The sequence below is a fragment of the Peromyscus leucopus genome, chromosome 1 (genome assembly GCF_004664715.2).
Source record: "Peromyscus leucopus breed LL Stock chromosome 1, UCI_PerLeu_2.1, whole genome shotgun sequence".
NCBI lineage: Eukaryota > Metazoa > Chordata > Mammalia > Rodentia > Cricetidae > Peromyscus > Peromyscus leucopus.
Genome location: NC_051063.1, coordinates 60,779,842 through 60,921,483, shown reverse-complemented (window position 1 = coordinate 60,921,483; position 141,642 = coordinate 60,779,842). Strand labels below are relative to the sequence as shown.

The 141,642-nt window shown below is 50.0% G+C and overlaps 3 protein-coding genes across 13 annotated transcripts in view; all 3 read right to left on the bottom strand.

Moving 5' to 3' along the window:
- Positions 1–18,753, bottom strand: part of LOC114695194 (tumor necrosis factor receptor superfamily member 26-like) — a 19,517-nt gene extending 764 nt beyond the window's left edge. The window contains exons 1-8 of one of the 6 annotated variants that reach the window (XR_005092238.1): positions 9,955–10,220; positions 8,739–8,826; positions 7,657–7,785; positions 7,042–7,153; positions 4,231–4,307; positions 1,562–1,681; positions 833–901; positions 561–665 (exon numbers count right to left, since the gene is read on the bottom strand). Coding sequence is in view for 5 of the 6 variants with exons in the window: in XM_037208804.1 (XP_037064699.1) it covers positions 613–665; positions 833–901; positions 1,562–1,681; positions 4,231–4,307; positions 7,042–7,153; positions 7,657–7,785; positions 8,739–8,826; positions 9,955–10,020 (714 nt within the window). In the remaining variant the exon portion in view is untranslated. Of the gene's footprint in view, positions 666–832; positions 902–1,561; positions 1,682–4,230; positions 4,308–7,041; positions 7,154–7,656; positions 7,786–8,738; positions 8,827–9,954; positions 10,225–18,585 lie in introns of those variants that run through there. The other 5 variants (XM_037208807.1, XM_037208804.1, XM_037208809.1 and 2 more) reach the window with 5 other exon arrangements.
- Positions 18,754–44,203: 25,450 nt separating this feature from the next.
- Positions 44,204–66,114, bottom strand: LOC114694221 (tumor necrosis factor receptor superfamily member 23-like). 3 transcript variants are annotated; one of them, XM_037208802.1, is made up of 7 exons: positions 65,810–66,114; positions 57,802–57,913; positions 54,906–55,034; positions 53,456–53,567; positions 52,601–52,683; positions 50,559–50,702; positions 44,204–44,605 (listed from the first exon to the last, which is right to left on the bottom strand). In XM_037208802.1, exons 2-7 carry the CDS (start codon positions 57,896–57,898, stop codon positions 44,589–44,591), a joined length of 582 nt encoding a protein of 193 aa, XP_037064697.1. In that variant the 5' UTR covers positions 57,899–57,913; positions 65,810–66,114; the 3' UTR covers positions 44,204–44,588. The 3 variants fall into 3 exon arrangements, with proteins under 3 accessions (XP_037064697.1, XP_028726903.1, XP_028726913.1); XM_028871070.2 differs by lacking the exon at positions 65,810–66,114 and adding an exon at positions 62,116–62,223; XM_028871080.2 differs by lacking the exons at positions 57,802–57,913; positions 65,810–66,114 and adding an exon at positions 62,116–62,224.
- Positions 66,115–66,712: 598 nt separating this feature from the next.
- Positions 66,713–139,856, bottom strand: Osbpl5 (oxysterol binding protein like 5). 4 transcript variants are annotated; one of them, XM_028871093.2, is made up of 22 exons: positions 139,834–139,856; positions 94,092–94,248; positions 92,119–92,201; positions 87,383–87,463; positions 86,919–87,020; positions 86,373–86,576; positions 84,884–84,968; positions 82,948–83,119; positions 82,539–82,743; positions 81,122–81,306; positions 80,664–80,745; positions 79,169–79,267; positions 78,678–78,774; positions 77,449–77,547; positions 73,604–73,701; positions 73,133–73,222; positions 72,905–73,041; positions 72,288–72,473; positions 71,886–72,012; positions 70,077–70,203; positions 69,072–69,174; positions 66,713–67,859 (listed from the first exon to the last, which is right to left on the bottom strand). In XM_028871093.2, exons 1-22 carry the CDS (start codon positions 139,846–139,848, stop codon positions 67,721–67,723), a joined length of 2,673 nt encoding a protein of 890 aa, XP_028726926.1. In that variant the 5' UTR covers positions 139,849–139,856; the 3' UTR covers positions 66,713–67,720. The 4 variants fall into 4 exon arrangements, with proteins under 4 accessions (XP_028726926.1, XP_037064694.1, XP_028726935.1 ...); XM_037208799.1 differs by having other exon boundaries at positions 92,128–92,201; XM_028871102.2 differs by lacking the exon at positions 139,834–139,856 and adding an exon at positions 121,663–121,763.
- Between the last annotated feature and the right edge of the window lie 1,786 nt (positions 139,857–141,642).

The following is a 141,642-nucleotide window of genomic DNA, read 5'->3' as shown; positions in this document are numbered from 1 at the left end:
AAGACGGTGGCAGACTAACTCAAGCAGCCTCAAGCCAAGGACTGGCAGTTCCTAGAATCTGGAAAAGCAGGAGAGACCCTCTGAACCACTGAGAGACCTAGCTTTAGTCACACTTAGGCTCAGACTTCTAACCACTGGAAGGGCAAGACAGTGGATTCCTGATGGGTTGAGCCCCACTTTGTAGTCATCTGTTACAAAGAGAAAACACCTCCCTTTGATTTTCTGTGCCTCAGTTTCTACCCAGTGTCAAAACCACTAGAACTTCAGTCTCTTCCCAGCACAGACTTTGGCTCTCATAAAGAGGACACAAACACCATGGCGCCATCTAAACCCCCGGATGCAGGATACCCACACCTCCCTGGCTTTCTGGGACTGCATTGCCACTCTGATGAGAGCTAAGCACTCAGCAATTGGAAGGTCAGGAGATACCAGCATGAATTTCAAGGGTGGGGACTGCAGGCATAGCACCCAGAGAGCCTGGGAAATTGGTGTGGTGGTGTTTAAGGTGGAGGAAAGAGAATCAGGAGCTGCTGGTCAGGCTCAGTGTTAAGAGAACTCACTGGCTGCTCATCTAGGGAGCCTAGGTTCAGTTCCCAGCATCTGCAGGATGAATCAGTAACTCCAGTTCCAAGGGATCCAGCATCCTCTTCTGGCCTCCACAGGCACTGTATATTCATAGTGTACAAACATAAGTGCAGGAAGAAAAACCCATGCACATACTTTTAAAAAAACATTAAAAAAAATTTCAAGATCATCCTCAGCTACATAACAAGTCTGAAGCTAGCCTGGGCTATAAGAGATTCTGACAAAGAATTCCCAGCATGCTACTTACAGAGCTGAATCTCCTCTCCTGGAACACGTGGTGAATTTAGACTCCCTGGTGCAGTGGACGAAGAAAAAACTGGAAGAAGAAATGTCTTCAGTGCATAGCAAACTCACACTTGTGTTTCCAGAACCTGGCAACATAGAGCTGAACCTCTGTCTGGGGAGGGGGTTTCAGGAGCCTCCTTAACCCATCCCTCTGTCCCCAGCTCCAGGCTGGGACACCCTGGAAGATGCTCACTGCCACCTTGACCCCTTTAACCTGAGATGCTGCTGGCACTATTTGGGGCTGTTCTATCTGCAATGATAAAGTCAGAGCCTTGTCAAGCACACTGCCTCTCCTAAGACTGAGGAGGTGGCTCAGAATGAAAATTGCTCTTGCAGAAGACCCATTTGGTTCCCAACAGCCATGTCAGGCAGCTCACAACCACCTGTAATTCCAGCTCCAGGGCATCTGATGCTTTGGTTTCTGGGCACCTATACATATGTGGTATGCGCATGCATGTACACACGCAAACACACACACACAGTTCTCATAGATACACAGACTGCTCTAGCTTTTACTCATCTCTTTTTTGTTTGTTTGTTTTGTTTTTCAAGACAGGGTTTCTCTGTGTAACAGCCCTGCTGTCCCAGAACTCACTCTGTAGACCAGAGTGAGACCTCGAACTCAGAGATCCTCTGCCTCCTGAGTGCTGGGATTGAAGGCGTGCACTGCCACTTCCCAGCATTCACTCACCTCTTTTTAAAACACACCAAATGACGGCGATGATAGCAGCAATGATGATGATGACTGCAGCTATGACAACTATAACAGTCAGAGGGCCAGACAGGCAGAGATGGTGATAACCTGGCGTCCCTGGAAGGAGATGGACGGGAGATTGCTGAGGCAGGGTTGAGCACAGCTGACAGCTATCTTTTTTTTTTTTTTTTTTTTTTTTTTTTTGAGACAGAGTTTCTCTATGTAACAGTCTTGGCTGTTCTGGAACTCTGTAGACAAGGCTGGCCTGGAACCCACAGAGATTCACCTGCCTCTGCCTCCCAAGTGCTGGGATTAAAGGCGTACACCACCATCGCCTGGCGGCTGTCTTTATTAGAGTGACAAACCACAGAAGTTCCTGTCCAGGCTCAGAGGCCATGGGGTCCTGTTAAGGTCCTCGGAAGGAGCAAAGAGTGTGCCTCACCAGAACAGCAGCAGGGGGCTCTGCTCCCCACAGACTGCTCAGACCATTCAGGAGTCTTGGCCTCACTCTTTGTGAAATCACAGCCCAGGGAGAGCCCAGCGTGCGGATACAGGGGGATGGAACAGGCTAGAGGGAACTGTGGACCCCAGGCTCTGTCAGCAGCTGCATGAATGGCTGAGGGTCAGTGAAGCTACATATCATGCAACCTAAAGGCTTTCTTAGTCTTAGATAAGGTCTTTCTATTTATTATGTATTTATTTATTGGTTTTAGTATTAGGCATCCTTCTAAAATTGTTGCTCATTTGTTTACCTTATTTTTAATGTTTAATTATTTTTATGTGTATAGGTATTTGTCTACATGCATGTCTGTGCATTGTGTGCACACAGTGCCTATGGAGGTCAGAAGAGGGTGCCATATCCCTTAGAACAGGAGTTACAGATGGTTGTGAGCTCCCATGTGGGGGCTGGAAATTGAACCTGGGTCCCCTGCAACAGCAACAAGTACTCTTAACCAATGAGCCATCTCTCCAGCTCTTAATTATTTATTTTTTGATATAGAATCTTGCCATGTAGCCCTGACTGGTCTAGTACTAGGTAAATAGCCCAGATTGGCCTTCAATTCACAGCAATGCTCCTGCCTCAACAGCATATGTGATGGAGTTACAGACCTGTGCTGTCACACTTGGATGTTTTACTTTATTATTTATTCAATTTCATTTCATTATTATTTATATTTACATGCTCATGTGTGTGTGTCTGTATGTATGTGCATGTGCATGTGCGCACGCACACACATGCATACACACACACATACACACACACATGCAGAGGTCAGAGGAGGACATCGTGTGTCCTGCGCTTCACTCTCTGCCTTGCTCACTCCCTTGAGACAGGGTCTCTCTCCCTGAACCTGCAGCTAGGCTGACAGCCAGTGAGCCCCAGAGATGGAAGCACACTCACACCCGTGGGTTCTGGGATTTGACCTAAGACCTGCATGTGTGTGCAGCCAGCACTCCTACCCACTGAGCTCCCTGGCCCCATTTTTAAAACAAACACTTTACTGTTATGTGTGCGGAGGTCAGAGGACAATTTTGTTTGGTTTGTTCTCTCCATTCACCTTTACATGGGTTTCAGGTTCTGGGGATTAAACTCTGGTTGCCAGGCCCAAATGGCAAGTGCTTTTATCTTCTGAGATTTCTAAGGCCAGCCCCTGCCTATAGGATCTTTTTTTTTTTTCTTATGTGTATGGGTGTTTTGCCTGTATGTGTATCATGTGTGTGCCTAGTGCACAAAGAGGTCAGAAGAGGATGTCTAAAGCTTTGAACCTGGAATAACAGTTGTAAGCCACCACATAGGCTGGGATTGAACCCAGGTCCCTGCAAGAGCAAGTGCTCTAAATCCCGAAGCCATCTCTCCAGCACCCTCCTGCTTGTAGTATTAAATGAAAACTTTCTTTAGGAGTTGGGGAGATGGCTGGGTTGGGTTGTGAGCCTAGCCTGTAACTGCTGGAGCCTAACCTGTAACTGCTGAGAAATCTCTCCAACCCGAAGACAAGATTCTTGACCTGCAGCCCCCCAAGCAAAATCCAGCCAAACACAGTCATTTGTTCATAATCTCTGGCTATTTTTCCTACTGTGGCAGAGTTTAATAGTGACTATAAATGTCAATGTTACCTTCTCAGCTGGTTTAGTTTGGGTTTCTATTGATTTCAGTTTGCAGTTTGAGACCATCATCCCAGGAAGTCAGGGCAGGAACCACTACAGAATGCTGCTTATTGGCTTCTTCCTCATGGCTTGCTATGCCTGCTTCTTTATAAACTCCAGGACTACCTACCCCAGGGTAGCATCATCCACAATAGTTTGAGACTTCCCACATCAATCACTAATTAAGACAATGCCCTATAGGAGTGTCTACAGGCCAATCTGGCAGGGGTCATTTTCTCAATTGAGATTCTCTTTTCCTAAATGACTACAGCCTGTGTTAAGTTGATATAAAAACTAGCCAGTACACCAGTGAACATTTTTTGGAGAGGGGCAATTTCGAGACAAGGTTTCTCTGTGTAGCCTTGGCTATCCTGGAACTCACTCTGTAGACCAGGCTAGCCTCGAACTCAGAAATCTGCCTGCCTCTGCCTCCTGAGTCCTGGGATTAAAGGCATGTGCTACCACTACCACTGCCCAGCCAGTGAACATTTTTAATGTGAGTTTAGGAGGCAGATCCTTACCTGAGTTTGACTCGAACGTGTCACATAGTGTGTCCATGGTGGCGTTGCATTGCCTGATGACTTTGTCCTTAGGACAGCTGGGAGGAAAGCAGAGCGTGTTACTTCCTCCTACCCAGGCAGCCCAGAACACACTCTACACTGCCCACAGGGTTAGGGAGGACCAGCCCCACCCCAGCATGGCCCTGGTACACTTTGTCATTCTGGCCAAAAGCACTCTGAAGAGATTAGAGTTTGGGGGTGTCTGTTATATTTAGGGAAAGACCCCCTCTCTCTCACTTCCTGGATAGAATGTCTGGCTCTGAAGACCTGACCTGCTGTCCCACCACAGAGAGGGAAGTCTGCCTAGAGACAAAGACAGTGTGAGTAAGGAAGAAGCAAAGATGTACAGATAATCAAGAGCCTCCATCAAACTGGAGTTGCACAGTCTTTCCTCACACAGTTCAGTGTCTTCTGAGTCGTGTTTATGGGTGTAGAACCTGCCTCACAGATGCAAGCTATTGCCTGGTGTGGTGGTGAACACCTTTAACCCCAGCCCTTGGGAAGCAGATGCAGGCAGATTCTTGTGAGTTCACACCAGTCTGGTCTACATAGTGAGTCCCAGGCCAGCCAGTGAGACCCAGTTTCAGAGGGTGTTTGTGTGAAGAGATGGCTCAGTGGTTAAGAGCATTTGCTGCTCTTCTAGAGAAAGTAGGTTCTAGTCTCAGTGTCCACATAGTGGCTCACAACTAGCTATAACTATAGTCCCGGGGGATTCAATACCCTCTTTGGGACTCTGTGGGCATCAGACATCAGGCAAACAACATGCACATAACAAAAACAAACAAACAAACAAACACAGATTCAAGCTATTATACAAGTGGCCTTATTGCTATAGATACTTCTCAAAAATGTCCTCCAAAACTCATGCGCCTTGGAACTTCACCTTGCTTGGAAACAGGGTCTTTGCAAACGACACTAAGTGAAGTTGGGGGGTCACACTGGGTTAGGATGAGTCTTTTTTTTTTTTTTTCTTTTTTGGTTTTTCAAGATAAGGTTTCTCTGTGTAGCTTTTGGAGCCTGTCCTGAAACTCACTTTGTAGACCAGTCTGACCTCGAATGCACAGAGATCCACCTGTCTCTGCCTCCCGAGTGCTGGGATTAAAGGTGTGTGCCACCACCGCCTGGTTAGGATGAGTCTTAACCAGGTGATTAGCGTCCTTACAAGAGGGAGTTGTAGTCAGATGCACAGGAGCAAAGTCTACGTGGAGAGAGGTGGCAAAGAGTGATGTGTCCACACACCAAGGAATGTCAGGAATTGCTGCCACCACCAGAAACTAGAAGAGGCCAGGGAGGAGGCAGAGGAGTGGTTCTCAACCTGTGGGTCGCAGCCCCTTTCACATGGGTCACATAGCAGATATCCTGCAAGTCGGATATTTATGTTCTGATTCATGACAGTAGCAAAGTTAATGGTTATGAAGTAGGAACAAAAATAATTTTATGGTTGGAGATCATCACAGCAGGAAGAACTGTACGAAAGGGTCACAGAATTAGGAAGGTTGAGGACCACTGACCTAGAGCCTGAAGAGGGAGTGAAGACCTGTGAATGCCTTTGATGTTGGACTTCTTGGCTCCAGAACCATACAAGAAAACCTTTTTGTTTTTAGTCCTTGTTTATGGTCATTGTTAAGTGGCCACCAGATTTTATTTATTTATTTATTTATTTTTGGCAGTATCTCACGTAGCCCAGGCTGGCCTCAAACTCACTATGTAACCAAAGAGGACCTTGAAATTCTGATCATCTGGCCTCCAGAGTACTGGGATTATAGGCATACCACCGTACCCAGTATATGTGGTTCTAGAGATTGAGTCCAAGGCTTTGTGTATGCTACAGAAGCACTCTATCAATGGAGCTACATTCCTGGTCCCACAGGATTCCTTTTATAAAGTTTCATTTTGTGTTTAGACATGTGCATGTGTTTGTGTCTGTGTGCATGTGTACATGAGTGCAGGTACCCACAGAGGCCAGAAGAGGGTATCAGATTCCCTAGAGCTGGAGTTATAGGCAGTTATGAGGCCCCTGATGTGGGTGCAGTGAACTGAACTCAGTTCCTTAGAAAAGTGAATCACATCTTAGCCCTGAGCCATCTCTCTAGCTCTCCTTCCCCATTCTTAATTAACACTAAGTCACTTTTGCCATCCTCTCTGCCTAGAGTTCTTTCCCCTTGAACTTTCTATGGTTGCATCTCTCCCTGATTCACTGAGCCTTTACCCATAAATAACCTTGTGATTCCTCCAACTGAGTGTGCAGTGGCCCTCATGATCATGAACTTACTCATCACCAATAGTGTTTTTTTCCCCAGACATTATCTATATCCCAAGGCGACCTCAAACTTGCTATGTAGTTAACCTTGTACTCCTGATCCTCCTGCCTCTACCTCCCCAGTGCCAGGACCACAGGCTGTACCACCACACCTGATTTGTGCAGTTTTGGGGGTGGAACCAGGGCCTTGTACATGCTAGGCAAACACTCTACCAACTTAGCTTCATCACCAGTCCATCAGTAATGGTCTTATGCTATGTGTGCATCTCCATTGTGTGTCTCTCACTGTTGGGGCTCAAAGGTTGTTTGTTGAGTGAATTAATGAGTGAGTGAATGAATGAGCACTGACTCCAGGCAGCTTCTGGGAGGAAACATCCTTTGTTTGATTTCACCTGTGTGGTAGGTGCTGCCCTCATGAGCCCCTCTACAGACAGGGACTCAGAGGCTAGGGGACTAGAGGGCAGGAGTGGGGATCTACACTCATTGTGTCCCCCTCCCCCGCCAGCTGGTACCTGCTGCATGGAAGGCACTTCTCCACACAGTTTTCAGAGTTACAGTAGGCGCCCTGCTTGCACTGGCACTTACGATCAGCCGTCTGGGAGCATTCTGACACCTCCTCTTGGTCTATGGAGGCAGGAAGGCTGCAGGTCAGTCATCAGGGTGGGAGTCTGTCCCAATGTACAACACTCCACGACACAGTAGTCGTCTTCACAAGCTTTTCACTCTGGGCACATAATCTGCCCTCACCCCGCCCTCTAACACAGGGACCATGCCAACACCACAACCAGCCTCCCTTTTCTTCCACAGAGCCCCTCCATCTGGGCTGGAGAGGAACGGGGAAGGGGTGTACCTCAGGAGTACCCAACCCCCAAGCTTCCTTTCAAGCAAAGGCTCTACCGTGGAGCAGCACTCCCAGCCCTGAGTGAGGGGTGGGGGGAGAGGGGGGAGAAGAGAGAGAGAAAAAAGCCTATTAGGCCTTTGTGTCAGGTAGAGTGGGAAGAAGGCAGCATTTGCCATCTTCATTATCTTTCTGTGGTCCCTCTCCCTGCCAGTCCGCCTGCTTTAACTATTGGTGGAGAGGCTGCCCCCACGGACGGGCAGACGGACAGACGAGGCTGCCCACTTACCATCCCGGCACTGAGAGCAGCGGAAGCAGGAAGACTCCCTGTTATTGTAGTTCATGAAGTTTTCAAGCTCACATGGGACACACTCACTCTTGCTGTGGTTCCTCTGGCATGATTTAATGAGATGGGTGCCTATGTGAGAGGAGAAAGAGGTGTTCGGGGGGCCTAGTGAAGCCCTTGGGGCGCTAGACCCCCTCACTACCCACTCCTAGGCCCCCAGCCCCCCTGCCACAGTCTTCATACTAAACTTAATGTGTGGAGGCCCTGCGTCACCCCTTGGCTGAGACTGATGTCCCGCAGGGTGTTGGAGCAAGAGAGCTCTTTCTCTTCACTCCAGAGTCCTAGAGAGCTGGCCTACGAGAGGCCTACGTGTCCAGCTCCCCGTCTCATGCCAGGTTGTTGCCTGCCCATGATGGTTTCACAGAACTCCAAAGTCTAAATAAAGATTAGATCTTTAGCCAAGGTCCCTGCCACCTTCTTGGCCTATGGCAGAAGCACAGGGAGACAGCTGCACACCTCACAAAATGAGCTCTGCACATGTGCTGACTCCCACAGTGTTCAGGGAGGTCGGTCAGTCCCACCTCACTTTTGTGCAGTGTGCTTGTAGGGATGTGCCCACACATGGCTATGTACCCGCAAGTGTGTGCAGGCATGCATACAGACCCAAATGGGTGTCCACAGACTCATGTGCATATAAGTGCATGAGTAGGTGTGTTTGCAGGTAGGTATGCATACAGATGTGTGTGTTGGCAGTTGTGTAGGATGAGGGCTAGGTCCAGGTGCAGACACTCATACGCTTTTTCTCAGGCATCTTCTTGCTGCTTCTGTAGAACACACCAATGCCCATCTCTGGACACACACACACACATGTCTCTGTTTTTTGTCCTCCAAAGTCAGGGGCAGTGCTCGGGTGGGGCAGGGCAAGTAGCAGCTGGTTGCTAAGGTGACACCCACTTCCCTTTTTCTGTCTGATTACACCTCTCTCAATGAAGTCTCCAGTTCAGCCCTAGCTAAAGGCCTGTAGCATCTTTTCCCACCAGAAGGGCAGGCTTGTGGAATGCTCTGGAAAGCATCCTGGAACTCACCAGCAGGACAAAGTTGGCAGCAGAAGGTCTCAGATAGGAACTCATCTGTCCCACACTGGCTTGGACTGCTCTCATTGCAAACTGTCGTCTAGAATCAGAAAGGGAAACACAGAAAAACCCATCCATTGGTGACTCTCAGCACAGAAGAGTGGATGGCTCCCCACCTGACCTCAGCTCTCATACGGACCCTTTCTGCAGAGCATACACTACAATTTTGCTCATATCTCCCCAGGAGTGACTGGTAGTAGTCAGGGGGCAGGTGCAGATATATTCCTCAGTTTCCAACTTTGGGTGGCTTTGTATCTTTGCCATTGGTGAATGACCTGTAGGGCTGTCAGTGAACTGTTCATGTTCTAGCATATGTTGTTTTCAGTGGCCACAACTATACTTTAAAGTTTCTTTTTATTCATTTATGTGTATGAGTATGTTGCCTGTGTGTATATATGAACATCATGTGCTTGCCTGGTGTCCTTGGAGAAAAAAAATGTGAATTCCTTGGGACTGGAGTTCCAGATGATTGTGATCTACCTACCATGTGGGAGCTGGGAACCCAATCCTGGGCCTCTGTAACAGCTGCTGGTGCTCCTACCCAGAGTCATCTCTCCAGCCCTGCATCTACACTTTAAGAAATTATGTTTGTGAAGTTGTGCGTATCTGTGCACACATATTGTAAATGCATGTGCCTGTGTGTGTATACTTACAAAGTGTGCTCATCATGTGATCTTAATTTTTTGTAACCTTACTGATTATTTTTAAGATATAGCCCTAGCTGGACTGAAACTCAATATGTAGCTAAAACTGGTCTCAAACTCAGATCTGCCTGCTTCTGCATCCTGAGTGTTGGGATTAAAGGTGTGTACCGCCAAGGTCTGGCCTCCTTTTATTTATTATGGTATGTGCATGTGAGTGAGAGAAAGGAGGTCCCATGGCATGCATGTGCCATGGTGTGCATTTGGAAAGGAGAGAACAGTGTTGTGGAAGTCTATTCTTTCCTCACACCTTTACGTGGGCTCTGAGGATTGAACTAAAGCTGGCAGGCTTGTGTGACTTGTACCTTTATCCACTGAGCCACCTCTCTGGCCCCACAGTTTTACTGAGACAGGGACTATCACTAAACTCAGAGTTCAGTTTGGGCTAGAATGGCTACCAATGAGCTCCCAGAATCCACCTGCCCCCTTCCCACTCCCACTGGAGTTATAGACACATGTTGCCATACCTGGCTTTTACAGGGTGCTGAGGATCCAAACTCAGTCTGCTTTTTGTGTGTTGGACACAGTTTCATGTTTGTTTATTTCACCAGTATATTTGATCTTCATTATCCACCTACTTCCTAACATTTCTTCTCATACCAAAATCAGTGGTACTTTTCAGCTATTCATTAATACACACAGAGTGTCAAAAATTTGAGCCCCCTGAGGCTGAGGAAATGGTTCCGCAGTAAAGAGCACTTGCTGTTCTCCCAGAGGACCCAGGTGTGATTCCCAGCACCCACATTAGGTAGCTCACAAGGGCCTGAAACTCCAGTTTCCAGTGGATATGATGTCCTCTTCTGGACTCTTCACAATGTGTATATACTCACACAATACATAAATAAAAAATAACTCAGTTATGTGGTGATATATTGTGTACCCTAATAAAGCTTGCTTGAGGATCAGAGGACGGAGCCAGCCACTAGATTAGACATAGAGGCCAGACTGTGGTGGCACACACCCTTAATCCTATCACTCAGGAGTCAAAGATCCATCTGGATCTCTATAAGCTCAAGGCCACACTGGAAACAGAGCCAGGCAGTGGTGGCACACACGCCTTTAATCCCGGGAAGTGACAACAGGTTGGAGAAAGGTATATAAGGCATGAGGAAATAGGAAATGAGGCAGTTCAGCTGAGACCCTTTCCAGTGAGGACTCAAGCTTTCAGTCTGAGGGGTTCATAGAAATAGGATCGACTGAGGAGTTGGCAAGGTAAGGTTGGCTGTGGCTTGCTCTACTTCTCTGATCTTTCAGCTTTCACCCCAGTATCTGGCTCTGGGATTTTTACTAAAATACCTTCTAAGATTTGAACAACACAGTTAAATATTTGTGTGTGTGTGTGTGTGTGTATACATACACATTATATATGTGTATGTTTGTATACACACACACACACACACACACACACACACACACACACACACACTGAGACAAGGTCTTGCTATGGACCTGGATGGCCTGGAACTTGCTGTGTGTATTCAGCCTGGCCTCCAACTCACAGAGATCCACCTACTTCTGTCTTTCATGTGCTCAGATTAAAAATGTTTGTCACTCCTAGCATTCAGGAGGGAGAGGCAGGCAGATCTCTGTGAGCACAGGGGCAACCTGGTCTATCAAGCAAGTTCCAGGACAACTAGGGCTGTCCAAAAAACCAAGAAAAAAAAGTGTGCATGTCACCACCCTGGGCTAAAATTAACCCTGGGTTAAAAATTTTGAGTCACGGGGTTAGGGATTTAGCTCAGTGGTAGAGCTCTTGCCTAGCAAGTGCAAGGCCCTGGGTTCAGTCCTCAGCTCAAAAAAAAAAAAAAAAAAAAAAAAAAATTGAGTCACTTGAACACGTACTGCCCGTTGAGGGCATGTGAGGAAATACTTTCTGTTCCTGCTTCATCTTCCACTTGCACGCGTGAGTCTCTCTTACAGGATACCCATTACCTTTGTTTCTGTATCTTTTGTGGTGTTTTCGCATTGCTTCTCATGCTGTTTAAAATGGCTCCAAACACAGCAGTGAGAAAATGTTTCCTGTCCAGAGTACTAGGAGGTCAAAAATAACCTTACAGATAACTCACGTGTGTTGGAGAAACGGCTGCAGGTGTGAATTACAGGCTGAGGAACATGGGTTCTATATTAATCAATACAGATGACATAAGATGCCTTTAAACAAACATAAAGTAATCTACTGACCAGTTTATAAAAGTGTGGGCAGAGGCTTACAAGAACAAGCCTCTGGGCTAGGAGCTGGCTCAGTCAGACCCTGCATCAAAGCGTGAGGACCTGAGTTCGGATCCCTCACATTCACCTGGGCATGTAGAGCATCTCTAACTCCAGCGCTGAAAATGGAGACAGGCAGATCCCCGAAGCTCATTGGAAACGAAGCATAACTTAGCTCTAGGTTCACTGAAACACCCTGTCTCCCTGGATGTAATGATGGCTCTGCTATTAAGAGCACTGGCTACTCTTCCAGAGGACCTGGGTTTCATTCCCAGAAGCCACATGGTGGCTCACAACCGTCCACACTCGAGTTCCAGGAGATCCAACACCCTCCCTCTTTTGACCTCTGTGGGCACCAAGAACGTATACAGTACACCTAAACTCACTCAGACACACATTAAAAAATATTTTTTAAATCTTAAAGTTAACTTATTTTTATGTATATAAGTATTTTGACTGAATGTATGTGCCACACCTCTGTCTGGTGCCTATGGAGGTCTCCAGACCTTCAAAAAAAAAAAAATTGGAGGGGTTTCAAGACAGGCTTTCTCTGTGTAACAGCCCTGGCTGTCCTGGAACTTTCTCTGTAGACCAGGCTGGTCTCAAACTCTCAGAGATCTGCCTGTCTCTGTCTCCTAGTACTGGGAATTAAAGGTGTACTCTGACATACCCAGCTTAAGAAAGAAAGAAAGAAAGAAAGAAAGAAAGAAAGAAAGAAAGAAAGAAAGAAAGAAAGAAAGAAAGAAAGAAAGAAAAAGAAAGAAAGAAAGAAAGAAGATCCTGCCTTGGGAAATAAGGTGGAGAAAGATCCAGAAAGACACCAGTCGGCAGCCTCTAGTTTCCTAGTGCACATATCTACATTTGGGGAGGGGAGGAGGGGAGGAGGGGAGGAGGAGAGGAGGGGAGGAGGGGAGGAGGAGAGGAGGGGAGGAGGGGAGGAGGAGAGGAGGGGAGGAGGGGAGGAGGGGAGGGAGATAGCATCTAACCCTGCTTTCTTCCTGCGAGCAGTGGCTCAATACCTTAGGCAGTTGGGGTGACTTTCAGAACGTGCGCCTCTACTATGAGAACTGCCTTGGGGTGTGGCTCAGTGGCGCAGCACTTGCTTGCTCAAGGTCCTGGGTTCCATCCCCAGCACCACAAAAAACAAATAAATGAATGAATCTTAAAAGATAAGAAATGAGCAGGAGAAATGGATCGGTGGTTAAGAGCACATATTGCTCTTGCCGAGGACCCGAGTTTAATTACCAGCATCCAAGTCAGGGGACTTACAACCGCCTCTACCCTCCAGCTCCAAGGGGATGCAACACCTCTGGCCTCTGTGGACATCTACACTCACACACACACAGTTACAAATAATAAAAATAAACCTTTTTTAAAAAAATAAGAAACAATGTCACCCCTCTGTGGCTTCCCCCCTTAGCCATTATGAAGGAGACCCAGTTCCTCACCAATGTGGTCCAGGCTTGATTTCTCCCATTAGATTATTATACACCATCTCTGCTGCCTTCAGCAGGAATTTGACCTAACTCTGTCTTTCTGCCATTCATTTCCATCAAACTGTATCTGTTCTCTTTTGTTCATTTGTTTTCGAGACAGGGTGTTTCTCTGTGTAGCCCTGGCTGTCCCGGAACTCTCTCTCTCTGTAGACCAGGCTGGCTTCATATTCAGAGATCTGCCTGCCTCTGCCTCTCAAGTGCTGGGATTAAAGGCATGAGCTACTATACCTGGTTTGTTCTTTCTTTTTATAAATGATCAGGGCTTGGTGGTGCATGCCTTTAATCTCAGTACCCAGAAAGTGGGAAGATTTTTGGGAGTTTGGGGATATCCAGAGCTACACAATAATGTGGAGGCCCACAGAGGCTCCAAAGTAAAGTTTTACTCAAGGTCAGAAAGTCTGAGCTTGCTTTACCCAGCAGGGCTGCATAATAGGATGATTTGGCCAAAGGCGTGGTTACCAGGTGTTTTGAAGGGTCTACATTTGTTGGTACTTTATACTTCGACCTTGAGAGGGGGAGGTATTTTGCTCCTCCCCTTTCTGATGTATAAAAAGCTCATCATAATTAAAGTTGAGAGGACTGGGTATTGACCTAGGGCCCTCCTGAAGCTATCCCGTGTCCCTGTCTTTCTCATCATCTCCATCTATATTTCTAATGCTACCTCATTCCTCACTCCAAGAATCCTTCAACAGGTCAGAGCTGGCCTCCTACACAATAAGACTCTGTCTCCAAAACAACATTTAATTTTTTTTTTTTACTTTATGTATGAGCACCTGCCTACATATATGTATGTGCACTGTGTGTGTGCAGTGCCTGCAGAAGCCAGAAGATCCTTTGGAACTGGAGTTAAGGAAGGTTGTGAGCTTCCATGTGGGTGCTGAGAACTGAACCTGGGTACTTTGCAAGAACAGTCAGTGTGGATGTGTTGAATTACTACTTTGCTGTACATATCATCTAATAAACTTTAGAAAGAAAAAAGAAGACTGGGTGGTGATGGCACACGCCCTTAGTCCCTAGCACTCGGGAGACAGAGCTCTGTGAGTTCGATGCCAGCCTGGTCTACAAAATGAGATCCAGGACAGGTACCAAAACTATGCAGAGAAACCCTGTTTTGAAAAAACAAACAAAAACAAAACAAAAAACCCAAAGCCCACCCCCACTGATACACTTCCTCCAATAAGGCCACACCTCCTAAACCCTCTCAGGTAGTGCCACATCCTAATGACTAAGCATTCAAATATATGACCCTATGGGGGCCATTCTTATTCAAACCACCACATCAGGCTAGTCTCAAACTCCTGGACCAAGTCACCTTTTGCCTTGGCCTCCACTCCAGGCATTTTTAGTTTTGCTTTTCAAAGGGCAAATTCGAAATGGCATTGATGCCTTTTGAAATTGAATTGGGAGAGGGTCATGTAGCTGAGTGTAAGACTGTCTGCCTGCCATGGGCAAGGCCTTGGGTATGGTTCCTAGCACCGCCAAAATTTTCAAAATAAAATAAGATTGAGGGGCTGAAGATGTAGTTGTGTTGGTAGAATACTTGCCTAGCACGTATGAGGCCCTGGTTTCCATCCTCAACCCTGTATAGCATTGATGTAGTGGCACATGCCTGTGTTCCCAGCTCTTGGTAGAGGCAGGAGGATCCTTCGTTCGAAGTCTACTAAATGAGCCTACATCCTCAGCCCTTATGTCCATGAGATCCCAAAGAAACTCAGGGCTGGCAGCTAAGTGTGGTGCCTATTTAACACATCAAAGTGCATCTCTGACTGCTGGCTGCCAGGCTCTTCCAACATCACAGGTACCTGTTACTGTCCTGGTTCCTGTCAGCATTTCTCACCCTGCCCACCCCGCCCACCTCTACCCTAAACCTCTCCAGCTCCGGAGCTTCCCTTCCCTTCCCTTTCCTCAGTTTCTCTTTTCTATAAAAACCGGTCATTTTGGCAATAAGCTCTCTTGGCCTCCTGGTCCTTGGCTCCCCTCTTGGTCCTCTTACCTTCTCTCCTCTTTGCTCTCTCTTCTATCCCCCCCCCCCCCCCCCCCGGCCACCCTTTCTCTCCTTTCATGGCCTGGTTCAGTCTACTGGCCATGTCCCACCTACTGCTTTCTCTCCCCGCCTCTGGTGGCTCTCTCCCTCATGTCTACAATAAACACCTCCTCCTCAACCATACCTAGGGATGATCCTGTCTTCATTTTCATTCAGTGCTCTCCTTTATTTATTTTGTGCATGTATGTGTATGGCACACGTACAGGTGTGGGCACACATGTGGGTCCCTTGCTTTGGTATGCATGTGTATATGGAGGCCAGGATGTGGTGTTGGGTGTCTTCCTTGACCTCTGTCCATTCTGTTTACTGTGGTGAGGTCTCTCACTGAACCCAGAGCTGGCCCTAGGGAAGCCCTGCCTCTCTCGGCTTCCTGAGGGGTGGGGCTAGAGATGGGCTTCCATAACCAACTGCTTTCACATTGGTCCTAGAGAGCAGAACTTCAGTCCTCAAGAGATTTATGGCTCTCCTCTTTTTATTTGCTGCTGTTGTTAGACATGGTCGCATGTAGCCCAGGCTGGGCTCTCACTATATGGCTGAGGATGACCTTGGAATAGTGACCCTCTTGCTTTTACTTCCCCAAATGCTGATACAGGCTGTGCCATCACATTCAGTTTAAAGCACCAAATAAATAAACGGGGAGATGGCTCAGTTGATAAAACACTGTCTCACAAGCATATGGACCTGAGTTCGGATCCTCAGAACCCAGGTAAAAAACTGAACATGCTGGCATTCCCTTGTAAGCCCAACAGTGGTGGCCCACTGCGCAGCCTGACAGGGGAAAATCAAAACTTGAAAAAAAAACAGCACCTTCTCTCAGCTGGGTTCATTAAACAATAGTCCAGGCTGCTTTCACCCCAGTGACTCACTGCAGCTGGGGTTCTGAATGCAAAGAAAACAACAAAGGAAGCCACCAGGGGAGGAAGTGACAGCGTGTCCTTCACTTTCTGGTGCTAGGAAGGAAAAAACCACTCCATTTTATACTGCACCCATTTGATACCCACCAGTCATTTGTCTAACTCCAGTTTCTGAAACCCTGTTCCCTAGCAGCTGTGGGACCTGGGAGAATGGAGCAATAGCCAATTTTATTGAGAGCATCAGATACTTTATGCTCTGATGGTGAAGAAGAGTCACCTGAGTAAAGTGTACAATCACAAGGGTAAGATGCATGTGGCAAAAACATGTTTTGAAGCCGGGCGTTGGTGGGCACGCCTTTAATCCCAGCACTCGGGAGGCAGAGGCAGGCGGATCTCTGTGAGTTCGAGGCCAGCCTGGGCTACCAAGTGAGCTCCAGGAAAGGCACAAAGCTACACAGAGAAACCCTGTCTCGAAAAACCAAAAAAAAAAAAAAAAACAAAAAAACAAAAAAAAAAAAACAAAAAAAAAACCATGTTTTGCTATGGAGGAATATAAACAAATAACAACAGCGGGTTGTAATGGGTAATCTGAAGGAAACTCACTCCTACCTGCTAACCTGAAAGGGTAAAAAACACATTCCAAAAAGAAACTGAGGTCACAGGACTCTTCTCTCTCTCTCTCTCTCTCTCTCTCTCTCTCTCTCTCTCTCTCTCTCTCTCGTGTTTTCTCACAAGCACTCAGAATTCTCTTCACATGACTCCATTCTTGAACTGTGTTCTGACAAACCTGACTCAGTGATTCCTCCACCTAGAAATGTACAGGGACCATCTACTAATTACATTATGACGGACTCTTTTCTGGCGTCTGTAACCTGCTCATGCAAACATTCAGGTTGCCTTGTCTACCTAATCTTGGCAGATCAAAACAGCTCTTGGCTTGTTTCTGCAGATACTCAAGGTCTTCTTATGGTTTTTGCCTTTAAAAAACAAAACAAAACACCCCTTTACCCCCACTTTGCACAGCAATCTCGTTTGACTCAGAGATTGTTGTTATGCTAGCACTAATCAACAAATCGTTATAACTGAATTGGGTCTATGGTCTTTTTCCAGGGGACAAGAACTTCATCACACTGAGAAAGTGTCCAGAATAGCACACCTATCCATGCAAGTCCCCAGGAAACTTAACCTGAGGGCACTTGACACTCTGGGGGTTCACAGAACCCCAGAGGTTACTGAGGTCCACTGACTGAAGACCAGCACTACTATCTAGGAAAATCTTGGCAGACGGTGGGGAGGAAAGTGTCATTTCTCAGGGTGACCTACTTTCACTCTTGTTTGGCGTGAGGTTAACCCAGAACCAGCCTGTTTCTGCCCGCTTCTCACACAAACCAGCTACTGTAGCAACGCAAAATAATACTTTTTTTTTTTGAGTCAGAATGTCCTACAGTTTAGGGTGGCTTCCAACTCCCTATGTAGCTGAGGGTGACTTTGAACTCCTGATCCTCCTATGTCCTGAGGTTACAGGCCTATGCTCCCCACACCAGGCTGAGAGCATAATCTGGGGGAATAATTCACTTTGAAAATGCCAAGGGTGGTGGCTCAGGCCCAGGATTCCAGCAGTTGGAAGCTGAGGCAGGAGAAACAGGAGGTAGAGGCAAGCCTGGGCTGCATAATGTCTGTCTCAAAAGAGGGAGGAGGAAGGGACCAGCGAGATGGCTTAGCGGGCAAGGTGCTTGCCAGCAAGCCTGACAGCCTAAGTCGGATTCCTGGGACCCACATGGTGAAGGAGAGAACCAACTCCTGACAGCTGTCCACTGGCCACCACAAGTAAATACAATAAAACATTGCAAATAAAAACCGAGGCGCTGCAGCGAAGGCTCTGCAGTTAAGAGCACTTGTGGAGAGGACAGCACTCGCAGTATGACTCACAACAGCCAGTAACTCTGGCTCTAGGGGATCCGATGCCCACTAGACTGCACCGGCACCCTACACATGTATACAGACACACAACGTACACATAGCTAAAATAAAAATAAACCTTTAAAGGTGAGAAGGGACAAAGGAGTCTCCGAAAATGGTGAAACCGTTTTTGTCGAAAAGTTAGTCAGGTATGTTGGCTCGTGCTTTTAATCTCAGCACTCAGGAGGCAGAGGTGAATTTGAGGCCACACTGGTCTACTTAGTGAGTTCCAGGATAGCCAAAGATATATAGTGAGACCCTGTCTCAAAAAATACCAAAGAAGAAGAAAAAGGAGAGGTAGAGAGCAGGAAAAAAAAAATCCCACTGTTTGTAGCAAGAAAAGGTAAGGATCTAAAATAACTCTGTCTCATTAGGTGTCTGATCCTCTCCTCTCATCCTCTACCTCCACCATGCAGGCCAAGAGCTGCAAAAGGAGACCCATTACTACCTCTGGGTCCAGTCATGCATACTGCTCTGGGCATGACAGCCTGCCAGAACCCAGCTGGGGTTCCCACCCACCTGCTTGCCTCCACTCACCCTCAGAAGCAGCCATAGCAGCAGCAGATGCACCAGCATGGCCATCAGAGACAGAGGTAGGACAAGGCAGGGCTGGGATGCTGAGTGTGAGGACTAGCCAGTTGCAGCCCAGATGCAGCCCAGATGCAGCCCTAGCCAGCTAGGAGGCATTTAAAACCACTCCCAGTCTGAGTTCTTCCGGTAAGGTCCACACCCAGGCTCCTCGACTTCCTCGCTCCCCTGAACCGTCGTCGTTTTTGAAATTTACATTAAAGTTCCTCAAAACCTCCACTCACCACTCCACAGTACCAATGGCCAGCAAAGGTACTTCAGAGCCAAGGAGTTTGAAAGCAGAGCCAGCCTAAGAGATGCGTACATTGACTGACAGTAAGTCTACCCAGACACTGGACTGTGGGTCAGCCTTAAAGAGGAAGGAAAGTCTCCCACATGTTGGATGCCCCTCCAGAGCCCTGGGCTGCAAGAAGTCGGCTGGTCTCAAAGGGACAAACACTGTGTAAGTCTGCTGCCGAGGACCCGGTAGTCTCAGGTCTACGGAGGCAAAAAGCAGGATGGAGTGCCAAGACTGGGAAGGAAAGCTGAGAGTAAGTGAGTGGCTCATGGGGATAGAATTTCAGTTTAGGAAGACAGAAAGTTCTGAAGGTGGACGGTGCTGGGGTTGGCTTGATGATACAACGGTGCTATGTATGCCATTTGTGCTTTGGAGCTGGGCATGGAGTTCAGACATGGCCAGAGTGGTTTAAAAAAATGAAGAAATTGGAGCCAGGCAGTGGTAGCTCATGCTTTTAATCCCAGCACTTGGAAAGCAGAGGCAGGTGGATCTCTGTAAATTCGAGAGGCCAGCCTAGTCTAGAGAGCAAGTCCCAGGACAGCCAGAGCTACATAGAGAAACCCTGTCTTGATAACAAAACAAAACAACAACAACAACAACAAAAAGGAAGCTTCTTTATGAAGTAGATTGTACTTGCTGGTTTTGTGTGTCAACTTGACACAAGCTAGTCATCAGAGGAAGGAGCCTCAGTTGAGGAAATGCCTCTGTGAGATCCAGGTGTAAGGCATTTTCTCAATTAGTGATTAGTGCAGGAGGGCCCAGCTATCCCTGGGCTGTTGGTCCTGGGTTCTGACCAAGCCAGGGGAAGCAAGCCAGTAAGCAGCTCTCCTTCATGGCCTCTGCATCAGCTCCTGCCTCCAGGATCCTGCCCTGTTTGAGTTCCTGTTCTGACTTCCTTTGGTGATGAACAGCAATGCTGAAGTGTAAGCCAAATAAACCCTTCCCTCCCCAACTTGCTTTCTGGTCATGGTGTTTTGTCTCGGCACTAGAAACCCTTACTGAGACATAGATGGTGATTAATACAGAGACCTGCAGCTGATAAGAGACTTCAGAATGTTCAGTCTTAAATAAGGTGTCTATACCATACCCCCACCTCCCAGGGCTGAGGGATCATTGTGGAAGAGAGGGTGTAAAGAGTGTAAGTATGTAAGATCCAGCCGGGCAGTGGTGGCACCACACCTTTAATCCTAGCACTCGGGAGGCAGAGCCAGGCAGATCTCTGTGAGTTCAAGCCCAGCCTGGTCTACAGAGCAAGATCCAGGACAGGCACCAAAACTACACAGAAAAACCCTGTCTTGAAAATACCAATTAAAAAAAAAAGAAAGAAAAAGAAGAAAAATATAAGATCCACTGTGGTGTGTGTGTGTGTGTGTGTGTGTGTGTGTGTGTGTGTGTCTAGAAAGAGAGAGAGAATAGAAAAGGAGCTGAGTGTGGTGGTGCACATGTTTAATCCCAGCACTCAGAGGCAGGATAATAACCATGAATTCAAGGCCAGTGAAAGGGAAAAATCAGTAGCCATCTTGAGAGATGCTTCCCCCTCCCCTCTTCCAAAGGTATTTGCTGACCAGCAGTGTTGGGGACTATTGGGGTCCAGCCCCTAATAGTCTCCTTTCCAGGGTCCGCGGAAGGATCTATCAACCAGCTGAGAATCTATTCTTTAAGGTCGGTAAATCAGTCTACGCACGCAGAGTTCTTTGGTCCATTCGCTTTAATTCTTCTTCCCCATCCCTCGCTTTACAGTTATATATCCCCCCAAAATCACAATCCTCCCCTCCACCCAGGACACCCAGCCTGAACTTCCTCAGGCAGTGATTGTCCATTATCAGGATCAAATGGAGGGGTCATAAGAATTACAATGAGGGGCAATAGTTGTTAATTACCATTTGCAACTCAAAGGGAAGTGACTAGTGAACTGACTAAAGGCTAAATTGGGGTAATATCTAAGAGGGATCTTATGTGCACAATTGTAGTCTAAAATGTGTTTGGTAAAGAATGCTAAAAATCTAAATATTCCTAGAAGTGGTTAGGTAAGTAGTTAGAGGTCTAAAGTTAGTAAGGCTGTAAGAAAGGAGGGCCTAAGCTAAATTGTGTAAAACTATTACTTAGTGTCCACCTGGCCTAGGCGGCGTCCTCTTGTGAATTTACTGTAAGTCAGGAGACTTGTACGTGGGCTGCTATCACTTGTTAGTCCTTGGAAGTTGGGCGCCCCCCTGGGTAGTGTCTCCTTGTGGAATTTAAGTCAGGAGATTTTCAGGTGGGCTGTTATCATTGTTAGTCCTTGGCAGTTGGGCGTCCACCTGGGTGGTGTTTCCTGTAGTCCTTGAAAGTGGCTAAGGGAGATAACTGGTTCCAGAGAAAGCCTTTCCTGAGGCTGTTCTCCAAATTCCTGGAATGTGTAGGTCTAGAGAGTGATCAGTCCACACTGTTAGCCCTTCTTAGGGAAAAATCAATTGGGAAAACTATGAAGGCACACATGATTTTCATAACAGAATACAGCTGATATATAACAAGCCAACTAACACCAAAAACTCCTTGGGATTTGGCTTCCTCTGGAGGAATTCCCTGATCCCTCCAGGTAGTGACTTTGCCATAACCAGCTGAGTTCTTATGATATATTCCTGCGGCCCGCAGCACAGCAGTTTTAGAAGTGACCGGAAGTTGAACTTATAAGGCTGGGACAATAAATCTATGTATCCTGGACTTGGCAAAACAAGATATGGGGAGTAATGGGCTCAACTGACCAGAAATTGAACTTATGGGAGAGCAGGACTGGAACAATAAATCTGAATGTGTATATCCTGGGTTCAACAAAAGCAGGACATCGGGAGTAAAAATTTATGTCTCTGTAGATACCCTGAATCCTGTTAGCCATCAGTAACCTCATGCTTACAGTTCAGCCAGTAACTTCAAAGAACTACCTCACCGGTAGCTCCCTCGTCCAATCCCAAGCTGCATGCAAACCTTTCCTATATAAACTCCTTCAAGTGAGTGCTCGGGGCATTCTCCTCCACCCACTGTGTCGGATGTTGGACTCGGACCAAGACCAGGGCTTGATTGTTTTGTTATTAAAAACCTCTGTGTGCTTGCATCAGATAATGGCTCTGTGGTGATCTTGCTTGGGGGTTTTGCGACCTGGGCACAACAACCAGCATGGTCTACAAAGTCTCAAAAAAAAAAAAAAAAAAAAAAAAAAAAAAAAAGAGAAGAAATCGGTTTATCAGAATCTCAGTAGAATGATCAGGCTATCCTCATGAGACTACAATCACAGGTGCTAGGTGGAGGGGCTGCCAGGAAATCATGTGGTCCACAGTCACAGGAAGTTACCAGAACTGAACTTGGCCAGTGTTTTGAGAAACTTACAGAAAGCCTCACAGGAGCACCCCATGTCTGGAGACAATGGCTAGTTGTCAACTGTCCCAGATAAATTGCTTTTCAACCAGGTGATTGGCCAAAGAGCTAGAGACAGAGAGAGCTCAAGGGACCATTTCTCCAGCTCCAGCAAATCTGTCTTGATAAACCCCAAAAGTAGATGGTTTTGATCAATTTGCAATCCCATCAGGGCGTCAGATATGAGGGCTAAAGTTATGTTTTAATTTTCAGTTACTGTGCTTAAGAGAGCTATAAAAGAAAAATGCCTCTAACCTGTGAGCCCCACTCGCCCCAGGACAGATAATGAGGAACCTGCCTGCTCCGTTTTGAAGACATGACTCATTACACTGTATTGGTAAAAATAAGTTTCCATTTACTGTAAGAACTGAGCGGCTGTTTTTAAGTCTGTTTCCTGGAGATTAACATGCTCCAACCCATGACCTTGACTTTTTTTTGAGAATACCCTTACCTTCCCTGATCCTCCCTAATCACCCTCCCTAGTCACATGGTGACCACACAATGTTTTTCAAGATTTTTCTGCATTTCCTTATTGCCCCCATTGTCTTTCCTCTGTAAACCCCCTTTGCAACTACTTGTGATTCTAGTCCTTAAAAGGGGCCCACCAAATGGCTGCTCTCTTTAACCCAGCTTAGGAGGCAGTCACTGGCCAACTCTTGGGTGCTGTTAGTATTCAGAATGCTGGGGACCCACCCAGCATTCTGACATCATCTTATGTAAAGTCCCCTTTAAGAAAAAACTCATTGAGACTCCGCCAGCTCCGATTGGACCAAGAGGTGAGTCTTTGTTCTCCTAGCCAATCACCCCAGCCTCCGATGCTGCCCCCATACCCACAGCCGTTGTAGCCCCAGTTCCAGGCCAGCAGGCAGGACTCTTGCAGGTAGGTCTGACTACCACCATTCCCCGACTGGACCCTGTAACCTATAAGCCCCGCTCCACCACCCCAAACCCACCCATCCTCCTTCGTCCAGTATCTGATGGAAGCAGATGCAGAGATTCACAACCAAGCACCAGGCTGAGCTCCAGGAGTCCAGTCAAAAGGAAAGAAGAGGGATTATATGAACAATGGGGATCAAGATCATCATGATGGGGAAATCTACAGAGACAACTGAACCAAGCTCATAGGAACTCACGAACATTAGACAGACAGCTGTGGAACCTGCATGGGACTGGACTAGACCCTCTGCATATGGGAGACAGTTGTGTGGCTGGGTCTGTTTGAGGGGCCCCTGGCAGTGTGATCAGGATCTATCCCAGTTGCATGAGCTGGCTTTCTGGAGCCCATTACCTATGGTCGGACACTTTGCTCGCCCTTGAGGCAGTGGAGAGGGGTTTGGTCCTGTCTCGACTGAATGTACCAGGCTTAGCTGTCCTCCTATGGGAGAACTTACCCTTTTGGAGGAGAGAATGAGGGGTGAATGGGGCGGGGGAGTTGGAGGAGGGATGAAAAAATAAAGAATTGATTTTAAAAAAATTTAAATTAAAAAAAAAAGGAAAAACTCCTTTCCCTTTCATTCTCTTTCTTCTCCCTCTCGCCAGAGGTAGTACACACATCTCTCTCTCTCTAATAATGAACTTTCCGTATGGACATGTGTCTGCATGTTGTGAATAACTTTACACCGTTTCACACCACAGCCTGCCACCGAGTTTGCATGGCCTGTCTCCCTCACCTACTGGGGCACCTTGGCCCAACCTGCCAAGGCCTCCCATGTGCCGTTTCATAACAGGTGCACCCCAATAAAATCAAGCTTACTCCAAATTTGGTTCGAATTGTGGTGGTGATCTTTTTCTTGCCCAGTAGGATTAACATTTTCTGGAGGCCCACAGTGAGATTCACCACCCACCCAAATTCTAAAGCCACACCTTTGCTCTGGAACTCTGAGGCCGAGGGGCTGCCTCAGAAGGCGTGTGCCTCGAGACATTCCAAGGCTCCGGGCCTGCCTTTGGGTTCAGACTATCAGAGTGAATCTTAGTGCTGAAATAAGCAGAAGGCATCTATGGAGCCCTTCCGAAGAGTGATAGTCTGGTTTGGTTTTGTGGGATCCCTTTTGAGTCCATGGAGGGGGTTTGGCAGGACCCCAATATTCTCCTTTCCAGGGCATATAGCGAAACATTGCACGGCCCACCAGGTTCTTGGTCTGGTTTTATGTCCCCTTTGTCTTGTCTTCGTACGTCTTGTCTTGGTTTTGGCTTCATTTTCACTGTCCTCTTTCTGTCTTTTGTACTTTCTGTGTTCATTGGTTTATCTTCGACTTGGGGCTACTGAATTATTGGACAGTATGGGTAATAAGACTAGCAAACCTAACAGCCCTCTAATCTGTGTCCTAAAGAATTTTGACAAACATTACCCCTCTATAATCAAGAAGGATTGTGATTAACTTATTACTAAGGATTGCCTCCAAACATTCTGTGAAACTGAATGGCCCACATTCTGGGTTGACTGGCCCTCCCAGGGTACTTTTGATTCTCTGATAGCCTGGGCAGTGATGAATGTCACTATTAGTAAGTCTGGTTACCCAGATCAGATTGGATACATCTTGCCTTAGGCTGAAGCCACTTCCAACCTGCCTCCCTGGATGAAGGTCTATGCGGTCTGCAGTAGGCATGGTGGCCAAGCCCTGGCTGTCAGCAGGCAGACCCATGAAGGACCTGTAACAGAGATCCAGGAGCCTCCTCTGAAAACTGTTCTGTAGGACTCACAAGAGGAAGAATCCCTCCTCCCTCCATATAACTGTCTTCACCCCCTGCTCTGATCCTCACCTCAACCTCCACCTTTGCCACCCCAGTCCTCACCACTGAAGCCTCACTTTGCTCCCCTGTCCACACCTACCTGCTGTGGGATGTTCTGTATGTCCTGTGGGAGCCCGTTCTTGGGTTCCTCTTGGCTTTACCCAGCAGGTCCGCATAGAGGATGATTAGGACCATGGGCCTGAGTGCAGGTGTCTGAGGGTCTGCACTTGGCTGTGCTGGGGGATGGTCTGTATGTCAAATTGCTCTGATTGGTCAATAAATAAAACACTGATTGGCCAGTGGCTAGGCAGGCAATATAGGTCGGACTAATAGGAGAAAAGAAAGAACAGGAAGGCAGAAGGAGTCACTGCCAGCTGCCACCCTGACAAGCAGCATGAAAAGATGCCGGTAAGCCATGAGCCATGTGGCAGGGTATAGATTTGTGGAAATGGATTAATTTAAGCTATAAGAACAGTCAGCAAGAAGCCTGCCACGGCCATACAGTTTGTAAGCAAAATAAGTCTCTGTGTTTACTTGGTTGGGTCTGAGCGGCTGTGGGACTGGCGGGTGACAAAGATTTGTGCTGATCGTGGGCAAGGCAGGAAAACTCTAGCTACACCTACCCCATCATCTAGTTCTTCCCTACCTCTGCCTGCCTTATCCCCGATAGCTCATCCCTACCTCCTCATGTCTTTTCCCCTCCCCCCACACACCAGGGGGCCCCATATGGCCTTCCTGACTCCTCCTCTGATTCTGGTTCTGGGGCGGCACCCACTTCAGTCCTCACTCACCTACAGCCATTTCCTGACTATCGATACCTGTATGTCCCTTTCTCCAGCACAGATCTCTACAACTGGAAGAACCAGAACCTTTCTTTCAGCACTAACCCTGATTCCTTAGTTTCTCCAATTGATCCTATCTTTTTCAATCATCTCCCCACTGGAATGATTGTCAGTAGATTCTCTGTACCATCTTCACTACTGAAGAAAGGGAATGGGATTCTGGATTCTCATGAAAGCAACTGAAGCACTCTCTGGAATAGCTTCAATGGCTGGTGACCAGAGGGCAGAGGCAATTGACCACGTTCTGCCAAGAAGTAGACCCCAATGGGACTACAACACACAGAGAGGTAGGAGGTCACTCAGTGCTGCGGGCCGCAGGAATATATCATAAGAACTCAACTGGTTATGGCAAAGTCACTACCTGGAGGGATCAGGGAATTCCTCCAGAGGAAGCCAAATCCCAAGGAGTTTTTGGTGTTACTTGGCTTGTTATATATCAGCTGTATTCTGTTATGAAAATCATGTGTGTCTTCATAGTTTTCCCAATTGACTTTTCCCTAAGAAGGGCTAACAGTGTAGACTGATCACTCTCTGGACATACACATTCCAGGAATTTGGAGAACAGCCTCAGGAAAGGCTTTCTCTGGAATCAGATTATCTCCCTTGGCCACTTTCAAGAACTACAGGAAACACCACCCCGGTGGGCGCCCATTGTTAGTCCCAGGTGGACTAACAATGATAACAGCCCACATGCAAGTCTCCTGACTTACGGCAAATTCCACAAGGAGACACCGCCTAGGAGAGGTGGACGTTAAGTAATAGCTTTACACAATTTAGCTCGGACCCTCCCTTTATATACGGAGACTTCCAGGGCACGGGGGGGGGGGGGGGAGAAGAGAGAAGAGAATGGAAGAACTAGATGGGTAAGAACTTGAGAGGAATGAACTGAGATGGGGAAGAACTAGATTGAAGGGCTAAAAGAGAGGACTAGAGGAACGAGATGGAAGATGAGGAAGAGCCAGATGAGAGAGAAGGAGACAGGAGAAGAGCTGATAGGGGAAAGAACTAGATAGATGAGAACCTAGAAGGGACAGAACTAAATGAAGGAATTAAGATAGAACCTAGAGGGAACAGTAGATAGATATAGAGAAATCAGGCAAGAAAGGAGCTAGACATGAGAACTATCACAGAATAATAAAGTGTATGAACTAAGGAGTTTCGTGTACATAGATTCATTTCTTCCCATTAAAGATTAATTATCAGCTGGTTGTAGATTCTTCCTGGACCCTGGGAGGGGACTATCGAGGGGCTGGACCCCCATAGTCACCGATAACTCAGTGAGTACAAACAAAAGGAACAGGCAACTCAAAAGCCCACTCATCTAAGGTAGCAGATATAAAGCAGGGCCAAGATGAATCACCTTCAGCTTTCCTGGAGCACCTCCTGGATGCCTATTGTTAAACATCCTTTTGTTAGGGTCCTGGAGAAGTCCCATAAGAGATTACCAACCATATATGCAGTCAGAAAGAGCGTTTATTATCTCGGGAAAGTTTCCAGTGTATGGGGGCCAACCATTCTACACAAAGGCAAAATGGCAATGACCCAAAGAGGGATGCGTGGGCTCCTTTTAAGCATAGCTAAGGGGAGGTCCTAGAGCGGTTAGGTCACTTTATCTACAATTAGCTTAATCAAGTGGTAATCATATTAGCACGTTTTACTTGGCCAGGGCTATTCAGGGGCTGGTCAGGGCAACAACTTTCATTTTGGGGCAGGCTTTGTCCCTGAGTTGCTGTGGAGGCTGGCTGACCTAGTACATACTGACTGTGGGGACAGGCTCAGTGGCCCAGGCTTGGTGCATCCTATCTCCCTTGCCTCTGTGGTCAGGGGCAACAGTGATTAATTGCCCTTTGTTTGTAGCTCTTTAAGAAACTACTTGTTCAGTCTCAGGAAACTGAAATTGAGGCCTGATCTCTGAGAGAAGACTGAGCAGCCTGTTATGGCATATGCTTGGTCCTCTCACTTTTGTCTTAGGATTTCTATTGCTGTGAGGAGACACCATGACCATGGCAACTCTTATAAAGAAAACATTTATTTAATTGGGGTGGCTCTCTTACAGTTCAGAGGTTTAGTCCATTATCATCATGGCAGGACATGGTGACATGCAGGCAGACATGGTGCTAGAGAAAGAGCTGAGAGTTCTACATTTTGATCTGCAAGCAACAGGAAGTGAGTGAACTGTCTCCCATACAGAGTATAGTTGAAGCAAAGGAGACCTCAAAGCCCACCCCCACAAGTGATACACTTTCTCCAGCAAAACCATGCCTACTCCAACAAAGACACACTTCCTAATACTGCCACTCCCTTTGGGGCCATTTTCTTTCAAACCACCACACCCCTTAGATCCAGAGGACCTGGCAAATCTCAAGATGATTAACCTGGCCTTTGTTACTCAGTTGGCCTCTGGCATATGTAGAAAGTTACAAAAGATAGATGGGTTTGCAAGAACAGGTCAGCACTGTTAGAGATAGCCCAAAAGGTGTTTGATAACAGAGACAGCAAAGAAGATCTTCTGATAAAGAAGTTGGGGTGTATTATGTTATGCCCAGATTGTGACCCCAAAGAGACCACCGAAGACCTTGGATGTCCAGAATGCAACAGTAAGGTTTATTCTGTAGATACAAGTCTAGACAAGGAACTCGTTCCTACACCCAATACAGTGAGGCAGGGAGGAGTTGCTCTTTCTTTGTGAGGCTAGCTTTTTAAAGGTAAAACCCACAAGCCCTTCAGGGGGGTTAGGGGGGGGTTGGCACAAGTGCACCTCGGATTGGTTTATTTTTAGTTTTGAAGATCTCTGTTCTCTTTTAATTGGGTGAGGGTATTTAACCTTTGAATTTACTGGTTGGGGTTTATAATTATCATTTTGGGGGCAGTCTGGCACAAGTCCCAGGCTCTGTCCTTGAGCTGCCATCGGGGCTGGCTGGCCTAGCACGTACTGACTGTGGGGGCTGACTCAGTGGTCTAGGCTCTGTCCTTGACTCATGTACATAACTCTAAGTTGGTGAGGGGTCCCAGACAGTAAACATCTGGCTGAACGTTGAGCAGTTAGAGTATATGCAGAAAGGGAGCTACTGCAAGGACTATGTCTTTTGTTCATGGCCCTCCCAGAGACTGCTTGCTCAGTCTCAGGAAACTGAAATTGAGGCCTGATCTCTGAGAGAAGACTGAGCAGCTGTTATGGCATCTGCTTGTTCCTTTCATATTGCACTGGCTGTACTATAAATCCCAGTTACTCTCAACTATGGCCATGCACCCTGTGATCAAAAGAGGAGACCTCTACAAAAGGATCAATGCACCTACCACAAAGAAATGGGTCATTGGAAAAATGGATGTCCATGACAGAAACAAGTAGTCCCACTTCCCAAGCCCAAGCCAATTCTAGCTGTGGAGTGCTGGGAGCCATAGGATTATACAGTAGGGATTCAGCCATCATTGATAAAGGTCAACCTATCAGAACCAAGGGTCCTGGTAGAGATTAAGGCATCATGCAAGGCACGTTGGAGTTACTGCCTTGTGAATAAATTGAGTATTTCTTGCTGTAGACTTCTTGCTGCAGAAGCCATAGCTTATTCCCATCTGTTACAATTTGGGATTCATTTTCCACAGTTTAAAAGTATTTGATCATCTATTGGCTACAATTTCCCCTGTGTTTGGGGTATATTGATAACATCCCCTAGCTATGTGTGAAAACAATCACACAATGAAAAACCTGCTTCCCACAACCAGGACTTTGTTCCTTTCTCCAATGTAGATGTAGAGATCTGCCTTTCTGCAATTATTTTTATTGACAGGCATTTGGTCAGTGTTAAATGTCCGGGAAAAGTATCTCTTTTTAAGGTTTATTTATTTATGTATACAGTGTGCTGCCTGCATGTATCCCTACAGGCCAAAAGAGGGGACCAGATCTCACTACAGATGGTTGTGAGCCACCATGTGGTTGCTGGGATTGAACTCAGGACCTTTGGAAGAGTAGCTAGTGCTCTTAACCTCTGAGCCATCTCTCTAGCCCAGAAAAGTATCTCATTTGAGACATTTCCAGACACACCAAGGACATAGAGTTACTACATGTCCAAAAATGTTGATAACCATTTGATAATGTTCATAGCCACTTAGTTCGATAGAGGACAAGCATGCCTAAGAGTAGTGATGACTTAAACTAACCTCACACTAAAACATTCTTAACTCCTTGTATTTACTTTCACCTTGGTTTATTAACACAAGATTTTATCTTAGAGATTTATTGCTTGCATTTACCCTGAGAAAACAATGGGAAAGGTAATCAGAAGGAAGTAAACCTTCCAGCAGATTCCCTGAAGACCTGAAGCACAACCTTGGCAAGAGTGGCTGGAAGGTACCAGGTTCCGCTTCTTATGCAAATTAAGCTTAAATCCTCTCTTTTGTTCTACAGCCTAGGTGTAATCCTTAGAACGTCTTTAGACGTTCCTTTTAGGCAACTGATTATGGTGAAAGTGCAACAACAGACCAAAACCTGCAAGTTTTCTCCCACTGCTTATGCAGCTTGCCTAGTAACCATTGGAAAAATGGCAAGAGAGCCTTTAGAGGCAGTGCACAGAGTAAAAGACAGTTTTTTTTTTTTTACCTTTTTCATAACTTTTACTGATTATTAACTTTTAGCTTATCACCTAGCCATACTTAGGAATGTAATTTAAGCACATGGATTCCCCTCTTAGATTCCCTCATTGATTTAATCTCTAGTTGACTTCATCAAGGAGCCTTCACTAACCAACTCCCATTCTTGTATAATATTAAAAGGACCAGCCTTAAGGAGGCAGGATGGGGAACAGAAAAAAATAAATATCACATTTTCTCCCCCTGGAGAAATCTAGCAGAATCTAGATTTAACTACACACACATTGCTCTGGTTAGTTTCAACAACTTGATACAAGCTAGAGTCATTTGAGAAAAGGGAACCTTAAGTGAGAAAATGCCACCATCAGACTGGCCAGTAGGTATGCCAGTGGGGAATTTTCTTGATTAAAGATTGATATGGGAGGACCCAGCTCACAGTGGGCAGTACCACCTCTAGGCAATGGTCCTGGGTTATGAAAAAGCAAGCTGAACAAGCCACAGAGAGGATGGTGGTTTGAATGAGAGTGGACCCCATAGGCTCATGTACTTGGACCCCAGATGGTGGAACTGTTTGGGAAGGATTAGGAGGGTGGCCTCGTTAGAGGAGGTGTGTCACTGGAAGTGGGCTTTGAGGGTCCAAAAGCCCACACCATTCCCAGTTAACTCTCTCTGCTTCCTTGCTTCCTGCAAGACATAAGCTCTCAGCTACTGCTCCAGCACCATGCCTTCCTGCCTGCTGCCAGGCTCCCTGCCATGATGGTCATGGGCTCACCCTCTGAAACTGTAATCCCCAAATAAACTTTTTCTTCCATTAAAAAAAAAAAAGGACTAGCCTTAATATTATACTTCCCAGGGGCTCAGAAGAGAAAACTACAAACGGTAAGAATTATTTTCGGGAAATGAATCTAAGTACACCAAGCTCTTTGTCCATCTACTTTATTCCTCTGTGATAAAATCCTATCTACACAGCTTCAGTTCTGTTCTTGTGCCCAGCTCCTTTCTTGCCTGATTTCTCTCTACCTTTATCTACGGTTCCCTCTAAGTTCTATCTTAATTCTCTCGTCTTAATTCTGCCTCATCTAGGTCCTTCTCATCTCGTTCTTATTCAGCTAGTACTTCCCCATCTGGCTCTTCCTCATCTTCCATCTCGTCCACATGTTCTCTCTGGTCGAAATCCTCCTTATCCTTCTCAGTTCTCCATCCTTAAGTTCTCCATCCCTCTCTTCCTCTCCATCTCCTTATCCCTCTCGGTTCTCTGTCTTCAAGTTCTCTCTTAAATTCTTCCTCTGAATTTCCTCATACCCCTCAGTTCTTTTCCTCCCCCAGTTCTGCAGGGTATCCAGTTATATATCCAAGCAATAGCAATCCTCCCCCTCCAGCCAGGTCACCAGGCTTGAGTTCCTACAGGGTCATAAAGGCAGGTAAGAATTTTCCTCAGGCAGTGACCATCAGGCTTTCTTTTACAACCCAAATGAGTGCTAATGATCGGTTAGTCAAGAAGGGAATATATGTGCTCAATCTATATTCCTAGAAGTGGTTAGGTAAGAAATTAGGAGTCTATTAGTAAGGCTGTAAGGAAGGAGCGTCTCACCCTAAATTGCACAAGAAATAAAGCTTCTGTGGATATCACTCTATATAAATAAAACACTGATGGCCAGTGACCAGACAGGAAGTATAGGCGGGACAAAGAGAGAGGAGAATTAGGGAAACAGGAAGAAGGAGGGAGAGGCACTGCAGCCACCGCCAGGACAAGCAGCATGTAAAGACGCCGGTAAGGCACCAGCCACATGGCAAGGTATAGATGGGTATAAAAGGTATAAAAATGGGTTAATTTAAGATAAAAGAACAGTTAGCAAGAAGCCTGCCACGGTCATACAGTTTATATTTATTATAAGCGTCTGAGTGATTATTTTATATGTGGATTGTGTGACTGTGGGGCTTGGTGGAAGCTGGAGAGAAGCCCTCCAGCAACATAAAGCTATCCGCCTGATAGGAGACAGATGTTGTTTCATTTGACCTTGGATGCTTGATAGGTATTTTAGATAAATACACTGTTAGGAGTTCTAGGAAACACACATAGCACTACAAGAAAATCCCTATAGGAACCAGCTAATATATATATATATATATACAAAAGCTAAACTATCACCAAGACTTCTTAATCCATGGCTTGACCTTTGGAGAAGTCCTTGACTTTCCCAAGTAGTAGCTTTTGTGATAGTAGCTGAATTCTATTACATTTTTCCTGCAGCTTGCAGCATCCCATCTTGTGCCGTAAATGAAAGCTGACAGTTATTGCCCTGTGTGTGAATCTTATCTGCCTTGGTGACCCTGAGAAATTCAAACCTCACATTGCATTGCAAAAACAATTACTGTTGTAAATGTATATAAGCTGGTACCATTGCTGTAGAGAAGAAGTTTGTTAGAACAATAAAGGGACATTGAGAGGAAGAACATGGTGTGAGTAGATTCATTTCCCCATCCCTCAGATTATAGTATCTCTGCTGATTGTAGCATCTTCTTTGGACCCTGAGAGAAAGTCTTTGAGGCTGGTTCCTTAAAGGATTTTGTTAGTGGAGGGTTAGTGATATAGGAATTTAGCCCAGTCACTGTATCTGAGGTCAACAGTAGAATGAATAATTTTTACTGTATCTGTGACAAACATTGGAGTGAATACCTGTTTTCTAGAAGCACTTTGACCTTGAAGAATCATTGTGGAAAACAGTAAAGAATCTTTGTGGAAAACAGTGATTGTTTTCAGTGATTTGTAGAATTGTTTTTCTGAGGGGTGTTGCAGCCTTCGCATGACTTTGGTCACAAGAAGCCTCTGGCACACCTGAAGTGCTTAGATTACTGTGTACTGCAAATGGTACACAATAAAGGACTAAGATCTCGTGAGCATGTGATGCTTTCCTTTAGAGAGACATCCAAATTAGATTAAGGACCTCGGTGTGAGGAAATACTATGTCCAAAAACCAACTTTGTGTAACAATCAATAAATATGCCTTTGTATGGCTGTTCAAGGTTCAGTTCATCAGAGGCTACATGTTCCTGCTGCCACACAGGCCTTAAAATTTCACCTTGGAGGGACCTCTTTCTTCGACCTACCCACACAACACAGAATACCCCAACAGATTAGTGAGGCTGAGGCTCCTTCAAACTATGCCTCCAGGAGCCTTTGGTAACCTTCACCATAGGGGACTGTGGTGGTTTGAAAGAAAATGGCCCCCAAAGGGAGTGGCACTATTAGGAAGTGTGGCCTTGTTGGAGTAGGTGTGATCTTGTTGGAGGAAGTGTGTCACAGTGGAGGTGGGCTTTGAGGTCTCATGTATGCTTAAGTCATGCCCAGAGAGAGAGAGAGAGTCTACTTCCTGTTGCCTGCATATCAACATGTAGCAGCTTCTTCTCCAGCACCATGTCTGCCTGCACACTGTCATGCTCCCTGCCATGATGATAATGGACTAAACCCCTGAAACTGTAAGCTGCCACTTCAATGAAATGTTTTCCTTTGTATGAGTTGCCTTAGTCATGGTGTCTCTTCACAGCAATAGAAACCCTAACTAAGACAGGGACCAACCTGTTTGCTGATAGACACATGAGCTACTCATTCAGTATTACAGGAGACTCTATGACCCCTTACAACCAAACAATGGAAGCCCAGGGGCAACAGTGGATATCAAAGAACACAAAAGGATCACTGACTGGAATGTTAACCTGGGACAAGGAACTGTGACTCATTCTTTTTTTTTTTTTTTTTTTTTTTTTAATTTGAGACAGGGTTTCTCTGTGTAGCTTTGCGCCTTTCCTGGGACTCACTTGGTAGCCCAGGCTGGCCTCAAACTCACAGAGATCCACCTGGCTCTGCCTCCCGAGTGCTGGGATTAAAGGCGTGTGCCACCACCGCCCGGCTCTGTGACTCATTCTTTCATTGCTATTTCTGAATGTCCCTACCCTTTACTGGGGCAGGACATCCTGAACAAATTCCAGGCAACAATATCATTCTCAGGAGACATTCCTGCAATTGGGAAGCCCTGCTAAGGCTTTAACCATTATCTGCCCAATAAGTGAGAAATATCTGCTCCTCCAAAATCCAACTCATTCCTTGGGAGGGGAATGGAAAAAGTTGTTGATCCAGGAAGTTCTGTGGTGATATATCGTGTGTGTCAATAAAGTTTGGCTGGGAATCAGAGAACAAAGCCAGCTACTAAATTAGACATAGAGGTCAGGCAGTGGTAGCACATGCCTTTAGTCCTAGCATTCAGTAGGCAGAGATTCATCTGGATCTCTGTGAATTCAAGGCCATACTGGGAACAGAGCCAGGCATGGTTGTTGCTGGAGAGCTTCTCTCCAGGTTCCAGCAAGCCCCGCAGTCCCACAATCCATGTATAAAATAATCACTCAGACACTTATATTACTTATAAACTGTATGGCCATGGCAGGCTTCTTGCTAACTGTTCTTATATCTTAAATTAACCCATTTCTATAAATCTATACCTTGCCACGTTGCTTGTGGCTTACCGGCGTCTTTACATGTTGCTTGTCCTGGTGGTGGCTGCAGTGTCTCCCCCTCCTTCTTCCTGTTTCCCCAGTTCTCCTCTCTCCTTAAACTCACAAATATGATAGATAGGATATCTTCTTTAATATTGTAACTGTAATTCTTGCTCGATAATTGTTTTGTTATATGTAATTTTACCATGTTAAAGTTAAAACCTTCCTTTTTAAAAAAGGAAGAAAAGGGGAAGTGCTGTGGATATCATTCTATATAAATAAAACACTGATGGCCAGTGACCAGACAGGAAGTATAGGTGGGACAAGGAGAGAGAATTGGGGAAACAGGGGCTTGGTGGAACCTGGAGAGAAGCTCTCCAGCAACACATGGTGGCACACTCCTTTAATCCCAGCACTAGGAAGGAAGGAAGGAAGATGGCACAGAAAGGTATATAAGGCGTGAATAAACAGGAAGTCTCTCTCTTGAGGCTGAAGATTTCACAGAGGTAAGAGCATGGCTGGCTTGTTCTGTTTTCACCCCAATATCTAGCTCCATTTTTTGTTTGTTTGTTGTTTTGTTTTGTTTTTCTTTTCTTATTAAACAGAATATTTAGCAATTCATGTTACAAAGGTCCTAGAGTTTGGGCAGAGGACAATCCTCCTGTCTTGGCAAAACATGTGCCACCTGTCATAATGCATCTAACATCAGGGTTAATGCCCATCCAGTCAAGCAATATACCATCAGTTCAGAAGACAGAGAATTGATTAAGATTCACATCAGGTGCCTCCTTGAGGCAGGCACACTTATTCCTTGCCAGTCAATCTGGAATACCCCCTTGTTGCCTGTCCAAAAGCCTGAAACTTGAGACTATAGACCAATGCAAGACTTGAGGGAAGGGAATAAGAGGGTAGAATCCATTTACTCAACGGTTCCAAATCCCTATAGTTTGCTCAGTTTATTACCACCAGAGCATAAAGTTTACATTGCATTGGACTTAAAAGATACATTCTTCTCCATCACTCTGTCAAAATTACGTCAGCCCATCTTCACATTTGAAATGTAGATGATTTGTTATTGGATGCTAAATATGAGGAGGACTGTTTGAGAGCCACCAGAGGCCTTTTGGAAACTCTAGCCCATTTAGGCTATAGAGTTCCTAAAGAGAAAGCCCAGATTGTCTAGCTCCAGAATATCTACTTGGGGTATGAACCGAGAGAAGGGAAAAGACTGTTGTCCCCGGCCTGCGTAGTGGTCATAATGCAAATTCCAACTCCAACCATCAAGAAACAAGTTAGGGAATTTCTGGGAGTTGTTGGGTATTGCTGTCTTTGGATCCCTGGCTTTGCTGAAATTGCCAAACCCTTGTACTCTGCCACAGCTGGAACAACAATCCTTTGGAATGGACTGAGGGACAGGAATGGGCCTTTAAGAACTTAAGAGGCCCCGGTACAGGCCCCCACTTTAACTCTTCCTGATATCTCTAAGCCCTTTCATCTTTACCTCCATGAAAGAAAGGACATTGCCAAGTGAGTCCTGACTCAGACCCTGGGTCCCTGGGAAAGGTTGATAGCTTGCATCTCAGAGAGAATGGGTCCTGTAGCCTCTGGACGGCGCCTCTGTTTAAGAACCATTGCAGCCACCACAATTCTTGTTTAAAAAAAAAAAAAAAAAAGCTGACAAGCTTACATCAGGACAGACTCTAACTAACAGCTCCATGTGTTGTGAAAGCCCTGCTGAGAGATGTCAGCAACCAGTGGATGTCTAATGCCCATCTGTATCAGTCTGAATGTAATTGTCTCCAATAAGCTCATAGGGAGTGGCCCTATTAGGAGGAGTGGAAGACTTGTGTCATGTTGGGGATGGGTATTGAGGTCTCCTATGCTCAAGCTATGCCTAGTTTAGTTCACTTCCTGTTGTGTGTGGATCAAGATATAGGACTATCAGCTCCTTCTCTAGCACTGTGTCCCCTGGCACACCATGCCCTGCCATGATGATAATGGATTGAACCTCTGAACTGTTAGCCACCCCAACTTAATGTTTTCCTTCATAAGAGTTGCCATGGTCATGGTGTCTCTTCACAGCAATAGAAACTCTTAGGCAGAAGTTGGTACTAGGGACTAGGGTATTGTTGTGATAGGCCTGACCATGCTTTTGTTGAAGGAATATGGGCCTTGGGACTGTGTATTAGAAGAGCAGTTGAATGCTTAAGTGCTGCTTAATGGGCCATACTAGAAGGAGCTTGGAAGACTGTGCTATTGCATGTACTTTGCCCAACTGTAGGGGCCTGGCTCAAGAGGTTTTAGAGGAGAAGAATTTTAATATATGACTTAGAGATTGTTTTTGTGATATTTTGGTAAAGAATGTGGTTGCTTTTTGCCCTTGACTGAAGAGTCTGCCTAAAGTTAAAGTGAAGAGATTTGAATGAATTCCATTAGCAGATGAAATCTCAAAATGGCCTAATAAAGACTTTGTCATATGGTTACTGGTGTTCATGCTTATAAAGATCTATAATTAAAAGGAACAGCCAGGCAGTGGTGGCACACGCCTTTAATCCCAGCACTCGGGAGGCAGAGCCAGGTGGATCTTTGTGAGTTTGAGGCCAGCCTGGTCTACAGAGGGAGATCCAGGAAAGGTACAAAGCTACACAGAGAAACCCTGTCTCAAAAAAACAATAAACAAACAAACAAACAAACAAATAAAAGGAGCAAGCTGAGTAAGGAAAAATACAAAATGTGCAGTTTGAGGAGAAAAAGCACTAGGAAGTAGAATGGAACTGCGTTCAGTGTTCAAGGAGATAAACAGATTAAGAAATGGAATAAAGGGAGTGGAGACCTCAGGACAAAATCCCACCCAGCTAAGTTTACAACTTGTGAAAAGGAATTAAAGAAAAGCTTAAAGTCAGGTGTGGTGATGTATGCCTTTAATCCTAGCACTTGGAAGGCAGAGGCTGCCAGATCTGAGTCTGAGGCCAGCCTGGTCTAAGAACAAGTTCCAGAATAGCCAAACTTAGGCAGTAAAGGAATACATTGAGAAAACAGAAAGGTGGTGAAGATGTAATTGAATGAGGGAGCCATGTTCCAGCCCCAGTAAGCAGCAGAACTTGGCAGTTTTGGCTAAATGGTTCTGGTTTTATAGTTAAGCACAGAAGAAAGGGATTTTGGAATATTCCTCTGTTACTAAGAAAAGTTGCTGAGGCCAGGCATGTGTCAAGGGTGCCCCGAATGGAGGCCCAGATAGGTCATTGTGTAAAGTTGTGAAGTTGAGCCGGGCGATGGTGGCACAGGCCTTTAATCCCAGCACTCGGGGAGGCAGAGGCAGGCGGATCTCTGTGAGTTCGAGGCCAGCCTGGTCTCCAAAGCGAGTTCCAGGAAAGGTTCAAAGCTACACAGAGAAACCCTGTCTTGAAAAACCAAAAAAAAAAAAAAAAAAAAAAAGTTGTGAAGTTGAAACCTGGATTGCCTTGGAGACCCCAAGAAGTTAGAGATGCCAGAGTCTTGGTTTACCTACCCAGAAAGCTGCTAATAGGCCATGGAACCAGCCCAAAAGAAAGACATATGTTGCAGTCAACAAAGCTTAAAGGAGTTGGAGATCTGGAGTGTTTTGGCGTCAGACATGGAGATACAGAGTTTGGAGTTTGCCTGGCTGGTTTTTGGCCTTGCTTTGGTCCAGTATTTCCTAACTGTGGTCCCTTTCCTACATTTTGGAATTGTAGTGTATATCCTGTGCCATCATATGTTAGAAGTATGTGGTCTGGGGATGGAGAGATGGCTCAGAGGTTAAGAGCACTGGCTGCTCTTCCAGAGGTTCTGAGTTCAATTCCCAGCAACCACATGAGGGCTCACAACCATCTGTAATGAGATTTGATGCCTTTTTCTGGCAGGTAGGCTTACATGCAAGCAGAACATTGTATACATAGTAAATAAATCTTTAAAAAAAAATAAGTATGTGGTCTGTTTTTTTTTAAATTTTTTATTTATAGGAGATTGCAGTTAAGAGATTGCATGAATCTCAGAAAAGGCTTTGAACTATGGACTTTAAAACATTGTTGAGACTGTGATAGACTATGGGGACTTGGAAGTTGGACAAAATGCATTTTGCATTATGATATGGTTACAAGCTTATGGGGGGCAAGGAGTGGAATGTGGAAGTTTGATGTAATTGGCCCCCATAAGCTCATAGGGGGTGGCACTGTTGGGAGGTGTGGCCTTGCTGAAGTAGGTATGGCCTTGTTGGAGGAAATGTGTCACTATGGGGGCTGGTTTTGAAGTCTGCTATGCTCCAGCTATACCTAGTTCAATTCACTTCCTCTTGCCTGCAGATCAAGATGTAGAACTCTCTAATGCAATAGATCCATGGGAGTCTGCTTAAGGAGTATTGGGGAAATTTATTAAGGTAAACTGAGGAAATGCACTCAGGGATACAGAACGAAGTAGACAGCTGAAGTCGTCCTCTTATCTGAACAGGAGCTAATCCACCTGCCAGTTCAATCACACCAAGAAGCAGGGAGCAGGGAGAAGGGACTCATGACCCTTCTCCCTTTCCTTTCAAGAGGTTGCGTACAATGGCAAGAAGCACCGCCTCCTTCAGGCCCTATAGCCCAAGGTCATGGGTGGAGCCAATACCACTACAGCTCTTAGCTCCTTCTTCAGCAACATGTCAGCCTGCATACCAACATGTCTTGCCATGATTATAATGGGCTAACGCTCTGAATTATTAGCCACCCCAGTTCAATGTTTTCTTTTATAAGAGTTGCTTTGGAGCCGGGCGGTGGTGGCGCACGCCTTTAATCCCAGCACTCGGGAGGCAGAGGCAGGCGGATCTCTGTGAGTTCGAGGCCAGCCTGGACTACCAAGTGAGTTTCAGGAAAGGCGCAAAGCTACACAAGAGAAACCTTGTCTCGAAAAACCAAAAAAAAAAAAAAAAAAAAAAAAAAGAGTTGCTTTGGTCCTGATGTCTCTTCACAGCAATAGAAAACCTAAGACACCAATGACCCAGTACCAACCCCTTCTTTTAGATAAGGATAAACATATTTAATAAATCCTTGGCCATTAATCTCACCACTCTGATGCCTGATGATGACCCTGAGACCATTCATGACTGCCTGCAGAGGCTGGACATCATCCAAAGTGCAACCTAACCTGACAGATGTTTCTCTCACCACCAAAGACGCAGGTCTCTACATAGATGGCAACAGCTTCATTCAAGAAGCCATATATTCAGGGGCAGTGGTGGTCACAGGCCAGAAGGAGGACATGTGGGCACAAACCTTTCCCAGGGGTACATCTACCCAGAGTGCTGAAATAATTGCTCTGACATAGGCTTTAAGATGGGCTGAAGGAAAAATGGTGAACATCTACACAGATAACCAATATGCATTTCCCATGGCTCATTTTCATGGACAGATATATAAACAGGCTTGTTCACTTCAGAGGGAAAGACTATTAAAAATAAACATGAAGCCAGGAGGTGGTGGCGCATGCCTTTAATCCTAGCACTTGGGAGGCAGAGCCAGGTAGATCTCTGTGAGTTCCAGGCCAGCCCGGGCTACAGAGTGAGATCCAAGACAGACACCAAAACTACGCAGAAAACCCCTGTCTTGAAAAAAAAAAGCAAAGAAAAACAAACAAACAAACAAACAAATAAATAAATAAATAAACATGAAATTGTCCAGTTGCTGGAGGCCATCTGGCTCCTGAAGAACTGGCCATAATTTACTGGCCAGGACACCAAAAAGACAAAAACACCCAAAACTCAAGGTAACACCTATGCAGATCAAATTGCCAAAGAGGCTGTTCTTGGGGAACCCAAACCCCAGACTGTTCTGGAACTATCTGCTATCCCTGAGTCCCAACTCTGCCCAATGAAGATGTTCCTTCGTATGACCCAGAAGAAATCAAGTCATATTCTGACTTGGTGGCCCAGGAGAGCTGCAATGGATGGTGGATCTTGCCTGAAGGAAGAATCTGCATGTCAAAGGTACTAGGCCCGGGGCTGGAGTGATGGCTCAGTGGTTAAGAACACCAACTGTTCTACCAGAGGATCCAGGTTCAATTCCCAGCACCCACATGGCAGCGAACAACTGTCTGTAACTCTAAGGTCTGACACCCTCACACAGACATACATGCATACACCAATGCACATAAAATAAAGATAAATAATTATTTAAAAGGAAAAAAAAAGGTAGTAGGCCCAAACTGGCTAACTGCCTTGCATTGCACACTAGTTTCAGGTATTTTACATTGGTATGGATTTTTGTATATTGATACAAAGTTAAGGTTATTTTTGTTATACTGTATAGAAGTTTCTACTCTTGTTTAAGGTATTGTACCTATGCAGCTCATTTAAAAATGTAAAGTTCGCTAGGTGGTGGTGGCGCACGCCTTTAATCCCAGCACTCGGAGGCAGAGCCAGCCAGGGCTACAGAGTGAGATCCAGGACAGGCACCAAAGCTACACAGAGAAACCCTGTCTCAAAAAAACAAACAAACAAAAAGTAAAGTTCAAGTCCTTAAGAGCTATTATTATAAACCATTTAGGATAATTAAGGAACACAGGTTAGTAGTTAGACATCTGTAACAGTTAAACTTGTAGTCATGTTAGGTATGTTTTCAAGGTCATACAAAAATATATTTTAGACAGATAGATGGTTTTCAAACACTTCAAAGACCTACAGTGCTGTGGGCCGCAGGAATATATCATAAGAATTCAGCTGGTTATGGCAAAGTCACTACCTGAAGGGATCAAGGAATTCCTTCAGAGGAAGCCAAATTCTAGGGAGCTTTTGGTGTTACCTGGCTTGTTATACATCAGCTGCCTTCTGTTATGAAAATCATGTGTGCCTTCATAGTTTTCCCAGTTGATTTTTCCCTAAGAAAGACTAACAGTGTGGACTGATTACTCTCTGGATATACACATTCAAGGTATTTGGAGAACAGTCTCAGGAAAGGCTTCCTCTGGAATCAGATATCTCCCTTAGCCACTTTCAATGACTAACAGTAATAACAGTCCACATGCTAGTCTCCTGATTTAAGGCAAATTCCACAAGGAGACACCACCTAGGTAAGGTGGACGTTAAGTAATAGCTTTACACAATTTAGCTCAGACCCTCCTTTCTTACAGCCTTACTAACTTTATAGACCTTTAACTCCTTACCTAACCACTTCTAGGAATATTTAGATAACTTTCTGTGCTGACAGCTATGCTCAGCCAGAACCCCAGTTCAAGCCTCCCTATAATTATCGTCACGGGCAGCATCCGGCCAGGTCCATCCCCAAATGGAGGAAAGTACCTTATCAGAGATACCTCTGTACTAAGAACAGACTTAAGCATCCAGACTACCCATTTGAGAAGGCCTGGCGGATGTGCCAGTTAAGCTTAACTTCCTCCTATCCCAAATCTTACCTCTACTTCCAGATCTCCCTTTAACTATCACCAGAGGCATCTAACTGTACACAGGTTGCCTAGTGACCGAGCACACCTTTCCCCACCCTGCAGAAAAAATGGCAGATAGCTTGGGCAGATGGGAGCCATAGGGAGAAAAAAGGCAGTTTTTTGTTTGTTTGTTTGTTTTTTTGGTTTTTCAAGACAGGGTTTCTCTTTGTAGCTTTGTGCCTTTCCTGGAACTCAGGCAGTAGCCCAGGCTGGCCTCGAACTCACAGAGATCCACCTGGCTCTGCCTCCCAAGTGCTGGTACTAAAGGTGTGCGCCATCACTGCCCGGTAAGAAGGCAGTTTTATTTTCTCCCATTTACCTAGCAACTTATAGATTCTTAACATTTTCTACCAATCATGTTTAAGACTATAGTTGAGCACATAAGATCCCTCTTCTTAGATATTACCCGAATTTAGCCTTTAGTTAATTCATTTCCCCACTGGTCACTTCCCTTTGGGGTTGCAAATGATAATTAATGGTTATTGCCCCTCTGTGTGATTCCTATCACCCCTGCGTTTGACCCTGGAAGCCTGGCTTTGCACTGCCAAGGGAATACTGCTTGTAAGTGTGTATATACCAGGACTCCCACGGCACAGGAGGGGAAGAAGATTTGGAAGAATAAATGACTGGACTAAGAGTTTGGTGTGCTGAGATTCTATTTCCCAAAAATAGTCCTTGCCATTCGTAGTTCTCTCTCCTGAGCCCCTGGGATGTATATTAAGGCTGGTCCCTCTATTATACAAGACTACAGAATATGGTATTTAAAAAGTTTTGTTAACCTAGGGCTTTTCATGACAGTGATGCTCCTGGCAGCACCAATTTACTTCAGAGAAGATGATGGGCATCAAGGAAACTCCCTATTGAGTTTGCTTTTAATGTGGCCAGACTAGCCCTTTGAGCAAGAAACTGCTCTTGTCTTGACTGCTGACAATATGTTGTACAAGCTATATAAACAGGATACAAAGAAAAAAGACTGTTGAACTTGATCAAAACAAGGTGAGACAGTCCTTCAAAACTCCTGCTTCACAGAAGTCTGTCAAATTCTAGGCCCGTAGGTTGAAGATGGATGCTCCAAAATCACAGAGGGACCTTAGGTGACTGACTCTCCAGGCAGCCAGATGTCTCTGTCACGTGTAGTTTTGGAAGTGGCTTTCATTGCACTTCCTGTTTCATCAGGTAATATTACATATATCCTTCTGGGGTGTTTGATGGAGTTGAAGACTAGGTAGTTGTAGTTTTCCTTAGTTATGATAGAAGGTAAATTAGGTATAGAGCTTTGAACTTACCAAGATAGAATAAATGATGGAGTATTTTCTTTAAATCTGCCAAAAACAAATTGAATGGGCATTGTAAATGTAATACTTGGCAATTGTTCTTTTTTTCTTTCTTTTTTTCTTTCTTTCTTTCTTTTTTTTTTTTTTTTTTTTTTTTTTTTTTTTTTTTTTTTTTTTTTTGGTTTTTCAAGACAGGGTTTCTCTATGTAGCTTTGAAGCCTGTCCTGGAACTCACTCTGTAGCCCAGGCTGGCCTCGAACTCACAGAGATCTGCCTGCCTCTGCCTCCCAAGTGCTGGGATTAAAGGCATGTGTCACCACCACCCAGCAATTGTTCTTACTGTATATATTTTTACTAAGTTAGAGTTAAAACCTTTCCGGGGCTGGAGAGATGGCTCAGTGATTAAGAACACTGGCTGCTATTCCAGGAGACCCAGGTTCAATTCCCAGTGCTCACATGGCAGCTCACAACTGTCTGTAACTCCAGTTCCAGGAGATCTGACACCCTTATACCAATGCACATAAAATCAAGTTAAAATATTATTTAAAAAAAAAAAAAAAAACCTTTCCTTTTTATTTAGACAAAAAGGGGGAAATGTTGTGGTTTTGTTAATAAGGGGCAACGTAATCTCTTCTGTAACTGCTTCTTAGTAGAAATTAAGGCTTCATTGTCAGGACTCAGGAAGTCTGGAATGCTTGTCAAAGGCCAGGAAGGGAAAAGAGTGCAGGCTGGCAAACATCTGTTTCACTCCTGCCCAGGTTCTGCAGGACCACCAGGTGCCAGGAAGAACAGGCTGCTTTGGAGTAGTCTGGAACTGCTGGTTCAGGAAAGGGTTCATCAGGCTGGTTGGAAATCCTGTCAGAAGCACCTGTGATTTACATCAGTTTACAGCAAGTCCAGGGCCAGCTGGTTTTGATTTGGAGCAGTTTGCAGTCTTCAGTTGATTTGCAAATCTATTTGGACAGATACAGACTAGTGTCAGAAGGTAAAGTTAAGGAACTTAGGGGAAAATATTTATCTTGGGTGTACACTTGAAACTTCCAGGCCTGTGGTCCTGGTAGCTGGGGGTGTGGGAGTAGTCCCAAGACCAGGGGAAGAGGAGAGGGAGAGAGAGACAGAGACAGAGACAGACAGACAGACACAGAGAGACAGAGACAGAGAGACAGAAAGCCCACTCTCAAGAATAGGCAGTAGGTGGGAAACTTAGACTGTTGGTTGACAGGAGTCTTTATCTGGAACCTGTTTGACCTATGACAGGTGGATTCAAGTCAGGACTCCCTGAAGCTGACATGAATTTTTTAAGTTTACAAAAAGGGATGAAAGTTTTAGATATGTCAGCATTACCACTGTTTATAATCTATACCGAAATCTACATTATAGAAAATGCAGCAGCCTCATGCCTTTAAAATTTTGAGCTTGTGACTATGATTACCATAGCTAGGTTAATAGCTTATCAGAACTCCATTGATTAATGTTAAAATTCTGAACTTTTGAAGTCTTAGTATAACAATAGCATAGCAAGAAGGAAAACAGTCTGAAATATTTCTAATATACCTTAAACCACTCCTCAGACCTTTACAACTTGCATTTATGTATCTTAAATCACTTTCTTAGGCCCTCATAACTAACTTAAGATTTTACATCAAGAGACCTTTACAATTTGCATCTACATACCTTAAATTACATTCTTAGACCCTCACAACTTACATAAACATCAAAGACTTTCTTTTTCCATCCAGTAATTTACCATGAGATACCAGAGATTAGTGAGAGCAGTCACTGCAAAGCAAGCTCAGGAATAGTAAAAAGTTACATTGAAACCTGTTTGTGAGTGTATTTCTTTCAGTGTGAAGTCAGCCAGCCATATGAAGGGGTTGGGAATTTAGCTCAGTGGTAGAGTGGTAGAGTGCCTGCCTAGCAAGCACAAGGCCCTGGGTTCGGTCCTCAGCTCTGGAGGGGGATAAAAAAAAGAAAGAAAGAAAGAAAAAAAATGGACTGACCAGGCAGCTGCAGCCTTGTGGGAGGATCTGGGTGCTTGCTGCTGTTAAACTGATAACTCTACAGTTAGCCATCAACATTATCAGAGATCTGAGAAGAATACATTAGAGCAGGAAGTATAATCCAAATGGCATCTGTATCAGTTAAAATGACAGAGACATACCCACTACCTGGACAGTTACCCTAGGTTCCCCTGTGGCACACAGGAGGAACTTGAGAAAACTGACCTATCTTGGTGAGACAGAGAGAGCTATCAATCTAACACTGGCCACAGTTTGGGCAGGACCCTGATGGTGTGTGAGGCATGGAACAGTTCTTTGCCCAGTGGTTAGTGTTACCACAATCAGGGCATAGTCATCTGTGCCCCATTTTCTTCTTTGGAGACCTTAGGGTCAATACTAATAGCTGGCATTTCTATCTATCATAGGGTTTTTTTTTTTTTCATTAAACACTTTAAATGCCATATTCAGCAGATCTCTGAGGAGTTTGAGGACCATCTATTTAGTTTACCTAATTTTAATCAAACTTTGCTTTTAGTTACTTGCTATAGGCTTAATCTTGAAAACATATACAGGAGGCTAAATAAAGCTTGTTCCTGTAAATGAATTACATTTGTACTTAGCATGACTATGAGCATAGTTCTGAGCACATTAAATAATTTGATCACTTGTAAGGTGATTGAGCATTAACTTACATGCCTTAATCATCTCTAACAGTTTACAAAAAGTTAGTAGCATATACAAGATTAGAATTTTACAATTTTATCCCTGTTAAGTTTGGGTCTTAAAACTTTGAATTGAAGATTTAATTGAAGATCCTTTAGCATCCAAATAAAATTTTAAACCATGAATACAGTCACAAAGACAAAGAGGCTAGACATATATCTTCAAGTCAGTTTCTGGTAGCCTGAATAGACGTTAGGAATTTAAAAATCTTACTTATCAAATATACCTTATTTATCAAATATATGTTGTCCCCTATTTAAAAGTTTCTAGAAGCCTGGTGTGAACACAGAAAATACATAGGTAGTTAGACATAATCTCTAAGTCAGCTTTTGTTAATCTGAACAGACTGTTATGACTTAGGAATTTATAAACCTTATTTATCAAATATTCCTAATTCATCAAGCATAGATTGTAGTTATTTAAAATTTCCTAGAAACCTGGTGTCAAGCAGTTAGTAAAGACATAAGTAGTTAGACATCTTTAAGTCAGGTTCTGTTAACCTGAATATACCTCTATAACCTAAGGAATTTATCATCATACAAAATCCACCCTAATCCAAAATAATTTGGCTACCTGCTGTTGCCTCCTTAGCCTAAAAAGGAGATATAATGGTAAGCAGAGGACTCAGTGGGACTAAGATGTTTTATGATTATTGCCTTAGTTGGTTTATGCTATGTGGGAGCCCGTTCTGGGGTTCCTCGTGGCTTTACCCAGCAGGTCCGAATACAGGATGATCAGGACCACGGGCCTGAGTGCAGGCGTCTGAGATGGCCTGCACTTGGCTGTGCTGGGGGAGGAGGTCTTTTGCTCCACCCCTTGGCGTCTCTATAAAAACCCTGGACCAGAGACAGTCCGGGCCCGTTGGAATAGGTTCCAGGCCCTCTCGAGGCTATCCTTTATTTTCTATCTGTTTATCTCCACAAGATTCTCCGCTATAAATCCTTCTATCTAATATTTCCTGCTGCTCGCACTCAAGAAAACTCTGGGAAGCTGTGGGGGTGGTGGGTAAACGCCCCACAGAATGGCGCCCGAACAGGGACTAAAAAAAGAAGAAAAAAAAGGGACTAAAGAAAAAAAGGGACAAAAAAAAGGGGGGACTAAAGACAAATGAACAGGAACTAAAGACAAAGTAATAGGGACTAAAGATAAAGGAAAATAATAGTTTTAATACAGAGTTTTTGGTGAAAGTGCTGAGTCAGCCCTGCCAGTGGAAAGCCATTAATAGTTATTTTTTATATATTAAGAAGGGGGGACCTGTGGGAGCCCGTTCTGGGGTTCCTCGTGGCTTTACCCAGCAGGTCCGAATACAGGATGATCAGGACCACGGGCCTGAGTGCAGGTGTCTGAGATGGCCTGCACTTAGCTGTGCTGGGGGAGGAGGTCTTTTGCTCCACCCCTTGGCGTCTCTATAAAAACCCTGGGCCAGAGACAGTCGGGGCCCGTTGGAATAGGTTCCAGGCCCTCTCGAGGCTATCCTGTATTTTCTATCTGTTTATCTCCGCAAGATTCTCCGCTATAAATCCTTCTATCTAATATTTCCTGCTGCTCGCACTCAAGAAAACTCTGGGAAGCTGTGGGGGTGGTGGGTAAACGCCCCACAATGCTACATGGTTATCTTAATCAAGACAGTGGCGAAGTTACATGTACTCTTTAGCCTTAGCAAAGATGGCTGCCGGTCATTACTGCTTCCTTTCCAAACAGGTCATCAACCAAAGATGGAGGCAAGCCACATTGTTGAAAAATATGTTTAAAATTTTCTTTTTGAATTTTCAAGACAGGGTTTCTCTGTATAGCCCTGGCTATGTAGTGCAGGCTGGCCTCGAACTCACAGAGATTCACCTGCCTCTGGCTCCTGGGTGTTGGGATTAAAGGTGTGCACCACCACCACCTGGCAGATTTTGCAAATTTTTAACCATACCTAAAGTACTTACAAATCCTGAGATACAGTTTACTGCAGTGGAATGGTCTGTATGTGCTCTGATTGGTCAATAAATAAAACACTAATTGGCCAGTGGCCAGGCAGGAAGTATAGGCGGGACTAACAGAGAGGAGAATTGAGAGAACAGGAAGGTGGAGGGAGACACTGCCAGCTGCCACCATGACAAGCAGCATGTGAAGATGCCGGTAAGCCATAAGCCACGTGGCAAGGTATAAACTTATAGAAATGGATTAATTTAAGATGTAAGAACTAGATAGCTAAAAGCCTGAGTCATTAGGCCAAACAGTTTAAATAATATAAGTGTCTGTGTGTTTATTTTATAAGTAGGCTGTCGGACTGCTGGGGCTTGGTGGGACCTGGAGAGAAGCTTTCCAGCTACAGTTTACACAATAGTCTTAAGAGCTTTTCTTTGAGAGCAGAGAACAAAGAAATCAGAGACAGAAGATTTTCAAAAATAGGAAAAGCTTTGAGAAAAGAGGGTTTAGGAAGTGCACAGCAGAGAAAATTTAGGCATAAGAGACTTGGGGATCATTTGTTTGTGCAGTGGCGGAAGTTGTTCCCATATCAGAGAATTTAGAAATCAAGTGTGCCATTTTTGTGACCCGTACTGAGGCCAAGCCATTTACGGTAAGACAGTAAGGCTTTAAAGAAATGTCTGAGTCCGAAGAGGAAAAGAGAAAGGGTCAGAGGCCAGATCTCTGCCAGAGGGAAAGTTCCAAGAGGGAGCTGAGCTACGAAAGCAGGAACTCCATCCAAGGGAGGGTTCCAATACTGTAGAGGCTCGGGAGGATGTAAAGAAGAGCCAGAGCAGGCAGCTCTGAAAGGGAGATGAGGAAAAGGTTGCAAACAGTAACTCCAACTGAAGGAGGAGTCCAATATCCTAGAGGCCCAAAAAGTTAGAAAGAAGCTGCAGGGCTTCCAGGAGGCAGCTGAGAGATAGACAAGACCAGGGCAGAAGAGAGAAGGGTAAGTGTCTTGGTGACAAGAATTTCAACCCAGGGCACCCCCAAGGGGACTGAGAGACCTGTCAGAGAGAAATATCCCAAATCATAGAGGAGAGGCATCCCTTTCCACATGATGGGGGCCCTGGAGGGCGAGAGGAAGCTTCCTGGCACACTGGTGTGACTTTTACAGTAATGGTAGACAAGCAGGCAGCTCCAGGGAGACCTCTACCCAGTAGAGGAGGAGAGGTGAGTGGGTAGAGCAAGTAGGAAGAAAGCAGCTGAAGAGGCAGCCTGGGAAAAGGGAGGGTTCCAACAGAGGAAGAGGGGCAGCTCTCTTAGCAGTGAGATGCCCATGCGGTGGGTACACAAGAGGGCATAGCAGGCCCCAGGAGCCAGAGAGACTGAGAAGAAACTTACCAAGTAGGCGAGGAGAGACAAATGGTTAGAGCAAATGGAAGGAGGCAGGGGCTGAAGAGGTGGACTCCAGAACAGGAGTCCACTGGGGCGGGGGCGGGGTGGGGGGCGGTGAGGTGGGTAGCAGAAACCAGCCATCCACACCTACACGCCTTAGGAAAGACAAATCAGCAGCCTGCTTCAACTAGGAGAGGCCAAGCCCCTTGGAAGGGGCTCACCTGTGCTCCTCCCAGGTTTCAGGCACCAGACATAGTATAATAAAGTAAGGACATGTCCGCTCCAATAATGGTTAGGGGGAAGGTTTTTATTGCAGGCATGAAGGAGACTACAGCTAGAGGCATCTGGAAGAGTCCAGAGCAGAGAAAGTAGTAGACTAAACATGGCCAGCAGACTGCATCAGGGCCATGAGAAGAAGGGGCGGGGAGGGGAGCAGGGGAGGGGGGTGCGAGAGAGGAAGAGAAGAAAGGATCTCTTTTTTTTTTTTTTTTTTTTTTTTTTTTTTTCGAGACAGGGTTTCTCTGCGTAGCTTTGCGCCTTTCCTGGAGCTCACTTGGTAGCCCAGGCTGGCCTCGAACTCACAGAGATCCACCTGGCTCTGCCTCCTGAGTGCTGGGATTAAAGGCGTGCGCCTCCACCGCCCGGCAGAAGAAAGGATCTCTTAAGAAAGAGGGGGCCAGAGAATGCCCAGAGAGGGAGAGCCAGGAAGGCACATGGCTGAAATGGCAGGGTTATATAGGAATGAGAAGCTGGGGAAAGGGGAGCCCACGAGCTGGAGAAGTTTAGGGCAGGGGGTGTAGTGAGAAGAGCCACAGGTCCTGAGTGGGTCTGGAGGCCAGCATGTTCTTTGGTATGCTCATAGGCACCATGGTTAGCCATTTGTTCTGACCTTCTGTAGACTCAGACACCCCGGACGTGCCTTCAGCTAATTTGTCACTTGGACATCTACAGGACCTTTTTTTTTTCAGGTAACAGCAGACAGCAATAACGACTGGAAAAACAAGTAGTATTAGCCATAGCCAATTCCTGTGATCTGAAAGTGGGAAAAACAAGAAATATTTTGGTCAAGTCAAGAACAGACTTTTTTTTCTGGCAGTCTATGATAAAGAACAAATGGCGAAGCCAACGGTCTTCTTCCTGGCATGGCAGAGGCCTGATGACAGGCCCAGCACAGGTGGAACTGGGCTATTTTTTTGGTCAACTTGACATTAAGTTAGGGCAACCTAGGAAGAGGGAACCTCAGCTGGGAAAATGCCTATACCAAATTGCCTATAGGCAAGTCTGTGGGGGCATTTTCTTGATTGCTAATCAAGATCGGAGGCCCACTGTGGGCAGTGCCACTCCTGAGCAGTCTATGAAAGCCAACTGAGCAAGCCACGAGGAGCAAGCCATGGAGCATTTCTTCATGGCCTCTGCTTCAGTTCCTGCCTCTAGGTGCCTGCTTGAGTTCCTGCCCACATCCTTTCATGATGGACTGTGAGCTGTAAGCAAGTTAAAAATAAATCCTTTGCTCATTAAGTTGCTTTTGGCCAGCATTTTACCACAGTAATGCAAAGCAGACTAACACAAGCAGGAAGGGAGGCCACCATGCTGGCGCTCCTGAGAACAGAAAGGACTGGCCTTGTGTTCCAACAGGAAGGAGACATCCTCACTTCCAAGAGTTTGTTGACTATTATACAATTTGGTAAAACACACATCACACGAAACTTAATATCTCACCACTTTCAGAACACGGCTGATTAATCTGAGGTGTTTTTCACGGCTGTGCAGCCATCTCCACACCAGGCTCTAGAATTTTCTGATCTTCCCCCCAGTGGACACTAACTTCCCAGCCTTGCTCCCAGACTGTGGTTCCCAATGTTCTCTATTGGGCTGTTGACACTCACAGCTGTGCAGTGCTAGAATTATAGGCCAGGGCCAGTGTGTGCTAGTTGAATTTTACTGTATCTTTTTGGAGTACTGGGGATTGAATTTAGGGCTTCATGCATGCTAGGAAAATGCTCTATCACTGAGCTTCAGCCAAGTCCTAATTTTTGCACATTGTTAAATAAGGATCCAGCTTCATTCTTTCGAACATGTATGTTCTTTTGCCAGCATTATTTGTTGAAGAGGCTGCCTTTTCCTTACTCAGTGTTCAGCTCAAGGGTCTACTTATTGTAAAGGATTATTTAAAATTCCATTAACACATGAATGAAGACACATGTGGGTTGTAGATAATGATTCAGTCATGAAAAAAAATGAGGCCTTGATAGCTTCAACCTAGGTCAGCCTTAAAACATGATGCCCAGGGGCTGGAGAGATGGCTCAGTGGTTAAGAGCACTAACTTCTCTTTTAGAGGACCTAGGTTCAATTCCCAGCACTCACATGGCAGCTCACAACTGTGTGTAACTCCAGTTCCAGGGGAATCTGACACCTTCATACTAATGCATGTTAAATAAATTATTAAAAAACACCATGATGCTCGGGTGGCTGGAGATATGGTTCAGTCATTAAGAGCACTGACTGCTCTTGCAGAGGACCCAGGTTCAGGTCCCAGCATGCACATGGTGGTTCTCAACCATCTGTAACTCCAATCCCAGGGAATCTGTCACCTCTTGTATATATATGGTGCACAAACATACATGCAACAAAACACCCATACACGTAAAATATTTTACAGGAAAACATGATGCTCAGGGATCCAGACACAGAAGCTACATGTGGTGACTCTACATCTTTGAACAATATGAACAAGACAGGCCACTAAAGCACATTGGCCTGGGAGGGTCAGGGTCTGACAGAGACAGAGATTCCGTTTAGGGGACATGTATTTTGCAACAGATGGAGGGCTGGTATTCAGTGTTATTTTGAAGTCTACTTTGAAACAGTTAATGCTGTGGTATGTAAATTTTCATTCAATAAGAAGATAGCCATAGTGTTTAAAAACATACCTGTCTTACTTGTTGTAGTGTGACCGCACACCGTGTTCGCTGTGGCGTTGCAGGCCTGGAGGACAGGGATTCCCTGGGGACACCTGGAAAGAGACACCCTCAGTTCTTTCTGCCAATCAACAGCAGAGGATGCCCAGAAAGGCTTGATGCCACCTCCAAACCACATCAGGCAGCATCGTGATCCAAGATCTGCAACAGGGCTCTGGCCACACAGCTCTTACCAGCTCCACGGCATCTCAGACACTATTGTGTGATTCTCACTAAATATACAAAATTTACTACATTTCCCTCCTCCATTGATGTCCATAGCCTCTTTGGTGGCCTTGGGGTGAGAAAAAGGAGGCTTGTCCTGCTGTTATTAGGGACTCAGATTTCAGTCCCCAGAGCAATACTCCCCAGGCCTGCGGCTTGTGCTGACACCCCCTAGTGGTTTGAATATGCAACAACTCCATCTGACACCTGACAGGAGCAAATTCGTCTTATCGAGGGGGGAAAAACACAGAATTTTCCTAAAACCTTTCCCTGAAGTCTTTTCCCTTACAGCTTAACCCAGATCTATCTTCCTGGGAATGAATGAGGCTTTCTCCAGCCCTCCCAAATCCCGTTACACTGAGGAAACCTCCTGGAAGACATCACTCAGAAAAACTGTGTCCCTAGCAGGGATATCTACTTTCTCTCAAGGGGCACTAGACTTGGAGATGTCTAGCAATAAGTTCTGCACCATCCAGGCCACAGAGTCCCCACCCCACATTACCCCCTGACAAAGAATGACACAGACTGTCCCCTTCTCTGGACATTAGAGGCCACTCAAACAATGTATAAAGCCACCACTGACCCATGCCACAATGTTCTTACTTGGTACACAGGCGGCAGACTTCATAGGATTTTGGGTCAGAATAGAAATGACCCACTTGGCACTGGCATTTCCGGTCACTGGTGGCAGAGCACTCAGCCACCATTTCCTGGCCTGCAATCCAAGGAAGAGCAGGGTTAGGTCAAGATGAGCGTCCTCAAATATGCACATAGAGCCCAACATCATTTGAGAGGAACAGTGTGTCCCAGTACAAGCTTTACCAGCCTTCACAGATGTACTGAACACTAAACAGTACTAACTACTATGAACATACGATCACCCTCAGGCCTCCAGAGTGGTACCCAGACCTGAGGTAGATGATGGCTTGGGAGATTCATTGTTCAGCATCCCATACAACAGCATCAAACTACCCTGAGGCTTCCATCACAGGTGGTCCTGACATGTATGTCCACTGCTGCCCCAAAGTTCCCCTCCCCAAGGCCACCATCTCCAGACATCTCTGACTTGCCTTATTTAATTACCTCATTCTTTGCTGAAGAGCTAGTGACCACGTGTCTGGATCCCTGGTGGGACCTTGCACCTCTCTTAATTGAGACTGACTCAGTGGCTTATGAGAGAAGATGGTTTTCCTACTTGAGGTGTTCCTGTGTCTGTAGTTCAGTGCACCACAAACATTCAGCTGAATGTCAACCCCTCACTGTTAGGGATCTCCAGCTTGGGGCCCCACTCCAAACCCCACCCTCAGCACGCCAAGCAGCATCTCCTCCCCTGGAGCTCCTCAAGACCACCTACAGGGTATTTAAGGTCTGGCTCATAGACTTGCCTCGAGGTTCCCCCCTTTCATGAGACCCCCCGGGAATGCTTTGCTCAGATGAAAACCTGGACTTTAATTCGGACTGATTGGATGTATTGCAACAGCAGGGAAAACCAATATGGGGGTACAGAAACCTTTCACTCACAGTGCTCTGAAGCTAGACCGTGTCCATTCTCAGAGTACAGCAGTGGGCATAGGCCAGGAGGACCCCCAGCCCGGCTCTCTGCAGATGTCTTACAGCATCAGGGGATCTGTGCTTGTGGAATATGGTTCTGTCTTTTGTTTTTTTGTTTGAGATAATATTTCTCTACGTAGTCCTGGCTGGCCTAGAACTCCACAGATCAGGCTGGCCACACTGAAGTGGCATTTTTACCTATCTCTGCCTCCTGAGCTCTGGGATCAGAGAAATGTGTGCCACTGTGCTCAGTCTGCTTCTGCCTTTATGCTTAGGAGAAGAAAACGACAGCACTGAGGCACAGGATATTGTGGTATTTGTCATTTCGTTTAACATCAGTGACACAGGAGAGTATACACATACGTGCATGCACGCATGAAACAAATTTTTTCCCATAATGTCTGAGAACAGTACTGGACTAACACTAACGTGTTTCTGACTCTATTGGCAGTTTTCAAAGACACACAGTGCTAGTCCAGTCTCTGCTCAGTCACATACTCACGTTCGTCACAGCTGGAGCACAGTATACAAGACTCTAGGCCATTACTAGCCCTTGTGAACGTTCCCTCGTGACACTTCTCACACTGTCCTAGGGTGTGGGAGATTGTGCAGGACGTCTTGACAAATTCACCTGTGGATAAGGGCAGACAGGGATCAGCTTGCTCCAGGCACCCAGGGGTAAGGGGCTAGGTTGCTCCAGGTGGGCTTATGTCTTTAGCACAAATTCTAGATAATCTCTGTCACAAACTGCTTGAGGATTTGCAAGGACTGCTGGATCTGCTCTCCTTCCTGTGACTATCTCCCCCCCCTACCCCCCCACCCCCGGAGTCTAGGAAGCCAGAGAACCAGTGGTGAATAGAATGGCTCCTCGGACCCCCTGCAGGGCTCAGTTTCTATGTCACAAGTAACTGACTCCTGCCCTTTAAGCCCCATGTCTTCCCCTTTGAGTGGCAGTCCCAGTGTTCTAAGAAGCACTTGAGACCCGGATGAAGTCAGGTCACCTCATTTACTGCCTCACAAACATGTCACTTAACAAGAACTTTCTTCCTCAGGCCTCTTTCTGTCATTATTGGTGGTGTTGATACAGTATGGCTCAAGTTGGCCAGGAATTCATAGCAATCCTCCTGCCTTGGCCTCCTGAGTGCTGGGATTATAGGTTTAAGCTACCATGCTTAGCTTCTTTCTTTCTTTCTTTCTTTCTTTCTTTCTTTCTTTCTTTCTTTCTTTCTTTCTTTCTTTCTTTCTTTCTTTCTTTTTTCTCTCTCTCTCTCTCTCTCTCTCTCTCTCTCTCTTTCTTTCTTTCTTTCTTCGTGTGTGTGTGTGTGTGTGTGTGTGTGTGTGTGTGTGTGTATGTGACAAAGCCTCAGTCAATAGTCCTGGCTGGCCTGGAACTCACGGCAATCCCATTGCCTCAGTTTCTCAATGCCGGGATTACAGGTGTGAACCACTGTGCTCAATGTCTTATGCCTTTCCTAAAGGCAGGACAGTTCTTCGTCCTAGCAGGTTCTCCTGGAACCATTTTGTATCTCTTGGTTCAGGCTCTCTGATACCAACTTGGAAGTGTTCAGGTAGCCCTGGGAATTTCCTTTCCTATTAATTGTAAAGGAAACTATAAACTACTAACTATGGGGAAAAGGACCAAGTCCAGCAAACATGTTACTCTCATGTATTCTCCGAAGGACAGCTGCAGACATGACCAGGTGGCAGACATGCAGAGTCCACTGGAGAAGAGAGACTAGTGGAGTGAGACTGAGTCAAGCCTAGTGGACAGCTGGCTGAGTCTCGGTGTTTGGTTCTTGTATCTATTTGAACATTAATAATTTTTCATTTATGGTAGTTGATGGCTGTTGTTGTTGTTTTTGGTTTTTTGAGATAGGGTTTCTCTGTGTAGCTTTGGCGTCTGTCCTGGAACTCACTCTATAGACCATGCTGGCCTTGAACTCACAGAGATCCTCCTGCCTCTGCCTCCTGAGTGCTGGGATTAAAGGCATGTACTACTACCACCCGGTTCGATGGTTGTTGTTTTTAAGATTTATTTTTTATTATTTGTGTGTCTGTCTGTCTGTCTGTGTACACAAGTATGTGCAGGTGCCCATAGAGAGCAAAGAGAGCAACAGATCCTCTGGAGCTGGAGTCAGGTGGTTGTGAGGAGCCTGATGTGGGTATTGGGAAACAAACTCCTGTCCCCTGAGAGAACAACAAGCTTTCTTAACTGCTAAGTCATCCTTCCAGCCCTGTTTCCTTTTTGAAACTATCTTGAAATGGGAAAGTGAGTGACCATAAAGAATGTTAAAGTCAAGCTCTAAATTTTGGGACTGAGAATGACATGAGTGGCCAGTTCGGGGTGACGGAACAGTGCCCTGTAGCGCCTGCCTCTCTCTGCAGCATCGGCTTCGAACCTGATTGTCTACTGGTATTAGGGACGACCTTCTCCTGAAGGGATGTCAGGAGGGAGCAGGGGACAGGCTGACACTGACAGACTGGCGAGGGCTGCCCTGGTGTGCCTCATGGGCCCCAGCCTGGACAGACAGACAAGGGCTGGTGTGCATCTTTACCACTCCTCCGTGTACTGTCTCCAGAGGAGCCCCTCCGCACTGCTCCAGGGCTGGGGGAAGGCGGGGAAACTGAGGTTTACAGCTGGAAGTAGTTTCACTCTGGCCCCATATGGCTCTGCCTACACTGAACACAAAATTGCTCAGTTCTCTCAACAGCTGGGAACTGGACTTTGCAAGGAGACTCCTCCTACACACAGGAGCCTAAGGACCAGTAAGCTAAATGATTTATCTGGGGTGACAGAGTAGGGGATGGGTGGGTCATGGGTCCAGGACAGCTTCACTTCAGTGGGCTTGGGTGTCCCACGGGATGGGCCTGCTAAGAGAGCCTTCGTTCACCACGGGGCCTGGTGTGATTTCTCGTGCATTTGTGTTGACAGACTAGGGCCTTGGCCCCCCCCCCCAAGGACCTGCAGCCCACTATGTGTGCCTACGTGAGTTGTGAAGACCCTTTGACGGCTTGGTGAGCTGCCCTGCCATGAGGGACAGCAGAGGGGCTCCTGACACCTGTCGCAAATACAGGTAGGCAATATTAATCCTCCCAGCTCCCTTTTCAGAACTTTCCTCTCAGCTGGGTGCCACAGCTCATGCCTCCAAGGGTGGATAGGTGGGTGAGCTTCCACTAGTGAAGCCTTGGTAGAAGAATTCACACCAACTCTCTTGAACACACAAAGGGGCGCCTTTGGGGGTCTGTGTACCTGGGCGAGGAGGTACTTCCTAGAGTTTGAGCCAGTAGGTAGTGGCTGAGGTGAACTCCCTCACCCACACCCTCCTCATCCCGTACAGCCTCTGGTGTGGGGCCACCCATGCCCATGTTCTGGCACCGGTTCCCGTTGCGGAACTCACCTGCACTACATTTCTTGCAGCAGTGGACCCCAGACCAGTACTCATCGGGGCTGCAGGGGGAGAGGTCCTCGCTCTGTCTGGAGAGTGGTGCTGTCATAGCAATTAGCGGTAGCTGGAGAAGGACAAGGGGCAGCTTATATTTATTGGTAACTGCAGAGCATGGTCGGATGCTGGTGGAAAAGGAAGTACCAAAAAAAGGAGCCTCCTTGTGGGGAGCATATGATCAGCAGGGCGGGGACTATCTGATGCTGTGCTATGGAACGCGGGAGCCTGCGGTTTTCTGGAGAAGGCTGCACAATAGGTCACGGCGAAGTTGGGTGGCTCTCTGCTGTTTGTGCAGCAGTGTTTCCCCGGGTCTCTTCCGGCCGTCAGCAGGGAATGTTCTAATGCAGCTTGTGACCTACTAGGACCCTGCCATCCAAACATCAGGCTTTCATGGCTGCTTCCCATAGTGCGGCTGCAGATGGAGGCACCAGTTGGAACAACTTGCAAGGGGGTAAAAGATCCAGAGCTCTGCTTTGTGGTTTTGTTTTTTTCCCCCTGCCTGTGTGGCCCTGGCTGTCCTGGTACCCACTATGTAGACCAGGCTGGCCTCCAACTCACAGAGATCCACCTGCCTCTGCCTCCAGAGTGCTGGGACTGAAGGTGTGGGCTACCACTGTCCTGCTTTTTTTTTTTTTTTTTTTTTTTTAAATTCACCTTCACATATTATTTCTCCAAGTATCCAAGAGTTTTAAATGTTTTCTTTGGGCTAGAGAGAGATGGCAGTCAAAAGCATATGCTGGCTGGGCATAGTGGCATATACTTTTAATCCCGGCATTTTGGAGGCAGAGGCAGGCTAGTCTCTGTGAGTTCCAGAAGAGTCAGGGTTCTATGTAGAGAGACTCTGTCTTAAAAACAAAAAGGAAAAAAAAAAAAAAAAGGCTTGATGTGGTGGTTATTGGTAGGAGACTGAAAGGACATCATCCATGTAGCCGTCGTGATATCTATCACACAGGCCTATAAATCCAGAGCCTGTAAATTAATAGGTGACTCACACTGGAAAAACTGTTTACCCTTGTCATATCTCACTTTTCTCATCTGTAGAATGAGGATAGTAACATGCTTACTTAGGGTTGTGAGATTAAATAATGCATGTAGAACGTTGGTATGTTCCCTGCACATCCTCTCTCCTCCCTACTTCCTGCTCTAAGTGACCTGCCTGGATCTATATAGCCTAAACATAAGGGGCTCAAAGTAAGAATACAGATCCCTCTAACTCTACCAAAGGAAGTGCCAAGCCGAGGCCCCTCTTCTTTCTGTTTGCATTTGCATGGCACACACTCTTGAAATTCCCCACAGCAGCAGCCCTCAGGACCCAGCTACACCTTCGCAGGAGCTGTCTGTCCTCTCTCACACCCCGACTCACGGGGCTCTGTTTCACTGCCAGCACCCTCCTCACAACTGTCACCGTCCTCTGGTTCTGAGCTCCCGCCCTCAGTGTTCTTCCATAGGCGGCAGGATTTCCTGGTTCGTAGGTTAGGATCACATGGCGTAATTTTTTTTTTCCTTCTGGCCCATTTATTATTTGTCAGGAATTCTGCCATTAACTCGGGTCAGGCAGGAGTCTTTTCAGGGTTCCTAGCTTGTCACCTTGCTGCCATCTTTACTGTCCCGACCTGGGGAATCTGACAGCTCCTCATAAATGCCCTGAAGGCAACACTCACTATTTTCTCCCTGTCTTGCAAGGACTGAATGCTTGCCTGCTACACCTGTACTTTCTTTTGGGAGAACAACAACCACAGGCCAGACTATGGAAAATAAAGATATCTTTATTTTCAGCCGGGTGGTGGTGGTGTCCCATGCCTTTAATCCCAGCACTCGAGAGGCAGAGACAGGCAGATCTCTTTGAGTTCGAGGCCAGCCTGGTCTACAGTGAGTTCCAGGGCACCCAAGGCTACTCTGAGAAACCCTGTCTAGAAAAAAATAATAATAAGTAAACAAATCTTTATTTTCAGCATTCTTTGAGGATGGTCCGTTATTTTGTGTTCTTTAAAAAGATGTTATCTTCAATCTTTTATTTTTATTTTGACTTTTACAAGACAGGGTCTCACTACACAGCTCTGGCTGTTCTGGAACTCACTATGTAGACCAGGCTGGCCTCAAACTCAGAAATCTGCCCGGCTCTGTTTCCCCAGTGCTGGGGTTAAAGGTGTGGGCTGCTACGTCCAGCTCATCTTCAATCTTAAATTGAAGCACCTTCTTTTTGTTTCAGTATTTGAGTCAATCATTACTTTTTCTCTACAACTTTCTTTAACAACATTGTCTGTCTAGATTGTTTCTGGGGATTTCTGGAATACAAAATGCAGATGGCATACAAAATCCAGAGATGCCTCAGCAGGCATGTAGCTCCAGAGCCCCAACCTGGAGGGGCGGAGAAGTTTGCTGAGGTAAAGAGCCACCCCAATGTGAGGTCTGGGTCTCCCCCCTTGTGGGGAAGTTCAGGATCTAGTCTCAAAGAGCTGGAAATCTTAAGTCATCTCTGAGTCACCGCTGTTGCATATCCACTGGCAGCCTGTGGAGGAGATCCCGGCTCATTGGTCCTCAGCCGCTGAGGGGGAGCTGCCCAGGAACAGCCACTAAAGAAGTACTCTTAACCAGCGAAGTACTTCTCCAGCCCCCGGTGATTTTAAAAAGCACTGATTGCATGTAAATGGTCTCTGACTGCTCAAATCGTATTTTAGAACAACCTAAGGATTATTTTTTGTTGTTGTTGCTACTAAAGATCTAAATGTGTCGCACAAACGCTGTATCCTAATGGGTTTATAAAACATAAATCTGTTCCTGCTTGACAGGGTTTCTTTGTGTAGCCTTGACTGTGGCAGTCCTGGAACTCACTCTGTTGACCAGGCTGGCCTCTAACTCACAGAAATATGCCTGCCTCGGCCTCCTAAGTGCTGGGATTAAAGGTGTGTGCCATCACTGCCTGGCTGTTTGGTTTTGAAGACAGGATATTACTATGTAACCTCAGCTGGTTTGGAATACTGTTAGAGAGACCAGGCCAGCCAGAGCTACACACAGTAAGACTCTGAAAAACAAACAAAAAACCTGGACAACCCTGTAAATGACCTTTCGGTTACAGCCAATTTAATGTCAATCTTTTTCTCATGAGAATTCTCTTAAGCGATCTTGGGACAGAGATCAGAGAGACCCACGAAAGGCAGTAGGCAGAGTCATTCCTTCTACATGCTCCTTTTGTAGTAGTAGCATATCTCGGGACCAGCCTGGCCGGACCCACTCGAGGAGCACAAACGACTAAGCGCTAGTCTGCATCTGCCCCTGTGCGCGCCTGCAGTCGGGGAAAAAAAAAAAAAGCCCAGGCGAAGAAATTCACGTGCGGTTTATGAGATCTTCTAGCGCTCAGGGATACCCTTCTCTAGGCTGTGAACGTGACTACTTCCCTGACTCTGCCCCAACCCCCTACCCCACCCCCGACTCCCAACCGAGTAAGAGTAGGCTCCGCGGTGTAGGCAGTGTAGGCTAATGCCGGCGCCTCACCCAGCCCGCTCCGCCGAGGTGCCGGTACGCGGCGCCCGGGCTGATCCAGGCGCCCTACACAGCCCGCTCCGCCGAGGCGCCTGTAGGCTGTGCCCGGGCTGATGCCGGCGCCCCACACAGCCCGCTCCGCCGAGGTGCCGGTACGCGGCGCCCGGGCTGATCCAGGCGCCCCACACAGCCCGCTGCGCCGAGGTGCCGGTACGCGGCGCTCCGGCTGATCCCGGCGCCCCACAAGCCGCTGCGCCGAGGTGCCTGTAGGCTATGCCCGGGCTGATGCCGGCGCCCCACACAACCCGCTACGCAGAGGTGCCGGTAGATGGTGCCCCGGCTGATCCCGGCGCCCCACAATCCGCTCCGCGGAGGTGCTTGTAGGCTGTGCCCCGGCTGATCCCGGCGCCCCACACAGCCCGCTGCGCCGAGGTGCTCGTACGCGGTGCCGGGGCTGATGCCGGTGCCCACACAGCCCGCTCCGCCGAGGTGCCGGTACGCGGTGCCCCGGCTGATCCCAGCGCCCCACACAGCGCGCTGCGCCGAGGTGCCGGTAGGCGGTGTCCCGGCTGATCCCGGCGCCCCACACAGCCCGCTGCGCCGAGGTGCCGGTACGCGGTGCCCGGGCTGATCCAGGCGCCCGACACAGCCCGCTCCGCCGAGGTGCCTGTAGGCTGTGCCCGGACTGATCCCGGCGCCCCACACAGCTGTAGTTTTCCCCTGCAGCCCAGAGACCGGGTGCCAGGACCAGGGGTCTTAGCTCCGAGCCTTGAGACGGCGTCTACTCACCTGCACCAACAGATGCAACTGTAAACAACGACCCAGGTTGGAGACCGACACAGGGTAAAAAATCATGACTTTTGCCACAGCACTTCACTTGCATTGCCTTAAATACCCACTGGGAGTGGCCAACGACTCAGGGCACTCCCGCCCCACTACGCACTTTGCTTCCTGTATGATTGCCCAATCTCTAGGCAATACCGCCTCCAGACATTCAGTACTTGTAATGTCTATCTAATTTTCTATAAATGCAGATGTAATTTTAAACACCAGTGAAGTTATTTAAAAGAATCATATTGTTGCAAGCAGTACGCTAGAGTTAGGTTCTCTGCTTATTTTTTCATTACAGTATACTGCTCTTTATTATAAGTTAATGAAATATTTCTTTTCCATGACCTGAGTGGAGGAAGAGGCCTTGCGATGGTTGGTAAACTGAAAACTGAAGAGAATGAAAACTCCTCAGAAATGACACGATAGCATTGGAGACAAAAGTCTAGAGTAACAAAGCATGAGATGTTATCTCAGTGACAAAATCAAAATTAGAATGCAGATCACAAGGAAATGTGACCAGTTGTTCTATAATCCTAGAAAAGACAGTTTCCAAAAGATCCATTGTAAAAGAATTTGTGAATATTAAGGATTTTCAAATTCAAAACTTTCAAAGCCAAACTGTCTTCTTCTTTTTGTAATAGTAAAGAAAAATGAGGCAAGAGTTGCCATCTTTATAAAAGACAGAGAGCCGGGCGGTGGTAGCACACACCTTTAATCCCAGCACTCGGGAGGCAGAGGCAGGCGGATCTCTGTGAGTTCCAGGCCAGCCTGGACTACAGAGTGAGTTTCAGCAAAGGCGCACAGCTACACAGAGAAACCCTGTCTGGAAAAAAAAAAAAAAAAAGAGAGAGAGAGAGAGACAGAGACAGAGACAGAGAGACAGAGAGACAGAGAGAAAGAGAGACAGAGAGAGAGAGAGAAAGAAAGAAAGAAAGAAAGAAAGAAAGAGAAAGAAAGAAAGAGAGAAAGAAAGAAAAAGAGAAAATGATAAAAGACAGACAGAGGCAGATTGTAAATGTTAATTCAAAAGCGACAACAAAGAGAGAGAGAGCAGGGTGGGGAATGGTGTGTGTGTGTGTGTGTGTGTGTGTGTGTGTGTGTGTGTGTAAACCACACCAATACAGCTGTCCCACTCAGCTCAACACAGGAGGCAGAAAACTTGGCCTGTTTGTTGTCTCTCTTCCAAACAAGAAGTCTGAAGTAATCCCACCCCTGTCGCATTCCCATGAGCAGTCACTGGTCAGTGGTCTGGAGAGGCAGCTGAAGGCTTCTCTATCAGGGTTTGGGGGGCTATGTGAGACCTGCTAATTCTGCTGACCTCCAAGGGAGGCCTGGGACTCCACCCTGTATCCCCTGGTCTGTGAGTGAATCCCTCAACTATTCTTCCCATTGACTGTGTTTAGCTCCTCATGTGCCAATCCAAGCTCCTGGGACAGGACATTTAGGGAAAGTCTCCTAGCCTGACATAGGAAACACAAGGTCCATCTCTCATCCTCTCTAGGGAACCTGGGCCCAAGATGATTGGTTCATCTAATTCCACCTGCCTCCTCCAGGTGTTAGAAAAGATGGTCCACTGACCAGCCCATCCATCTCCCAAATACCACTTCCTCTTTAAAATGAGGGAGGACTCAGGGGCATCAGAGGACTTTGAGACCTGGATTTCCTTGGCTGCTCCAAGGAAGAGGAGCCTGCATCAGGATGGCTTTCTAAGTCATCCTTTGCCTCTCTCCCTAGGGCCAGCGAGCAGAGCCTGTGTCCACAAGCCCTCACCTAGGCTGTGCAGTAAGAGGGGCCAATTCTTTAGCCAGCCTGCAGCCCTTTTGGGGGTTTTATTTTGAGACAGGGTTTCTCTGTGTAGTTTTGGTGCCTGTCCTGGATCTCGATCTGTAGCCCAGGATGGCCTCAAACTCACAGAGATCCACCTGGCTCTGCCTTCTGAGTGCTGGGATTAAAGGCGTGTGGCATGGCCACCCAGATGACTGCTGCCTTCTTGTCTTCCCTCAGGCCTGGTGTCTGCTCAGGACTAAACCAAATCAAAACACAAACATGTTTCCTTGGAAAGCTGCACCTGCCGCTCTTGCTCAGCAGGTAAAAGCCCTTGCTGTCAAAGCCTGATGACCCTAGTCAAATCCCCCAAACCCACATCATAGTGAAACTACAGGCCAGGAAGTGGTGTCACAGGGGAGGCAGAGGCAGGCAGATGCCTGCTTTACAAAGTGAGTTCCCAGACAGCAAGGGCTACACTGTCTGGAGAGGGGTGGGGGGTGGGGTGAGACCACAGAACCGATTGCACTAAGTTGTCTTCACGCGCACACACACACACACACACACACACACACACACACACACACACACCACCAATCTTTTTCCTTCCTTCCTTTTTTTTTTTTTTTTTTTTGAGACAGTGTTTCTTTGTGTAGCCCTGGCTGTCCTGGAACTTGCCTTGTAGACCAGGCTGACCTTGAACTCACAGAGATTCACCTGCCTCTGCCTTCCCAGTGCTGGGACAAAAGCCATGCCTGGCTACAACAATATTTTTTAAACAATTTGAAAATAAAACAGTTGGACATGGTGGCACACACAGCCTTAATCTCAGCACTAGACAATCAGAGCGATGAGGCAGCTTGGTCTATATAGTGAGTTCCAGGCCACGAAAAAGAAAACAAATAGATGACATTCTAATAAAAAGGAAACTTGTTTTACCATTTTTCTCAGAGTTTGGTTTTAACTTGGTTATTGTGGGCTGGCTACATTTTGCCTGAGTTCAGTCTCTAAGATTGTAGGTAAATTTAGCATAAGAAATCATTATTTCTAAACCTATGTTACTCAGTTTGACCAAAAAGGAGAGGAGGGGTTTCTTTTGCAGACCGGATCAGACTGGATGGGGTGTTACTCAATCTTTTCACATCTTTTGGGGGGGCTCAGGCTTGTGGTTTCCTGACCTTCAGCACTTCCTCCCAACCCAGCCTTCCCTCTTCCCTGGGACAAAGCCAAGGATTGAAGTTTACTCATTCATGAAGTCACCACAGCGCCACCGCCACCACCGCTGTCCCAGTTACCGCCCAGGAAATCTCCAGTTCCCATTGCCTGTTGCCTCCCGCTGCCCATAAGAATGGGTTCTCTGCACACGATTTCTTGGGTAAGATTCTTGCTTAAAGAGACTTCTACCCAGGAAGAGCAGACATGCAGGAAGTCCTGAACCCTGGTCCTCTGCCAGAGCATGCTCCTGTGGTGGGTGCTGGGCTCTGTCCAGCTGGGTTGAATCTAGGCACTGACTCAGAGCCCGGGGAATGTGGGTAAGAAATGTGGCCCTTGTGCAAGAGCCCTTCGGAACTGCGCCTGTAAGTTAAGTGAGTGCTGGGGGCTGAGAGGTGGGTTAGAATACTTGTTGCTCTGGCTGTCTAGTTAGATCAGGCTGGCCTTGAACTCAGAGGTCAGCTTGCCTCTGCCTCCCGACCCCAGCCCTGGGACGAAAGGTGTGCACCGCCACACCCGAAGCATCACGGTAGCAGCATCTTACCTACCCCCAGCCCTCAGCACTCGGTCCTGTTCCTACCTCAGCCCCACCTGACCCGAGCCCAGCCCCACAGGAGCGCTCCAGCAGATGATCATACTTCAGCACCCGCTCCAGCAGATGATCATACTTCAGCACCTGCTCCAGCAGATGATCATAACTTCAGCACCCGCTCCAGCAGATGATCATAACTTCAGCACCCTGCGGCTTCTATGTTCTCTTCCGCCAGACACCTTTCTCCTCCTCCTGTGGCAGCAAATGCCCAGTATTTCCGGGGTCCAGGGGCTCAGGCTCCATTCAGTGTCCTCCCAGTGCTCTCCATGAGTTCCATCCCTGATCCTTTCTGCTAGCTTCAGCCTTGGTGTCTAGGTCACCTACCTGTGCTAACAGCAGGACTGCCACAGCAGAGTGGAGAGACATGTCCTGGGCATGTAAAAAGGAGCTGCACCCTGCTGCTAGCAGATGGGCTTTTTTATCCACCTGGTTGGGTGTGTAAATTGCTCTGCCCACTGTGCCTCAGGCTGGGCTGGCCCGCCTCCATAACACTTTGCCAGACCAAATTGAAGGCGTAGGATGACGAAGTTACCTATTTCCTGGAGTGTCTTTATAGGTTTTTAAAATGGACTCAGAGATGCCTAGGGCTACTGGGGATGCCTCCAAGCTATCTGAGCATACAGAAGCTTAATCATTTCAGCAAGGCCATGCTGGCCACAGCAGGCTGCCCAGTCTGAGCTTCTTTATAGTGACTTAAAGAAATGGGTCCTGATCCCTTCCCTCACTTCCCCAGTCCTGGTAGCTTCCCAGAATGCCTTGGCAGGCAGCATCCTTCCCATGTCCGCAGTTGCTCGCTGGCTGATGGGTGAGACTCCAGCTCCCAAGGGCTCCATCCAGGTGGGCCATGTTCTCACTTCACACTGTGAACCTGCACCCCGCCTTCTGAACCCCTCACTTGGTACCTCCAGCTCAACAGCCCTATTACACTGGTTTTTCCATCTCCCCAGAAGTTCTTTGTTGTCCTCAAGGACTCCCAAGAAGAGAGCATACATGTATTTCCATTTATTTCAAGGCATGGAGCAGACACACCCCCAGGCTGGGGAAGGAGAGACAAATGGATACAAAACTTGAAGGGATCAGTTACAGTGGAGATGGCACCAACAAGGTATTAAGGCTCCGAATGTGAGTACGTGTAGGTGCCCACGCATATGCACACGCACGCACAGAGGGCCATCCACACGGGGTTGGGGGCCGGCTGCAGAGGCTGGTCACTGCACACAGCTGCCTGGAATATTGCCAACTATATGTATTCAGAATGTCAACAGAATGGGAAGACTGTGTTGATCAGGGCATGTGGCAAGCTTCAGCCTCCCTGGCTTTGGAGACACCCCCTGCTTCTCTTGCTTACAAGCTCACACTGCCATTGGCCAGGGAACTCCCCTGGCACAGGTGGGTTCCTCCGGCTGTAGGGCAGGTGTGGGTTCGGCAATTCCCTGAACAGGCTCCTGTCCAAGCAGCTTAATAACAGGATAAAGGTCCCAATGTCCTCACCAGAGCGGCTACAGCCTGTCGGTGCTTGAGTGGGCAGACTGTCCAGAAGTCAACGTCGCCACTCAAAGAGCCCTGGGAAATCCTGGAGTCGTCTTTCCTGCTGCTCCTGAAAACCTCCTCGCTTTCCCCTGCATTGCGGTGAGTGGCTGTCCAGAGCCTGCACAGGCCCTCCTGACCCCCAGATCTGATGCCATGTGGCAAGTGGGGGCAACTTGAGATGACCAGGGGCACACTGCAGGGCAGAAACTGCATTTGGCTTTAGCGTTAAGGCCGGTGCTAGGTGGAGGGCTCTGTAGGAGAGGCCAGTGCTCCCTGGAGGGTCCTACAGCTGGGGTCCCAGCACCCTCATAGCCCCAGGCCCCACCTGTCGTCCTCTTGTACGAGGACCCTTCTGTCCAGTAGCCATGCCTGTGGGCCTCACTGCCTCCAGTGGCCGGTGTAAAGTGCTGGGTGCCTAGGAGGGAACTCTGCAGGCATCACCCTGCATGCGGATCCCAAGGGCTCTTATTTGAGGACATAGTTAATGAATAACTGACAGGTCAGGAAGATGCAGAGCAGGAACCAGGAGCGGGGGTTCTGCAGGAGGCTGGGGGCCGACGGCTGTCCAGCACGAACTGTGGAGCTCAACATGGCTGAGAGGTGCCTGCAATGACAGAGACGGAGACGGCGTGAACACCAGCATGGCCACCCTCCCGGCCTACAGAGGAGTCTGAGACAGGATGGCATGTCTGCCTGCTGGGAACATGGCTTCAAGGGTAGGTGGGGGGCTCCTCAGGGGGAGGGGTCCCAGGGCAGGAACCTGGGCTGTGTTTTCTGGGTATCAGTTGTAGGACAGGAGGGTCTGGTCTTGGGGAGCAGGCCTCTTGTACCCTCCCTGCCACCCCTGGGGTGGTGACTGAATGGTGTCCTCCTCCTCAAACCTATGTCAAAGTCCCCTGAGCTGTTTGGAGATAAGATCTCTGAAGAGGTGGCTACAGGGTTTCTCTGTATATCCCTGGCTGTCCAGGAACTCTCTCTGTAGACCAGGCTGGCTTTGACTCAGATCTGCCTACCTCTGCCTCCTGAGTGCTGGGATTAATGGTGTGTGCCACCATCACCCAGCAAGTACCTAGGCTAGGGTCTTAAGTCATTCCACACCTTCCCCTCAGGCTACTGCAGTTACCCAAGGGCCTCTAGCCAGCACACTTCTCAACTTCCCAAACTATAGCAATTGACTTCAGCCAAGCCACAGTGAGTCCGTCTGAGTGGTGCTGTGTGTCTGGAACCTGGCTGACCCAGGAGGTGCCTACCACATCCCACTCCTGCCCCTACCCTTCTCAGTGTCCCAGCTCTGCCTGACTCATTTCTCTTCAGCTCCACGCCCCATCCCTACCAACCAATTCTCTCGGCAAGATCTGGAAAGGAGTCAACAGGGTCAAGTACTGTGCCAGTCACCTGAGGGGTACCTGGATGGGCACAAAGCTTGTTCTCCACCCCACCCTCTCCATTCTGCCCCCACCCCTTGGTTGGTGCTGCTATTAACCCATTTTACAGAGGAGAACCAAGTGTGATGGCGTATGGTGTCCTCAAGTGATACTGTGTGCTGTCTGTCAGGAAGGAACTGTGTGGCCCTGGTCATACCCCCTGAGGTTACACAGTACGGCTCTCAGATACTCCTTGTGTCTTGAGCATAGTCTGTATAGTGGTGCTGACAAGCTGCAGGGAGCCTGAGGTATCCAGGGGGGCTGCCACCTGCTTTCACACCCCTGGGGTGGGGGGCTCCCCTAGCCCTGCACCCTCGCCTGTGCCCACTGGCTCCTGCATGAGGGCTGCACTCTCCTACCCTGGCAGGCCCCTCCATCTCCTGTGTTCTTACCTGTGCAGCTCTTGCTGAGCTTCCCGAATAGACAGCACGGCCTCTTGTAACATCCGTAGCCGGTGTGCGTCTCGCCTGCACCGAGGACATGGGCTCTCGCTACCTGGGTGTCCAGGATGGAGACAGCAGGAAGAAAGAAACCAGGGTGAGCTAGGATGTCCTGGCTGACCCAGCTTCTGATCTCCCACCTGAGAAAACGTCAGGAGCCAGCCACAGACACCAAAAGACAGGGAGAGGTTAGGGAGGGATGCAGGCTCAGCTAGCCTGCAAGCCTCAGAGATGAGTGACCAAGACGTGGCTGGTCCACTGCAGAGGTGGGGACAATGTTGGGGAGACACAGATTGCTCAGTAACAACAACGAAGCCAAGAGTCCCATCAGGGAAGGGTCAGAGGCAGAGCCGGGGGCTGGACAATGGACAGTACCCAACCAACCTCTCACAGTATCCCTGCAGCTCAGGAAAATCCTAGCCTGGGACCACGTCCTCCCCCCAAATCCCATTTTTTTAGAGAAGGTTTCATGTATCCTAGGCTGGCCTTGAACTTACTATGTAGCTGAAGATGACCTTAACTCTTGACCTCTTGTATGACCTCTGGAGTGCTGGGTTATGAGTGTACATCACCATGTTGGGTTTATGCTGTGCTGAGACTGAATGAACCCAGGGCTTCATGCATGCTAGGCAGGCTTTCTACCACTAAGCCACATACACGGTACTCTCTTTTCTTCCGCATGTCCTGGCTACAGCCTCAGTCTGTCCTTGGACTCTAAGAAGGCAGATCTCTTAGGGAGAGGGCAGGACAGGACAAGCAAAGATGTATTATGAGGATACCTGTCCCTGTATCCTCATCTCTGGAAGGTGCTTCCTGGCCCTTAACATCCTGCAGCAAGGCTACAGGAAGGGACCGGCCCTCTCCTTCAGCCCTCCTCCCTCTTAGTCAAAGTCCAAGATTTCCACTAGCCAAGGCCAGGGCCTGCTTAGCATACGTAAAACCCTGGGAGCTACTTACCAGGAACAAAGTCCTCATCAGAGAGGTCTGGACAGGACTCAGGTGTGGAGCCGCTGCTCTCCGTGACCTGGCTATGGCCAGAGGGCTGGTCACTGGCCTTGCGGAGCCGCCGGTCGGGGCCAGGTCTCTGTAAAGAGATGGAGTTAGTATATCTAGGTTCCCCTCCCACGGGCCCTTTGGAGACATGGTGGCCCATTAATGTCAGGATGTCCTAGAGCAGGGCAGTGTGCAGAGGACGGATCTGATGGCTTTGCAGCTGGACACAGGTGGTTTAAATCACCTGGCATGAACTGCAGCCATTCCATCTCTGGGGCCTCAGTTTCCCATCAGGAACAGAAAACCATTGACCTCCTCTTCAGGGAGGAGGACCAGCCAGCTCTATGTGGTCTGGCCACCAGGTTGGCACATGGCCGGTGCTGTTCACACCTGGGACCCAGAACATGTGGCCAGACCACCTGGTGGAGCTGTTCATAGTCCCACCTTACATAAGGGCATCTCCCTCTCTCCTTCCCCCTTTTTCCTGGAGCTCCTCCGACCTTTTGACTGTAGCTAGAGTTTTCCTGCCTTGCCCACAGTCAGGACAAATCTTTGTCACCCGCCAGTCCCACAGCCGCTCAGACCCAACCAAGTAAACACAGAGACTTATATTGCATACAAACTATATGGCCGTGACAGGCTTCTTGCTAACTGTTCTTATATCTTAAAGTAACCCATTTCTAGAAATCTATACCTTGCCACGTGGCTCGTGGCTTACCAGCATCTTCACATGCTTCTTGTGCTGGCGGCATCTGGCAGTCAGTCCTTCTGCCTTCCTGTCCTTTTATTTCTCCTCTCTGTTAGTCCCGCCTATCCTTCCTGCCTAGCCACAGCCGATCAGGTTTTATTTATTGATCAATCAGAACAACTTGACATACAGACCATCCCCCAGCACAGCCAAGTGCAGACCATCTCAGACACCTGCACTCAGGCCCATGGTCCTAATCATCCTCTATGCGGACCTGCTGGGTAACGCCACAAAGAACCCAAGAAGGGCTCCCACAGGACATACAGAACATCCCACAGCATTTGACTCCTTCCTGCCTTTCCCAGGCCCTAGGCATGTATAGATGCTGTAGAATAAATGCTTCTGTACACTGTGAAAATGTGTTGCTCTTATTGTTAATAAAACGCTGGTTGGCCAATAACTAGCAGGATTGTTGGGGCAGAGAGAATGCTGGGAAGAAGGGTGGAGTCTGAGGAGTCATGGGAGAGACACAGAGGAAGCAGGAGATAATTATGTCATGCTAGAAGGTACCACCACATGGCAGAGGGTAGATAAGAAATATGGGTTAGTTGAAGTTATAAGAGCTAGTTAGTAACAAGCGTAAGCTATCAGTCTAGCATTTATAATTAATGATAAGTCTCGGAGTGGTTATTTGGGAGCAAGCAACTGCCAGGATGCAGAGAAACTCTGCCTACATATGGATGCTGGCTTCTCTTCTTTCTTCCTGGACTACCCTGAGCCTGGGTTTCTTTATCTATAGAATGGGACAAAGTGGCTTCAGGAGGTAAACAGCCTGGTAGCCAACTGACTCCTGCATGGAGTCTTGAACTGTGAGGCCCAGGGTGCCCATGAATCAGGTATTCTGCATCTGGGGTCCCCCACAGAAAGGAAGAAGGAGCCACGAGGAGCCTGGGGTCAGTGAAGGCCCACTGCCGGGTAGGGTTTGAGATATCACAGACTCAGGCACTGAGAGAGGAGGGCTAGGTGGAAGGAATGAGAGCCATTGAGATCAAGCCTGGGCTGGAGCCTTGGTGAGAGGTACTGACCTTGTGCCTGGACCCTGGACTTCCCAGGAAGGTTGTCTGGCCAGACATAGTCTCCCTCTGCAGTGTGTGAAGAATCCCATCTTGCTCATATTGGGCGATGTCCTTCAGGGGGTCCCAGGGGCTGTGGCTGGAGGGTCCAGATGGTATCCATCAGTAGCAGTGATGACCCCCCCCACCCCCGAGGGAGAGGGCGCTGTCCTAGCCTAGACTTCAGTCTCTCATGGTAACCAAGAGGATAACCACTGTTGAGAGTCTTCAGGGAAGGGTTAAGGGGGTCTATCTTTCCATCCCTCCATATCCCTTATCCTTAAGGTACTGCTGAAGGCAGGGAGAGGGCATTAGAGACTCCATGATGTCCCCAAGTCAAAACAGGCACAGACCCCAGGGCCACTTGCCACTCACTTCTCATATCGGTAGCGCCATTCTTGGGTGAGTGGGTCCAGGTGGAACAGCTGTGGCTTCCACGGCATGAGGCTCTGCTGGTGCTCACGGGCACGCTGCCGCTGTGCTTCCTCCAGCACAGACTTCTCCTGTGTGGCTTTGTGCTGGTCACCCTCACGGATGGCCCTGGTGACGCGCTGCCAGAGCCTACAGGCCAGGAGAGCAACCCACCAGGAGCTCAGAGTGGGGCGGCTCCATTAATCGGCAGCCCCGATTCAGTCCCCTCTATATGGGAAGGAGGCTGAGTGCTCTTTGCTTGGTTGCCTTCAATGGCAGGGAGCTGATTATCTTGCAGGAAGCCTGTGTCTCCCAGGTTTTGATTCCACACTATGAACTATATTTTTCCTGAGCGGGGCTCCCACCTGCTACCTGCAGGGATTCCCTTGCTGGCTGTGATGAGGCTCTCTCCTCCAGCTGTCCCCAGCAGGACAGTTTGATCTGGCCTGAGGGGCCTATTCTGAGGCTGTCCTTGCCAAAGACATCCTGGAATGTGCTCCCAGCATTGTGACCCTGACCACCCTCCCCGGCCAGCACATGCAGCCTGTGGTCAGCAGGGCTCCTGGGTATAGGGGCCTCACCTCTCAGACTCCAGCTCATTCTGTTCTTCCAAAAGCACCGTGTGCCGCTTCAGCCGCTGCCTGCGGACCTCCTCACTAGGAGTCCAGAAGAGCTCGGTGCCTCCACTGCCCTCTTCCTTGATAAACACATCTCTGTCCTGCCCCAGATGGCACAGCAGCATCAGAGCTGCTGACCTGGTTGGTGACCACCCTCGGGCCCAGCCAGGCTCCTGAGGAATGACATCTTACCCAGTGTCCAGTGAGGCGTGCAAGGACCTCATCCCCTGACGTGATCTTCCCAGAGATCTGGTTGATGCTGGTGCTGTTCCCAAAGAAAGGCTGCAAGAGCAGATGGACGTTCAATGAGCGGGGAGGAGGAGAAGGGTCCTGCTTAGAGGCACATCCTCAGAGGTACCGAGTGGTCATTCTCATGGCTACGGCTTAGATGAGGCTCACTACTAGAAAAGGATGCCCTCACTCACGTCAGTGCCTCAGTCTGAACTCAAATCTGTAGTCTTCCACCATGAGGACAATGGGACTTAGGCCTGCAGGTGCTGCTGTGTGGCCTGTGGGCAACCCCTTTCTCTCTCTGGGCCCTGCCTGTTCTAAGCAGATGCAAAAGTGTACTTGTTTGGGGGCACGCTGCCTGGTGTGGGATGAGGGGATCAGGCCTCCCTCCCCGAGCTCCATGCTCTGTCTCCCACAAACTTCGTACATTACCTTGAGCTTGAAGTCCAGTTCAGCTTGGAGGTTGTTCTTCTCACATGCGATGGTCACTTTGCCCCCTAGCTCCATGGTCATGGTGCCATACAGGATCCCTGAAATGCAACTGGTATTGGGATTCAGCCCTGAAAGCCTGTGTCAGCAGACAGGGTAGGGAAGGTGTGTGAAGGGGTTTGTTGAAATGGAGCCAGAAGCCTACCTGTCCTTCAGTACTATGACCCAGGAAGAGGCCTCTGCTCTGGTCTGGAGATGCCACACCCTTCACTGGGTCAGCTCCTTCAGGAGCAATCACATCTGTGGCTGGGTTCTGCCCCAGAACTAGAGAATAGATGTGTCTGTTCCTTACTGCCCCCAGGACTGGGCCAGTGTGTCTGTTCCCAGCCATCTCTCAGGGCTGTGTTGTACGCATCTGAAAATCTTGTATGTCTTTTTCTCAGTACACTTCTGGTCATATGGAAAACATAATCTAATTTAAAAATTACCACCGTGATTGCAGTAGTTTGAATAAGAATGGCCCATGGGCTCATCTATTTGAATGCTTGGTCATTAGGGAATGGCACTACTTGACAAGGATTAGGAGGTGTGGCCTTGTTAGAGCAGGTGTGGCCTTACTGGAGGAAGTGTGTCACTGGAGGTGGGCTTTGGGGTTTCAAATGCCCAAGCCAGGCCCAGCGGCTCTCTCTTCCTGCTGCCTGACAATCCGGATGTAGAACTCTCAGCTACCTCTCCAGCACCAGGTCTGCCTATGCACCACCACGCTTCCTGCCACGATGACAATAACAGACTAAACCTCTGAACTGTAAGCCAGCCCTGATGAAACGCTTTCCTTTATAAGAGCTGTCACGGTCACAGTGTCTCTTCACAGCAATAGGACACTAAGACAATGATAAACAAAACACCCAACACATTTCTACTTGAAAACTCAGAAATGTGAAATAAATATTTCATTTAAAAAAAATTAAAAGCAAAAGAAAAAAGAAAGAGAGAAAGAAAGAAAGAAAGAAAGAAAGAAAAAAAGAAAGAAAGAGAGAGAGAGAAAGAGAGAAAGAGCCATTTGCACCAGCAAAGTCTTGACCCCTATCCCTATATTCTTCCAAGGAGCCCGAAAGTGCTAAGATACAGCAAGTACCACAGGGAACTACACAGCTTAGAGGAGGGCAGGATCTTCATGTTGCTCCAGGGGCTCTCGGGGCTGCATTACAAGGTAAGAAGAGTCAGCTACAAGCTTGGTGTAATCTCCACACTTGGAGGCCGGGGCATGAGGATTGTGAGCTGGAGGTCAGCCTGTGCTGCAGAGTGAGTACCAGGCCAGCCTGGGTTACATGAGGAGACCGGCGGTTTGAATGAGAATGTCCAATGTTCCCACAGAGGCTCATGTATTTGAACACCTGGCCTCCACTTGGAGAGGTTTAGGAGGCATGGCCTTGTTAGAGGACACATGTCATGGAGGCTGCTTTGGGAGTTTGTTCTCTCTGCTTCTTGCTTGGGGTTCAAGGTAGGAGCTCAAAGCTTCCTGCTCCAGCTGCCATGCCTGCTGCTGGCTGTCAGGCCTCCCCACCATGGCGGAGGATTGGCTCCCTGGAACCATAAGCCCAAATAAAATCTTTATTCATAAGCTGCAAGCTGCTTGCCATTGAACCTGAGGGCCTGAGTTTGGTCCACAGGTCCCACATGGTGACAGGGAAGAAGCAGCTCCTTCAGGCTGCCCTTTGACCTCCACAAGTGTGCAGTGGCACACTTACTCACTTCAAACAACTAAACAAATAAATGTAATAAAAACCAAACTAGGAGAAGGAAGAAAAAAGAAGCTAACTACAGCTCCGGGTGGAACAAGGGGCAGGCTGATTTTGAATTCACAGAGACCTCCCTGCCTCTGCCCTTAGGGTTTAAAAGAATGCACCACCATGCCTGGCTCACTAGACAAATTTCACTGAGCATCTTTTAAGATCCCGCTGTTGGCCGAGGAATACATGTAACTCACACACCAGGGCATGAATATTCCAGACAGAGGAGGTAAGACAATCACATTTAAAATGATAGTGAGGATAGTCCTCCAGATCCTAACCAGTGTGACCATCACACAGCAAGCTGATGCTTAGCTGTTATAAGTGCCAGACTGCAGCAAAACACGTGGTCGGAATCCCAAAAAGATCAGGGACACAGGGGACATAGCTCACACAGACACACACGGTGCACACAGACGCACACTTTCCTGGAGTCTGGCTTTGTCAGGTCTGCATCAGCTCTGCCCGAGACTTAAGAGCCACACAAGATCTGGGCTTGGCAGGCAGGGTGTGGAGACTCAGGGTCACAGCCAATTGCTGCTCCCCGGATCAAGCTGCACGTGTCCCACTCATCCTTTCAGTTGTCAGAGCTATGCCGAGTCCGAGATGAGTTTTTTATTTTTTAAGACACGGTCTCACTATGTAGCCCTGGCCTCGAACTCACAGAGACCTGCCTGCCTGTGCCTCCCAGGTACTGGGATTAAAGGTATGAGCTACAACAGGAGGTTTAGAATAGATTCTTATTTTTATTTTTGGAAGCTCTGGGGGTTGAATACTAGCCTCAGCGTGCTCAGCACGTGCTCTGCCACTGAGCTTCAGCCCCCCCACCAGAGGGATTTTTAGGGTGGGGAGGTCTTCTGTTTGACACTACAGTGGTGACACTGTATCACTCTTCTTCTTTGTGTAGGATATCCACAGAGTGGGCCTTAAAGGAGACTGTGGATTTTAGCTAACAACTAAGTCTTAATCTTGTTTTGCCATGAACATGTAACAATGTCTACCATACTAAGGAAGATGTCTGTGACAGGAGCTGGGGGTGGGTAGGGATCTATAGGAATTATACTTCTTGGTGTGTGTGTGTGTGTGTGTGTGTGTGTAGTGCTGGGATTGAACCCAGGGCTTCATACACACTAGGAAAGTATGCACCTACCACTGAGCGGCCAGCCCAGCTCCCTTCCTATCTTTTGATTTTGAGACACTGTCTTACTAAGTTACCCAGGCTGGCCTTGAACTCACTCTGTAGCCCAGGCAGGCTCTGACATTTCAGTCCTCCTGCTTCAGCCTCCTCAATAGCTGGGACTGATGACTATCACAACGGGAGCCAGAGGCAAAAAAAAAAAAAAAAAAAAAAAAAAAAAAAATCAAAGAGGAGAAATCCTAGCAGTCCACCCGGAGCTACATACCCAGTTCTGAACAGTCACCCATGAGGTCAAGACACCTTCAAACAAGCAAACACCTGAGTGGTTTAGCATCTGCTATGGTTGCTCTTGGTTGTCAACACCACCTGATTTTGGAGTCACCTAGAAGACACACCTCTGGTGGGTCTACAATGGTGTTTCCAAGGAGGTTAGCAGAGGAAGGAAGACCTACCCTGGCACAGTCCTTGGCTGAACAAAAAAGTAGAAATCAGCTGAGCACCAGGTTCATCTCTGCTTCCTAACTGTGGACTCAACATGACCAGCTCTGTAACCTCCTCCTCCATGGACCCTCAAATTGTGACCCCAAACAAACTCTTTCTTCCTCTCTTGGTTGTTATTATTATTATTATTATTATTATTATTATTATTATTATGTATACAGCATATATGACAGCCGGCCAGAAGAGGGCACCAGATCTCATTACAGATGGTCGTGAGCCACAATGTGGTTGCTGGGAATTGAACTCAGGACCTCTGGAAGAGCAGTCAGTGCTCTTAACCGCTGAGCCATCTCTCCAGCCCCCTCTTGGTTGTTTTTACCATGTCATTGTAAGAAGAAAAGTAACTAATACAGCCCCCTATGCCATGACTGAGGGCTAGCCCAGGCTATCGGGAAGTGGGGCATGGCACAGTCACTTACCTCGGCAGTGGGCGTAGGGCATAGTGAGGGTGTACTCCTCCTTGCGGTTCAGGAAGGTGAGTTTAGCCTTGCCATCCAGAAGCGCGGACAGTGAGTTCCCTGTAAGGACAGGGCAGGGCTGTTGAGGGCACAGCACAGGGCTGCTGCTGGACCCCAGGGTCTGAGTGCCCTTTCAACATATCCCAGAGTTCCCAGTGCCTCTAGCTGGAGCACCGAGGGACAGACACACAAACTCTGGTGCTTGGAAATCATAAAAATTCTTTAGTTTGCACCCATTATGAACTATGAGAAATCATCTGCCTTGAAGCATGTTAGTGGCCCATTGTAGTTACTCTACCAGGGAGTTTCAGGGTGGAGACTATTAACCTTCTGGAGCCAGCCTGAGCCCAGAGCCCAGGTAGGAAAGGTGAATAGAATAAGGATGCAGATGCCACATGCTACCCTCTACTGCTACAGGGCACACAGAGAACCTGAGCACACACCTGCACACAAGCCATGAAGGTAACGAGGTGCCTGATAGGGAAAGGTGCTGCTGAGGTTCCTGGTTCTGCTATTCCCAGGCTCAGAGCAGCACAGAAATACAGCTTGTCCTGTGATCACAGGCTGCTCTGGCCTGCTTGGAACACTCAAGTACCTGCCACCAGCCAGGTGTGGCTACCAAAATACTTGATGGGACCCATGCAATAGAATACTGTTTTCACTTCTATATACCTACCTACCTTCTATCTATCTACCTATTACCTATCTCTCTGCCTCCTACCCACCTACGTATTATCTATCTATCTATCTATCTATCTATCTATCTATCTATCTATCTATCTATCTATCTATCTTCTATATATTGATTCTCTGTCTCTTTATCCATCTACCTACCTACCTTCTGTCTGTCTATCTGTCATATATCCACCATCACCCATGTGCAGTTCTGAGGATGGAACCAGTGGCGTGCACTTTCTACTGATCTGCAGCCCAGCCCCCCTTTTCACCAGTACAAACAGACACATGCGGCTGACAGCTATGGAATCAGGTGGCTTTGCTGGGACGAGTTCTCTATAGGCTTCTCCTCCTCTGTTCCCTTGCTTCCCTGCAGAAGGTGTCTGCTCTCAGCACAGATGGGGCCACCCACATCATCCTGCCACTGGGGTTCTGGGGTTCGCTGGCTTCTGGAGTGAAGTTCTCCTCCCACTTCTACAAGACCCAGAACCCCTCCCGCCCCCAAGCCTCCTCACCGTAGAACCTGGACTTGGCTGTGATGCTGCCGCTCATGCAGAAGCCATCCTTCCGGTTGCTGACATAGAAGGCAGACACAGGAGGATGGTGGGACACCTGTGTGAAGAGAGGTGGCTATGGAGATGGCTCCAGAGAGGGCAGTCCCAGAAACGACATACCTCGGGGTCCCAGGACGAAGTGTGGAGGGAGGGACATAATCTTAAAAGTACCACGGCAGGGCCTGAATCTCCGTGTCTGGGAACCTATTCAGATTTCTGAGTCATCTAAGAATGCCCTGTGCTGGGCAGTCGGGCTGCTTGCCCTCCTTCAGGTGATGCTCTGTTACATGCCTGCCTGTCTTGGAGAATCCCCACGGACAGTGACCAGTGTGCAGCCTCCCCTATGGCAGGGTATGGGCCAGAGAAAATGCCACCCTCAGTCCCACCAGCCCCTGCCCACCGCCCGCTGCCCACACTGAGCTGGAAGGCTGAGTTGGGCAGTGGGGTCTTGCCTGCTCTGCTATGTAGAAGGTGTGGCTGTTGGTCTGAGGGTGCACCCAACGGCAGCGGAAGGTCTCCCCCAGGATGGGGTTATAGGGTTTCTTGATGCCCTGTGGGGAACACAAAGACATGTTGAGGAACTGGGAAGAGAAAGCCACTTCCAGGGGTCCAGATGGGGTGAGGTACAGGTGAGACAGTGTGGGGGTGCTCCTACCTCTAGAAGGGGCTCTGATTTGCCATTGGCACCTTGCTTCTGCTTTGAGGAGACAACTTTTTGCTGGTGGCTTACAGTTGGTGGAGCGGGGCGGGGGGGGGGGGGGGGGGGGAGCCTGCCTTGGGAATTCTTGGCTTCTGCTAAGTTCAGAGGGGCCTCAAGACCCCACCCAGATCTGACTGTCCTAGGGCTGAGGCACAGCCCATACATAACTGGGTCAAAGGCAAGCTTGGGAGATGCCAGGCTTCCAGGAGACCTTGGTCTATCTCAGTCTATGGTATGACTCTGGGTTGGACCGCAGGCTCACATCTATTCAATGAGAGGCAGAACTGGAATCCAACTCAGTGTAGTCTTCCTGCTTCTGCCTCCAGAGTGCTAGTATTATAGATGTGAAGCCACCACACCTGTGTGTCCACTTGTATGTGTGTGCGTGCATGCATGTGTGTGAGTCTACATGCCTGTGGAGGCTGGCAGTCAATGTTAAGCGCTGTCCCTCAGAAGTTATCTACCTTGTCTCTGAGACAGGACTGCTCACTAACCTAGAATTTGCCAAGCAGGCGAGGCCGGCTGGCCAGTGGGCCACAGGGATTCTCCCATGGCCACCTCCTCAGCACTGGGATTACAAACATGCGCTACCACACCCAGTCCCAGTGAATGAAACTCGGGTCTTCAAGCTTGCATGGCAAGAGTTTTACTGACTGAGCTCTCCTGACTCTTCCCTTCCCCTTTTAAAGATGGATTCTCACTATATAGTCCAGGCTGGCCTTGAACCCCAGGAAATCCTGTTTGTGCTTCCCTAGTGCTGGAATTACAGGTGTGCACCACCATGTCTGGCCAGAATCTTGGTTGTCAAGTTGGTGTACTATGGAACCCCAGCTCCAGGTAGGCCTGCAGGCCACTCCATAACCAGGATGGCTGCTACCAGCAGAGTCCTGGGCTGGGGGTTTTTCGAAAGGGATTCTGTGACAAAAGGTGATAGATAACCCCAGATCCAGAGGTAACGCAACTGAGGGCCAAATGCTCCTTTCCTAACAGTGTCGTGTGTGGTGGCACCTATTACACAGCCTGAGGCTGTCTCCTTGAAGACTGAGGAAGGATCCAGTTAATGGGACCAGCATTGGGAGCTGGGCCTGAGAAGTCAGAGAGAGCACTGTCCTCCACCTCTCAGGATCTAGGGCCATGGTGGGGTTAGCTGGGTTTCTTCTGGGCCATGGAGGAGAGTGTTGGTCCCACTCATTGGGGGCTGACAGACCCCTGGCTGAGGCCCTGCCCTTTCCACAGGCCCCTCTTACCTTGGGCTTCTTGTAGAAGCCAGACAGATACCATCGCAGCACAAGCTTCATACGGCAGTAGGCGTCCTCCTCTGTGGCTGCCCTGTGACGGGGGTGAAGAGCTCTGACTCAGGTTGGGGTCCCCGGATACCCTCCCCAGCACCTGCCCCTTTCTCCAAACATCCCAACCTCCACCCACTTAGATGAAAGAGGCAGCTTCATCCCAGATGACCTCAACACCCCGCTCCATCCTTCCAGGCAGGCCAAGTGGGTTTAGCACACAGCCGTAGAAAGTGGGGCGGTCAGCTCCACACTGGGGCAGAGAGGGCTCTGCATGCTCCGGGCTGTTGGGGTGCCCTCCCCTCTAGGAAGATGCCTTGGTGCTCTTGCCTTCGCGTCCCTCTTCCTGGCTCTACCCCGTCCCCTGCCTCCGCAGCAGCCCACAGGGGCTGTGGGACCCCCTTCTGTGGGTGATGCACCTGGAGAGCAGGTCCCCGTGATAGTAGTAATCTGAGAGCTTGCTGAGGAAGGAGCGGGGCTCCAGCACGAAGGTGGGCAGCACCACTCGCGACAGGTCCATGCCCGGCCGCAGCTGTCGCAGCAGCACCCACATCAGGTTCTTGTTTTCCTCGGACACTGTCTCCACCTGGGATGTCTCATCCAGCTGCAGCGGAAGGATACAGTCAGGCCCCCTGGGATGGACTTGGAGCCCCTGCTCTGGGTCGCCCAAAGGAGCTGAGGGACAGGGAGTCAGAACAGCACATTTGGTCCTTGCCTGCCGGACATGCGTGCGTCCACTCTGTGTGAATGGGTGTCACCGCCCATTCTGGGCTTGGGAGCGAGGGAGTTCCTCAACAGGTCTGAGAACAAGATCAGCTCTTCTCTACCTCTGGTGCCTTGGCTCTCCTTTGCACAGGCACAACTGCCATGGTGCTGTTCACCACATGGCATATCCACAAGACCTTCTCCAGGGGCCAAATCCACAGGGCTGCCCGATCTTATATATCTGGCCTCCAAAATTCTGAGCTAAAAACCCCTCTTCTCTAGAAATTCCAGTACAGGAATCTGGTTGCCCGGGTCCTGTGTGCTTGTGGGTGTGCCGGGCAGCTTTCTGCTACTGTAAGAAATACCTGAGGCAGCCGATTTTTAAAAGAAGAAAGGTTTGAGCTAATCTCAGCACTAAGGAGGCTGACAAAGAGGACTGCTATTTGTGGCCAGCCTGGGCTACAGAGTGAGTTCTAGGCCAATCAGGGTTACACTGCCCAGTCTCAAATGAAACAAAAGGCTTATCTTCAGTGTAGGAGGGCGTGGTGTAGGATGGATGAGCTTGCTTTGGGCCTCTGGAGAGATTGTACATCATGGCAGCACAAATGCTCATGGTCAGGATGCAAGAGAAAGAAACCTATCGGACCCCTCTGAGGCTACGCCCCCAGAGACATAACTTCCTCCTGAGGTCCCAGGTCCTCAGGGTTCTACCACCTCCCAGCTGTGACAAGCTTCCCACACCTGGCCTTCAGAGGACACTCAACATGCAGGTGAATAAGTGAGAGGACAACACAGGTTCTTGATTGGGGTGAGGGGCCCAAGGTTGTCTGACCACAGGACAGGTCCCCAGTGTGTATAGGAGTTTGTCATCTGCCCAGCAGGGAGGGCTGGGATCTGTCCTCTGGCCACAGTCCACCCCAGCACAGCGAAGCTTTTTATTTGGGGCTGGACCTTCACATCAACCTTGCATCTCATGCTAGATGGGCAGGGCAGAGTTGAAGACATGTCATTCAGAGATGTCCACTCACAGACACAGCCGCTGGCCGCACACAGAGTAACAGGAGGTTGCAGACTTCAGCATTAGCCCTGCCACATCCTGTTTGTATTCTCTCCGTTGACAGTGGCTCTCACCTCTCCCAGCTCCTCCTGGACCTGCTCCACATAGGTAGTTCCCCTCCGTGGCCCACCAGGGCTGTCCAATGGGTCGCTCCCACTCTCATTGGTCTTGCGACTGTGATCCTGGGTGTCAGCGTCTGAGTCTTCGGCATTCTCTCGTTCTGACTTGTCCGAGAAGGCATCATTCTCCAGGTGGTTCTCCAAGGCAGACCCATTCAGCCTGGAGAGTGGAAGTGCCCGTGGGTCCCCAATTCCAGGCAACACCTAGGACCTCAGACACCCATCTGGGTACCTGGCCTCTTTCACTTCAGGGACTTCACACACTGCCTTACACTGAGTGACCTGCATATGTACTATTGCTCTTGGCCTCCCTCCTGCTGCTTATGGGGACACCATGCAGACCCTTCTCACCCAGCTCACTCACGGGAACAGGTCTTGGTCTGGGATGGTGGTTGAGGTGGGCAATCCATAGAGAGAAGAGGGTGAGGCATCGGGCGACGACCCCTGCTCTCCGTCTCGGCCCTGCTTGCATGTGCTCAGTCTCAGCAGGCTGGAGCAGCGCAGGGCCAGCTCCAGGGCATCTAGCCAGCAGCGGCCTGGGGGACACAGAATGAGTCTGATGAGGCAGCCTTCCCTGTACTTCCCCACTGTGGTAGTATGAATATAATTGGCCCCCATAATCTCATATGGAGTGGCATTATTAGGAGGTATGGCTTTATTGGAGTGAGTATGGCCTTGGTGGAAAAAAGTGTGTCACTGTGGGGCAAGCTTTTGAGGTTTGTTATGCTCAGGATATTGGCCAATGTCTCATTGACTTCCTGTTGCTGGCAAGGTGTAAGACTTCAGCTACTTCTCCACCACCATGTCTGCCTGCACACTGCCATGCTCCTCACACTACGATGGTAATCGACTGAACCTCTGAAACTGTAAACGAGCCACCCGAACTAAATGTTTCCCTTCTAAGAGTTGCCGGGGTTATGGCGTCTCTTCACAGCAATGGAAAACATAACCAAGACACCCACCAAGGAACTTGATCTGCCTATTTTCCGGAAGTAGCTTTCAGAAAGCAATCTCCTGCCAAGGTATCCTGTCTTTTAGTCATGAAACTTCTGGTCCCGTGCCTCACTCCACTCCACTAGGGTCTAGTTAAAGACTCGCCTCCCTAACAGACCCCAGCCTTGCATGTAGCCATCCTGGCAGGAATAAATATAAACTAAAAAGACAGGTGTGTCCCTCCCTTCGGCCATCAGACTATTGAAACAATGAACCCCAGGAGTTTCACACTCAGGAAAGGAAAGCCTGGTGCCAGCCAGAGGGGGAGCTTGTCTCCCACAGAGATCTCACAGAGTTCTGAGAACTTGTCGACCACCTTGCCAGTGAGGAGCCAGTGAGCTGGGGAGATCACTGTGGAATTGGACTTAGGGCCCAAACATGGCTGCCACAAAAGACTAGACATCCTGAGCATTATACATCCTTTGAAACCCGTTTGAAAGCCTCTGCCTCCTCCCACAGGAAGCCCACCCGGATACACATAAGATTGCAGATAATCTTCTTCCTTGACTGTGGCCCCTGACAATCAGGGCTTCAGCTCAAACTTGTCATCTGGTGGCTGGCTCACTGCTCAAAGACCCCCAAGGTATGCAGGCTCTGTCAGGGCACAGATTGTCTGTCCACCCCAGAGTCCAGCAGGACCAATGACAGAGAGGATGAACAAAAACATTAAAAGCATTCTAGATAGGCTGGGAGTGAGTGTAGCTATAACATTTGGCCACCAGGGGGCGCCATAGAACGGGCAGTTAAACTATATGCAGGATTCCAAACTTGAACAGCTGGACCTTAGCTGTCAGGTCCTTGGACCTCCAGCTGGGGTCACCAGCTCTGAGGTTTTGATCAGGAGCCACAGCCCTGGCTAGAAGCTGTCACCTGAAGGACTCCTTGTTACAGAGATAATGGGCTGCTTGCTGCTTGGAATCGGTGATCTAGTTCGGAGGATCTGGACTCAGGGGAGCTCACATTAATATCTGTAACCTATTGCTAGGCTACTTCTGGGCTGCCTGTTACTTAAGTTTCCCCATCCGTCAAACATGAAATATCACAGCAGAACTTGTTGGTGGCACTCAGAACTGTCACCTGATTGTTTCCATACAGCCCTGGGATTCCCATAGCATTGGGGTGACAGGTACAGCTAGTCCCATTTAATCCACGGGGAAACTTCGGATCGGCTGAGAGAGGGGCATCACTGTAGGGCAGGCTCAGTCTGTGTCGTTGGGTAGCTGAGGGCCTATACCTTAGCTATAGCCCCCAAGAAGACTGATTCCAGGGAACTCTGGGATGGCGGGGACAAGGCAGGTGGCACTCACCGTCCGACTCAGAGGCGGCCCTGAAGATCAGGTAGCTGCTGGGGAGGGGCTGGGTGATGGAGCCCACACTCTCACCTTTGGGGCCCTAGAGAGGCAGAGACCTGCAATGTCAAGCACTGGGCCAGGAAGGCTATGAGGAAGTGGGTGGGGCGCTCCCCGCCCCCTTCTGAGCAGAGACCCCTCCTTCAGTTCAGCTCCCTGATTATGGTGGCCAGAACCAGTTAAGGTAAGTTCCAGACTCGCAGTCGAATTGTCCCTTCAGAGGGACAGCGAAGGGCTGGTTAGTGTAAGGAAGTCTGTCCCTTATTTGGAATAAACGCGTTTTGTTTTGCTTTTGAAACAGGTTTCACTAGGTAGCCCTAGCTGGCCTGTAACTTGCTAAGTAGACCAGGCTTGGCCTCAAATGCAAAGAGAATCCGCCTGCCTCTGCCTCTGGAGTGCTTGGATTAAACGTGTGACCCCGCAGGCCAAGGTGGAATACATTTATACGGTCAGCGCTTTCATATAAAATAGTTTTGTTTTTAACTCCTTTTTGGTTTTTCGGCAGTTTTTGTTTTTGTTGTTGTTGCTTGTCTGTTTTGAGACAGGGCCACTCTCACTCTGCAGCCCAGGCTAGCCTACAACTTCCTATGTAGTTGGAGATGACTTTGAACCTCTGATCCTCCTGCCTCCGTCCCCCAAGTGCTGCCCACCTTTGGGCGATGGGGTGTCCTCAGCTCGCTGAAGGGGGCTGCACTGTGCTAGCTCAGGCACGTTCATGCATTTTTGAGGTGCAGTATTTTTAATCCATAGTGGGTTTACTCAGCTGTAATCTCACCAAAAAGTGGGGAGAATATTACTTTTAAAACAATAGAAGCTAGGCATGGTAGTTTATACCTGTAATCTCAGCATTTGAGAGGATGAGGCAGGAGGATTGCTACAAGTTCTAGACTAGCCTGAGCCATAGAGTGAAGTCTACATCAGTATGGGCCATAGAGTAAGAGAAACCATGTCTCAAAAAATCAAAGCAAGCCGGCTGAGGTGGCACACTCCTTCAGTCCCAGCACTTGGGAGGCAGAGGCAGGCAGTTCTCTATGAATCTGAGGCCAGACTCCGTAGTGAGTTCCAGGCCTGGAACAAAGCTACACCTTGTGTCATTCCCACCCCCAAATCCAAACAAAACATAAACTCTGTCATTTCTCTGAAACTCAAATGTAACGAGGTTTTCCCTGAGGACCCACGCCTGTCCCATCAGTCCTGGCTGAGCAGTCCAGGTGGTGAGGGATGAAGGTCTGAGTCAGGGACAGGCCCTTCCTCCCCTCCAGACAGCATTGGATGAGGGACCCAATGTATAGCCTAGATCTGCCCCATCTCTGCTTCCCATAGCCCATCACGGGCTGCTCAACCCTCCAGGGATCCCTCGCTAGAGCTCCCCTTTTGGAATTGTGGTCCTAGGAGGAGCCCCCAATCTCCCTGAACCCCCGCCTAGGCACCCTGTTGATCAGCTCACCTTTACAGCCCACACGGACTGGTCCAGCGGGTGGAAGAGTTTGAAACAGAAGCCGTCCTTCTTGGAGGGACGCTCGATAAGCTCACAGCAGTGCAGCAGCACCGTGCCCACCCACTGGCCCACCTTGGGCGTCTTGTAGATGAGCAGCACACCTGGCTTCAGCACACACCACAGCTTCGTCCAGCTCTTCAGGGTCCCTCGGATCTGCGGAGGACTTCATGGTCAGGGTCATCCATGGGAGGCTGCTCCCCGAGACATCTACACAGCTTGGTGGGGGATGGCCAGAGGCAGGGACTGGGGTGATGGACTCCTGGAGCCCCCAGGAACTAGGAGGTGTATCCCAGAGCTCTGTGGGGAGTGCGGTCCTCACAGCACCTTGACTCTGGCCTCCAGACCTATGGGGAACTGGCTTCTGTGTCGGGTCATTTGACGTAGCAGTCCAGGGCCACTCAGACAGCTTTGTAGTGACAAATACTTAGACTCACCTCCCAGGTGCCACAGATGTCCTGTCCTACAGGAGCCCCTGTGGGTGGCACACCTGCCTACCTTCAGGCTGTCAGCCATGATGACCACACTGGGGTCGGTCAGGGCGCTGAACAGCTGCTTCGTAGCCCGCTTCTTCTCCTGCCGATAGTTCTCCTTCTGCGCCTGCGACCAGCACAGAAGGGGGTTGGTTGTGGAGAGCATGGGCTGCCCTAGCTCCTCCCACTGCCAGCAGGGCGCAGGGAAAGGAGGATGTAGAACAGTGGCTCTCAACCCGTGGATCATGACCCCTTTGGGGAGGGTTGAACCACCCTTGCATGGGAGTAGTGTATCAGATATTTATATTACGATTCATAACAGTAGCAAAATTACAGTTATGAGGTGGCAACAAAATAATTTTATGGCTGGGAGTCACCACAACATGAGGAACTATATTAAAGGGTCACAGCATCAGGAAGGTTGAGAACCACTGATGTAGAAGGTGTGGGTGTTCCCTCCATCCTCCCCACCTCCTGGGCCAGGCCCACCTTGAGAGTGTCCTTCTTGGAGATCCTGGTTGTTGGGGAGGTGCATTCCTTGTCAGATCCATTGCATAGCCTGTACTCAGCCTGTAGGAGAGAGAATGGGGTGCTGGGGGTGTCAGGGTACAGTTGGGGCTGCCAGGGCCGGGGCAGCAGAAAGCAGGAGTCCCAGAATAAACAAAAATGAGAAAGTGAGCTGAGCATCAGCATTCATCTCTGCTTCCTGACGGTGGATGAAATGAGACCGACCGCTCAGTTCCTGTAGCCAGGCCGTCCCCACCCCCACCATGACGGACTGGGCCCTTGAACTGTGAGCCCAAATCTGTCCTTCCTCCTTAGGGTGCCTTCACCAGGCATCTCAGCAATGAGAAAAGTAATAAGGTGGGGTTTGTAAAAGAGGGTCTTGGTGGCAGCTAGGGCACAGTGGTGACAAGCTTCTAGGCTATGTCAGCCCTAAGGACAGCAGTTCTCTCTTCCACGATGCTCAGAATGGCCACTCCTTGGCCACCATCAGGGTCCATCTCTGGGCAGGCAAACAAGGAGACTTTGGGGTAGGGATGCCCATTGGCTCTGCAGAAGGTATATCTAGAGAGTCAGTGTCCAGACCTTGCTTGAGGCTAGAGACAGGAGCCAAGCACTTGAGCCTGGGGCCAGAGCAGTATGAGAGCAGCATCACAGAACTTGAAGGAGCCATAACCCCACAGATGGAGAAATTGAGGTCTGGGGAGTAGAGCCAGAACTTGGTCTAAAGGCCACAGGTCTGGGGATCACAAACTGTGCCCTGAATCCTGCATGCCACCTGTTGCTGTGTCCCTGGGTCTACAGGTGTGATACACATGAGGCTATAAGCTGTCCTTGGCTATTGAGCTCACTGAGAAGCTGCCTCTGGGAACAAGGCTGTACCCCACCCACATACATGCTTGTCACAGTGTCCTCCAAGGCCCCTGGTCTCGGATGGCTGCCCCTCCCCAGCTCTGTGACAGAGAGGGAAGAGAGCAGCCCTGAAGAATTCAGAGCTGGAAAGGGACCATTTCTAATGGAGGAAGTTACCATTATTCATCCCACATTGTAACAGTGCCCACAGTGGGAACGCACAGCCAGAACTCAGCTATGGACTACCCCAAAAGAAAGCACAGCTGGAAACCCCAGCTGATTGCCTCAACTTCCCCAGGCAGTTTCTGCCAGGTGTTGTGAGCCCCGCGGGTGTTATAAGTCCCTCTGTTCACGGTCCCCAGCAGGCTATCCAGTCATTTCTGCTGAGCCCTGTACCTGATTTGATGATATTTTACTATCTACTGCTTCTGTCTATTGGCTACCTATGTGTGTTCTTGTACTTTGTCTTGTTAAATACTTAATAAACACACTCATAGCTGGGCGGTGGTGGAGCACACCTTTAATCCCAGCACTTGGGAGGCAGAGTCAGGCAAATCTCTGAGTTTGAGGCCAGTCTGGTCTACAGAACAAGTTCTAGGACAGCAAGGGATACACAGAGAAACCCTGTCTCAAAAAATAAATAAATAAATAAATAAATAAATAAATAAATAAATAAATAAATAAAAAATAAACACTCATTTAAAACCCAAAGTCTGGTTATCGGCTGCCATTGCTCACTCTCCTGCACAGAACAAGCTAAAGTGTCTAAAAGAAAAAAAAAGATATCAAATGAATATTTCATGATGTGAAAATTATAGTGTGTGAGTCAATTTTAATTGTCAACTTGACAAAATACAGAATCAACTAGAAAGAGTCTCAGTGAGGCACTCTCTAGATCAGGTTGGCCTGTGATTGTCTTGGTTGAGTTGACGGAGGTGGGAAGACCCACCCTGAGTGTGGATGGCACCGTCTCATGGGCTGGGCCCTGGACTGAATGGAAAGGAGAGTGTGAGGCGAGCTGCAGCCCATGGGTGTTAGTCAGTGGCTCTCTGCCCCTGACTGAGGTAGAGGTGACTGTGGGTAGAGGTGACCGGTGCTTTGGGTTTCTGGTGCCTTGACCTCTCTGAAGTGACAGACTGGGACCTGAAAGAGTAAGGATGACTATGCTTGCCTCTGAGGGACAGATGGGAGTCCATAGGTACATGGACGCTGTAAGAGTGAGAGGTTGAAGTACTATGTGTGGGCTTTTGTGTTGGTAGGTACATCTGTACTAATTATTTTTCAAACATTATTTACGTGCGTGCGTGCGTGCGTGCGTGCGTGTGTGTGTGTGTGTGTGTGTGTGTGTGTGTGTGTGTATAGGTCAGAAGACAACTTGCAGGACTAGGTTCTCTCCTACAGTGTGGGTTCTAGGGATTGGCAAGCACCTCACCTGCAGAGCCAGCTCACTGGCCTGTATATGCATATTAAACAGAACAGCTCAGATGGGTGTGGTGTTATGTGCCTTCAGTCCCAGCACTCAGGAGGCCAAGAGTCTATCACTGTGAGCTGGAGGCCAACCTAGTCCACACAGTGAATTCTAGCCCAGCCAGGGCTGCACAGTGAGACCCTGTCTCAAAGACAAACCAACCAACCACAACAGCTCAGGTCACTGGTGTCACCCATGTCCCGCAGAGACGGGGACCATCCCATAGTAAGGCTCAGAAGTTTACCCCGGCCATGCAGCAACTAAGCAGCCACGCTGGGATTGAACTTGGCAGTCCCCCTTCAGAGCTGCACCCTCTTAGCCACACAAGAACATTCCAGATCATCAGAGGAAGTGCCCAGCGGCTCTGCTCAGAAGTGGTCTTTGAGCTAAGGGTAAATGACCATGCATGTGCCAGGTAGCAGGCCTCTAGCAACAGGCTCTGTGGGGACTCGGCAGAAGGCTCCCCAGCCTGGCATGCTCATCATCCACGTGGTTGGGCAGATGCTTCTCTTCCTCAGTCCCCGAATGGCCTACCCAGAAGGAGGACAGCTCTGACCACACTGGTGGGGACATGCTCCCTCAACTTGCCCAGGGCTTAGACAGTCCCAGCCCTGCAGGGACTGCGGTTAGCTGTCTGTCAGAGCGCCCCTGTGGGGCAGCCAACTCAGCCCCTGCTCAAATTAGCAGCTGGCGTTTGTCAAGAACTATGAAGAGGTGGACAAAAATCAACCCGTGGTTTAAATTAAAACACTATTTACAGAAAGAAATGGCTCAGTGGCTAAGAGTCCTCCAGAGGACCCAGGTTCAATTCCCAGCATCTACATGGTGGCTAACAACCATCTCTAACTATAATTCTAGGATTCTTCTAGCCTCCTAGGACACCAGGTGTGCAGGTACAGCATACATGTGCATGCAGACAAAGCATCCACACACAAAATACAAATAAATGCACCTAAAAACCCCATTATTTACAGCCCTGTGGATGATCTCTACCACCCAGCTTTCCACCAGCCTGGGCTGAACCAGCTGTGCCTGTTCTAGACCAGAGAGGGAGGGGAGGCCTGCTGGGGGCCTGGGGCAGAGCACCTGCACACCAGAGTCCCCAGGTCACTCCTGTGTCCTCACGTGTACCAGGCCGCACGGGAACGCTGAGGAAATGGGAAGGCCCCCAGAACTGGGGATTTTGAAATCTTCCTGGAACTCTGTGGCCTATGAAAAATGACTTAAAAAGTGGAATTTGAGGGTTTGGAGGAGGTTGCTCAGTGGATAAAATAAAGCACATGCCACATAAGTGTGCAGGCTAGAGTCCGGATTCCTAGAAGCAAGCTATCTAAAAGTAAGACAGATGCTGTTACCACCTGCAATCCCATCAATTGAGAGCTAGAGACAGGGGATTCTGGGGCCAGCTGGCCAGCAAGACTAGTCAGAAATGCTTAGCTCTGGGTTCAGGGAGGGACCCTGCCTCAATAACTAGAGAAGGACACCTGATATCAACTTCAGGTCTCCACATGCATGCACATATACCTCCTATATCATGCAAACTCCACATAGCACACACATATACACATGTAATAAAATAAGATCAACTGTAATTTGGAACAACCTCCGAATGAAAGGAAGTATTTACAGACCACACATCTGAGAAGGGCAAAGGATTTGGAATATATATATAAAGAAGGTTTGCAACTTCATAAGAAAAAGACCAACAACCCAATCAGGAGGCAGGTGAAGGACTCAGCAGACATCCCCCAGGAGGACGCACATGATGCCACACAGATCTGAGTCAACACGGAAACCCAACCATACTGAGATGCCAATCAGGAAAGGCTACCGTCAGAAACAGAATAGAAACCATCAGTGCTGGCTGGGGAGAGCTGAGGGAGGGGCGACCCGTGACATGCTGGTGCTCACCATGAGCACAGGAGTTTGGCAGTTCTTCAAAACTGAAACAAAGACTGTTTTAGAAGTCCGTAGTTACCTTAGCACCTGGCGAGTACACAGAGGACTGTGGCCCAGACACATATGCACATGGGTGCCCACAGCAGCTGTTTACTACAGCTAATGAATGGAAATCACCAGGAAGTGGCCGCCCAGGGAACAGCACCGAGTGTGGAAGGAGAAATGGAGCAGGCCTAACAGCTTGGAGGGTCTCCCTAAGCAGAAAGACTTCCTTTCACGGGTACTTTCTGCTCCCCAAATAGTTCTGTCTGGCACACATCCCTTCTCGGGTCCCCTGGGCTATGCTAAGCTCCTAATACAACAAGAGAGACAGATGACTAAACCCCATGCCGCAAGGGTGTAGCCTGAGAGTTGAATATGGGGACCACAGGCTCAGCCAGCACCCCGCTGTCCCTCCAGCCAGGCTCCCTGCCTCCCAGTCCTCCCACAGGCAGGCTCTTACCGGTGGTACCTTTGTGGCAGAGCCTGGGGTCAGGGGCTCTTCATCTCTGGATGGTGATGGGCCATTGGACTCCATGTCCCTCCCTGGAAGACAGTGGGTAAGCAGGACTTCTCAGAAAGTGCTCTCAAGGCTGCCTGGGAGGGGCAGGAAGCCACTAGAGTGGTGTGGCCCCGAGAGGTAGAGTGAGCTTCAGTAAAGGGTCCCAGAGGCTCGGGCCAGGCCCTCACAACCACAGAGAGGAAACCACAGGGGAGGAGCTGGCGGAAACAAGGACAGCTGGGCCAGTGGGGTGTGACTTAGGCCCTTGGATCCCCAAGGAAGCATGGCACCCAGGTTCAGAGGCACACTGGTTCAAAACACAGGACTCTGGTAGTCCCGCAGTCTTGCTCCAGATTAGCTGAAGAGGTAGGTGGGAGGCTTGGCACCTGGACTCCTGCCCTGCCGCCCTGTACTCGGCAGCCTGAGGGAGAGAGATGATGGTGGGGTGGCCTGAAGCCAGCCATGGGTGTGATTTGGCTACTGTCAAATCACTGCCTGGGGGGAGGTAGGCCTGTGGTTTATAACAGAGGCCATGAGTCAGTGATGGAGTGAAACTCTTCCTGAAGCCACAGGCCAGGTAGGGCCGAGCTGGGCCATGGGGATAGTCTCTCCAGAAAAGCCAGGACAGTGACCTGAGGAAGTAGTTCTCCCCACCGGTCAGAGAGCAGTAGCCAGTCGAAGTCACCTAACATCCCAGTCTGGCACAGTGACTGAGCCCCAGGAGCGCCCACTCTCTGCCCATACCGTCCGTGACTCAGGCCTTGGTGACGGGGAGGCAGCTGTCTACTCTCACATGTGGGAAGATGCATCCTGGGTGGGGAGGGGCAATGCTCCAAGCACCCAAGAGGACAGAGGTGTCACATCGTGTCAGTGCCAACAGCCCAGCACGGGCTCTTCTCTTTGCTGCCATACGCATGCTGTCCACACCCCTGCTCCTGGGACCTGCCACCTCTTGCGTTCCTTGAGGAGGGCCTGGCGCCTCCCAGGCCTACCCTGCCCAGTCAGTTGTTCCACAGCTCAAGTCTCCAGAAACTGACTGAGGCTGCCTCTCCCCCTCTCCTCCCTCCCTCCCCACAGGGACCCACTCTTCCTCTTCCCCCTCTGCCTGTTCCTGCAGCAGAAGTGAATAAGAGCTTCGGCTTACATCCTGGGCATCCACATTCCTTGTATCCCAGTGACTCCCCACCCTGGGCCTCAGTTTCCCCTTCTGGTGGCTGAGATTGTTGATGGCATGACACTTAGCTCTCCTTCCCCATCATGACCTTCCGCCTGCCCCAAGAGAGGGCCTCTGTGTCTCTTCCTCACTCCGCATCCAGCAGAGGGAGATGGGAAAGGGAAGAGGGTGGGGGGAGGGCTGGAGTCCTCCAGAGCAGTGCCATCCCACCTCCCACTCCTTAGGGACTCCTAAAAGGAAGGGTTAGGTTCTCTAAGGCTAGCTGTCACCCACAGGGTAGAGAGGGCTTAGCTCAGACTCGGCTATGGGTTGACGGGCATGGAAGCCATAGGTCCAGCAGCCGTGAAAACATTCTTTGTGGTGGGGTCCACATTCCAGGACCCAGAACTCTATCCACAAGTGGCATGGAGGTAGCACGGACCAAAATGTTCCCTCCCAGGGTTTAGGACCTCTTGGAAGTGGGACACTGGTACTGATGTTGTACCCATTTTCTAAATGAGTAAACTGAGACCCAATAGCAGGTCTGTGGGCCCCTGGAACAGGACAGCAGGGCTGGGGTCAGGTGCCTGTCCCCATAACTGCCCTTTGCCATCCCTAAGTTAGTCCCTTGCCAGCAAACTCGGTCCTTCGGGGTACTGTGAACCCTTTGTGTGGCAGTCACTTTCACTGGCCATGACGGTACTGGAGGGGGTGGGACACTGGCGGAGCTGTCACAACTGCAGAGTCAGGAGGACCCCAGCTGCCCAAGGCCTGCACCAACCTGGGGTGATGGGACCAAGCTCATTTTCACAGCCCAGAAGCAGGTTCCGTGGGAGTTTCCGGGGGTCAGTCTTCTGTGGAGTAGAAGCTGGTGGACAGAGCGAGAAGCGGCGCCGGAGAAAGGCCTCCTCCTTCATGGCGTGGGTACTGGGGGGCTTCTGAAAGGAAGAAGAGGAGGGGCATGTGGTCAGGCCTCACCTGACGCCAGGGGGAGTGTTCAGGTGTACCCACAGAGAGTCAAGACAGGACAGACCAGGTGGCCCCAAAGTGTCAGGCACTAGGAGGAGGCTAGGGTGTTCCTGGGCCTGCTTGTTCCATCTTAGGACACGAGATTTGTGCCCCTGCCTGAGTGTCTCTGGTCTTATGTGGGTCCCTGGGCTCAAAGTTCTGGACAAGGTGAGAAGGTGCAGGTGTGCTCTGACAGGTTCATACCAGCCCAAGAGGTCACCTACCTGCTAGAGACAGCCCTGGGAACAGGAGAGGCCACAGAGGAGGAACCACAGCCAGCCACTCCCACGCTCTCGGCCACTACAATGTCTTCAGCAGATCACAGGCCCCCACAGCCTCACCCTAAACATGGCCTGCCAGCTGAGAACAGCTGATCAGCCACCTCCCAAGCATTTCCCTGTTGACGGAACAGAACCCATCCAATCTCCACTAGTCTTATGAGAAAATCACCTGACCAGCTTTCTGACCATCGACCAGCTTTCCCCCTTGTCCAGCTCTCTAGGGACATGGCCGGAGCCTCCATAGGTGGTCAATGGCTTCCCAAAGAGCCAGCTTTAGCCTCTCTTTTTCCAATGGCTTGATCCCAAATACACATAGCCTTTCCTGCTGGACTTGGGGACCAGGTGGGGGCTTCAGGAATGGGCAGGATATCTAGGGTGTCAATGGTCCCAGAGGTTTCTGTCCACACCTCAAAGCCCCTATGGCCCTTGCTTACTTTTTATTCAGCTAAGATTCCCAGACACCTGGGTTGTGCCAGGTCCATGGCAAGCCGGGCCCTTAGGGACCCACAGGAGGCAAGAGGGCCATCCCTGGCAACAATGATGAAGGGTGTTGACGTAGTTGGTTTGCCCTCCCTGGAGCTTCACTTTTTTTTTTTTAAACAGGGTTTCTCTGTGTAGTTTTGGTGCCTGTCCTGGATCTCACTCTGTAGACGGCGCTGGCCTCAAACTCACAGCGATCCGCCTGGCTCTGCCTCCTGAGTACTGGGATTAAAGGCGTGTGCCACCATCACCCAGTGAGCTTCACTTTCTTTTTTTTTTTTTTTTTTTTTTTTTTTTTTTTTCTGAGACAGGGTTTCTCTGTGTAGCTTTGCGCCTTTCCTGGAGCTCACTTGGTAGCCCAGGCTGGCCTCGAACTCACAGAGATCCGCCTGGCTCTGCCTCCCGAGTGCTGGGACTAAAGGCGTGCGCCACCAACGCCCGGCTGAGCTTCACTTTCTTTAGGGATTGAGTAACACAGGCTTGGGGCAGGGTTAACAGCTTACTCTCAGCTGACCCATCGGGCCATCTGCCCACCTGCAGGGAGTGTGGTCAGGGAAGGGTGTGTGTAAGTGACTAGAGGGACTCCTCAGAAAGTACACCCCATTGTTCACTCATGTACATACTATCCTGTCTTCCCCACTTCCCTCCTCACTTACCCATCAGTCCGTCCACCCTTCTCTCCCTCTAATCATCCATTACTCACCTACCTATCTATGTATCCATGTGTCATTCACCCATTCGATGTGTTCATGCATCATCCATCCATCCATCCACCCATGTATCCATGCATTCATCCATCCATGCATTCATCATGTATCCATGTATCCATGTATCCATCCATCCATCCATCCATGTATCCATGCATTCATCCATGTATCCATCCATCCATCCATCCATCCATCCATGTATCCATCCATCCATGTATCCATGCATTCATCCATGTATCCATCCATCCATCCATCTATCCATCCATGTACCCATCCATGCATTCATCCACCCTCTCATCTACTTATCTACCACCATCCACCCTCTCATTCTCTCTTCTTCGCTCCCTCTATCTTTCCAGTCAGTCAGCTGACCAGCCTGCTTTCCACTTCCTTCTCATTCACCCTACACTCAGACACACGAGGTGGGAGGGGCAATGACTACCCTGCCAGCATGAACAGACACCCCGCCCCTGCAGCCCCAGTACAATTCAGGTATACACCAGGAGCCAAGGGTTCTAAGCTGACGCCTACAGGCCAGTGGTGGCCCAGCAGCTTCCTACGGCCTGCTCAGCAGGAGGCTTCAGCTCTGCAGAGCTACCCCCGGTCCCAAGATCTGCCCACCTTGCGCCGCTGGCCCTTGTTCTCCACTCCTTTAGCCTATTGGGCTCCAGTCCTGACAAATGCTGAGCTCAAGCCTGCTGAGGGACCTCTGCAGGGCTCTGCTCTGCTCCCTCCGTGTCCCCACCCCTATTGCACAGGCTGGGTTTTGTCACATTCCACTCAGAAGAGCGTCCTCTGCGTGACCACTCTTTGGCTGTACTATGCACATTCTCTGCATAGCACTGGCGGCTCCTAGACACCCTCCCTGGCATTCTTTACTGTTAAAACTCTCGGGCAGGAGAGATGACTCAGTTGATTAAAAAAACAAAACAAAACAGTTGTTAGACAAGCAAGAGGGCCCAAGCTCAGTCCTCAGAACCTGTAACCCCAGTGCTGGGGGGGGCGGGGCGCAGAGGCATGTGGATCCCTGAGACTGGCTGGTCAGCCCGCCCATCTATCAGGCCCCAAGCTAGTGAGAGACCCTGCCTCAACAATCAAGGTGGGGGGCTGGAGAGATGGCTCAGAGGTTCAGAGCACTGGCTGCTCTTCCAGAGGACCTGAGTTCAATTCCCAGCAACCACATGGTGGCTCACAACCATCTACAATGAGACCTGGTGTCCTCTTCTGGCCTGCAGGCTGAACACTCACTGTATACATAATGAATAAATAAAATCTTAAAAAAAAAAATCAAGGCAGACGGCTCTGAGAAACTGCACCTGAGGTGCATACACATACACACACAGGTAGAACCTATGCTTAAAGGTGCATTCCCTCTGGTTCCGTCTTGCCCACCATGGGATCCCACTACCCGGGGCAGCAACAAGTGAGGGTGGTCCTGAGTGGGGACCTAGGGATGTGGGGCTATAAATGATGCTGGCTGAAAGTGCCAGAGTAAAGCTGGGCTCCCTGGACAAGCGTGCCTCCTACGCTGGGCCCACCAAGCCTCCAGCTCAGGGAGGAGGTTTAGAGAGGTGACCAAGGCCTGCTGTCCACAGTAACCGTCAAAGTCACTCCTAGCTAGCGGCTAGGTGGAAGGGGCAGAGTCTGTAGAGTGCTTGGAATGGCTGAGGAATGGCGTGGGAGGCGGAGAGCATCCCACATACAGAGGGCCAAGCTGGGGCCTGCCAGTCTGCACTGGCCCAATGTGCAACAGAAGTTCTCTGTTGGCAGGTCCTGGGAGCTCAACTCCCATGTATGCCCACCCATGAGAGCTTCAGGAGAGGAAGGGGACCAGAAAGAAGAGAGGAGGTAGAAGGAAGCAGGGAAGGAAGGAAGAATGGATGAGGAAATGGAATGCGGGCTGCAGCTGAGTGACTCAGGAGGACTGTGTTGCCCACCTGTGGCCCATGTGGCCTAACTGGGAGGTCTCCCGGGCCTTGACTCTTAATATCAAGGTCCAGCCAGACTCTCTAGCTCCTGAATTCTGCTTACCCAAGGCCACTAGAAGCCAAAGTGTGCTTACCCAACTATCCTCTGTGACCAAAGCCAGCAATGCCGCCTTTCAGACCTCATAGCTACTCAATGCCATCTGAACACAGCTGGTCCTTGCCCACAGTTTCCAAAGCCCTCCCTGCTGCAGACGATGCCATTTCTATGTTTAGTCTTCCTCTTGCCCTCATGATCCTGAAGTCCAAGTACACGAGGGAGCCCTGTGGGACCTGAGAAGAAAGAACCCAAGGCAAGCATACAACATACCCGCTCGTGCTTGGGTTCATGGGGTGGAGGTCTAGGGTGGTGCCATTTCTGCCCAGGAGGGACCTAGCCTAGAGACCCTGATCCCCTGAGGTGGGATCACACAGAAGGCCAGGCCATGAGGCAGAGGACAGAGCTGGGGCTGGGGAATGGAGTGATAAGCACATATCGCCAGCATCACCCAGTTCTGGCCCAGGCCTTGGAAGAGAAGTTTTTGCAGGACAGGAACACAAGAAATCCCAACAGATCAAGGGAAGGCTGGGGAGCCTTCCCCTTGCATAGTCTAAGCCAATCACCTCCAGAGTTAAGGCCAGAACCCCTGACTATGCAGTAAGGTGTGGTCCTGGTAGGCTTATTGGACAGGCAGGAGTGGAACCCACCACCCAGCACCCCTGCTTTGGGAATGAAAGCTTTAACACAGCTTGGGGTACCCCTTGTGACTACTACAAACTGCCTGTGTTCAGTGTCAGCCAGACCCACTCTTTAGGCTACAGAGGCTGCAGACGAAGCATGGCCACCTGTCTTCCTCCTGCTGGTTCTGACAGAGTGGCTCTGGCCTGGCCATCCAGCCAACCTTCTCTTTGCTCTGACTGTATTAGAGACCACAGACAGTAGGGACATACAGCCTTCAGAAAGGGGCATTTTGAACTTGGCTTCAGAGCAGAGACATGTGACTCTTAGAATGACAATGTTCTGAGTAGAGAGGATGGGCTGGACATGTCTGGAACTTTGTGATTTGATGGGAGTACGAGAGGGATGGGGTGGGGATTGGGGTGGGCTCCTGACCCACAGGGACAGTGTGGGTATCATGATGCCCAGGCAGGGCCTGCTTGCTGGCAGAGCTCATGGAAACGGGGGTGAGGGTGAGCCTGCAGGCTCTGCTCTGAGTGTTGCTAGTCTAGGGGCAGGTAGGAGAGGAGAAGGGGAGCCACCATATCCACCCCAGTTGGTCCATGGCCTTTCTTCTCTCCACCCAGGTAGCTGAGGTGTGCCTCTGCCTCCCCAGGGACTCTTCTCCTTCCTTAGAGAATTAGCTCTTCCATAGACTGTTTCCTCGGGCTGCCCATGTTTTCCTACAGTCGGTATGGGATCTGTGCTATGTCATATTGGGCTTGTGTGAGGGGCTCATTCTCAGCTCATCCGACCCCTCAAGCTCTGCTGTGCTCCATGGGCTAGGTAGACACATGGCTAATGTACTTCTGCAGAGAATTAGCTCATGGTGGAAACTGGGCTCAGGAGAAGCTGGAGTTGCTAACTCTCTGGAAGGCTCCTGAAGGGCTCTAGCAGGTCATCAGACCCATCCCTGAGGCTGTGGGAAGTGACCCCTCTTGCAGCTCTTCTGGGTAAAGCAGTGGCTGCCCAGCCAGAACAGGGATAGACACACACCCCTGAGACCCGGACCACCTGTTCCAGATGCTTTCTGGATCCCCCCCCCCATCAGTACCCAGGGCTGATGGGCATGGGGCTCTGGGACCTTGGTGTCATGACAGTGTCCATAGCTCCCACTGTGCTGCTGGGGCCATGGTCGAGGTACATCCATGTAGCTGGGCCTAGGAGCAGCAGGGGCTCGGACAGCTGACTGGTGGCTCCCACTCATGCCTAAGAGCCACCGTGTGGCTATCTTCCCTTGACCGTAGGTCCTCCTTGTCCCTTTTCTTAGAAAGTCTACTCTCTCCTGCCCAGCTGAGGGTCAACGGCCACCTAGGAGTCAGGAAGGTGGCTGGGCAAGGATAAGGGTAGGAGGCAGCTCCCACTCTTACCTTGGCCCTGCCCTCCACACGGGCTCAGACTCAATTTCCCATCTAGAGTACAGAAGCCTGTCTTGGTATCAGGGGTGATGCTGCCTTCCAGAGCAGACAAGGTGGAGGCCATTGTGGTCCCTGCTCCATCAAAGTGTCCACACTTTCCCTGTGGACAAAGGTCTGGAAAATGGGAAATGACCCCTGCCAGCTGGGACACCTCCTACAGTGGGGTCACCACCACCTAAGCCATCCACTTAATGAGACTACTCCTCCATCTGAGACACTCAATCCCCACCCAATGAGGACATCCCTCCCAGCTGGGTCACCCCACCATGAAAGAGCCAGTTCACTGCCCTCCAGCTGCCTTCCAAGCAGCAATCTGGCCTCCAAGGCACCACTCCCTCCACCGCTGACAGACGCCCACCTTCAGCCCAAACAATGGGATCTTTGTGGAGAAAGGTCAAGGCCACACAGGAGGAGGCACAGATCTGTAATCTGGGCCCAGGCTCGCCTGAGCCTCAGAGAAGGGATCAACGAAGTCTTCCATTCCCAGACTCCCTTCGCATTCCACCTGCGAGGGGATCGGGCAGTTCTGACCTGAGTCCTCTTTGCAGAGGACTGGGGACCACGAGAAGGACCCAGCGCCACGGCTGTGTGGCCTCAGCTGGCCACATTCATTTTGCAGCTATGTGTAGAGTCTTTCTCTGAGTGGGGCCTCGGGGTACCTGCAGCAGCCAAGTGCTCTCCCATGACTGGCACTATGGTCTCTGGTTAGCTTCTTCACCCACAACCTCCAGGGAGCTGCTGGAGGGAGGCAGGCCAGGGTCCCTAGAGAGAGGTAAGGCTCCAGCTGCTGGAGCTCTTTATTATGGGTGGAGGCCTCCATCTCTGTGTATGTGCTGATGCTTCTGTCTGAATTTGGAGTCTCATTAAAGCTTATTGGGGGGGTGGGGGTTCAAATCCTTGAAACCAGCTCAGAGGTGAAGGACCATGGCTTCCAAGCTCAGCTCTTCGCATGGTCATTGGAGAACTGACAGACTACAGAATGATAGCAGCTACCACTTAAAGGACCTGTCCTCACCATGTCCTGCCAAGTAAGTCCCTGTTGGTCCCATCCAACTGAGAGAAGGCTTTGATTTTGGACACAAACCGCAATTGGAGCGATGCTCTCAGGGGCCATGCAAGCTGGCATGGGGGACTCTGGCGGATGAGAGGAAGGACAGGGGACAGTGCAGCCAGGGAGAAGGACCTACCAGGGGTCAAGAAGTCTGCCCCACTTTCAAGCCAGACTCACCTGAGCCTCCACACCCAGATACAAAAGAGATGGGAGGAGGGCCAGGCTTCCCAGGGACAGGCAGACACACTTCTGGGAAAAGCTCCACTGTAGAGTCACGGGCCGGCCCTGTGCCAAACGGGCATACCTGAGGGGCTCTCAGAAGGGGTGTGGTGTTACAGACACACCCCTCAGCTTAGCTCTCCCACTCTAGTGCCCAGCATACCATCCCCAGTGGGATGGCTCTGCAGGTCATCATCTACCCTGGGTGGGGACTGATGGAGCGACAGGCAGCTGCCACTAGGTCACCCAGCAGGAAAGCTGGGTGAGTGCTGCCAGGAATTGTTTGCTTACCTGGTCTAGCCACTCACTCTCCCTGTGTAGGCTGGACTACCTGGATGGACCACAAGAAGACTGGAGGAGACAAGGTAGCCACGGTCTCTCTTGCTTCCTCTCTAGTAGCACCAGGGACCTGAGGTCCAAAGGGCGGAAACTGACGGTGCTGGTTTTGAGAGGCCTGGACACTGCCCAGACACCCCCAGTGTCTTCTCTCCCACTGCTCACCCCACCCCCACTGGGGACTCCTGCCTTGGGGAGGCCCATGTTTCCTGGATATGGTGGGCCCGCCAGGACTCTGGACATGGCTTCTGCCCCCTCAATCAGAAAGAAGGGTACTAAGGACCCAGCATGCCATGATCTCTAAGACGGTAGGTGATCTGGCTGTCTGTGTGAGGCTGGTGTCGGAGACCAAAGAGATCACCAGAGAGGTGCCTCTGCTGCCTGCTGCCCCCATACCAGCCCTACCATGTGATCTGTGGGTGCCCAGCTGCCTCGCATATCTAGGAGTTGCTACTACTTGTGGGGTGTAACAAAGCTGGGACTGGCCCAGTACCGGAAAGCAAGGTGGGGTGAGGGTCTCTTCACACGGCTATGCACGGCGGCAGCTGGTCCTGTGGCAGGGTCACAAAGTGTACTGACCTTGGAATGTGGTACCTGCCAGAAGGCCCTAGATCAAGTGACCACTGGAGGCAGACACCCTTCTTCAGCTCTGCCTGCTGAGTGTCAAGGGTCACAGATGTGGGACCTTGGAAGTGTTGTGAGGAGGCTAGCCCAAGGTCAAACACTGAACAGCACCCACATCAGATGTGACCACTCAGGCCCTAGGGAGACTTGGGGGACAGGGCCGGTGGATACCATGTGGTAACCAAGTTCTAGTCTTGTTCTAGTCCTAGCTCTGGATCAGGCCAGGGAGGCTTGTACCGTATACCACAGGATATCCCAAGGTTACCCTCCATCCTCCCGTGTCCTCTGGTGCTGAGAGGCATCCTGGCTTGAGAGGGCTGAGGAAAGACTCACGTAGTTGCGCATCTGGGCTGCAGTGGGATTTACAATCAAGAACCAACTATTCAAAAGGCACCAGATGAACTCCCAAAGACACACTCCTCTGGGTTCCGCCATGCAGCAGCTCCCTCCTTTGTGTGGTTACAGGTACTTCATGTTGGCCTGGTCCTAGCTTGGGGCAAACCGTCCTCTCCACTTCCCCTTGACACCCTCCTCTTCAAGAAATAAGGTTCTAGATCTGGGGAGCAAGGAGCCTCTCCCCCAGATGTAATGAGCAATGGCTTCCTCACTTGCTGGAGGGGTAAACTGAGCCCCCTGATCCCAATAGCTATTAGCCTTGCATAAATGTCCCTGAGCCAAGTTGGAGTGTGACTCCTCCCTACCTCAGGGGCCCCTGCCCACCTGGGCTTCCTCTCACCTGGGCGTGGTCAGAGTTCTGGCTTCCTCCATGAAGTGCTTCCGACCCACCCCCCCATGTCCTTCTGCCCAAATTTGCGGGGCCAGCCACACAGCCCCCTCTGCTGTACACTCCATGGGAGGCTTCCAGAAGGGCCTGGTCATTCTTACCAGAGACATGGAGTGGACACAGGACCAGGGAACTTCACCACAGCTTGGGTTGGCAGGGGGAGGGGCTACACCATGAAAGGTGAAATGCCCACAGGGCAAAGCCGTCTCTGTGCACCTAGGTTTGGCAAGTTCAGTCTCATCAACATCGCTTTCGAGAGCCACCCCTGCACGCCTGCCCTTGCTTGCTGATTATGGCAGATGCCAGGCAGGCAGCAGGGCCCCTCCCTTTCTCTACCTCCCCATTGCCCCGGCAGGAGTCTGGGCGCTTGAAGCAATAAAGACCCTGAAGATTTAGAGATGGCTCAGGAGTTAAAGTATTCACCACGGAAGCATGAGGACCAGAGTTTGAGTCCCCAGAAACCCATGTAAAAGCCAGATGGGTGTGGTATCCCACCTGTAATTCCAGCTTCAGAAGGCAGAGACGGATTCCCAGGGCAAGCCATGGAAATGTAAGACTAGCCATGCCCACCAGCTCTGGGTTTGACTGAGACCTTCCCTCAAAATAAATAAATAAATACATACATAATTAAATAAATAATTAAATAAATAAAAAACAGGTGGAAGAGCAATCAAGGGCGATTCCTGACCTCAGCCTCAGGCTTCCACAATAAGTGTACATATACACATATTCACATGTACCCCACACATGTGGAAAAACATACATGCACACATGCATAACACACATAAAATAGGGGGGAAAAAGAAGAAGAAAGGGGAGAAGGGCCCAGAGGCTTCTAGCACTCTCTTCTGCCTTCTCTCCATTGGACAGATGTGTTAACTAAGGCACAAGCAAGCACAGAATCACACAGGGCCATGTGGCTGGTCGGTGCAGGGCAGGCATCACCGGCCCCCACACCCTCTCTGGTGACTGCCAGCATCTGTGGGGACCACCAGACCAGGATGGCCCAAGAGAAGAGCTTTGGCCGCAGACACCTGGGGGCCCATCTCCTTCCTTGCCCTGCTCTGCTCCCTCCAAGAACCCAGGACCCCTCTCCACTTGGTGCTTAGGGGACCCTACTCACAACCCTTCCTCAGGCTTGACTCCACGTGGTTAGCTCCTTTCCATTTTACATACAGGGAAACTGAGGCACGGGGGGAAAAAGAAGTCAACTGATTCCTACAGTTTGATTCTGGGCTGGGGCACCCCTGCTCTGCCAGCCCCAACTGCAGTACTCACCAGGGTCTCACGAGGCTGTGGAGGCCTCAGTCCTCAGCCTCTTCTAATCACCTCAGTTACTGGCTGGCAGCCTGGTGGGGCTGCTGCTGGGACCCAAGCAAGAGAGGTAGGTGCAGGAGGGTGACTTCCTCAGGGACCCTTGTGGATGAGCAGTTGTGACAATCCTGGTCCCCATACCCTATGCAGTGGGTTATAACCTTAGCTGGCCCCTCCCTGTGCTTTGTGGGGAAACTGGTTCTGTCAGTCAGGTGAAAGCTACAAACAGTGAGAGCTACAGGCAGTTCTGACAGGTGGGTGGGGCCCAGCACTGCCAGGTGCCATTCTCCACCACACCCACCAAGACAGGGATGGTGTTTGTGTGAGGGGTGACCAGCCCGCAGGCCTTGGTTCTGCTTTGTCTATTCACAGGACTCTGAACCCACTCCCCACCCTCAAAGGCCCACAGGTGGGTGCAACGGTTTTTCAGGTGGAAGAATGGTCTGACCACAGGGCCTGCCCTGTCCACTCTGGACTATCTCCATGGATGGCTCAGCATGCTCCCGGGCAGGGGTTCCAGCGACCACTGTGCAGCCGCCCTTCCTCCGTCTTCTTAGCCCAGTTCCACCCTCTCCTCTTCTTCCTTGTCAGAACCACCGGAAGTCCTAAGGCAGCCCCTCCCACAGATACTGTTACTCAGATGGATCAGGGCAAAGATTACTCCCTCCTCACCACAAGGACACATCATTGGTCATTCCATTACCCACCCCAGGGACCATGGCCTGACTCTTCCTCTCTTGAGCAGAGACCCTGGAGGGGCAGAAAGACAGACCACTTAAACCACGAGGGACACCCAGTCCTCTGCCATGACTGGCCAGTTGCACTGAGACACAGAGGGTCCAGAGACCACCCCTCCCCGGCAGTGGTCCCAAGTCCCCAGAGCTATTAGGGCTAAGAAATGATTCCAGAGGAGAAGTGAGAAAGCCTGTCTCGTCCTTAACGTTCCCAGGCCTAAATTTGGATCTGCACACTGGCATACTGGTCACACTCTGAAAACGACAAGTTCTAAACCAGAAGAACGGCCGCCAGACCTCGCGAGCAGCAGGTGACGGGTGAAAAGAGAGAGACGCTTGCAGGCTGCGTTGCAGAGACCATGATAGGCCCCTGGTCACACCACCCTCTCAACCCCTCCCATCCCCAGTAGTTTCGCGTACACACGCCTCTGAAGTCTGATGCTGTAGCCCACTATCCCTGGCTTTGGGGACCCTTCCTCAGGAGCTGAAGCCTTCTAGTCACACTACACCCAGGCCCTCAGCCTCCTACTGATGGAAGACAGTTGGTGGGGGCAGGGCCTTCCTTGGCCTTGACATCAGCTTCCCCAAGAGGGGGTGCATGCCTCCCTGGGGCAGCTTTGGCAAAGGACCACAGAAAATGACTTAAAGGTTTATTTGCTTATGAAGCTCTGGAGGCCCCAAATCCAAAATCAAGGAATCAGCTGAATCACAGTACCCTCAAGGACTCCAGGAGAGGGACCTGCCTGCCTTTGCACCTTCTGGGCACCCCAGGCGTCTCCTAGCTTCTAGGTGCATCTTTTGACAACTCATTGGTTCTCCATTCTCCCCCAAATCCAGGCTGATCTCCACTAAGACCCTCATTTACCCATGTAAAGACCCTACACCAAGTGAGATCACCTTCACAGACACCTGGGATGAGGGCTTGGCATATTTGGGGGGAATATGACCTTACATCCGATAAGGAAGTTCTGGGGCACGGGACCTGGTGGAGTCCTTGGGGTGAGGGGTCAGCTCCTCACCCTGCCCCCACCCTTGGGAGGGAACGCTGGCTGAAAGGAGGCCAGCTGGGGGTTAAGCCTAGAAAAAACACCTTTGTAGAGCCAACACCAACCAAGTCCTGTAAGGAGTGAGCCATGCAGGGGCTGCGGGAGAACAGGATCAAAGGAGCTAGAGGCCAGGGGGTGCTAGGGGAGACTCGGGCAGGGGGTGCTGGGGGAGATGGAGCCTAGGTTTCTACTGCCATGCTCCCCATTTCTCTTCCACTATTATGCCAAGCACTTGCTTCTGTTTCTCTCAGGACGGCAGTGAGAGGGCTCTGCTGCTGTGGTCAGGGCAGGGGAGCTGCATGGCTGTGAGAAGCAATCGAGGCAGCTTCCTCCACAGAAAGCCAATGAAGACCTGGTCTCCGGAATAGACTCCTGGGTCCCCAGGGAGCAGACAGTGCAGTTTGATTTTCCTTGTTTGGATGAGGGCTTTCGGAAGATTTTTTTTTTTCGTCCCAAGTAAACCTGCTGATGCAATGGTTGCTGTTTCCTCCCAGGTTCCTCTGGGGCAGAGGATCAGACTAAGTGTCTCCGAGCTTAGGAGGGGCCCAGGAGGCCGTTGATAGGTAAGCAATGATCCAGGCCCCCAGAGCATATCCAACATGGCCAGGCTGGCCACTTAACACAGGAGTGTGGGTCCGGAGGGACGAGCTCAGGTCTCCCTCCAGGACAAGACAGTGTGGCATGCTGAGGTTCAAGGCCTGTGCCCAACAAGGCAGAGTACAAGATCCCTCAGGCTACCTCTCCTCCTGGGGACATCTCCCCATCAGTCACACTAGCTTTCCTTCCCAGCTCCTCACCCACTGCCTGGGCAGCCTAGATCTTGCTCCTTTGAGTCTTCACTGCTCTTATCAGTAAATAAGATAGCACTTCAGTAAATAAGATAGCACTTTCCCAGCCCAGTCCCCAGCCCAAGGGCTGGGAGGACTGACTGTGGCCATGGACTGACCGTGGTGATGGACTAATGATTATGGCGATGGACTGGCTGTGGCCATGGACTGACTGTGGCCATGGACTCATTGTGGCGATGGACTGACTGTGGCCATGGACTGACCACGGTGATGGACTAATGATTATGGCGATGGACTAGCTGTGGCCATGGACTGATTGTGGCCATGGACTCATTGTGGCGATGGACTGACTGTGGTCATGGACTGACCACGGTGATGGACTAATGATTATGGCGATGGACTGGCTGTGGCCATGGACTGACTGTGGCCATGGACTGGCTGTGGCGATGGACTGACTGTGGCCATGGACTGACCGCGGCGATGGACTGACTGTGGCCATGGACTGACCGCGGCGATGGACTGACTGTGGCCATGGACTGGCCACGGCGATGGACTGACTGTGGCCATGGACTGACCGCGGCGATGGACTGACCGTGGTGATGAGTCATGTCACTTCCGCAGCACTGTTCTAGGTCCCGGAACCCACCCACTTTCTCCACCAATTCCACCAGCTGGGCTGCAGTGCTGGCTCTTCTTTCGTTTCCCTCAGTCTCAGGAGCTCTTGAGCACTGCCTAAGGGTATAGAAAGAGACTTTTGCCCCGCCCCCACCCCAAATGTACATCTAAGTCCTAATCCAAGAGTATGGTGTCTTCGGGAATAAGGTGTTTGTAGAGGTAACCAGTTAAGAGGTCACCAGAAGAACTGGGGTCCTTTAGTGACAGAATGGAGACACAGACACAGAGGAGAGGGTGACTGGAAGATGCAGAAGGGCCTGGAGAGTTGTGGCCACAGCTTAGTGGCCCTGGGTCTCCAGAAGCTAAGGAAGTAGGACGGTCCCTCCCTGATGGTCCACAGAGGCAGCCCGCCCCTGTCCCCACCCCGAGGAAAGACTACACAAGAAGGAATTTCTATTGTCTTGATATCCAGTGTCTGGTCCTCTGAGGCGGTGGCTCAGGATGACGACATACCAGGTGGGGGAACCCTGGCTGAAGGGAGTGGACACTCCCCACCCCCAGTGTGTGGCATTAGAAGCCTCCGCTCCCAGCAACACAAAGGCCTTAGAAAAGCCACTGCTGTGCAAGGTGACCCACCCCTGCACTCAAATCCAGGTGTACGGCCTGCCCCATCTCAGGGGCTCCCCAACAGCCCCTAGCCTCTCCCCACAAAGAAAAGCAGGCTAGAGGCGAGTTCTTATTCTGATTCCCTACTTAGCACTAGACTGGATCTCCTGCTCCTCTTGGATCCACTGCTGCACACCTGCCTGGCATAACCCAGGAGGGAAACCAATATGCCTTAGAGAGCTGGTGCTGGTGCTGCAGGTGCCGTCCCATGCCCAGGAGTCGGGTAGTTCTCAGGTGGCATGGCACACTGAGATGGCTGAGTTCCTAGCGGTCAGGATGCAGACCGTTCTCTCCCAGTTCCCACAGGCGGGGCCCCTGGCCTGGTCAGCTCCTGGCTCCTGCCCACTCCTGGGGAAAGGCTCACACCCCGAGCTCCCAGAACCAGCCCCTGAAGTCCCTCTTTACTCCCTGCCAGACTAGATGTGTTCCTGTCACCTGCATTTCCCGATGACGCTGGCAGCTTGGGTGGCCTCACCCAGCCCCGTCAGGGAAGCATGAGACCTGCCCTTGATGCTCTTCTAGTCTCTTGGTGCCGTCAAGGAAAAAGGGTCTGGCTCTCAGGCCCCCAACCCTGCTCCCACCTCATCTGTTAGAGACAGTGGTCCTGACAAAGCCCATGGTGGATGAGCTAAGTTCAGGAGGCTGTTCCAGTGCCTAGGAGTGTTTGGGGCTAGCCTGGACTACATGGTTAAAAAAAATGACAAAACAACTCTTAAAAATTATAAGAAAAAGAAAAGAAAAGAAAAAAGATAGTAAAGCATCCAGTGGCTACAGTATAGATAGGCATACTGTTCCTGAATGTGATTTAATTAGCTATGTGGCACACAAGATGCTAGCCAAGTGCAAGGGCACATACTTGTACTTAGAAAGCTGAGGCAGGAGGATCCTGAGTTTGAGGCTAGCCTGGGCTAGACAGTGAGACCTAAGTGGTTGGACCACCTTGGACTACCCCTTCATGAGCAGGACTCAGTAGCAACGTGTGGTCCTCCCAGGTTAACACATACTGTTCAGCCACATTCCTCCATGGCTTCCTCACCCTAGACAGGTCCCTAGGGCCTCCAGTGCAGCCCATCTCAATACTGTGGCTAAGCAGGTGTTCCCTTCCTCCCTCACGGCTCCACGTGTGTCCCTCAGGAAGCTGCAGTGCTCAGTCTAAGGGGACAACCTTCCCTGAATAGAGAAGGCTAGGTCTTGGGCCAAGACGCCCCTGCTAGAACCCCCAAACAAGCTCTCAAGACTTGCTCACATTTCTAACACCACCGTTTATCTGGTTTCCCAGGCAACAGTGGACTTAGTCCCTCCCACAGGAAGTTTAAGGAGTTTGGAGCAGCCGCATAGGCACAATTGTAGAACACTGTAGCATCTCCATAGAGTCTAGTATATCACTGTGTGGGAGATGCTACACTGTGCAGGTTCCAACCCCAGCCCTGTGTGGGGTGGTGACCTGGGGAAGTTCTTGTCACCTCTGAGCCTCAGTGTCCCCATCTGTAAAAGGAGATGACAACAGTGTCTACTGCCTAGAGTTATTTTAAGCATGAGCAGAGATTAGTCACAAAAAGGCCTACAGGGCAGGGGGATATGCTGTTGGCAGTGTTTACGTGGCATGCATGAAGCCTGGGTTCCATCCCCAGCACCTCATAAACCAAGTGTGGTGCTACATGCCTGCAGTCCCAGCACTCAGGAGCTGGGATGTGGGAGTCCACAGAGGTTTCCTACTGAGATCTGAGCTCGCTTTACCAGGCCTGTATAAGAGGATGATTGGACCACGGGCCTGGGTACCAGGTGTTTGGAAGGGTCTACACTTGGCTGTATCTAGCAAGGGGGAGTTCTTTTGCCTCACCCTGTGGCATTGTTATAAAAAGCCCTTAGCCGGGCGGTGGTGGCGCATGCCTTTAATCCCAGCACTCGGGAGGCAGAGCCAGGCGGATCTCTGTGAGTTCGAGGCCAGCCTGTACTACCAAGTGAGTTCCAGGAAAAGGCGCAAAGCTACACACAGAAACCCTGTCTCGAAAAACCTAAAAAAAAAAAAAAAAAAGAAAAATTAAAAAAAAAAAAAAAAAAAGTCCTTTTGAATAAAGTTCTAGGCTGGTAGATTTTGATCCAGGTCCTCCCGAAGCTATCCTGTGTTTCTGTCTTTCCTCTCGTCAACTAGGTCTCTCTTTCTACCTGATATTTTCTTATCCCTCCCTTCTCAAGAGTACCCTGGAAGAAGTGGAGGAAGGTCCCCCACAGTAGGAACAGGAGATCAGCAGTTAATAGTTATCTTCAGCTATATAGTAATTTTGAGGCCAACCTGGGCTACCCAGGACCCTATCTCAAAACACATTTTTAAAAAGTAAATAATTTTTTAAAAAAGCCCAAAGGGCCTACAAAATGGCCCTAGTCATAAAAGGTGGGTCTGTTGGTTTTTCGAGACAGGGTTTCTCTGTGTAGCTTTGCGCCTTTCCTGGAGCTCACTTGGTAGCCCAGGCTGGCCTCGAACTCACAGAGATCCGCCTGGCTCTGCCTCCCGAGTGCTGGGATTAAAGGCGTGCGCCACCAACGCCCGGCTGTGGGTTGTTTCTTTATTTCTTTAATTTTCTTATTATGTAGTTAGCCTTGGGTGGCCTGGAAGTCCATATGCAGACTAGGCTGGCCTTGAACTCACAAAGATCTCCTTGCCTCTCTCAGCCTCCTCAGTACTGGGACTAAAGGTGTATGCCACCACACTCCACAAGAAGAGGGTTGTTCCTCATGTGCACCTAAGTTTACAAGGAACTGAGTACATGGTGCCTTTACATCAATCTACTTCGACTGAGCATGGAAGAGAGTTCAAACCTTGGATCCCAGTAGGGCTAGCAGTGTGATCTGGGGGGAAAAAAAGTCCCAGTGCCCCGAAGAAGCTCCTAGGGTCTACAGTGGCTGATGACAAACACGAGCATCCTCACTGGGATGAGGATCCAGGGACGATGAACAAGCACTATCAGTGGGTACAGGCGCCTGCTGGAGGTACATGGCTTGTTCCCCGCACAGGCAAGGTTTGCAAATAAATGGGAAAACAGACACAGGTTAAAAATAACGCTCGGGGTGAGGGTGGTTATTTGTGTGCGGTCATTCATTAAACTGCAGTTTACACCAAGGGGAAGCTCAGGCTGCCGGGAGACACAGACCCAAGTTGGGAAAATTCCCGAATGATCCACGTGGCCAGGCCACAAGGGATGGGCAGTTGTCCACCGTGGCTGCCTGGGAGGAGCCTCCAACTTTCCCCTTACACTGCACTGGAGTTCTGAGCTTCTGAGAGCACAGACTCTGGCCGCAGGAAGTCCTAGGCTGACTCCCTCCTCTTCCATATGCAACATCCGCAGGAGCACCAGGGCTCCGGAAGCCTCAACTGCCCACGGGTGCGAAGGACACTCTCCCAAGGTCTACAGACAGTGCCTGATGAGGGAAACACAGGGAACCCAGGGAAGACCCCAGACCCCTCATTGCCAGTGAAGGGCCTTAGGGGTATGTGACCTCCTGACACAGAGATTACTTAGGAAAGGCATAGCACTAATGGCCCTCTGGCCTTTGGATCCTGGCCTGGGAATCTATGATTGATGGGGGAAGTCAGCCCTGTGGTGGAAATGACCAGTGAGAGACAGGACATGACCATGGAGCCTCACTGGCCCTGTACATGGGACAGCCTGTCCAACACACTTCTTGCTTGCTCTTCCGGGGTGAGTCCTGAGTAGTTAATGCTTGGGTCACCTAAAGCTTGGCCTGTGGCCAGCTGAGCCTAGGCTTTCTGGGCAGACATAAAACAGCCACAGTTTGAGCAGGTAAATGCCAAGAACATTTATGCTATGTGTCGATGGGTACAGATGGGTTGATGGGCTATAATCACGCCACAGCACATGGGCAAGGCAATGTGGCACCACAGGAGGCCACAGCAGTGGGCTCTGTGCTATCTCTGGCTCCACATGGACCCTGTAGTCCATCAGGCAGACTGGCCTCTTCTGGATTCTCAGGGCCTCAGGGAAGGTCGGGCCAATTTTTTGGTTTTTAATTAACAAAATGTATTGGCCAATTAGAAATGCTGGAGGGCCTGGCCAGCATCTGTGAGAACAAGCTTTTATTCTGCAAGCTGGGGGTGGGGGTGGTGGTGGTGGCATGCTCCCTCTAAAACCCTCTCTCTAAATGGATAAGAGAAATTGGAGTCTTCTTGGACAATAGATGGATGTGGTAAGTGGAGCCCCCAGGGCCAGGAGAGTCAGGAATGAATGCCCTTAGCTGGAAAGTAACCACATCCCAATGGGCTGCTGATGGGCACCTTTAACCACCTCTTCCTTAGAAGATCTTTACAGATGCACCAGGGAGACCTGGACACAGTATTCCAGCCAGAGAGAATGGAAGCAAACGAGACATTTCCACGCAAAGCAAGGAACACAGACGGCTCTGGAATCACAGAGCAAAGGGGCCGGGTGCCCTGGCTGTGCACCACTTTCTGCAGGTGCTGAGATGCGAGGAGAAGGGAGGGGTGAGCAAAATGAAATCCCAGCACTCCAGAGGCTGAGGCAGGAGGACTACTGTGAGCTCAAAGTCAGCCTGGCCTACAGAGTGAGACCTTGTCTCCCAAAACCAAAACAAACAAAATGACAGATCCAGAATGGCCCGCGTATAAGAGAAGGCAGAGGATGGTACCCACTCCTGAAGGTCCATCTTCCACAGCAAAGGCAGTGAAACCATGCCTGCGGACGCCCGCGTCACCTGAGGCTGCAGGCCCTGGGGAAGGCGCAGCAGCTGAGGGACTGCACAGGGTCCTCCCTCCCTCCCTCAGCAGCGCGACTCTGCTCTCTCAGAACCAACCTGGAGCAAACACAGACAAGCATAGGTGCCTTGCTAACACTGGTTTGCTATGACTCGGGAGGCTGGCATGGCTTCTATTATTTTATGTGGCTTCTGTGTTTAAATCTTTCGAGATGTTTAATTATTAACCAATGTTTTTATTAATGAAAGGAAGTGTTTCTCTCCATTCTGAGAAGCCCTGCCGTCTCTAAACAGAACTGTAGCCTGGCCGGGCCCTGCACTCACGGTAGACCTAGTCCATGTTCTTGCCAACTCCTCTTAGCATCTCCATGAACCAGACAACATGATGGCCCATTGCACAGGCCAACGAGGAAACTGAGGTCTGGACAATCAGGGCCACTTGGGGAAGGAGTTTCCATGAAGTTTACTGGATCCATGTTCTAACTACATGGCACCTGGCACTCATGACGTCACACTGCCACTCAGAGCCCATGGGTCAGAAGTGAGTGAGTAGCTGCAGAGAGTGTCACAGCCTTCTGGGGCACATGGCTTCATGGCTAACAAACAGTCCAGAGTCTATATGCCTCTGTACCCAACAAGACACCTCAACCACACAGACATGTCACACAGCAACCCTGTGACACTCGCTGGCTAGCGAGAAAAAAAGAGTGGGCTCCACTAAGCCTGGATAGAAGGAGGTTGGGGCCAGCAGCAAGGAGATCATGGGCCATTCAAGTAGGTGTGTCTAGCCTTTGACATTGAGACAGGACACGGCCATCTACAAAGTTCACACTGGAGAGCCACGCAATTGAATTACAAAACAACAACAACAAAATCCAAACTCATGCCCCACCCCAAACACAGTGTTTTAAGTACGTTTTACAGTTTTGTCTTGGGCTACACTTATTACAATCCTCAGTTGCATGAGATGTATGGACCATGGGTTAGACATGTCTGAAAGAGGGATAAGGGAGGCCTGTGAGATGGCTCACTTGGTAAAGAAAGGCACTTGCCGGCAAGCCTCACAACCTCGTTAAATCCCTAGAACCTACACGGTAGAAGGAAATAACTAACTCCCACAAGCTCAGACCCCACACGTGCTGTGCCATGTTTCCTCCCCGCCCCCCAAAGAAAGGAAAGGGCTGGGGCACACATCTTTAATCCTAGCAACCAAAAGGCAAAGGCAGGCAGTGCTTTGTGAGTTCGGGACCAGCCTGGTCTATATATGGAGTTCCAAGCCAGCCAAAACAAGTAGTGAGACCCTGTCTCAAAAAAAAACAAAACAAATGAAAGGTCTATCAAGTTAGACTAATGAAGGACCACCCTGAAAAAGGGGTTAGCCTCCACTGATGGGATGCCACAAGACACGGGTGATGTGAACCAGGTATCAGTACTAAACCTGCCCCAAACTTCTTGCATCTACTACACACTTGCTAGGCACATTGGGTCAGTGTCTCACACAGAGACAGGGGCATGCTTTCCAGCCAGGGAAGGACATCTGTGAAGACAGAGAGATGCAGGCAGCAAGAAGCCCAGCTAAACCAGTACCATGTTCAAGGAAGGTCCACAGGGCCAGGCCTGTGCTCAGTCTGGTTGAGTGGGCACATGGCCACTGGCACCAGCTGCCCTGAGTCATACTGAAGGTAGTGCCAAGTGAGGGTGACTGTGCCCCTGGCCATAGGGTCCACATGTCTCACTCTTCTATCTTCTAAATGAGATTATAAAAATGTGGCCCAGGCAGCCCAACTCAAGTTCTCCTGGGAAGGTGGGCACTGGTTATGGTGGGCACCATCAGGGAGGGCTTGTACTGGGAAAGAGTCCTAGGATACATGCAGGGGAGGGAGGGCAGCAAGGAGGTGGGCCCCATCAGTCGGGACTCATGGAGTCCAGACCAGTGGACAGGCACTCTTAAGCAGCCCACCCAGGCTGTGCACACCAATACCACTCCTTGGGTGTCAGTCATCAGCAGGAATGTCCTCTGTCCCCATTCCCCACAAGACCCTCTATAACAGCTTACCTGCCTGGCCAGCAGGGATGACCAGCAGTGGCCCCTGGGATGGGACCAGCAACCAAGCCCTGTCCTAAGCAGCCTTGGGTTAACATGCTGGGGCTGAATTTCTAGGTCAAAGGAAAAGTCTCTTTATATCCCAAACTCCCCATCAATATGTAGCCAAGTGCCCTCCTCTTCCCAGCAGCCTCCCCTGCCCTTTTGGGACCTGCTTTCCAGGGACTTGTCATTCTGTTGCTATTCAGAGGCAGAATCTAGGCCTCTCGGCAGCTGGGGCCCACGCGTTCCTGCAGGTGCCAGGCCCAAAGTGGAAACCCAGCATAGCACCACAGTGGGTGAGGGCTCCCTTCAAAGCCAGCTGCTCCGTCCCTCTGCCCACAGAGGTTAAGGGGTGCCACAGGGCATCAGGTAAAGGCTTGTTGCTCATGCCGCTACCTGCTTTTTACATCGGCCTCTGTCCTTCCCACTCTGTCCTGGTGCAGGGACTACAGGATAGTAGGGTGGGGCTATGGGAAAGTGGGCTTTGCCTCTGACAGCAGGTCCATCAGCCATGGGGAGGCCACACACACAAGGCTGCACGTGCACTAGACTGGAGAATGCTGAGGGACACTGAAGACGCATCTGTCTGTGCCAGTGTGTGAGAGCCGGTGCGGGGAGGGAGTCAGGAGCAGCTTTCAACTCTTCAGAATAAACACGATGTGACTCTAATGATAGAAAATGGCTCAAGGAGCCGTGCAGATGGCGCTCTGTGGAGAACCTCTGCTTTGGGGGTGTCCAGCTGCACTCTCAGTGCCTGCCTGGACGTCATGTGCTTACAGGAGTCCCTGGATCTGCCGGTTAGGGGGCAGTGTCAATGGAGAGGGAGCCTTAAGAATAGAGAAATTGAGGCCAGGTGAAGGGTAATCTTGCATTCCTGGGTCCCCATCAAATGAGAGCTGGGGTACTGGCAGCCTGCACTTACCCAGGGAAGCCTGGGGAAAGGGTGGAGTAACCAGGGCTCCGGAGCAGGCATGTGGAGCTCTGGAGGAAACAGAGGGTGGTACCTAAGGACTCAGCGCTTCCAACCCTTCCCATAGCCAAGTCTTCTCAGGGGACAGGACATGCTCCAGAGGCCAGGATGGCCTGAGAACTGTCACCATCCCTGTCTGTCATCTTGGAGACTGAATACTAGCTCTGGTACCCAGGTTTGGGCTAATGAAAAGCGCTGATATTGTTAGGCAACTGTGGATCAGAAATAAAGACGCCCCGGTTCTCTAGGCTTTGGATCAGGGAGTCTCACTGGGCCTGCTCCATGTGAGGATTCTGTGTGCTGGGATCCCAGCTCTGTAGGTGATGGCAGGCATTCTCTAGAAGGTGGGAGCCAAACAAGCCCCCCTCGCATGGAAGCACTGCCTCTTCACAGGGTGGGTGTCCACCACCCACAGACATAGCTCTGGACAGCTAGGGCAGAGGTTAAGGTCAAGAACAGATGAGAGCTGTAAAAAGGAGGGCCGGGAAGGTCCTGAGTAGAAGCAGGGTCCACTCCCAGGTGGACTTCCACTTGCAGAAGGCGGCCCATGGTGACAGCAGGTGGGACTGTCGAGGGAGATGATGGCTGGAGGGCGGACATCGTTGATTGGGACTTTAGGGAATATACAAGTCAGTCACCACACAACGGCTGATGGTATTGTGTGAGCCCAGTGACACACACAGGACAGGTAACTTGGAGACAAAAAGAGCATCATGGCAGAACACTTGGCTCACAACATTTCTGTAAGGTTCCCATGGCCAGGCCTTTCCATCCACTCATGCCACTCAGGCCCCTCTGAGTCTGAGTCCAGGAACTGTCCCAGGGATCTGAGCAGCCTGGGTGGTTCTGGCATTTGGGATTGTGGCTGGTTGGAGGGGCCAAGGGTGGTCCAGAGCTGAGCACTCCCTCACTGGCCTGGTTCACCCTTCCAGAACAAGAAACACGGGCCTTCTCTGTCCCTGCCCCATAGGCCTGAACCCCCTGAATGAAGGTGACTTTCCGATGTAGCTGAGCATAAAGCTTGTTGTGTAAACTGGAAACCTGGCCTTCCTTCTCCTCCCCCCACCCCGGCCCCCACCCACACCCCTGTGCCTAGTGGTCAGCCTCAGAGTCCTCTACCTTTGCACTCTTAGGGAAGCGGCCTGGCTATGGGCCACAGACCAGACCCTGAGAGGTGCCTGGCTTCCCTCCCACCCTGGAAACGAAGAAAGAAGGCAGAATTCAGACAAGAAAACCACTTCCCAGGCCTGATCCTCTCTCTTAAGGGACCCAAACTCTCCACATTGCACTCACCCAGAGAGTGTGCAGGCATCTCACTGCCATCACTGCCCAGATGCCACTGCTTGTATTCCTGCTCATGTTCCCCAGGTTGGGTGTGTCGGGTCCTGGAGGTAGTGGGTAGCTGTTTGAGGCATGCCCTGAAGCACTGCCTCTCATGAGGCAGCTGTAACTGTTACACCTGCCTATGACTTTGAGGTACTGGCCTCTAGAGTGTGGCCACTGGGGACCCTTAAGACCTGGGATGCAGGTACGCAGGCCCCTCTTGGCTACCTCGTGGTTCTGGACGCTGAGATCTTGGACCAAGCCGTTCAGCGTGGGGCATAGTTCAGCTTTCCAGGACCCCATGCTAAATCTCCCGTGATTGTGAGTTTACCCCCAAATAAATTCCTTTGATCATAAAATAGACTCCATGGATTAATCCCAATACCTGGAGGCCTGGTGTCTCCCTGTGCAGGTACTCTGTGTGCCCACCTACTCCTGGAGAGACACTGTTTCTGTTGTGACCTCACAGACAGCATGGCCTGGATGGGTTTCCAAACTCCCCAGGCGCTTGTCCAGGGAAAGTGATTGCACACCAGGCCAGCAGCAGGACATCTCTATGTCTCTACTTAAGTTATGAACCCCAATAAGTTAATTCTCTTCTGTCTGGCTTTGAGGCAGGGGCAACAGCCACCGGCACACACCACATAGGAATATAGATGTCTTCTGCTCTAAGGCTAATCTGCAGAAGTTGGTCCTAATTCAGAGGCTGCAGCTGGGAGGCATGGATCACACACAATACCGAAGCAGATCTCTTATCTCCTGATGCTGGGGAGGTAGGAGTGGGAGAGGCAAAATGGGCAGCTGGCCTCAGACTACCAACTTCCAGGGATCTCCTTTCCAACCTCACACAAGCACAGAAGGCTTACTGTGTGCCAGGCCCTGGGAATTGAGCCTGGAGCTCACATTCAGACAGCAGAGAACGATGATAGGTGACAGTGTCCTCCCCCGGGCTACCTCTGGCCCAGCTGTTCTCTGCATATTCAGACATCCAATTAAATAAATCAAGATAATTTCAGATATAGCTTCATGCTGCTAAGAAGGAAATGCAAGACCCAGTGAATTGAAAACAGGCACTTCAGGACAGGGACAGAGGGTATCTCGGAGAAGCGACACCCTGGCGGAACCTGGATCAGATGGAGCTCACCACGTTCAGATCTGTGAGAAAGCTGGCCACAGAGAGTACAGTCATGCAAGGCCATGGGGTAAGAAAACCAGGCATGCGGGTGAGTCCCTGGGAGTGAGGAATGGGGCAAGGTCAAAGTAGAAGACGGGACCAGGGGGTGGGTCCTTGGGGACCATGGACTTACCCAGAGATCCATGGTGAATAGAAGGGCTCTGAGGGGTCAAGTTACATGAACACACACAAACACACACACACACACACACACACACCTATGCACCTTGGCAGTGCTAGAGATGGAACCCAGAACCTCCCAGAACTGTGTAAGTGCTCCGATTCTAAGTCCAGGTTATAAAGGCCACACTGTTTCTGGCTGGGTGACTAGGTGTGATAGAAAGGGAGAGCCTCTGAGCTGGGGAGCAATGATGCCCCACGCAGGAGTGGGCAGGTGGGAGGCTGGGAAAACCCTGTAAGGCTTGAGCTTACAGCCTGGGTGGCTCTGAGCCTCGATCAAAGGCCATTGTGTATTCTAGGCCCTTCTACACTTGTCATTCTGCATCGGCTGGCCAGGCTCCTGTCTTGAACTGTAAAGGCATTCTCTTATGTCTTAATGACCTGGATGACCTTGGCAAGGCTGTGTTGACCAGAGCCACCCTAGGGGTCTGATTGGGTGGCTCCCAGGCCTTTCTCAATGGCCTTCAAGCCCTCCACCCTCCCACAGCTCTGTCATCACCCTTGCAAGGATCTCCTCTCTAGGTCCCCAAACCAGCTCGGTCCTCTTCACATGTGAGGATTCCCCAGCTAGCTGTATGGACAAAGAACTCCAAGTTGGAGCCTCTGTTTCACCCCAGTGGCATCCCAAGCCCTGTCCATGACTGCTGCCAGTCCCCTCAGCTTAGATGCCAGAACAAGGCGACCTGTTACCCACGTGTGCATTCTCCCATGTCCTGGCTTGGGAACTGTAAACAAAGACAATGATGTGATCCCAAGTCCAAGGCCTTTGTACTTGACCCCAGGCTCAACGTTCCTTATCTAGGCATACATCTCAAATGAATGGCTGATAAACCCTCAGGGATCTGGGCAGGTTGTGAATTCTTTGTCTTTGAGCTGAAGACTCAGCACACAGGGAACCCTATTTTTTTCCTACAGGACAGCCTTCAACAGGGACAGGGCATCCCGGGGCAGGCAGTAAGACTTTCAGTGGGAAGGCCTGTGGAAAGGCCAACTGCACTGTCCTGCCCCACCCAACACTCTAGATGCTCACCAGGGCTGCCTAGCCAACCCTGCAAACAGCCGGCAGTGGCTCCGGGGAGGGATCTGAACCCAACAGTCCTCTGGGCTTAGGGTCATTTGTACCACTCTCTTGCAGTCAGAAGTCAAGCTCCTAGGCCTCACTGGGAGACCCACACGTTTCCGAGAAGCAGCCCCACGCTCAGAGCCACCCTCGTTTTCAACAATAAATGGAAATGAAGGTGGGACACTCCCCTACTACCTTGAGCAAGCTCCCAGCACCTGTGTGTCAGGAGTGGCGTGTGTCTACTTGCTTGTGGCTGAACCACGGAACGCACAGATGGCTCAAGTCCCCAATACAGCTGCCAGACACAACACTTGCCAGCCACGTGCCATTTCTGTCCTCCCCCCCCCCCCTTGTGCGTGGCATGTCAGATCGCTATTGTAGCTCAGAGAGCTTCTTGGAAGAAGCCTGGTGTCGGGAGAAACCGACCCTGGACAGCTCAGCCAGGCAGACACAATCGGGGAGGAAGGAATGCTTTAGGCATCTGGAAAGCGCCCAGAGCCAAGCTCTGAAGGACTTAGACCCCTTGGCTAGGAAAGAGAACCCCTCTGACATCCAGGATGTGCTGCTGGGGTTAGGCCTCAGCACAGCAGTCTCCCTGAGACAAGGCACAGCCCCGTGGAGGAGGAGCCTTACCCAGCTGCTTCACCCTTCTCTAAACACTGCCTGGCCAGGCCAACCAGACAGGGGCAAACACTTGCTTCCTTGGCACCCCGGCCTGGTGCTAAAAGGCCCCACTACACTGCCTCATACACGTGCAGGCAAGACAATAGATCCGCAGTCAGGAGCCTGAAAGGGACAGCCAGATGTCACCACTTGCTACCCAGGTCACCCTGACTTGTCTGACACCTGCAAAGCTCTCTGGGCTCCTCTGGAACCCCAGCAAGTTCAAATGTCAGCAAGTACCCTCACCTCCACCCCTGTCCCCACTTGAGCAAAGAGGGCCAGGAAGGTAGTAAGGACAGACAGACAGCCACTTGGCTGTTATTAGCAGGGGCATGCCTTCCGGGGGTGGGGGTGGCGGTGGCTGCTGGATTCACTCAGGACAAACAAACTCAAAAGTGCGGTATCCGCCCCCAAGGGTCTTGTCTACTTCTCCAGGCCCTGATGCCACTGCTCTTGCTCCTGTGACCTGACAAGGGTGTCTGGCAGAGGCTGGAGCCAAAGGCAGACACATACAGGAATCTTGAAGTACAGACAAGTGGGTGGCAAGTCTCCAGGGGAGACCCCAAGATGGTGAAAAACAAGAAATTCAAACCAGTGGTTCTAGAAAGCCCCTCCCAGCTACACGCCCAGCCTGGCCCAAGGTGGGTGAGGGGTGAAGCAGCCCCCTTGGCTCTGGAGGGGGTGTCTACCCACACCCCTAGGAGCCACTCACAACTGGGACTCTAGGGACTTGGACCTAAAGAACCAGGATGTCTGGGTTGGGAGGCAAAGCCAGGCTGGACTTGTAGCTGGGAGGGGCTCAGGTCCTACCCCACCCCAGTCCCTGAAACCCCCAAGTCATCTCAACAATGCCAAGCTCCCTCCCTTTCTTTAGGGGCTCAGTCCTATGGATGGAGGCCATGGGTGGACAGAGTCCAAGGGCAAGGTGGGGTCAGCAGCCACTTGCTCTGCGGACCCTGCCGAACCATCCTGGGAATCAAGCCAGAGACCTGAGATCTCAGACCTCTTAGATATCAATTCCCTGATATGGCTGGGCTGGGGTACAGACTCCTCCACTCCCAGGGTCGGAGGCAGCCAGACCTTCCCACCCACTCGCCTGGTCCTGACTCCTTTAAGCCCCACCAAGTGGGAAGCGAGGCTGGGCATGCCGCACCCACACGCGGGCCTCACCGGACACCCAGAAGTCCCCACACACCCGGGCTCCCCAGCCAGGCGCTGTTCCCCGTAGCGGCTGCTGCCAGAGTCTACCGGGCTGCATCCAAGGGGCTCCCAGATCAGCCCGTGAGGGCTCCCTAACCCTCACGCCGGCTCCGTGGCCCTGGAGCTTCTCAGGCCTGCTGAGTCCCCTCCTGGCCTTCCCGGGCCTGTCCACCATCCTTATCCCTCCCGGTGCCCAGCAGCGCAGCTCCTACCGTGCCGGTCGCGCTCAGTGCTCGGGCCGGGCCGGGCCGCGCTGGGCCCGCGAGGGGCTCAGCTGTCGCCGAGCAGCAGGAAATACCAGAGGGCTGATCCAGGCGAGGCGGAGCGAGGGAGCGGAGGGCGGAGGAGGGAGGAGGGAGCGGCGGACGCAAAACCCCGGGCGGACGGAGGGCGGATCGGCTGCTGGGGAGACGCTCTGGGGATCCAGTCCCTGCCTGGAGCCTCCTCCTCCCTGGTGCGCGCTGGGGACATAGGAATCCTTAAGTATAGACAAGTGGATGGCACCTGCGCGCCAGGGCTGGGGACATCGCCCCACAAATAGCCAGAGGAGGGAAGAGTGGCGGTAAGCCGGGCTAGTCTTGTGGGAGGGTCTTCTATTTGTGGAGTGTACCTGGGTGCGGTGCATCCTCCCTTCTCAAAACACAAGAAGATCCCCAGAAATCAAACCTATTGCTCTTGTCTTACATAAGGGTCAAGGGAACCCCTTGGTCCCCATTCGTGATTCCCACTACACTTCTTTCAGGATGCCTGGGCTGAGAATCTGACCCTTGGGGCTAGAGAGGTGGCTCAGAGGTTGAGAGCACATGCTGCTCTTCCAGAGGACCAGAGTTCCGTTCTCAGCACCCAGATAAGGCTGCTCAGAGCTACCTGTAACTCCAGCTCCAGGAGATCTGACAACAACATCTTTTAGCTTCTACTGGCACCCTTACCCATGTGACACACGCACAAACAGAAATAATAATAATTAAAAGACCCCATTTTTGTGAGAACTTAGTCCTATGTGTCTATCATCCTTTCCCACCCCACCCCCCATAGAACTTTCCAGACTCCTCATTCCTCCTGTATTTAGAAGACACTTTTCCAATTCTACACCACCTGTAGAGAGAGGCTGATCTTAGGGGTCTCCAGCTGCAGCCCTAAGCATGAGGTGTTTGGGTGTGTGGAAGGGTCCTTCCCAGGGACCGCCTAAGCAGGGAGTTGGGCCTGCCTCCTCCAGACCCCTGGAATTAGTCAGGTAGGAATACCAGGCATGAGTGTGGGCAGAGCCCTACCTGATTCCCACATTGTCAGTGGGTGCTGCTGCTGGCAGACATGCTTCCAGACTGTGGAAAGCCACTGCTGCTAAAAGTCACAGCGCAGGGCTGTAGAATGCAAACCTGGGATATCCAACATCCAGGCCCTGTGGACCTCTTTCCCACTCAACCTCAGCCTTGCCCACAATGCTAGAATAGGTGGTGGGGTTCCACCTGGTGGACAAGTACCAGCCTCTTGTGTGCAGATGGAGCAGGCCAGGTGGGCTGTCTGGACTCGCTTGTTCTCAGTTCATCCCACGACCATCCCCACCCAACCCCAGTCACCTGGCGAGGCCTTCGGATGCAGAACTGCTCAGACAAGATGCTCAGGGCCATGGTGGAACCTCCTTCTCGAGATCTGAGGGATGGCTCTGCCCTTCCAGCAGGGCTGTGTGTAGTGTGGGCCACCTCACAGATGGAGACCAGCCTGTCTGCTAGGTCTGCTCCAAGCTCAAACAAAAAGCTGGGTGTGACTGCTAGTGAGAACCAGCAGTTGCTAGGGCTAGTCCTCGGGGAAATCAAAGAAGAAAACAAGGCCCCTGTCCCCTGGGGCAAGGTCTCAGTAAAATTGCCTTCACTTGCTACTTGAATGTGGAAATAGGGGCCAGGTTATTGGCAAAAGGGGGGAGGGCTATGCATGATAGCAGGACCAGTGGGCTAGGGAACAGTCTGAATGAGGTTCCCCCAGAACCAGATGGCCAAATGTGGGCTGAGGAACGTGCCACCTGCCTAGCTCAGGGACAGGTGCGTAGCTGGAGCTGGGCTTGTCAGAAGTCCCCATCCCTGCTCCTTGCTTGGCTGGGAAAGGCGGTGATGTGAATGGAGGCAGGCTCCAGTCTTGCTGCTGCTGAGCATGGCTCTGTCACCATGCAGCACCTCCTTCCTTCTGGGCTGTATGGTAGTCTGCTTTGTTTCAGACAAAGTCTCATGTGTCCCATGCTGGCCTCAAACTCACTACATAGTCGAAGATGAGCCTGAACTTCTGGTCTTCATGCCTCTACCTCCTCCCAAGTGCTGGGATTACAGGTGTGTGCCGCCACACCTGCTTTCATGTGGTGTGGTGGTTTGAAAGAAAATGGTCCCCAAAGGGAGCGGCACTATTAGGAGGTGTAGCTTTGTTGGGGTGGGTATGGCCTTGTTAGAGGAAGTGTGTCACTGTGGGGGGTGGGCTTTGAGGTTTCCTATGCTCAGGACACCACCCAGTGTCTCAGTCAACTTCCTGTTGCCTTCTGATCAAGATGTAGCCAGCACCATGTCTGCCTGCACGCTACCATGACAATAATGGACCGAACCTCTGAAACTGTCAGTGAGCCGTCTCAATTAAATGGTTTCCTTATGAGAGTCGCTGTGGTCATGGTGTATCTTCACAGCAATCAAAACCCTACCTAAGACATGATGTTGGAGGATAGAAACCAGGGTCTTGTACTTTCCAGGCAAAGACTCTACCAACTGAGCCACACCCCCAGCCTGAGCTGTCCTTCGGGATGGACCTCCTTTTCTTTGACTGTCAAATGAACAGCATGTGTGGTGGGAGGCAGAGACAAGAGCAAGAAGCCTTGGAGCTGAGCTGTGCAGGAGCATGTTGGGCAAGGGCACACTGCTGAGCTCCAGTACCGAGGGCAGCCTTGAGCAAGTCGGGCAGCTCTCCATGCCTCAGTGTCCGCACATGCAAGGAGTGATAGTGAGAGCAGGTTCCACCTCCAGCTGCTGCAGGGAGGGAGCACATCTGGCATCGGAACTCAGTGCAGCCCAGGCACAGGAAGCAGCAGGTGCCAGGAATGTGGAGGTGACATTCTTCGTGTTCGTGGGGTGTCCAGAGGCTGGGGTGGCCAGGACAGCCAAGTGGGGAGAAGGGCAAGAGGTGAGGTCAAGGAGGCTGGGAGGTTTATCTTGCCTGGGATTTGGGTTTTATTTTGATGGTAGATAGGGTTTCTGAGAAGAGAAAGAGTGGTCGTATTTATGTATGTGCATGTGGAGGCCACAGGTCTACCCTATTGTGGTTCCTCAGGTGCTGTCCGCTTGGCTTTTTGAGACAGACTCTCATTGGGACGTGAATTTGCCAATGAGGTTAGACTGGCTGGCCAGCAAACACCAGGGAGCCCTCTGCTTTCACCTCATCAGTGCTGGGGTTACAAGTGTGTGCCACCATGCCTGCAGGGGTTTGTTTTGGGTTTTTGTTTTGTCTTGTTTTCCAAGACAGGGTTTCTCTGTGTAGTCCTGGCTGTCCTGGATCTCTCTCTCTATAGACCAGGCTGGCCTTGAACTCACAGAGATCCGCCTGCCTCTGCCTCCCAAGTGCTGGGATTAAAGGCCTGTGCCGCCACAGTCCACCCTGAACTTTTTTCTTTAACTGGAGTCCTAGGGATCAAATTCAGGTCCTCCTACTTGCAAGGCAACCATTTTACCAACTGAGCTGTTTCTCCAACCTATTGGTCTTATTTTTGATTAAAAAAAAAAAAATCTGTCGCTGTAGAGCAGTGGTTCTCAATCTTCCTGATCCTGTGACCCTTTAATACAGTTCCTCACATTGTGGTGGCCTCCAACCATAAAATTATTCTGTTGCTGCTTCATAACTGTAATTTTGCTACTGTGATGAATCGAAATGTAAATATGTGGTTTGCAGGATGTCTGATATGAGACTCCTGCACAAGGGTTGTTCGACATTCCTGAGAGGATCTTGGCCCACAGGTTGAGAACCACTGATGTAGAGGACCAAGTATGGTAGTAGAAGGCTGGGATGTGTCTCTGTAGTGGAGCACCTGCCTGGCATTGGTAACCAAGAGTCCTATAAAAGGATGGAACTCTGTCCAGGATTGTTTAAGGAGGTCAGGAGGCTGGAGAGATGGCTTGGTGCTTAAAAGCACTTGTTGCCCTGGCAGAGAATCCAAGTTAAATTCCTGAGCTCAATTCACATTTGGTGGCTCAAAACCTCCTGCAAATGCTGGGCGGTGGTGGCACATGCCTTTAATCCCAGCACTCAGGAGACAGAGGCAAGCAGATCTCTGTGAGTTCAAGGCCAACCTGGTCTGCAGAATAAGCTCCAGGATAGGCTCCAAAGCTACAGAGAAACACTGTCTCAAAACCAAACAAAAAAAAAAAACCACCTGTAACTTCAGCTCTAGAGGATCTGGCACCCTCTTCTGGTCTTCTCATGCAGCTGTATTCACAGGCACACACGCACTATTAAAAGTAAAACAAATCTCCAAAAAAGAGACTGAGGTTGACATACACCCAGTCTGTGATCTCCAGGATAGGGAGGGAGGTTCCTAGTCTAAGAAGGAGAAAGCTGTAGTATCCAGCATAGGGTTAGGGCTCCAAGTGACTCCCCACCCCAGCCAGCTGACTTTGATCTGTTAGTGCCTCAGTTTCCCCATTGTCCTTTGACAATAATACAAATACAGACTTCAAGGAGTGCTGAATCTTCATTGGGGTAACTGAGGGGCATATGTTTTCTATGTCAAAAACACCTGTTAAAAGATGTTTTGAGTTTAAGGCTCATGGGACACTGAGGTAGATTGTTCTTCTGGTAAGAGATTTAGTCAAAGGTCATTAACACCACGGACAGACAGACAGACAGCAGCATGGGAAGGGCTCTGAGGAGCATTCAGGCCCCAGCATCTTAGATAAACAGCATGGTGGGGTTTCTAATGAGGGTTCGATGTCCCTTCTACAGGTCTCAGAGGAGGAGGGGGGTTTCATGGATTCAGGCTGTTTCTGGTTCCCTGTGAGCTGGTGTGGAAGGAGAAGGGAGTCAGTTCACTGTCAGGAAGGGGGATGTGGGGCAGTGAGGAGGAGGGGCACATCCACCTGAGGTGTACCCCACTGTATGGGAGGGGAAATGGGCCACCCCATAGACCTCTGAAATCCTGGAGTCTGACAACTTGAGCCTGGAAATGTCCTTGGGGACTTGTGCCTGCCTTTCTCTCCCGGAATCCCACACCTGGGGCATTTTAAGGGGTAAGGAGTCACAGACAGGCTTTGGGCAGGGGCTTGCCATTTCCTTTACAGAAGAAAGAGGCTGCTACAAGCGGGTGTGGCCTAAACAGCAGTCTTGTCTGGATTCTTTTTTGTTTTTAATTAAAAAAATTTTTTTAAGAATTTCATACATAGGTACTTACTATATTTACATCATCTCCACAGATCTAGATTCTAACATTCATCTTCTGCAACTCGGGCATGTATGCCCTTATCTGCCAACCACAATCTCCTGGAGGCCAGGGCCTGCTTCCTTCTCTCCGGGAGCCCCATCCCCAGAGTGTATTCGTTGCAGTTGCTCTGAGAATGACTGAGAGTGTCATAACACAGAGGTGAAAAAAAGATGGACATATTGTTCTCAGCTCATAGGCAGTGACTGCCAGGCCTGCTGGTGCTCCCTAGTGCTCGCTGGTGCTCCCTAGTGCTCCCTGTGCTCCCAGCACTGCTGAGGCCAGCCTGGCTACAGAGGGAAAACCTGTTTCTAAAACAAGAAGAGGAAACATGGAAACAAGCAGAAAAAGCTAACCAAGTCCAACCGTGTGTAAATACCACGCCCATATGGGATTTCTCACAGAGAGATAAAGAGATAGAGATAGATAGAGAGAGAGAGAGAGAGAGAGAGAGAGAGAGAGAGAGAGAGAGAGAGAGAGATATGCCAGCTGTCAACGTCCTGCATCATCACAGCACACGGAAGAAGAAAAGCCACATCATCTTCCCGCAGAAGCAGAGTAAGTACTCAGCAGAACTCAGGGGTTGGAGAGAGGGCTCAGGGGTTAAGACAACATACTGGCTCTTTGACCTTGGTGTCAGAAGCAAGGTGAGGAAAGCAGAGTCATCCTTCGGAGAGCGTCGCAGTTAGACACACACACTTGTGCTGCCGGCCGCTGAGGCTGTGAGGTCTACCACCTTCAGATCTGTGGTAAATGTGGCTACCACTCCAAATGCAAGAGAAACTGTAACTGGAGTGCCCAGGCCACGACACAAAACACTACTGGGACTGGGTGATTGAGCCACCTAAGCCATGGATTCCCTGAAGGAACAAGACCTAAACCCCAAAGGGTAGCTGTTGCAGCTTCCAGTTCATCCTGAGGATTTCAATAATCAATCATAAAGTAAATGTTCTGGCCGGGTGGTGGGGGTGCACACCTTTAATCCCAGCACTCAGGAGGTAGAGGCAGGTGGAGCTCTGAGTTCAAGGCCAGCCTGGTCTACAGAGCAAGATTCAGGACAGGCTCCAAAACTACACAGAGAAACCCTGTCTTGGAAAAAGAAAGAAAGAAAGAAAGAAAGAAAGAAAGAAAGAAAGGAAGGAAGGAAGGAAGGAAGGAAGGAAGGAAGGAAGGAAGGAAGGAACCTAAATAACAAAAATTTAAAAAGTAGTTCTGATTTCAAAAACTGGGTTTTTTTGTTTGTTTGTTTGTTTGTTTGTTTTTGTTTTTAAAGAGTGCATAGTATTCTTGCAGAGGACCTAGATTTAGTTCCCAGCATCCACACCAGGTAGCTCACAACCACTTGCAACTCTGAGCATGTGAGAGAATCCACTACTAATACCACAGGTGACAGAGAAACATCAACACATTCTCCTTGGCCAGGAGTAGAGCGAGGCTGTCCGGAGTATCACTGCTGTTCAGCTCTGTGGGGCAAGATAAGGGTATAGGCAGTGCACACACAACCCCATCACTGCAGAACTAAACAAAACACCCAACACTTCATGGGGCAGAGACTGGTGCTCAGTGGCAGAGAGAGCCCTTGCCTAACTTTAAAAGCCCTGGTGTCTTGGTTTGTTTTTCTGTTGCTGTGGTGATAAACACCATGACCCAAAAAACAGCTTAGGAAGGGGAAGGGTTCATTTGGCTTGCAGACCACAGTCCATCATGAAGGGAAGCTGGAGCAGAACTTCAAGATAAGAATCCAGAGGCAGGAACTAAAGCAGAGACCGTGGAGCAATACAATTACTGGCTTGCTCATCATGGCTTGCTTTCTTATACAGCCCAGGATCATGTGACCACTGTGGCACCACACACAGTGGCTGGACCCTCCCACATGAATCATTAGTCTGGAAAATGCCCCACAGACCTGCCCACAGCCAATATGAGGGAGAAATTCCTCAGTTGAGATTCCCTCTTCTCAGATGACAACAGCTTGTGTCAATTTGACAAAAAAAAAAAAAAAAACTTAACCAGCACATCGGGCCTCCATCCCAGCACAGAAGGAGAAAGAGAAAGAGGACATGAGAAGGAGGAAAGAGGAGGTGAGGAGGGGGCAGGAGGAGCAGCTAGGCACACTGGGAAGGGAGAAATGGCATTGCCTCTGTTTGCAAGGGATATAATTATCTATGTGAGACATCCTACAGAATAGACAAAATGCCCAACCCAGTAATGGCTTGAACAAGGTCTTACGCTATAAGGTAAAGCTCATTTGTGTGTGTATTTAAGTATTGGGAAGGAAGACACAAAGGAGACCCCAGTACTATGGTATTATTGAAACAGCATTCACATACAGTTAAGTGTGGGAAGTACTCAGGTCCAATCTAACCACATAGCATCTATCTGCTTAATATACCAAGCATTTAGTTACAGATGAAACAATAAGAAAGCTCAGGTGTAGTCAGGAGTCAGCGTTGCTAAGACTCAGTGGGATACCAACAAAAGCCCAGCAGGGTGATTCTAAAATTATACCAAAAGGCAGCATTCATCATGATGTTATTTGGGACAGTCTAGGGGTACATCCACAGATGAATGGTGAAGAAAATGAAGTATGTTCAGGGTCAACAGATAAGTGTGCACAATGGAGCTGTAGTCAGGCATGAAGAAGAATAAAATGCCATTTACAAGAAAATGGGTAGAAATGGAGATCATGTTAAGCAAAATAAGCCAGACTCAGAGGATCCAAGTTCAGCTCCCAGCATAACCATCAGCAGGCTCAACAATGGTATATAACTCCAGTTCCAGGGATCTGATGCCCTCTTCTGGCCTTCTTGGGCATTGATGTGCACAGACCCACACATAATTACAAATAATAAGAATAAAACTTTAGCAGCTTATTCACACAGGCAAAACCCAAAGACAGTCCAGTGTTCCTTAGCAGTTCCGTGAATAAACTGTAGTATTTAAACTGAAATTTCATTTGACAGCACAGATGAATACTGGCAGCATTAAGAGTATACAAGAAGAAGCCCGACAAAAGAATATTACTGTGCAATATTGTTCATATGAAGTTTGGACACAGGCAAAGGTAATCTCTGTGACAAAAGCCAATGTGCTGTTAGCTCTGGGAGCCCAGTGCTGACAGAGGCTGGAGATGTTCTCAGTTTTTGGTCGGAATTATGGACATACGGGTTTGTTTATTAGCAAAATGTATCAAGTTGTGTTATAGTTAATATAGATAGAAACATATTTAATCATAAACACTTAAAAATATTTTACTGCCGGGTGGTGGTGGCGCACACCTGTAATCCCAGCACTCAGGAGGCAAAGGCAGGTGGATCTCTGTGAGTTCAAGGCCAGCCTGGTTTACAGAGCTAGTCCAGGACAGGCTCCAAAGCTACAGAGAAACCCTGTCTCGAAAAACAAAAACAAACAAACAAGTATATATATATATTTTTTTTACAAGAAGACATGAAAGAAGAAGGGTGTCAAGGGAGTATCACACACACACACACACACACACACACACACACACACACACACACACTATTAATAAAAGCCATTTTTCAGGACCCGAGCAACCAAACCAAACCCAAAAGAAACCTATTACTTTATGGAAGTAATGCATATTAATAATTTTGAAAACCTATTATAATTAGTGTTGTTGTGTGTGCACATATGTGTGGAGGGGGCACGTGCTGCAGCATGTGTGTAGAGATCAGAGGTCAACTCTCTGGAGTCTGTTCTTCCCTTCCATCTTTATATGGGTTCCAGGAATTGAACGCAGGCTGTCAGACTTGTGGGAGAGGGGGGCAAACACCTTTCCCTGTTAAACCACCTCAATGGCCAAAAACTTAAAATAATCTTCTTTTGAAGTAGCTGGGGCTGGAGAGATGACCCCATGGTTAAGATCAGGCACTACTCTTGCAGAGGATCTGAATTCGGTGACCAGCACCCACACTGGGTAGCTCACAACAGCTTGTGACTACACTTCCGGGCTACTAATGCCTCTGGCCTCTACACCTGCACACAAGTGCCCATGCCTCCACGCAAGCACACACTCATACACACACTGAAAATAAAAATAAATATATTTTTTTAAAGTAGAATCGCTAATACGGTTTTGAAACAGTGTGGTGATAGGGTTCTTGCCACCTGGCTTAGGGACTCTCCATAAAGGCACAAGAATCAATTCCATGCTGGATTAGTGTTGGCAAAAGAAAGACACAGATTAACAGAATGGAGCAGAGTCCAGGAATCCACGGGCCATTGGTTTTTGACACAGACACAAAGACAGAAAAGGCAGATCAGTGGAGAAAAGGCAAGCTGCCAAACAAAAGGCACTCTGACAACTGGCCTTTTCTCTGCAGACAGACAAACCTTGTACCGCTTTCTAGAGAAGTGTCTGCCAAAACCATGTAAGGAGGATTTGTGTCCAGCCTGTGGCAGTACTGGGAGGTGGTGATACCCTTAGGAGGCAGGGCTAGGATGTGTCCTTGCAGGGGCTGTTGGGACCTGGAGCCCATAAATTACTGGCAAATCAGATCATAACAGTACAGCCAGATGGTGTGGGCGACCACGGAGCAACAGCGCCCCGCGTGTCACTGAAACGAATGCCAAGTGGCTCTGGCCTTTGGAAGGCAGGTTGGCAGGTTCGGATTTAAACACTTCTAAGAGACTCAGCGGCTTTGTGGCTCTGCACCCACCCAAGCAAAGTGACATTGCACAGAAATGTGTGTACTGTCTACGGCTTCATTCACAGATGCCCAAGACAGAAGCAAGCCGGCATGTGACATAGGAGCACCAGGGCATCGGCGGAGCAGATGTACCCCGATCCCCTCCCTCCACTCACAGCATCCAGGAATCCCAGAAGCTCTTTGCAGCATGGGAGAAGCACAAACAAATGTCTACCCACCAGTTGTTGGTACAATTTTCTGGAAAGGGCAGAAGTGTAGGGACAGGAGAGAGATCAGGTTTCCCAGGGGTGAGAGGCAGGGGACAAGGTGGACACTGAGTGGTCAGACTGCTCTGCAGTTGGAAGGTGGCGGCAGTCACACCACTGTGGAGACACACCCACACGCTATCAAGACGATCTGTGTGGACTGTAATGGTACTCGGTGTGTTGCCACAACCTAGAATCACCCGGGAAGAAGAGAATCCTAAATGAGGGATTAATCGTCTACATGGCAATGGTGGCAGGGAGGGGGGGACAGGTGGCGGCTGTGGGCATATCTGTGGGGGATTGTCTTAATTAAGCTGATTGATGCCACTCTGCGAATGTCACCATTCCCTAGGCAGGAGCTCCTGAACTATGTAAGAGTGGAGAGATGGAGCTGAGCACAAGCAAGCCAGGGAGGGTGCCTGAATTCACTTCCCTCTGCAGATGTGCTGGCTGGGACCAGCTGTTTGAAGTTGCTGCCTTGACTTCCCTGGAATCGTGGACTGTAAGCTGGAATTGTAAGCTGAAATAAACCCCCTCTCCCCTACATGGATTCTGTCAGGGTATTTCATCAGCACAACTGTGATGAAGCTAGAACAGCCCAGAAAGTCATACCGACGAAATGATGGAGAGAGATGCCAGCGATAGGGAGGGAGCAGTCTTCCAAAAGCACATGCGCAAATACACAGAGGGGCTGTGGGACATGTACACAGATGCAGAGGGGCCCTGGGGGTGGGTACAAGCTGAGCAGCAGGGCCTCCTGGAGGCCATTCTGTTCCAGATCCAGACCTGGCCCTGTCCAGGGCAAATTCCACCATGTGTCTGGTCATCAGGCACAGCTTGGGACCTATACTCCTTGAAGGAGTGACTCTCTGGATGTGGGAAGGGGCCATAGACACTGGGAAACTGGCAGGAAGGTCTGGGGCAGCTGTCTTAGGAACTCATGGGACAGGGTATGGGAGGGAGAGAATAGATGTGGCCGCTGGTATTTTCAGTCTCTGACACTGGGGCCTCAAGCGAGCACCCAGCAGGACCATGAGCGTAGTCTTATCCCGGCTGGGTGAGGGGCCTGTCAGCATATGAGCAGCTGAGCAGTAGGCAGAGCAAGTCTTGGCTCAGGGCCTGGTCCAGTCCTAGGCCCAGGTAGACAGAAAGGGCATGGGTTGTGTCCTGCCCTATTGGAGGCCATGTAACCCCACGAGAGGCTGACAGTCCATGCTCAGTCCTTGACGACTCATCCTGCTGGTCAGAGAGGAAGGGACACAGGGTGGCCTGGAGTGATGTGGACGGGACTGTGAGGCTCAGGAGTAGGATGGGGAGTGGTGAAGGTCCTCTGTGTGCCCATCGCTCTGGCCTCAGGAGGGAGGATCCACTTCATTCCTGAGGGTAGAGGGGACAAGTGGGTACCTGTGCGAAGACCATTTATGAGGCAGAGGACGGAGCAAAGATGGGATAAGCATCTCCTTCCTGGCTGCAAGCAGGTCTGGGATGGGGACCCGATCCTCCAGCTGTTTCCAGCGGGATGTTTGCTCTCTTTCTATCCTCTTGTTCCGTGTGTGTGTGTGTGTGTGTGTGTGTGTGTGTGTGTGTGTGTGTGTGTGTGTGAAATCACCCTCAAGTGTTCCTCAGGCATTGTTCACCTTGTTTTTTCAAGTCCCTTTCTGGCCTAGAACTTTCCAATTAGGCAAGGCTCGGCTGGCTCACCTGAGTCCCAGGGATCCACTTGTCTCCACCTCACCAGCACTGGGATTATAAGTGTGGCCCACCATGTGCAGCTTTTCAAAGTTAGGTTCTGGGACTCAAACCTAGGTCCTCAGGCTTTCACAGCAAGGACTTTACACCCTGAGCCACCCCACCCCCCAGCCCAGAACTTGGGGGTTCTTATACCTTCAGCCTCCTACAACTCCTACCAAAAAGGTATTATATAACAGATACTTCCAAAATGATGAAAACATTCTATAAGCTAAGTGGCCCGGTGTGGCTGCCACCAGTCACACATGAATACAGACTGAGGGTGTAGTAAGCAACCCAGGAATTCACTTCAGTAAATTTTTGTTTTGTTTTGTTTTGGTTTTTCAAGACAGGGTTTCTCTGTGTAGCTTTGTGCCTTTCCTGGATCTCGCTCTGTAAGACCAGGCTGGCCTCGAACTCACAAAGATCTGCCTGCCTCTGCCTCCCGAATGCTGGGATTAAAGGCGTGCACCACCACTGCCTAGCATTTCAGTAAATTTAAATACCAGTTTAAAGAGCCTCAGGTGGCCTGTGGCTGCCAAGGCACACTTTACTTTGTGGCTGGGACACTGGACTCACATGGGATGTAGGTGGTAATGTTCCAGAGTTGCTCCTGAAGATGTCCCATTTCCCAAAGCTACAGGTCTATTTAACGGATCCCTGTTAAGTTGCATGAATTTTTCCAGAACTAGAAGAAGCCACCCTAGTACCCAGGTAGAATCTGCTGGCACACAGATGCATGCGACACCAGCCCTGGCCAGCACGGTCAATTGACTTTTGATGATGGTGTCGAAGTGTCTCCAAGAGTGAAGCGATCTCCTCCTAGATAGAGAGGAACAGTGGCTGGCCACATGCTGAGGGGTGCCGCCACACATAAATAAAAATAAAATAAATCTAAATAAGTTTAAATGAACTGTCCCCGGCGCTGAGTGTGATGGGGTTGGGGTGGCCCACAGCCACCCTGCAGCTGACAGCCCTTCTTTGATTGCTCTGTGGAAAGAGCAACCCAAGAAGCGGTGTCTGCCACTGGGCAGGGCTGCTGACTTCCAGGCCCATTGGGCTTTGAGATCACCAGGAAACACACATGTAGTGTGTTTGTGTGGACCGACTGCAAACACAGGTCCTTGGACTCTGGCCAGGGACTCACAGTGCCTGGTGAGGAGTGAGAGCCGAGAACATCCGGACACCGGTCACAGGGCTTTGTTACCGGGTTGGAGACTGTCCTGCTCTTGTCCTCCCCTCCTGTCTCCTTACCGAGGTGGGGAGAGCCATAACTTAAGCCGGCTAGACAGGCTCCCGCCTGTGCTGGAGGCCGTGTGTCCTCCACTTGACAAGGACAGCTGAGGTGAGGTACAGTGCTGAGAGCTATGGGGAGCCAGGATCAAGGACAAGTCCCAGGTCTGGAGAAATGCAATGTTTACCTGTCAGAACCTTTGGCTCAGAAGCCCAGGGAGGCCAGTTCGGTGCCCAGATGGGCAGCAGCAGCAGCAGCCTCACAGCTGGCTAGTGCCCAACTGTGACACATATCTGGCCAGGGCCAGACACTGTGTGCCCCTGGGGAACCTGCCTGGTGGTGAGTGAGGCTGAGTCCCATCTTCCAGACTGCTGCCTTGGGGAGCAGATGGTTAAACAGAGAAAGCTGATGGGCAGCCTGCCTAGAGATCCCTCCTTGTAGCCCCTCCCTGACTGTTATCAACAGCTGCAGTACCTCTGTGTCCCACCTCTTGTGATACCAGGGAGCCCCAGCCCGAGGTAGCCCTGGACAGTCCCTGGGTCTGGAGACAGAGCCAAAGAAGAAGTGGCAGCCACCCACTCCTAGAGCAGCAGGGTCTGGAGAAACAGACACTCGTGTGACAAGGACACATGATGGGCCAGCCAAGACTGCTGTCCTCAAAAGGACAGCTCCTGACTCAGCCAAGATGCGACTCTCACCAGATGGAGGTGAAAGATGGAGACAGAGTCGCAGGTCACCCTGGCACTGGGTGCCCTGCAGGTTTCTCCGGCTGGCAGGCCTTGAGTGTCCTTGTCCCTGCTCCAGCTTCGCCCTGGAGAATGTGAGGATGAGGTGGGCTGGAGTAACCTGTCTTGTCTGACTCATGCAATGGGGTTCAGAGGCAGCGAGGCTCCAAATGGACTGTGCAGACTTGGGGTGCATGAGGCCTGGGGGTGGGGCTCTGGCCGAAGAGAAGCAACAGCCCAGTATTGGGAGGTTGGGATTGTCAAGCCCTCCCTGGCCCTCCCCAGCAGCCACCAACCCAACCACACCTCCTATGGTCATCCCTGCTCCTGGCTTCTGTGGCTCACAGATGCTCTACCCCAACCATGGCCATGGCCTCAGGGTTGGCCCTCATCAGCCAGGGGCTCTCAGGGGCAGCAGGCGTCTCTTCTCACTTGAGCACCCGCTGGTCCTACTTCTCACCCTGCTGTTTCCCTCTCCTCCTTGGCGGGAAACACGAGTTCTAGAGGCTTTTCTCAGCCCAATTGCTATTCTCGTCCTCACCTCTTCCTGCCCGCCAAGGCCAGGAGCTGGCCAGAGACAAAGAGGATGTCGAGGAACTGGGAGCCGAGATCCCTGAGGGACAGTGCACGGAGCCCGGCCTCCCAGGCACCAATAGTTGTCTGGATGGGGCCCAGCCTGGGGTTAGAGGCTCAGACCCAGGCCTAGTGTCTACAGAGCACAGAAGGTCCCACCTCTCAGGGACAGCAGCCCCTGAGGCAGAGCCTAGCACACGGGTTCTACAGATGCCTTCACACAGCCTTTGTTTGTGAGGTATTTTCTTGTAGGGGGATTGGCCCTGCTGGGGCCCAAAGCTAAAGGACATTTTGCTAGTGGGTCCTGTGGGCACTGCACCTGGGGTCTATACGCTGTGTTAAAAGTACCAAAACTGAGTCCTCGGCTGGGGGTGGGGATGCATGCCTCTAGTCCCAGAAACTGGGAGATTGAGGCAAGAGGATCAGGAGTTCAATGTCAGCCTAGGCTATACACAGGCATTTTGAGACTAACCTAGGCTACAGGAAACTCTCTCAAAAAACAAATGAACAAAAACAAACAAACTTCCAATTTGTTCATATGCAATGTCATATCGAAATTAGTAATGTTCCAGTAGCCATAGCCAACACACAAAACACCTATCTCACCCCATGCCCAGCAAACAACTTGTGAGCATTCAGTTCTCCGGAACACAGTGGGCGCCTGCTGTCGCTGCTATAATTCGCAGACAGGAACAGCAAGCAGAGAAGGCTGCAAGTGCTCACCCCAGTGTAGGAGCATCAACACTGGCATCTGAGCCTACGGCTTGAGAACAGGACCTCACCCCACACCCTGCCGAGAGTCTGCTGCCACCTGGCTGACCCTGCCTTGGTCCTCTCTGCCACCTACCCTCCATTGTTGTTTGATGGGCCTCATGCAGGGCCAATGACAAGGGTCAGAATAGCCTCTGGGGAAAACTCGAGACCTGCCATGTCTCAGTCTTCACTTCCCTGGGCTGACCCCTGCTGCTTCCCAGCTACTGATCTCAGGACAAGCTCAGCTCATAGAATGGAGTGATTCAGTTTGGGGCCCTCTCCCTAGGGCTTCCTTGGGTCCTGGGCTGGTCACCAGGTGTCAAAGCCAGCTCAGGGTTGCTAGGGCAGAGGGGTCTGCATTGCCCTGACTGGTCAGCAAATGTCTCCGAAATCCTGGGGCACTCTGAAAGCTCACTACCTAATAGATCTGGGAACGGGGTGAAGGCAGGACCTACAAGCCACAGGGTCCCCTGGAGAGGCCATCTGGCAGGTGCACTCACTAGACCACTGGCCACAGTACACATGGAGACCTGGACCTGCCATCTTGTCACCTGGGAATATGGCTTGCTACCTGGGGCACCCAATGAGGAGCAAAGAGGCAGGCAGGGAGGGGTAGGGACAGAGAAGGGGGGGCAGAGCAGCTGTCTCCTCAGCTCCCACTGCCCCACACTGGCCCTGGTGGGCCTCCAGTTGTCTTGCTTGTGTGTCCTCAGAGGAATGGATAGAGCAGCAGCCAGTGGAGTTGACTTGTCGCTGTCCTATCCAAGCCGGGGCGGGGGGGGGGGGTAGCAAGGACAGCCTAGCTAGCAGACTCTGCCCCAGATACAGAGAGGGTCACAGAAATGGGAAACAGTAATGACTCCATCAGCTGGATAGGAATTACCCAGAGGGGCAATGCAGAGGAAAAGGGGCACTGTGGTATAAGGAGGGCCATAGCACCCCAAATCCTGTCAAGACCTTCAGAGCACTAGACAGCTAGGACTCACAGGAGCCCGTGGTCCCAACTTCAGACTCTTGACCATACCTAACTCACCTAGTCCCACCATTTCTTCTGTCTTCCTAGGATGAGTGGCAGTCCTGGGCCCCGGACGATGTCGTGGGAATTGCCCTGCAGGTGAATTGGCGCTGTGAGCCCTGCCAGGCACAGTGCTCAAACCTTTACTGGGGGCCCACTGTCCTGACTGTGCATGTCTGATGCAGGCGCTTCTCTCACTTGCTGATGGGGAGACGGAGGCTCAGAATGACTTTGTGTTCCTCCGAGGCCACAGAGTCAGGACTGTCTCCAGCTTCAGGTCCCCCACCTCAGGTGCTCAGCCGCCCATATTTGCCTAGAATCGGAGCTGGGGTGGGTTGGGGCTGTTCTGGCACGATGCTCCAAAGACTCCAGAGCACAGCAGTCGCTGGTGGGTGGGACCCTCGGCTGGAAATGATGACGAGGGTGGAAAGCTGGGGTGAGCCTGAAGAGCCTCCAGGAACCAGGGCTCCCTGGTAGACAGGCAAGCAGTCTGTGGCTGCCTCTTACAAGGTGTGTTACATAAAGGCTGGCAGAGAGCGAGCAGCAGCCATCACCCTCGTTCCTCCTGGGCTTTGGCCATGGAGAGCAGTAACCCCGACTTCACTGGGGAGCATGAGACCCTGAAGGCTCCATCACCGCCTCAATCCTCTTTAACCAGTACCACCCTCCCACCCCACCTGCCCACCCCCCGATCTCAGAGCCCCTTTGAGTCTAGAACTGCAGAGAAGTCCTGTTTCTTTGCAGCTGCAGTGAGGAGCAGGAGTCACAGGCACCTGCTCCTCTGGAAGCTCTCATGTGACCCCAGCCTCCCCACGTTGACCGGCGCTGAGGGTCTTGGGTGAGCCTTGCTCCGTACAATGTGCTCTTGGAAACATCTAGAGCCAGAACAGAGTGCCTCCTTTTTCAGGAGCCATCCCAAGAGCTGATACTGCCTCTCCCATACACCGATGGACACTTAGACATCATATGGGCAACGGGGGCGGGGGAGCAGTGTGTCCCTTCACATTAGCCACAAAGCCAACTTCCTTTTAGGGCAGTGGTTCTCAACCTTTCTAACGCTGCGACCTTTTTAAAAATATAGTTCCTCATGTTGTGGTGATCCCCCCCCACCATAAAATCATTTCATTGCTACTTCATAACTGTAATTTTGCTACTGTTATGAATATCTGATATACAGGACATTTGATATATAATCCCAAGGGGTTGCGACCCACAGGTTGAGAACCAACCAGTGTTCTGAGAGACCAGCTATGATCAAAGGCCCCAGCTACCCTCAGCCAGGGAAAGTCAGCCTGCTGACTCCCAGTTAGCTCCAGGACCCTATCTGTACCCAGCATGGGTCTAAGCCAAGTTCTTGTCCATTCCTGCCATGGGGAGAGATGTCCAAAGAGCACCTCAATATTGTTCCAAATGTCACCAATGCAATATTAACTTAGGAATTTATAAACAACCCATTTCTTCTTAAAGAGTGAGCTAAGCTGGAAATCTCAGACAGCCTGGGAGAGGGCTCCGCAGAAGGAGGCATAGAGTGTGAGGTCTGCTGGCAAGCATCTGGCCAGCCTGTTGGGCTTCCCTACCCAGGAAGGGTATGCAATCCCCTCACCACTCTTGGCGGTAGTGCAGGCAGTAGGTGGTGACAGGAGCCACCCTGACAAGGGAGCAGGGCCCTGTGTGTGGGTGCAATGCAGCATCCCTGCCCAAGGCACCCCGGGGCTGCTGGAACCAGCTGCCTGCTCCCATCACGCCTGCTATCGGCCTGTGGGGCTGACAACTGCTGGGGTACAGCGGACCTGAGCAGGGGTGCCCCTACGACGTCTGGTTCAGCTGACCAGGTGCAACTCCAGAAAACTTTGAAGTCAGCAGAAAACCCTACAGGGTCCCCAACCTCCTCCCCGTAGAGCTCCAGACCCTCAGATTCCTAGCGCATCTCAGCAGTGTAGCCTCAGGGATGGGACAAGGCTGCGCGGGGTGGGGTGGGGTGAGGGTTGTTGCACACTCACCGTGCAGCACGGCATGAGGGCACGGGGCAGATTTCTCTCTCCTCCAGGCTGGTCCTCAGTTCTCCACTCTCAGCTCGGCTATCTCCAGTGGGTCGGGTCCCCAAGTGGGCTAGTCCCGCCTCCAACTAGCCGCTCAGAGCCAATGGCAAGCCAGACCCGACTGCCCCGCCTCCAGTGAAGGCTCTTCCTGGCGGGATGGCAGCAGCTACAGGCAAGTGTGGATCTGTGAGGCGGGCGCGTGAGGCACGCGACCTAGGGCTGAGGGGCTCACTGCTGGGATGTACCCCAGAGACTTGCAAATAGTGACCCACAATGGCCTGATGTGTGATGTTCGGGGACAGCTGTCCCCTCCAGCGTGGTCCTCTGCAGCCTTCCTCTGGGCATCCAGCCCAACCTGGATGCAGCAGGAGATGCACTTACCTAACACCAGGGCTGTCTCTTCTGCAGCTCATTTGGATAGGGGCTGCAGGAAGAGAAATTACTCTAGAGCAAACACCTAACACCCCACTGACAGACTCCCTAACCCCTCTACGGTCTTTCTTCCCCAGGGACAAAGCACAGAGGCTGTACGTGGCACATCTTCTGTATCTAGTGCAGTGGGCGCCAGCTTCTCCCAGCACCATTGCTCAGCCTTTCCCTCCTCTCCCCTGTCCTTCCTTCTCCTCCCCTATCCAGCTGTCCTTCCGCCCTGGTAGCTCCCAGGAGGCCTTTCTGGGGAGAAGCACCATGCCTGCTCCAGAAGGGCTCCTCAGGGGTGGCTGTGAGGGGGGGGGCAATTGTACAGACAGTGTTAGTGTCTCTCTACTGTACTTACGATGTCAGCAAAACTGTCTCTGGCTCCGCACTTGTGGGTATCTGCCTCTGTGTGTTGGTATGTGGCAAGGACCAGCTTGCTTACACTTAGCTCTGCTCCTGGCATGAACTCCTGGGCAGTGAACCTCAGCATGCAGGGGAGAGTGGTCAGGGCCACAGGATTTGGGCAGCAGAGGTTGCTCAGAGTGGCAGTCTGGCAGGCCACCCTGCCCTGTACACTTCAAAGAGGAAACAGGAGGTCTGAGAGGCCACCTGCTGGCAGAACCTGGCTCTCTCTGTGCCTCCGTTTAGCCACCTCATAAGGGTCAAGTGAAGTGACCTTTGTAAAGAGATGAGTGGAGTTTATGGTACATGAGTGCTCAGCAAACACACGAGGATGGACTCTTCTCTCACCCGACTCTCAGATGCTCCTCCTGGAAGGTGTCCTGTTGCCCAGAGCATAGATGTGGGCACTGACTCTCTCAGAGGCTCCCTGGCTTGTCCTGGCCACTGTGGGGCAGGGATTCAGGAGATAGGGAGCTTAGTATCCTGTGTATACTTGGGGGGCACTATGGCAGAAGGAGGCTGCTTTGTGGACAGGCAGGACAAGAGGAGTATGTGTGAGATGTTCACTTTACCCATTCTGGGTGCTCTTAGCTTCCTAGGGCATCCTGAATGGAACAGCTGGGGCTGGGGTTCCTAGCATTTACCAAGAGGACACTGCAGATCCCCGCCTGTCCTCTGTAAAGGTGTGCTACACTGTTTATGCTGCATCTGTTTAATTATGTACAGATGTGTTGCATTTTGTTTCCCCTTGCCTGCCTAAGGCACCTGATTGGTCTAATAAAAAGCTGAATGGCTAGTAGCTAGGCAGTAGAAGGATAGGCAGGGCTGGAGGGCAGAGAGAATACGTAGGAGGAGGAATCTAGGCTCAGGAGGAGAGAGAAGAGAGAATGAGGGAGAAAGAGAGGGAGACACCCTGAGTCAGACAGACAGACAGATACAGAGGAAAGCAGG

Excerpts from the sequence above, each read along its gene's own strand:
- LOC114694221 (XM_028871070.2), bottom strand. The coding sequence starts at position 62,181 with ATGATTTTTTACCCTGTGTCGGTCTCCAACCTGGGTCGTTGTTTACAG. Across the intron at positions 57,914-62,115 it reads AGTTGCATCTGTTGGTGCAG|CTACCGCTAATTGCTATGAC; the intron begins GTGAGTAGACGC and ends GTCCTTCTCCAG. Across the intron at positions 52,684-53,455 it reads GTCTGCCGCCTGTGTACCAA|GTGTCCCCAGGGAATCCCTG; the intron begins GTAAGAACATTG and ends GTCTCTTTCCAG.
- Osbpl5 (XM_028871093.2), bottom strand. Across the intron at positions 92,202-94,091 it reads GCTTGGTCCCATCACCCCAG|GGAGGGACATGGAGTCCAAT; the intron begins GTTGGTGCAGGC and ends ACTGTCTTCCAG. Across the intron at positions 79,268-80,663 it reads GCTTCTACAAGAAGCCCAAG|GGCATCAAGAAACCCTATAA; the intron begins GTAAGAGGGGCC and ends TGTTCCCCACAG.